The sequence below is a fragment of the Gallinula chloropus genome (genome assembly GCF_964237585.1).
Source record: "Gallinula chloropus genome assembly, chromosome: 4".
In the NCBI taxonomy this organism is placed as follows: Eukaryota; Metazoa; Chordata; class Aves; order Gruiformes; family Rallidae; genus Gallinula; species Gallinula chloropus.
The window spans coordinates 38381839-38515661 of NC_140088.1; the positions used below are offsets into that span (position 1 = coordinate 38381839).

Genomic DNA, 133823 nt, shown 5'->3' on the forward strand with positions numbered 1-133823 from the left:
GCAGAGAGGTGGGCAATGGTCTCTTCACCCAGGGGACAGGAGATGGGACAAGGGGAAATGGCTTCAAGCTGCACCAGGGCAGGGTCAGATCAGATGTTAGGGAAAAGTTCTTACCTGAAAGAGCTGTGGGGATGTGGCATAGGCTGTCCAGGGAGGGGGTTGAGTCACCATCCCTGGATGTGTTTACCAGATGGGTAGATGAGGTGCTCAGGGATATGGTTTAGCATAGGACAGGAACAGGTAGATTTGGTAACCTTAAACATCTTTTCCAACCTGGTAATTCTGTGATTCAAGAAGTCATTAAGGAACAGGTAGTCCTGAGAGGCCAGTTTGAGGCTGGGGGCTGGCAGCTCACATGTACTGTTCACCGGTTGATGCTCACGCTTGAATTCCATGTCTGACTCTATCGATCTGACGTTGGGCCAACACAATGACATGGCTATCCTGGAAGGAGAGGTTCACTCTATGGTGTGAGAACAAGAGTAACACAAGTTCTCTGTAGACAAAAGACTTCATGTGGCTGGGTAAATGGGTTGTTGTTAAGCCAGAAGCCACATCTTGGTAAATCCAGGCCAGCAGGAAAACTTTACTGTGTCCGTGTAGCCAGTGGACATTATAACCAGGGAATGCCCTCAAGTGCCTGCAGGAAACCAGGGGCCGAGTCAGCGCTGAGAATCCCAACCGGACTGACTCTCATTTACGCCTGTCTTGGAGGACAGAGTGTGCAGCAAAAATGGAAGGTGAATATTGTACCAGGGACCCCATGAGATATGACCAGCTGTAAGGAGAAGCACCAGGAGGGATAACCCCATCATGGGTTATCATGATTGGGCGATCATTTCCTGCCAGAGGTAGCAGGTAACCTCCCAGTGAGATCATTTTGTTTTCCTGTGAAAAACACAGATTTGACAAAGGCTGTGCATGCACCAGGAACACGTCAGCTTTGACTGTTTGTGTTTCATAAACCTGGGGAAACCTCCTCAGAACGGAACATTTTAATGTGCCGTGGTGAAACCCTGGTGACTCAGGATTGGTATGGAGCAGCTTTTGGGAAACCACCATTGGAATAGATGGTATGATTTGGAAAACATGACCTCTCAACCCCAAAAGGAAGGGAAAAATCCCACTCCATTAAAAAGTGCGATTGCAGAATTTCCTGTGGGTAGAACATTCTGCAGCAGGTCACTTCACCTGAGGCCAGGGACGTGCCCACTGCTCCCAGTTCTCACATGTCCTAAAGTGTGGCAGGCAGTGTAGCAGCAATAGCCAACAGTAATCAGTGGTAACAACATGCTCTGCATCTGCCTTGCTCCTGGGCTTCATGGGACTCATGTGTCCCCCCACCTTCCCCCTACATTTATGGGCAGATTTTACTCCGGGATGCTGCTGCTCATCCACTTCTGCAGAACAGCAGCTCCTCGCAGCAAGTCGCCATCATGTGGGCTTCACAGCTTCCACTATTAATGTCTATTTATGGCACTAAAAGTCTCCATCACCTTCAAACCAGTTGGAGATGCTGTGCAGAGAGTGTGGTGGAGCTTTCATCCTTTGCTTCAAATAACAAGGAATAAATATTTACCCAAAGTGCAGGACTGGAATCCCTGGAGTATGTCCAACAAGTCACAGAGAAGTAAACGATACACAAAACCCACACAAGCTTTTCCCTGAATTCTCTTGAGAAAATTAATCTTAACATCTTTAGAGAAAATGCAGCTGGGGGTAGACTTCCAGAGCAGCTCCAGGGATCTGACCTTGGCTGACGTAAACAGGAGTGGGGCAGGCAGGGCCTGTGTGCCACAGGACTGAGGAGGTCTAAGGGGTCAGCTTTGTGATGCAAACCAGCGCTAAAGGTTGGTGCAGGAAGCGGTACAAGCAGAAACCAACGCTCCTCAATGCAGATACAGAGCTACGGAAGAACATACCGGTTTCCTCGGGGTTCAAGAGACAAGAAGATACCATCTGCCTTGGAAGTTGGCCTAAGATTGGCCTCAAGGGCTTGACTTGAAGAGTCACTGGCCTCCCTGGTCCTTCCTGCAGCCAACACCACCTTCTGGAGCCCATCATTGTGCTGCGGGTGTTTCAGATTCCCAGGGCGCACCTTAGCACCACGCACTACCAAAGCAGAGAGTTTAGTCCTCATGCAGAATTAGGTGTGGAGGGCTTAATACTTGGCAGAGGTGTCATCATACCATGATGGAAAGCCTTTCTCATGGCACAGCATGGGAAAATACTGCTGGCATTGGAAACCTGAGGGTTTATGTGAGAATGGTTCAAGAGAAATGTACTCGGACTGATGAAACACAGGGAAGTGCTCCAGGGATGTCCAGGGTTTAGTCTAGTGAAACGACAGCACAAAGTGATAGAGCTGGATCTCTAATTACAGTGGGGTAGTAAACACCAGTGAAGGAGAAGAAACACTCAAGCCAGGAGACAATGCTGGTGCAAGAATTGAAGTACTGATATTTATCCATGGGAAAATGAGAAAAGGTTGCTACCTCCCAGAGGACAGGTGACTGGGAAGCATGGCATGGCTGAAGCAGGGACACTTGTACTGTCTGAGGCTGGCCTGCCCCCTGTGCTTTGGCAAGGGTTAGGTAATGCCTCGCTTGTGACAGCACGAATCTAACAGCTGTGTGTGCTCCTGTCGAAGCTGATGACTGCTGCCAAAGCAGATGCTTTCACTGACACCCAAATGGATTAGTGTGCACATCCCATCTACTTACTCCTAAAGCTCTCCAGCACATTGCAGGAGCTCCTGTGTCCGTGATGGTTTGAGGAGAAGGAACCGTTAGAAGCTGTTAACACCGCTAGTCACTGGAGCACCTATGCTTCTGTGTGGCTACTGATTGAAGTGTAACAAGTTCAAACATCATTTAGGACTCTTGACAGATAGGTTGCTGCCATCTAAACCTGAAAAGGGAGCTGCTCTCATAGCAGGAGGTGCTGCTGTTAGCGCAGAGCTGGCAGAAAGCAGTACGTGCCCATCCCTCAGCCGCCTGGGATAACCCTCCTACTGTAAACCCCAGATGGAGAGGAGTGCGAGACAAACACACCGCATTTGTGGCCTGCCATGCAAGGGGCACTACTGCACCTCCCCTTCTGCCAGCTCTGCTGTTGAGAAGGAGCACACAGACCGTAAGAGAGCAAGGATGTCTTAAACCACTCCAGCAGGAATCTCCACCACAGACTGTCTTTACATATTCACAGAACTGCAGGAGTTGGAAGGGGCCTCCAGAGATCATCGAGTCCAACCCCCCTGCCAAAGCAGGTTCCCTAGAATAACTCAGTAAACTCATCAAGGGTTGCAATGATGCCTTTCCTACCAGTGGCAAATCTAGACAGGATTAGGATTTCTCCCCCCTTAAAGAAATTAGTTCTAATTGAAATGGGAGTTAATTTGGGGATGTCCAGTGGCCTGTGCTATGGGTAGAAGATGCCTCAGGAACTTACTGGTCTTTTGTCTGGCCTTACAGCCTGTGTTGGAGCAGCAGATATATTTACCCATTTAAAAAAAGCTAAGTGAGATAATGTGACAGTGTCTGACAGACGGTCCTTACGAGTCATGACCGGGTTTGCCTTGTGGCCTTTTTTGTCTCTGCAAACTCTGGACTTGTCCCAGCAGAGACCCAAGGAGATCACATCTTCCAAGCCAAGACAAGGGTGGAGAGCACTAATCTCAGCTGGAGGAAGGAGGGAGGGCTGAGTGCCAGACTTCACCAGTGACATTCAGCTGCAGTCTTCAGGGACCCTACATGCCACCTCCCCCTGACACAGGGTTTAACCAGGAGGTCCCCACAGTGGCCTGTTGTGGGTTTGGTGTGGGAGTCCTCCCAGCGACATCCCATGTCCAGCCAGGCTGGGAACTGTGAGGCAGACAGGCCCTCTGAGACAGACCACCAGCGACCCGCGTTAATCCTCTTACATCACAGTGACACGAGGAGGGAAGTTCAGCACTGTGTCCCCGCGCTGCTGGTGGCAGTGCCTGAGCCCTGACTCGCAATAGTCATGGCAGCACAGAGCTGGACGAGTCTCTGACTGGCTCCTGAGTTATTAATGGAAAAGAGGATACTGTGTGAAATGAGAAAAATGCTAATCACTGTGGCTAATTACTACGAGAAGGAATGACTTTGAAGCCTACCAGTGTCTTGGCTGTAAAGACTGGTTCATGCACAGAAAGAAGGTGCCTCTATTGAGAGGATAATCCTGCAAATCAAGGAAGAGAATTAGCTGCCATCACTAATAGCACAGGGCTGTCAAGGAGACTTCTGAAGCCATCAGCAATGTAGATAAACAGAGCTAGCTCTGGAGTCAGTTCCAGCTTGTAAAACACATCATTGTCCAATATTTGGACCACCAAGCCCAACTCTGCTTCCTGGGCCTTCCCAAAAGCATTCAATCCCCAAAGCATGCTGCTGCAGCACTATGCACCCCTTGGCAGCAGGATACGGCCAGCCCTGACCACTGCACACACAGAGGATGATGAAAAACGTCCCAGGGAACAGCCTGAGAATCTCCTCTCAGCTCACAGAGCATTATTTCTGTACCTTGGGTATTATTTCTGTGCAGTTCCATGGCTGTGTCCTTAAATGATCCCTTTGGAGGTTTCCTTTCTACGTGAGCCAAGCTTCCCATCACCTCTGCAGCCTTCATGGCATTTCATCTTTCTTTTCACATCTCCCCTCTGCCCTTTCTTGTGAGATTTCGGTGCCGAAATGTGCATCAGCGAAAGGCAGCCCTGTGGGTTTCAACAGGAATGCAGGAAAACACCAGCTCAGCGACTCTGAACAGCACCCATGAATCTGGCAACTGCAGGGGAAATAAAACCCCAGCTCTGCCTTTCCCAACTGAAATCAGCATATCTAGGTCTGGAGGCAGCTACAAGGCAGCAGGCTCCCAGGTTCGTGTTTTCACTACAGAAAAGCTGATACTCCCTTTGGCCCCTGGCAAACACAAGAGCTGCACCCCAGCCACATTTCACAAGAGGGCCACAATGTCCTGCCCAAAATCAGCCCCTCCTCCTGTCACTCCAGGTGCTGTACAAGCACACAACCACATAAAGATGGCTGTTTTGGAGACAAAAGGAGAGAGCGAAGTAGTCTTAGCTAACGCAGAGGAGGATGTAAAAGTGTTTCATCCAGACTGCACATTCCCTTTGTCCCCCGGGCTGCACAGACCCACCCACTCCACTCCCATCGGATTTGGCAGGTAGGTATCTGGGTTATTAACTGTGGTAGCACCCCCAAGCAGCCCCAGCTGTGCAGGAAGGTTGAAAACAGGTTGAAGCTCCACAGACATCTTTAATTTACCGCTCAGCAGTTCCCCAAAGACTGACAATGCCTTGTGCTGTCTCTGTTCCTTTCACAGGATAACGTGCTGAAGGCGGTGAATGAGAAGAGGAGCACAAGCTTGTCCTCACTCTTCAACCTTCTATGAAATCAGCCTTCAGCACCTGCCCTGAGCCCTTCAGCACCCATTTACAACCTGTGGGGTCCCCCATCAACACCCCCACTCCCAGCTTCAGCGACATCACCCTTTCCTATCCGTATGCCAAAGGTCAGGGAAGGCTACACACGTTCCCACCCCACCAAGAACACACCGTCACTTTTCTTTTGTATTTGTTTTGCCTGTATTGCAACTGTGTGGCAAGCCAATGAAACATCTACTGGATGCACTTTATTTTATTTAATAACTAATTCTGTTTAAAGTTAAGATTTAGGTTTATAGGCACCCCACCTGTCTCCTCCCCCAGAGGCTGGCAGGGGCTGTGGGAGCTCTCTATTGCTGCGGGGCAGGGAGCTGACAGAGCATTAGGAGATGTGGTGAGAGGTATTACATTGTACTTCCATAGGTGGATAAAACCCAATAGTGTTCAGAGCAGCACTTGTACTAGAGGTTTGGTACATGGTTGAAGTGTTGGCAGATGTATGGTAGTTACACAGGCTACAGGGTGCAAAGGGGATGGCACATTCTGGAGTTACTGTAAGCACAGGTGCTTGTGCCAAGCATGTACCAACCACAGCATCTCACCCATGAAAGCTTGCTTTGCTCCTCGGGGTAGATGCAGGAGGGCATGAGCTGCAGAGGCTAAATGGGCACATCATGAGACAGGTTTTTTTAGAGGAAGGCAGCTGCTCAGCTGAGCAGGTATGGGTGCAGCTCAGCAGAGCACCAGGCCTGCTGCCCAAGACCAGGAAGGGTGCAGTAAGTGGAGACACAGCTCCATACACCATGCAGGGCAAAGAGGAGGACAGCACAAGAACAGTCACCTTCCTTCTCCACCGCACTGCATGAAGGACCCAGACCAAAGTGGAGCTGGAGGTCTAAAGCTGCCTGTCAAACACTTTGACCTTCCTGGTAGTGCCTTCCATAGCTTGGGCCATGACTGAGGGGGCAGCAGCTCCCCTGAAAGTGGCCACACAGACCTTCTGACCTGGCCTTAAAAGACCCCTCTCAAATCAAGGATCTGGCTAATCATTTACAAGCATAAAGGAGCAAGAGCCTCAGTTGCTTGGATTTCCAAGCAGCTTAGAGACTCACGGCAAAGCAGGATCTAGGTATTGGTAAGGAGAGGGCAGGGGGCAGGCACAAGGAATAACATGATACCATTTCTGACTTCTGAGTGACACAGCACAGAGGGTACTGCCCTCATTTTGAAGCACTGCTCTACAGCTTGATGGAGGAGTAAGCGTACGTGCAGGCCCGTATGTGTGGAGATTTACTGACCTGCACTGTGGGATGTATTCACTGACCAAAGCAGCAGATTGCCTTGGTGGTAAGGCTGGCATGTGTGGACTGAAATACTGTACACTGTTTTAATAAACTAATATTTGCACAGATAAACATTTTGGTTTTCCATGTAACTTATATGCACAGTACCTGCACCACAAAGCACAAGCCTGGGAATTTCTTTTACATGCCAAAAATCAGGAGGATTTACTGGTTCCAAGCTGGGCACTAGCCAGAAACAGAGTGTACAGCTTTCATGTTTTAGAAGTAGAAACACCTTCACCCCACCAAAGCCCAGACAGAGTTTATTTGGACTTGTCCAACAGATAAGAGAACACAGTTAAAAGCCAGATTGTCAAACCAGTTCAGGTCCCAGAGATTCTCAGTCACCGTTAAAGGCTGATTTTCCTTATTGGACTGGCCAAATAACCTGCTTACAATCACTTAATTTTTTAATTTGTTGTTATTTACATCAGGTCACTGACCTCAATCTTGGTCCATTCAGACAGAGTCATTACCAGCACCCACCAGGAACTGGTTTACCTCCCATCCATGCAGAAAATGGTCTGAGCCAAGAGCTTGCTAGGCTCAGCAGCAGTCAGGCACACAGCCAGGCAGGTGGAAACTTCTATGCTACCTGGGGACCAGCACTTAGTCATAGGAACAAAAGACCCAACTGCAATTGTTGCTGTACCTTAGCGCTCTGGACTCCCTTTTGAAAAGAAACACGACACTTTTCCCCCATTCCCTCCTCCCATTTCTCCTGCAAATCCCAGTAACTGCATTTACTGATGCCTAGGAAGGACTGCGCCTGTACCGACTCCAGGGATGGGACTGTACACAGTGTCTGTTCCCAGGGTAATTTTTTCCTGCTCATTAACACTTGGCTCAAATACACTTTGGTTGGTGCCTGGATTGCAGTTTTTCAGAGAACTGTGGCTAGCTCTTCTTTACAGAGAGAGAAAAGATTGAAAAGTTGAAAAATATGATGTGGAGGGATTATTTATATAAAATAAAAGTTGTAATGAGGGAAAAGCTCTGGCTGCTACAGTTTTTTAGTGTTTCTCAGTCCCACACATAGACTTTCCTGACTTGAATTTGTACTATCTGCTTTTCAGACCAAGAGCTCCAATTCGGATTGCTTACCCCTTAGGAAAACACTTAGCTTGGGGGGCAAGCTCAGCTCACCCAAAAAGGTGATGGCAGGGGTGATGGCCTGCACTGTCACACATCAGGCTCGCTGTTTCACAGGGGCAAAGCCACCTCATTGCCCCCACACTTTCCTTGCGGACAGATGCAAAGGCAGCTTGCAGAGGGCAAATTCTTCTGCCTGGAGAGGAACCTTTCTCCTCCCAGCAGCAGCTCAAGGATTTTGTGAAAGTTATTCTAGCTCTTCTAGACAACAGTGGCAGCGACACATTTTTCTTTAAACCAAAGAAATGCTTGCTGATGGACAATACCTTTGGTCTCAACAGAGCAGTTCTGTAGCTAAAACTGGTGTCGAAATGGATTTCCAACCAGGTGGATGAACTCTTGTGTAAAGAGATAATTTAAAACCTCTCAAGCCACAGACAGAAGGTATGCCTGGATGAAGTTGGGAGATACTTCAGTTTCCAGAACTTTACCAAGCCAATTCCTGCAGCAGGCAATGAGAGAACATCTCAACAGCAGTTCCAGCTCTCCATCCCTACCTGAACAAGCCCGATACCCACAGCAGAGCCACCCCGCTCAGACAGCCAACAGGTAAAGCCCTACACAGAGGCTGGAACTACAAATAACAAATACTCATTTTCCACACCAGTTCCCCTCCAGTTAAATTGGCTGCAAATGGCACAGGAGCCTGAAGCTAGACTGGCATTTAGCTGGAAGTTTTGTATTCGAAGCACGCAATAGGGTGCCCGGTGCTTTTTAAGCGACGTGGAAAGCTTTTTAAGTCAATTAGAGGCACCGAGCAGGAGCAGAGTACAGCACTGCTGTGAAGTTCAAAACCCTGCTGCTGCCTTCCCTTGGCAAGGTTGTACGCCAACAGTTCCACCAACTCACCGGCTCTGCAGCTACTGGCTGGCAAAGCAAATGCACTGGGATGTCTGCAGCCGTTTCCCAATCACGCCAGCTCAGTGCAGCGATGGAGGAGCTCACCAGCTAGGAGGTTCTCTGCAATGGGCCTCTGAACCCATGTGGAACAGCCAGAAGTCAAACTTTACCTCCCTAGCTTTCTGCCCCAGGTCAGGCATGACTATTTCTTACCCCATCCCACTCCCCACACACCTGCACCTCCAGGATTCGCAACCAGCCATCGGTAACAACTTCCCTTTCCTCACCCCCCTCTGCAAAACCCTTTCCAGCACAGCCCAGTGAGATTAGTTTTGCCTTCTCTGAAGGTGATCCCCAGTGCTCAGAGCAGCCACTGGTTTCGTTATCAGCACTACACCATGGGAATGCTTTTCAGCCACATTCATGAAGCAAGATCTGGAGCAAAAATCCCACCACCTTCCTTGTCAAAAACAGAGCCCAGTCCCAGGAACTGGGAATTAAGCTGGAACGTTCTACATCAGCTGAGAGTACAGCATGGGGAAAAGGCAGCTTTTAGGAGATGGCAATGTGAGCCAGCTGCTGGAGCAGATTACATGCTCCAGTAATTTTTTTTCCCAGCTATTTCCCTTCCTCCTGGTCACTCTGCATGCGAGTTACAGCAAGACACTCTCCTTGCACAAATGGAGCTCAATGGCACACAACCAGCGTGTACACACAGAGGGCAAGTATGGCACATCTATAAAAAAAGGTGTTAACCCAGAGGCATCAACATGAGGAAGGAACCAAGAAGGTTAAAACACCCCTCTCCTCTGATCTAGATACACCTCTGACTAGACACCATTAATAATTCTTCACTTACTGCTCCTTTTTTGAAGTGCTTTCGTTTGACAGAGCTTGCAGCTCAAGTCCTCGTGTGAAAATCTTGCAGAGGCAGCATTACAGGGTTCTGGAGGGTCACCACTGAGAGCTGGGCAAGGCACAATTAGCAGAACTTCTCTAACAAGAAGTCCAATTCCTCCCTCATGAGATTCTTCTCAGTCAGAAAGGCAAAGTAGAACGTGACCTAGTCTTCTCTCCATCCTTGTAATTACTGTGATTGGGATCTGGAGAATCAAAACTACCATGGTATCTGCCTTCACTTGGCCACACTGCCTCTGTCAGTGCATTTCAGAAACAAAGTTGCACCTGAAGCACAGATGTACAGCGACTTCTGTTCTCCATACCACTGTTTTTTAAAGACTCTTAGGGGACAAGTATCTCAAACTGAGGACCCAGACTCAGCACTTGGAGAGTTGGCATTACAGAATTATCAGCATGCTTAACCAAGAAAAAAAACAGAAGTGAAAAACACCAGCATAGATGCCACATTTCCAAGGATATTCCTACAGCCAGTGTGCTTTTGTTGTAGTTTTGTAAGGCTGTGCTGCTGAAATGGTTTTTATAAGCAGCAGTTAAGAGTTTTCTGTCAGCCTCAAAGTGTAAACTTCAGGCAATTCAAGGCTGAGCAATAGTCACAGCACCTCTGAGAATCACATACAGGAGAAAACAACCTGGAAGCAGCTGCATTTTGCCACCAGAGAAGGGAGTGAGGAGATGTAACGAGCTGTGCAGGCACCAAGGCCAGGAAAGGGCAGGGGAGGAGGCGCCCCAGGTGCCGGAGAGAAAGATGCCCCTGCAGCCCATGGAGAAACCCATGGAAAAGGCCGAGACCCCACCTGCAGCCTGTGGAGGGGCTCCTGCTGGATGGAGCAGGTAGAATCATAGAAATGATGCTGTGACCCTAAGTTGGAACAAGCTGCTGCCAACACTTGCAGCCATGAGGAGAATCAGAAACACAGAGATGAGAGAGAGAGAGATTTGCACTGGAACAGGTTTGCTGGGGGGAGGCTTGGAATCCCGTGGAGGACTGGGACTGAGAGGCACTGTGATTTATTGCTGCCCACCATAGCAGTGACCCACGGTGGAGCAGCTGATGAAGAGATAAAGCCCTGTGGGAAAGGACTCACGTTGGAGAAGTTGTGGAGGACTGTCTCCTGCGGGTGAGACCCCACAGTGCAGCAGGGGGAGGGTGTGGAATGAATGCCCTCCCCAGCCCCCCGGCCAAGAAGGAAGCCAACTGAAGTCCCCATCTCCCAGTCCCTGCCCCCCTGTGCTGTGATCAGGGGGAAGAAGGGAGCAAAATCCTGACTAAAATCTGCTAAGATGGGAAGGGGGGGTGCGGGGGGAAGTGTTTGAAGATCTGGTTGCGTTTGTTTTAAGATCTGGTCGCACTCCCAACTCTGGTTTCACTGTTCTTTGTAGTGTAGTGTAATAAATTACACAGTTTTTCTCTTTCACTGTGTTGAGTCTGTTTTGCCCACATCGTTGATGACAGAATGATCTCTCCCTGTCCTTATTTTAACTCCTAAGCCTCTTAATATATATTTTCTCCCCTGTCCAACTAAGAAGGGGAGTAATAGACTGACTTTGGTGGGCATCTGGCCTCCAGCCAGGGCTAAACCACCACAGCTTTCAAACCACAGGATGCTCCTGTGAAGTTCTGGGACACCCATTAACTTCCCTGCATCACTACAACAAAGGGCCTGAGTTCCAAGACTTCAGTTGTGTTTTGTTATCCTCACACTGAGCCCAGGCTGGAAATATTCACAGATTCACAGGATTGTCGGGGTTGGAAGGGACCTACACAGATCGAGTCCAACCCCCCTGCCAAAGCAGGGTCCCTAGGACAGGTCACACAGGTTGGCATCCAGACAGGACTTGAATATCTCCAGAGAAGGAGATTCCACACCTTCTGGGCAGCCTGACACAGTTGTTAGCAAGTAACACGCGGGGCAATGTTTGTGTAAAGGGAATAACCCCTGCCAAGGGAATAACCCTACAGACCCTGAGGTTACAGTAGCTGCTATCTAGGAAGCAACAACACAAAAGCCTGTGCCCAATAGAATGACACTATGTGAGCTGATTTTTTTTTTGGAGGAGCAGTGATGAGAAAGACTGAATTGGAGCAGAAGTAATACAACCAGTAACAACAAAGGCAGTGTGCCTTTTCAACCTCAGGTTTACCCTAGACTAGAGAACACACCATTTTAGGGCACTGAAAAAAGTATGTTCCAGATGCAGATAAGCATCTTGGCACAAAGATGGCAACACAGTGCAAAAACTCACAGTCCAAGATGACAATCCAGCCGTTACCTGTTGCAGCCAGCCTACTTCCCAAGAAATCCCTAGCACGCTGAATTTTAGAGTTAGCTTACACCTAGACAGGTGTACTGAGCGCACGTGAACCAGTTTTGTTACTGGAATGAATTGCAAAGTTCATTTGGTCACCAAGTACAGAGACTGGCCCATCACAGGCTGGAAGCAGGAGTATCTCAGGGGAAGGTATTTTCCTCCTGAGGACTGTGAATCCTGGCTAGAGGAAGGATGTAAAAGATTCGAGCTTAAGAATCTGTCCAAAAGGGCTCTGGAATACAAGGCTGCTCAAAAACAATCATCTCCTGGCCCTCGGGTCAGCACTCCACAATCCTTCTGTACCTTTACAAGCAAAAGTTCCTCCCCCCCGTGCCGTTGCACGCTCACTACAACAAGTAGTGAAGAAACATGATGCTCCAAAGCCAGCTGTAACGGGTACAGAAACAGAAGCGTCGCACCTCAGTCTCTGTCAGCAGAGGAAAAGATGCAAACACACAAGCCTGGGAACCCATCAAGCCTGCACTTTGATACAGGAACGAAGACAGCCACAACCATCTCAGTACTGGCTCATCAACTATTTTTAGCCCCAGAAAGGGAAGCAGCCATTAGCAACAGGGATAGTCCCTCCAATAAAACAGATCTGAACGCTGTCACTGTCTCAAAGATCCTTTGCCACCAAACCCACAAACCAGGTGAAGAGCTTTAAGTTGTTCCTGCTCCAGAATACAAGGCATCTCTCCGCAGCTACATGACAAGTTGGAAGAGGGCCACGCAGCCCATTTAATTCAACTTACTTCCTCCTCCATCTGTTCCACGCAGCCATGCTCTATTAGTCTTCTGAGAGCAATTGTATTTCCAGTGAAGAATGCCAGGAGCCAGCAGACATGCGGCATGCGCAGGACACACCATCCAGAGCCACTGCAGACTCACCAGTTCAGAGCTGCAGGCCAGGATCAGAAGAAATCCCAGCGCCTGCGTAATTTTGCCTGGCTCTTATTTACCTTGAGGGGCTTTGGAAGTTAGACACAAGCTCCCTCCCAGAGATGCTTCCCAACTGGTTCAATATTTAGTCCCAGCACTGAGAGATAGACTTGACTAGCATCAAACAGCCTCTTTTGTTTCTCTTTCACTCATTCCTCCCTTAGAAACCTGCGAAAGCCTCATCCCTACAACCAGAGGTAGATACCAAGAAGAGCAAACAGCACGGTTATCACCAGGACCCAGAGCTCCTACACATGTGCGGCAACCCCACAAACAGATACCATCATGCTGCGGGCAGAACCATCAAGGGAACAAAACCACCCCTTGCCACAGGGTGGACACGCATGTGGGACCAACAAGCCCAGGCAGCCAGATGGCCAAAGCTATGAGCAGGCCTACCACCTCAGTGGGTAAATGGGAAGTTTAGAAGCAGCTCGGGAAAGAACAGGCAGCCAGACAGCCTCCTGCTCCAGCAGTGGCTCTGGGCTTGCAGCTCCTGCAGCAGCCCTTCTACCTGCCCTGCAGAAAGGCAGCAACAATCACATGCACCCTTTGGGGTAAAATGACTAAGCGTGATCTTTCCTCCTTCCCACTAGCTAGCCTCCTTCTTTAGCACATTAACGTACAGACTTCCCTGCACTCTTCAGAAAAAGGAAAAGGAGGGTGGGGAGAAGATCACAACCAAACCTCTCCCTCCTTTCACCTAACTCGCGTCTGGAAGCCCCTCTGCTCCTGGTTTAACAGATGCTGTAAAGGAGATGCCCAGCTGCCGACACAGGCTAACACACCACTACCAGTCCAGGTATGATACAGCTATTTTTCCCTCCAACTTTAAAAATGTCAAGCACCGTATTTCACAGTACCTTTGCGATCTGCACAACTGAAATACATACGCTGCATCAGATCACATCTTCATCCCTCAGCAGAAGAAATCCAGAACTCCAGGGATCATTTCACAGATATGTGGAACAGCCTGGCAGTCTTGCATTTAAGGCACTCAACCTAAGCCACCACTCTGAAAAGCAGCTGCTGAGAATCACAGAGCACTTACAGAGTCCGAGCTGACATCCTACAGTTGTTGAAGGCCAGGTTTTCTGCAGTGCCTGACAAGGAATGGGACCGGGCAGAACACCTCTGAAGACTACAGGGCAGGAATACACTAAGGAGGAAAGAGAGCCTCCCCAGGGCATGTCTTGAGCCAGCTGGCACAGACCTACCTCCTGATGGTACCAGCTCTGGGGTGCTGCTGAGGTGCTGTGAGGGTCTGGAAGCTCAGCCATCCCACGCAGGCGAGAGCACAGCTGTCTGAGCCACTGCCACAGCTGCCCACCAGGAGAGCTCCACCTGCTTCCATCTGGAAAGACCAAACCTTTCACCACCAATGCTTAGCTGCCACGATCAGCCAAAGTTAGACATGCACGGAGTTTTCTCCAGCCTCACCTACAGAGACCAACGACAGATGAATCAACAACTTATTATGCCACAGCTGCCCATTACAGTAGGCAAACCATTTGGCTACCCAGAGAGTTCTTCCAGTGCCACATTTCTCCCAATTTGTGCTCCCCACCGCCAAAGAGAACATAGTGCATTACAGAGACTTTCATATTGGGAAAATATTTTAATATAGTAAACAAGTCAATTTACCTTTCACACGGTTTTAAATAAGTTTATGGTCATTGTTAAACAAAACCGGTTTGACTTAAAACAACGGAGTACACCCTCTAAATTCGTATTGTTCCCAGCTGATCCTGTAAATAGTGAGGAATTCTGGACACCGATATCCTTTTATAGGTAACAGACCGGCATAAATAGCGCAGGAACTCAATGCGGGTTCGAAGGGAGAAGCTAGCCCCGGCGAGGGGAAAAACGAAGCCACGAAATTCCTTTTTGAGGAAGAACGGGGGCGGGAAGGGAAATATACCGCAGTTCGGCCGAGAAGAAACGCTTCCTTCCCGCCGGGTCAGTCTCCAGCCTGAGCTCTTCGGGGCTCCTCCGCGCCGGGGGTCGCGGTGCCGCCTCCCCAGCGCCAAGCGCGGCCGGCGCGCAGGGGCGAGCAGCCGATCCCACCGCGGGCAGCGGCACCACCGGTCTCCGGCCGCCGCCGAGCCCGGGCGCTGCATCCCCCTGCTCCCCGCCGAGCCCCCCTCCCCGGGCTGGCGCCGGCCTCCCAGGCTGCAGCGCGGCCGCTCTCCCCCCACCCCGCCGTCCGCCGGGCTCGGCCTCCTACCCGGCCCGGGGCGGGGTGGGGGGGGGTGAAGGACCGCTGACGGCCGCCTCAGGGGCTGCCGCGCACCCGGCGCGGCGCTGCGGCGCTGGCCTCGGTCCCGGGCGGCGGCGGTGACGCGTCCGGGCGGTCCGTCTCGGCGAGGCCGGGCTCGGGGCCCGTCCGCGGCGGCGCCGGCGGAGCCTCCGGCGTGGGTCCGGCGGGCTGCGGGGCGGGGAGGCGGCTGGCCGCGGGGCCCAGCGGCGCGGCGCGCGGCTGCGAGGTGGCGGTGGCGGCGGGGCCGGAGGAGCCGCCGCCGCCGCGCACCGGCTGCCAGATGAGGCTGTAGTAGACGGCGAGGACGATGGCGGCCAGCGAGACGGAGAGGACGTAGGCCAGCACGGTGGCCAGGCGGACCCACTTCTTGTTGGTCTTGGCCGCCATGCGCGCCTTCTTGTCCCCGGTGTAAGTGGCGGGCTTGCCCCGCTCCGCCCCCGCCTCCTTCTCCTTCATGGGGGCCCGGCCCTTGGCCCGCTGCTCCACCGACCCCTCCGTGGTGGGGCCCGGCCCGGCTCCGCGCCGCCGCCCGCCTCAGGACATGGCGCTGCCCGCCCGCGCCGCCGGTGCTACCGCCTCGTGCCCCTGTCCGCGGCCCGCCCTGGTCCGGCGGCTCGGCCGGCCGCGGGCGGGAGCCGGGGCGGGGCTTAAAGGGGCAGCACCGCACGGCGGGGAGGGGAGGGGAAGCCGCGTTTAAAGGGGCGACGGCTCCGAGGGTGGGTGCAGCGTGTGTGGGTTTGGCGGGGGGTCGCGCTGCGGCGGCCCCGAGGGGGGGGGGGGGGGGGTGATGGAGGTGATGGGGGTCCCCGCACTGCCTGGCCTGAGGGGCCAGCCTGCCTGCTGGCCCTCTAGTACCCCGCGGCCCCTGCTGTGCGCGGGCCGGGGGTAGGCAGGTACGTGGGTGAGGGTGTTTCGGGGCTCTGCCCGCTGCTGCGGTCGCCTCCGGGGCCTGCAGGGCCAGCGGCGTCCCGCCGAGCCAGGCCGGAGCGATGGCTCCCTGGCGGGGCGCCGGGGCCGCGCGGGTCCGGAGGTTCCCCCTCTGCCTTCTCTTCTCCGCGGGGGTTACGTGTCGGTGCCCCCGGGCATGCGATGCTGCTGCCCGCGGTTTTGCGGTGCCCTGGCTGAGCGGGGAGCCCCGGGGAGCGGCAGCTTTAGCTCCCCGCAGGCTGGGCTCATCCTGGACCCGCGGGGATAATCTAGCCCTGTTTTAGTGCTGTTAGGGTTTGAATCCACCTTGTTCCCCGTGCGCCAGCCCCTCAGCACAGCGTTGCGTTGATGCAGCCTGGAGACAGCTAAATAACTGTTCTAGGATAAGGATTAGCCTTTTTATTTCTTTCCCTGTGTGAGATGTTTACTTTCCAGAGGGATCTTCCTCATTTTTTTTCCTCCTCCCTTAAATCTTAGGCCAGGCAGGTGTGCTGCAGCAGAAAATCTCTTATAAGCATGGAGCTGAAGCTCTGGAAGAGGGTGACAGCAGCTGGAGAAATGACTACCACTGAGAAAGGCACCAGAGGAAGTGAGTGACTGTTGACAATAGCATTTAATTTTTACCCTTAATAGCAGGAAGAATGCATAGGGCTGGGAGAGAAAGGGAAAACCTCTGAGTATTTGCAGGAAGAAGCATGGAGCTTGCAGTTCTGTGAAGATCACTGAGGCAGAAAAGGGAGTAACTGCAAAATAACTGGGCTTTGGCAAGGGGTAGATTGTGTTGGCTAAAAGCTTCTGGGTAGCTGTGCCCTCTGTCTTTGGCCCCCTGTGCATCTCACCTAAAGCAACACAAGCTGTAGCTCTGCAGTGTTGCTACAGGAGTGAGTAGATCCCACCACAGCTCTCTTGCCCAGCACCGGAGAGGGTAGCAGTGATTTCACTCCCTGCTCAGGGCAGAGGGGTCTTATTGCCAATGGCAGAGGGGTTAGACCGGGTGGGTTTTAAAGGTCCCTTCCAACCCTGACCATTCTGTGATTCTACAGCTGAGGACATGCTCTGTCCTCCTGAAATAATGTTTATGGAATGTTGCCATAACCCAGTCTGTCTAGGAAACACTTGTTAGGAGGGTTTGTGACTTTTCTATGGGCTCCTTGTCTCTCTTGCCCAGATCTGTTACACTTGACAGCATTTTTCTTGTTGAAGTTGTCTGTTGTACACCTGAAGAGCCTTTGCTGATGGCATCCTACTGACAAAGTTTTCCTGAGTCATGGAAATATCCTCTTTGGTGTTGTATAGATTCTATCCATGGATTCCCTTCAGTTGTATATGTTTAAGCAGTACATTTTGCTTTATAGTAATTGCTACAAAACTTCTAATTTTCCAGGCTTTTTCTTGATGGTGGCTTGCTCCAGCCCTTCCTCCCCGTGCTCCTCATATGTCATTCAGCAGCTGTTTGTTGCTCCATCTTTTCTCTGCATCTAAAAGAAAAAATGTGTAACTTCATCAGGACTTCAGCACACTTTTCCTCTGCATTATGTACGTTTCTGTGAGCTCAGAGCTGAGGTCAGAGGCTCCTCAGTCTCTGTGTTATGTACTTGTAAAGACTGAGTTTGGACATGCTCTGTCTGTCGTGATTTCTTAAATCTTCAGCTTGCTTTTAATCCATCCTCTCAGCTGCTAGTCTCTACTCCCATTCTTGCTGGCCTTTTGTCTTCCTGCCATTGAACGTTGTGAAGATGGGCAGAGGCACAGCCTCTGGGCTGCCGTTGGTGTCTGCTCAGCTCTTCCTCAAACTCTCTGTGCAGAAATGGGTTCGCTCCAAACCCTCATGCTGCCTCTGATCTCCTCTGGCTGTGCCACTGATGCAATTTATCTTTGCCTCTGGTGAAAGGATGATGAATTTCTACCTCCCACAAGGCCTTTCCCTCTGCTGTTTCTTTGTTCCAAGAAACAGGTGCAAAAGGAAATGGTGAGGTGGTAGGCACCAGTGTAATAAAAAGCAGTTACAGTTGCATATCTTAGTCCCATGTCCCCAAAATTAGTTTCCCCTCTCCTGGGAAGGAAACCAATCTTTTTCTAATCTCTGAGCAAATGATTGCTGCTCTTCCACTGGTGCTGCTCCCCCCGCCCCCAGCCTTGCTCTCTGCTCACCAAAGCTCTTGTTTAGAAATCCAGCAGTTAGTAGCACTCCTTTTCCATCAGTGGAGGTCTTGGCAGCCTGGATGGCAAGGACATGCAGAAGAATTGCAGAAGCAGTCCCAGCAAAGATAGTTAATGTGATGTGGCTGAGATCCTGCTATACTTGGTATCGTTTGAATGTGGATTCCAGGAGCAGGTAAAGCTGCTCAAGCTAGAAAGCGTGGCTTCAGATAATTCAGTGTTCCTTCCGGCCTTCCTAATTTTCCCTGTGAACAAGTAAATGGGTGTGAGTTTCCCTCCAGGTCCTTTTGTTCAAGAGCAGGCAGCTGCCAGAAGGCGTATGCCTTCTGTTCCTAAACTTAGTTCCTTGCTAACAGCCACCCATGAAGGCAAATGAGAGCCAGGAAGCCAGAACTGCAATAATGATATTTGCTTTGTCATCTGGGTTTTAGCAGAAAAACAAGCTGTGTGTTGAGCAGGTCCCCATGATGCAGCTCTGCTCTGGGTTGCAGAGCTCGGAGGTCTTGTCAAGTCAGTGGACATCTCAGACAAAGCTCCCAAATGAGTTTTCTCAGAGAGTTTTTCTTGTTTATAAGCTTCTCTAACTTTTGACTTCTCTTGCCTAAGGACCCACTAAGAAACTGATTTATTTAGGAGCCTGCTGCTTGCTGCCTTGCACCTGTGTTCAGTTGAAAACCCGAGTGCTGGGGCAGGTTGTTGGAGGCTTGGTGTTCCACCTACCTGACTGAACAGTGCTGCTTGAATTCTGCAGCTGCCTGTCGCAGGGGGATGTTTGTTTGCTCTCCCAGGGCCCTGGCAGATGTAGCTAAATAAACTTGTGTTATTGATTTCCGATGTGCGGCCTCAGTGGATGGCATCTAGTGCTTCAGGACAGAGAAGACTTAATTAAGGGAAGATTATTAGCCCAAGACATTACCTCTGTATAAACCTTGCTTCTGAGGCTAGTGAAGTGCTGGATTGGATTGCCCAGAAGGTGGCTGAGGGTCTGCTGTCAATGGAGCCCTCCAGAAGTGCTCTGCACTAATGTCTGTTAGAGCTGATAAACGCCACAGCCAACCCTGCCTTGGGACAAGGGATGGACTGGATTGCTTCCCACAGTCTGTTGCCCCCACTCTTGGTTTGGCAAAGGCAGCTGCTCCACCATTCCTTCCTGTGCCTGTCATTACGAGGCGATCTGATGCGACACCCTGGAAGTGATCAGCTCATTTGGCGTGGTGTGATCACTCCACTGAGGTTTATTTGTGCAACTCTCACAGTTGCTGCCACGGTGCTCTGCAGCCCTGTGTCTGGGCTCTGGCCCTGGCTTTTGTTCCTGGTGTGTGCCTCCAGCTGCGTGACTTCTCCAGGCAGGTTATAGACTGTGTAAAGAATCGTAACACTTACTGGCTGTGTGTTGCTTTTTATACTGTCTCCTTGCTCACGTTGGTGAGCCAGGGAGGGGAGATGGATGAGGTCTGCCTACCTGCCTCCTCACCCTTAAAGGATGGAGTAGGTATGTTTAAATTCATCTCTCTTTCTTGGCTGAAGTCCTTGAGCAAATACTTTGCTGGGCTTGAGCCTTCTGTCATAGAGAATGTGTCTGCTTTTGACAGGGCACAGTCTCTCACGCTGTGCTGCCTGCAATATGCCTCATTTCCCACTGGTGTTCCGGTCTCCTGTTGGGAGCCTGCAATGAATCGGATCCTGTTCCTTGGCATTTCCCTCTCACACTTTGAAATCTCCTCTGCCTTATGTGGGAAGGTGCTGTCTCTCTTGTTAATCCAGTAACAGATGGTGGGAGGTCGGGGATGTTCTTTTAATTCCTCCAGCTTCTGATTTAATTGTGGTAAGTGAAGTTTGCACAACCCACTGTCGTGTGGTGACTTGTGAAGTGATCTACTGAGGTTATAGGGTGAGCGGGGAAGACAGTGTGAGTGATGCTAACTTGAGATACGATGGCAAGAGGTCTCACTTTGCTCAGGATAGAGGCCTTGGGCAGAAACCTGATATCTCAGGGTTGTGATGCATCAGCACTTTCAACCTTGTATCGTCAACTTGGTGATGCCCGTTTTGAGCCAGTTTGTTACCCTGTGAACTGCCTGCACAGTGCAAGGAGTGAGTCCTACTTGCAGGACAGCCTCGCCTGTTGAAGGTCTCCTTGGTGGGAGAACTCCTGAGAGTGAAAAGTATGTCTGAGAAGGATTCATTATTTTATTTTCGATGTTTAGAAACTCCTGTAAGCAGGTGAATGGTTCAGACTCTACAGTGGGGAGCTGACTTTGTGGCAGACGTGTTCTCACAACACCTTGGAAGCTTTGCTTCGCTTTGGTGTAATTTGATGTTGGGTGTGCTGTTGAGTGAAGACAAATCTCAGCTTTCTGGAGGCATGGAGTTCTCACAGATAAATCTTCTTTGGCCTGCTGTTTCCATGACACTTTCCTGAAACAAGGAAGAGGCTGATGGGGTGGCTTGGCAGTGCCCTGGGCATTCACTGGAAGAAGAAACTTTGCCATTTGCTGGAATGTTAAACTCTAGTCCCAGAGGTGCCCAGCACTCTGAGCTGGTTTCACACATCAGTTAGTGGAGAGGAAAGCTGCCTTCATTCCAGTAAGAGCAGGACTGCAAGAGGGTGAATGTTGGGGGGTTATAAATTGAAAGAAGGTTCCCTTTGGCTGTGAACCTGTGCTCTGTTGGTTGTGAGTAACTCTACTCAGGAATCTAGAGTTAAAAAAAATAATCAGGGTTTCATTCATTTTGCAGGGAGGAAATGTGCATGAGCCCCCCTCCTTCCCTTTAATATCTGACGACCTGTGATATCTGAGGGCTGTGTTTCCAAAATAACCACTGCTTTCCAGCAGCAGGACATCCGTGATTAATCGCTACAGTCTGACTGTGCATCTTTGCCTCTGGTTTGCATGGTCTGAAGCTGAACTTGCCCACCTTTGGGGGTGTGGAGAGTGAGTGTGTGAGTTGTGCTTCTCTGATGCATGCAGATACACATATATATGTAGTATTTGCTCACATCTGTGTATGGGAGTGCGCTGACACGGCTTGTCTGAAAATACAGCCTGTAGTATTTAGAGAATGGCACCATGTTATTCGGAGTTGCACTACCTTGTGATTGTCCCTGTAGTTTTTGTGCATGATTAACAGAACTGTCAGGGTTGGAAGGGACCTCCAGAGATCATTGAGTCCAACCCCCTGCCAAAGCAGGGTCCCTAGGACAGGTCACACAGGTCAGCGTCCAGACGGGTCTGTAATATCTCCAGAGAAGGAGACTCAACAACCCCCCTGGGCAGCCTGTCCCAGGGCTCCCTCACCCTCACTGGGAAGAAGTTCTTCTGCAGATTGGTGTGGAACTCCCTGTGCTCCAGCTTGAGGCCATCACCCCTTGTCCTGTCCCCACAGACCACTGAGAAGAGGCTGGCCATGCCCCCCTGTGTCCCACACTTCAGATATTGATAACCATTGCTCAGATCCCCTCTCAGGCTTCTTTTCTTGTGGCTGAACAGCCCCAGCTCACTCAGCCTTTCCTCATAGGGGAGATGCTCCAAGCCCTCAATCATCTTTGTAGCCCTTCTCTGGACTCTCTCCAGGAGATCCCTGTCTTTTTTGTACCAGGGAGCCCAGAACTAGACACAGTACTCCAGGTGGGGCCTGACCATTGCTCCTGTCATCTTTGGGGCCAGCTCTTAATGCAGCCAGACTCTTGCTTAGACCCAATAGCTTGTCCAGTCTTCGAAGTCAGCTTGACTTAGCTTAAGTTTGGGTTCTTGCTGAGGTACACAAAGGCAATATGAAGTTTTAACTGTTTTTTTTTTATACAGGGTCAACATGGGTTTTCATCCTAGCTGTGATACTGTAGCTTTGAATGTGATAATGCTCCCTGATCTCACAGTAGCTGTTCATCACAGGGAACAGAAAATTAGATTCAAAGGAGGCTGTTACTCTTGACTTTCTTCCATTTCTGCCAGCTTGGCTTTGGTAGCTGAACGAGGAACATGTGCTGGACTCAAGTTGATAACCCTGTGCAAGGGAGGGTTATTCATCTGAATTAAAATAGCAGCCTGAAACCTCTCCTAGTTCTGCTGGAGCTGATTTTTTACTTGTTACATCTTACTGGTTTCACACTTGTGCGATCCTGGTTCAGGCTGCGATTGGAAATGGAGCTGTGAAGCCTTAGGAGAGAGGTTCTTCTGATGCTTCCAGGAGCAGAAAGCATAGGAAATGCCAGCAGAAAAGTCAGTCCTACTGTGTCGTATGCCTGTGAAAAGGGGCAAGATTTGTTGGCAATGAGTTTAAGTGGGATTCTTTAATAATGCTGTGTTCCCTTCAGAGAAATTTTTGAATCTCATGTTACAAGCCGCTGGCCGTTCTGCTCAGGAAACCACTTCCAGGTCCAGTGGTTTGGTAATGTGGATGTATTCCCTTCCAGCAGAGGTGTCCAAACATTTTTGGCTGTGTAACAGTGCTGTTCCTCAATTGTCTGTGCACCACGGTGCATGCATGGTTGTCAGCTGAACAGTAACTATGGTGGTCATCTCAGCCTGGGGACTGACTGTGGCTGTTCTCCAGGATCTCAAAGACCACAAATTGTGAAATCAAATCTGACACCTACCCCAGTTGTGTGTGCCCTGAGTGCTAACAGGGTGGCATGTGTCAGAGCTGGTGTTTGTGTCTGGGAAGCTGCACTGCTTCTTGTGAACGTGTCCCATTAGGCAGCAGCCTCCTCTGATACACCTTTTGAGCCTTTGCTGTTCCCACCAGTACACCCAGCCTCATGTTTGTCAATGTAGCTCATGAACATGCTGCTGCCTTTGGCCATTCATTCACCATGAATGCCACAGAATGCCCTGCTAAGAGATCCTCCCTGTGCTCTGGTAATGATTTCCATTCATTTGCTGCTTTTTCCTGTTCCCAAGTTTATCTGGCTCTTTAAAAAAAAAACAAACCAAAAAAACATGGCTGGATTGTATGCAGTGTTCCTGAGAGGTCTTTGTGAAGAATCTGTAGTAATTTTGTGTGGTGTTTGCTCCTGGCTTGATAATGTGATGAAATAAAATAATTTTCCAAGACCTAATTTTGACCTCTGGAAAGATAGGAGATAATTAAAAATACACTGCCCTGGTTGCATCCATGAGGGCTAGAAAAGCTGTGTGAAAGGCACAAATAGCAATGACCAGGGTAAAAGGAAGGGCATGTTGCCCAGGGTGCAGGGGATGAGTCCCTCAGAGCAGTGGGTCCCCGGCTGCATGTGTATCCATGTGCTCAGTAGGTTGTGAGCTGAGTCCTGATTTGCCTGCGTACACTGTGGTATTGGGAGCAGTGGTGATGTGGCAACAGAGCAAACCTCTGCAACAGCAAACCAGGTTTCTTCATCACTTTTGGATCTGATGTAAACCCCTTGTCCCATCCCCAGGTGATTATCGAAGGACGGTGCCTGGAGGAGGTCTTGCCCCTTTAGCTTTGTTCTGTAGTTGCTGGGGATATTGCTGGTGTGTGCCTTCTGTGGGCCCTGGAGCCATGGTACCTTTTAAGATTGAAAAAACCCACACAAATCAACCAACAGCTTTGGTGATCTAGGAAGAGGTTAGTGAGAAACTTGTGGGGTGGGCTGAGAGTGGTCCTCAGCCTGAAAAGCGTGCCAATCTGATTGTCTAACTCTTCACTTGCAACAGTGGAGGCCATAGATCTACCAGCAAACCCACCTGAGCCTGACTTTGCAGCCTTGTTGAAAAAGGGCTTCTTTCCTGTGGGATTCACTTGAGTGAGTCATTGCTTCACAAGTGCATTTTGCCTCAAGGAGGTAAAGAGTTTGGAACATGGTGTGCAAAGACCTTTGCAGTCAGGAAAGGAAGAGCAGAAGGTTGAGGCTGAAGGGGGAATGGGTTTAAATTGGAAGGGGGTAGATTTTGATTGGGTATTAGGAAGAAATTCTTCAGTATGAGGGTGGTGAGACACTGGAACATGTTGCCCAGGGAGGTGGTGGCTGCCCCTTTCCTGGGGGTGTACATGCCTGGGTTGGATGGGGCCTTGAGCAGCCTGGTCTGATGAGAGGTGTTCCTGCCCATGGCAGGGGGAGTGGATTTAAGGTTGCTTCCCACCCTAACCATTTTCTGATTCTATGGTACTGCTAAAGCAATACATATGGGGGGGTTTAAATGATGTGTAATCTGCTTGCATCACTCAGCTCTGCAGTTTGGAAACTGCAGGAAGCATAACATATTCCTGCCTGGGAAACCATTAACTATGGACATAACCACATCTTGGTGGTTGGTCAAACTGTGTTGGGGTGGGTTTCACACAAGGCCTCACTGCTTTTATGGCATTGTGGTGTCTGTGGCCACTTGTCTCTCTGTGCTGTAGTCTACTGCTCTGACCTCTGCGGATGGCGCTGGAGAGTCATGCTGTCAGCTGAGAGCTGTCATGAATCCTCTGCTTTCTGGTGTGGGCTCAAAGTAGGACACAATATGCCCCAGCACATGTGCTCAGCAGTTCTCCTGTCTGGGGCTGGTTAGAAAATACTGGCCTTTGTGGTCCTATGGTGTCGTTAATCCTTTTGGGATTCCCAGGGCTCAGAGGGTAGAACAGAAAAAGGAGCAGCGGGATGAACTCGGTTTTCCTTAGCTGTGAATTTATTCCTGGTGTTTGAGGGCAGTGCTAAAGGCTGGGTGTGCAGTAGCAGAGCTCTTCACTAGAGGACAGCATTACACACTGCAAAGTGGACTTGGAATGGAACAAAGCTGGAAGAGATGGTGTGTAGGTTTGGTCTGTGCTAGAAACAGGTTGGGGTTGAGGTTATAAGGTAATTTGCTATAATTTGGGAGCCACCCAGTCAAGGTGGTTTAATAGTGTACCTTAAATCACTGTCTGCAGACCCTGCCTTGTAAAATCTCTGAAGGGTAACGCTGGCTATCTTGCTTCAGCAGGCACTTTATTTATGGGGTAGGGGCTGCTGAATAGGTAGGACAGATATGGAGGAGTCTCCAAAAAAGAAAAGAAAGAAAATAAAAAGGAAGATTTTGCATATCCAAACTCTTTGAGTGGGTGGTGGGATGCACAGTGGTGACAGTAAGGGCTGAAAGGGAGACACAGGGCCCTGCACAGAGGGAATACAGGATGAGTATGCACTGGGTGATGGGCCTTGCAGGAGAATAAAGGGTAGTTGGAATAAATACAGCTACTTCTGCCTGCTCTACTATCAGAGCTCTCAGCAGAGGGCAGGACAGTTCCTTTATTCTATCGGTGGTCCATCAGCCATCTCTTCACATGAGGGACAGAAGCTCACACACAGAGCAAGGAGTGTGAAATGAAAGATAAGGAGGCTGGGTTATGCAAAAGGAAGTGAGCTTCAGCTTTATGCAAGCGGGGCTCTTGGCAGTTGATGTATGTGCTGTGTGGCCTCACAGGACAGCTGCTAGCTTGGGTGCTGCTCTTTGGGTTTGGTCAGGGTGGGGCTTAAATTTAGTGGCTCACCCCTTATGGAAAGCTGACCTTGAGTAACAAGCAAGTAAAGCTGTGGCAGGATTCTTCCTTACTTTAGGATCGTAATGAGACAAAGCTGTTGAATATCCAGGTCTGAGCGAATGGAGGGCAGAAGCAGCCTTTCTGGGAGGCTCTGGCAGGAAACAGATGTGAGGGTAACTGTGGTACATACCAGACGGGCCACTGGAACCGGTGGCTGTGGCTGCCTGATCTCAGTCCCTCCGCTCTTGGCAGTACCAGGTGGCAAAGCTCATCCCATCTCTCACTGCTTCACTGCCGTGATCTCCAAGGCCTGCTTCTAGTCTTGCAGAGGGTGGGAGGACTGTAGCTCAGATGAATGCTCTTTAGCTTAGGGAACAGCTGTGGAGAGGATAAAGCTGAGCAGCCCTGAAGCTGCTCTGGCCTTGCCGAAGGGATCAGGTGAGGGCAGAGAGAACTTTCACTCCTCTCTGCAGCCTCCTGCCACCTTTCTCTGTAGGGACCTAGGCTTCAGGCTCTGTTCCTCAGCTGCTTACAAGAAGATCCTGGAGAACAACGCGCACCCAGCGGTGCCTGACGTTTCACTGGCATTTGTGCCATGTCCCAGGCTGTTGCAAACATTCCTGACTGCTTCCAACTCAGCCTTTGAGATCGGGGCAGCCGCTCTCAGCTCTCGCTTTGCTGCTCGCGAGTAACAACGTTCTCTGAGTAGGGGGGTCCTGGTGATGCTGCCTTGGCTGGGCCTGGAGTATCCCGGTGCTTAGAGGAGCGTGTGTCACTGCAGCGTGCAGAGGAGGCTTAATACCATGAGTGTGGCTTGGCTATGAGACCAGAGGCGATGGATTCCATGTGCCCAGGCTCCGCCCGCGTGCGGAGCAGCCACAGCTCCGGGTAAGCCACCTCAGGTTGCGAAACAGAGCCAGCAGCCTTAGCTCAGATAGCCAGTTCTTGGAAAGTGTCGTGCCTGGCAAAATGTTAGCAAGTGCAGGAAACTCGGTGGTAGCTGGAAACACAGAAGTTCTTCTGTTCCTAGCAGAGAAGCCCTTGAAAGAAATGTACAGAAGATGTTGGGTTTGTTCAGGTTCTCTCTTTCTACAGCAGGCGTCTCGCTGGTAATTGCTGCCATCTTTGGGTTTTACAGCCGGAGCACTTGCTGCAGGTCCACTTCATCTCTCCTGTCTCACACCACTAGCACCTGAGAATGCCCTTAGGATTCCTTCAGCCAGCCTTCCCAGCTGTCCAGTCTGCTTCAAAGCACTGGTCTCCCTGTCTAGCTACGTAAGTTAGAGGTGGGAAAGAAGCAACAAACCATGCAGCTGGCTCCCTTTGCAGTGGGAGTTTCTTTGTCCTCTCTTCTCAGAATCAACGTTCCTTTTGGCAGTATCTTTTCCCTCTTGAGCAGCATCAAATGCCACACCTTGATTTTCATAGGAGACAACAAGGATGAAATCCCTCTGTGTGGCTGGGAATCTAGGACAGCAAGTGTAGCGCACTTATCTTCTAATTAGTTGGTGGGATCTGCTTTTTTGATTAAAATTACCCTTCCCCATGTCAGCCCTCTTCACAGGCCACTCTCCTGGTTCACCAGTGGACATCTGCCACCAGAGTCCCTGTTCTCTGCTGTCCATAAGGAATTCCTTCATGGTTTTATAGAATCAGAGAATCTAATATCATCAAGTCCAACTATTCATCCAATACCTTGTCAACTAAACCATATCCTGGAGTGCCACATCTACACAGGTTTTGAACCCCTCCAGGTATGGTGACTCCACCACCTCTCTGGGCAGCCTAGTCCAAGGCCTGACTGCTCTTTCAGTGAAGAAATTTTCCTTAATACCCAATCTAAGCCTTACCTGATGCAGCTTGAGACCAGCCTGATGCTGGTTACTTGGGAGAAGAGATCAAGCCTCACCTCACTACACCCACCTTCCAGGGAATGAGCAGGTTTGCCCTCAGCCTCCTTTCTCTTTCCCAGCCTAAACAGACCCAATTCCCTCAGCTGCTCCCTCTCAGACTTGTGGTTCAGCCCCTTCCTCACTCCATTTCCCTTGTCTGGACCTGCTTCAGCACTTCAATGCCCTCCTTGTAGTGAGGGGCCCAAACCTGAAACCAGCGTTTGAGGGGCAGCCTCATCAGTGCCCAGGACAGGGGGATGGTCACTGCCCTGGTCCTGCTGGGCCACCACTGCTGACTTCAGCCAGGATGCTGTCAGCCTTCTTGGGCTCATGGTCAGCTGTCAGCCAACACCCTCAGGTCCTTTTCTGCCAGGCATCTTTCCAGACAGTCTACCCCAAGCCTGTAGGGTTGCCTGGAGGTGCTGTGACCCAAGGGCAAGACTGTACACTTGGCTTTGTTAAACTTCATCAAGTTGGCCTCAACCAATCAATCCATCCTGTCCAGATCCTTCTGCAGAGCCTTCCTCCCTCCAGCAGATGGACACTTCCACCCCATTTGATGTCATCTGCAAACTTAGAATCATAGAATCCCTGAGCTGGAAGGGACCTGTAAGGATCATCAAGTCCAACTCCTGGCTCCATACAGGCCCAGCCAATCAGAGCATGGGACTGAGGGCATCGTTCAGACGCTTCTTGACCTCAGTCAGTCTTGCTGCTGTGACCCCTTTCCTGGGGAGCCTGTGCCAGTGCTCAACCCCGCTCTCAGGACAGAACCTCTTCCTAACATTCATCCTAAACCTCCACTGGTGCAGCTTCACACCGTTCCCTCAGGTTCTACCCCAGGTGACCAAAGAGGAGATGGGCACCTGCCCCTTCGCTCCCCTCAGCAGGAAGCCACAGACCGCCATGAGGTCTCCCCTCAGCCTCCTCCAAGCTGGACAAACCCAGGGCCTTCAGCCTCTCCTTGTAAGCCTTCCCCTCTAGAGCCTTCCCCATCCTTGTTGCCTTCCTCTAGACACTCTGATCCCTCTTGTCCTGTGGCATCCAAAACTGCCCCCAGGACTGGAGGTGAGGCTGCACCACTGCAGGGCAGGGCGGGATAATCCCCTCCCTGGACCAGCCGTGCCGTGCTTGATGCACCCCAGGATGCAGTTGGCCCTCCTGGCTGCCTGGGCACACTGCTGGCTCAAGGGTAACTTGCTTTTGACCAAAATTACTGAGGGTGCTCTCCATCCCCTTACCTGGATACATTAAACAAGACTGCCCCCAGGACTACACCTCTTCCGGCCTGTGTTCCCAGAGCATCTGTAGAAGACCCAAGTGAATCCAGAGAATATTGCTGTCCTGAGAACTCTTGTGAGCGTTTTATTTCATCTGCCAGTGGAATTTCTGTCTGCTCTGCTGATCTGTCTCACTTTTCAGGTTGACAAGCAGAAAAACCTGTAGGAGAAAGAGAAAAGAAGTTAGAGGCTGGACAGTGAAGCAAGTGGCCCCAGAAGTGAGAGTCTGTGCGCAGCAGGGAATAGGTTTGTTTTGCGTGAGATTTGGATCATCCCATGAAGGGGGCAGTCTGTGAGTAGCTTTCAGCAGACGACATCTGCTGAAATAGTTTGTCAGCTCGTGAAGCCTGCACTTCGTCAAAGGAGAATATTTAAGGAAGTCCACTGCGGAAGTGTTACAAACTTTAAGTACAACTCCGAGGAGTGGGTCCCTCCTGGAGAGGCGGTGTGCATGCCTGACGGCCCACGCCGGCATCTCAACCCATCGCAGGCGTTCCTCTAGGTGACCTTGGGCTGAGCTCCGCGTGCTTGCTTGGAGAGCTGTTGATTTACAATGCAGATTCATCGGTCCTCGCCTGCCTTTCCCTGCCCCTCCTAAATTTGGCTGGGATATAAGAGCTGTTTGCATTCTGATGCCAACAGCAGCCATGGCAGAGCGCCCTGCCATGTGAGAGGCAGAGATAGAGGGGGCTGAGGAGGAGCAAACACTGCTGCTACTATTGCTTCTGGTAGCTGAGGAGCACGTCTGCGGGACAGCATGTCCATGCTTACCCCTGTCCTGCAGCCCCCGGAGGTGAAGGAGTATCTGTCCAAGGGCGAGCACTTCTTCAAGTGGGATGATGTGAGTACCGGGGCTGTGCTTTGTGAGGCTGCGTGCGTGGTGATGGGGCACCTACCGGGTTTTGGCCAGGGTTTGTGGGGAGGCTGGGTGCATCTGTTCAGTGTGGGGGGGACAGGACATTGCGGGTCAGACGTGAGAGCAGCAGTGTCTGGATAGGGGAGAGCGAACTGAGGACAGGAGAGGTGAGGAGTAAGTGCAAAGGGCTATGTGTGTGTTGGGACTTGGCGATGTGGCGTCTTGTCACTGCAGAGGTTGAAAGTAAGCGGAGTGTGCTGCTGGGCCTGCATGCATGGCTCCTCTGGTGTAGGACCCCAGGGTCCTGTCTGTGTGTGTGACCACCTTCCTGAGGGCTGGGTCGCTGCCGAGAGTCTGCTTGTGGTGAGGGGCATGTGCTGCCTTAGATTTGTCCGGCAGAGCATGAGGGGTAGGATTCATTCTAGAGCTGAAGGACTCTGCAGATGGAGAGGAAATCAGGCTCCAAGTTGCTTCCTCTTACGGCCCTGTTGCTGGAGTGGGTTGGGGTGAGCCACGTCCTCTCACGCCTGTCCGGCTTGTGGGTTGATGAGCTGCCCAGAGTGCAGCGGGCCAGCAGCAAGTGGCCTGTGTGTTAACAGTGCCAGAGCCTCGGAGGGTGCTGCAGAAATCTGCTTCCTCCTCCAACTCAGTGTCCTTTTGTACCTTAAACACCTGGCTTGCAGGCTCTGCCTTTCGTTGTGAGGGGAAGAATGTGTAGAGCAGCAGAAGAGAAGTTCATCTGACCGCAGTAGTCCCCCGCCTCACTTTCTAAGGAGGCAAAAGTGTATCCACCCTAATACCCACATACCTGAGCAAGAGGACAGCAGCTGCCCGTCTGTTCTGTCTGGAGTAAATTGCCTGCAGTTGAACCTGAATTTTGGTTGAAGGTTGGGGGCGGGGGGGGCACAAGCCAGGTTATTGTTATTAACCGGGACCTGGGGAGGGGGGGAACATTTGATGTGGTATTGAAAATGAGCCACATTAGCAGGATCCTCCAGCAGCAGCACAGGAGGGGTCAGCGCTTACTTTTGGAGGTGTAAAGCTGGAACAGAGTTTGAAGTCCCAAGGCACTGTGTGCGGGGGAGGCGGATCGCTTGCATGCAGCATAAGCAGGGGTGGTCCAGTGGCACTGAGAAGCAAGGTAGCAATGCAGTGTACAGCAGATGGGAAGGTTGGATGCTGAGGAATATGGGCTGGGGTATTGCTGTGGTTATTCACTAGCTGTACATCAACACGAGGGTGATACCGGGGTACAGTGGAGCCACTACCTGCAGAATGCACTTGTGGCTTCTTTGAAGGTGGACAGGGATTTGGTTTCTGAGAAAACCAGTAGCTTAGCTTGTCTAAAACTGCTGCTGACTTTCCATGCTCAGTCCTCGGGGACCACTTTGCCAAAAACTTGAAGCTGTTAAGTGCCTCACTGTGGGAATTCCTGGAATGGTTAGGCTGCTTTGAAACCCCAGGTGAGTCAAGCTGGGATTCCAAGACCCACTAAGTGTTCGCTGCTGCAACCATAGGAGTTGGGAGCTCAAGACCTGTGCCGATTTTCCCCTAAGGTTTACAGATTTGTGAGCATTCCTAAAAGGTCGCCTCTTCTAAGTAGTTTACAGACTTGACCTCCCACAATAATGGAAACCTTCTCCACAAGTGGGCTCTTCTGGTCACGTCACTCCATCTCATCGTGCTTTCCCACTCCACAGTTAGAGCAGACTGCAAAGGATGGTCTCAAGAGCTCCAGGCTGCATGGTTGCTGCTCTTTAGAGCTTGTGGGCCTGCAATGTTTTTTGTCTTATGCTTTGAATTGATCTGGCCACGCTGTGGGTAACAGTTTTGAAATCCTTCCACGTTACCTGAGGTGAAGAAATGAAGGTAGATCAGTCTGGCTCCTTGCATCACTCTGTCCAGTTTGGAACTGGGCCAGAGCATTCACTGTACCTAACAGCTTCTTGAGAACAGCAGAGCTACACTTTTTCTTTCACCTTGTCTGGCATTTGTAATGTACTCTCTAAAGGAGAGCATGGTAGGACCTCTTGACAGACAGGACTCTTCTTACCTGTCCCACTGAATTAGTTGCATCATCTTGGGGTATGGAGTGGCTCAGTTGTGCTGTTGTTTAGCATCCAGTGAGTGGGGTTGCCAAGCAGGCTAAAGGAGGTCAGCCCTACTCCAGAACCAGCTTGGGAACCCTTTCAGAACCTCAGGTAGGGGATGATGTGGTAGCTGACCTCTTAAGCAGAGCAGATGCTTAGAGATTTGGCTCTGTCTTGAGTCTTAGTGCTCACAGTGAAACCAAAAATGTTTCTCTTGAAGATCCTGGATTACAGAGTGTCACCAGATAATGCTTGCATTCTGCTCCAGAGTTGAACTCCACAGCATGAGGAGCAGCCAGCTTGGCTGCCAGACCACCTTCTGTAGAGTTCACCATTTCCTACCTTGTCAGGAGCCACCTGTAAGAGAGTGTACCTGCACCCTGCAGCTATCCACATCCCTGACCAGGAGGCTAGCAGCCTTTACTGCAGCCTCAACTTACTTTCAAGAAAGCTGCTTTGGAGGAGATAAGGTTAATCTCGAAACTTGGCTCAATACGCAGTAGTAGTGCCATGGTGCCTGTTCAGCTCTTCATGGCTTGTGGCCATGTGTTCCAGGAGCTAACAGAGAGTGCTGGGAACCTGAGCACATGCTGTGCAGATCAGTACTGTCCTAGTACAGCGTGAGAGAGACAGCAGGGAGTGAAAGGAGAAGACATGCAATTTAATGGAGAATACTGAATCTGGTGAAGGTCCCAGGTATGCTCTAGAGTGAAGTAAAAGTTCAATAACTAACTGAAGAACCCAAGGCCAAGTGAGAAATACAGCTTCAAAATTCCATTACTGGTTTAGCCTCAGTAGCTGGGTACTTGAGCTTCTTGAAATGAATTTGGAGCCTTCCCAGAAATGGCTGATAGACCTTGTGATCCTGTCTTCTGTGGCACTGGACCTCAAATGTAGTGAGGAATCATCTAGATGAAGTGAGCAAATGGGCTGGGACCCAAGTAGAGGCACCAAGCTTCTTTTATCTCTGTCTCCAAAGAGCTTGTGCTAATTCATCTCTTTGTGTGTGAGATGGGAGTGGGTGCTGTCTTGAAAACGTCCATGAAGTCACCTTTAACTGAAAATGCAAAAGCAGTGTCATTATTGCAAAGCAAAGCACACAGCCTCTGGGCAGCCTGTGTCTCCTTTCCATACCTGCTTTGGTTCTGCTCTGGAGGGTCTGCCTGTTGTATGGGGCTCAAGAGCCCCCAGGCATTCCATCCAGCCTAGTGCCTGTAGCTTGGGTCTTTAAATAGCTGCTGCTTTCCGTAGTCTGTGTAGAGCTAGTCCATGAAACTCAAGAATCAACCCCTAAAGCAAACTCATCGGCTGTATTAGATGGGCCCCTCCTTGAGCTTTTCTTGACTAAGCCCTCATTCTCTGCAGAGAGCCCAGGTAACTAGCACGAGGGCCTAGGTGGTAGATGAAGGATGAATGCTGTCTTGGCTTGGTCAAGGCTCCTTCTGGAGCTTGTAGAACAAAGTAGGTGCCTTGGAGGGAAGGCAGTTCAAGTGAAAGCAGCTCCAGGTACTTTATCATCTTAATTCATTATATAGAAACCTCCTGAGAGTTGTTGTAGTTGAATTTGTAGTGTTAAGTGAGAGGGGTCAGTGAGTGATAAGTGAGTGCGAGTTCAGCAGAGATCAGCTTCTGTTACTCAAGAGATGTGCCAGAATCATCTGGTTCACTTCCATGAATCACAGAGGATGATTCACCTGGCTGGGTCTGTATTTGAACTGGAAATCCTATGTCTCATGGGTCCTCCAAGTCCAGGAAGGTGCCATCCTCCTTGTGTGTTTTTTTTTGTTGTGGGTTTCTTTTTTTTTTTTTTTTTTTTAGGAAACAGCAGTTGTTTCTCCTGTGATTCTTCGAGTGGATCCAAAGGGCTTTTACTTATACTGGACCTATCAGAATCAGGTAAGTGCTAAGACTTCCAACTCAGGTTATTCTATGATTCTACTTCATGGCTTGGTCCCCAAGTAGCCAGTTCAGGCTTGTGTGCTGCACTCAGGAGCAAACTCTCACAGTCATTCCACACAGCAGGAAACCCCCCACAAAGGACCTGCTTATTCAGTGGCAATTTGTCTGTCTTCGGACTTCCAGAAAAGAGCAGGAAATGAAGCTGTGAGCGTGCCAGAGATGAGTGTGGCCTTCTTGTGCTTGTCATGCTGGAATCACCCACCCGTGGGGGTCATTAGATATTCTTCAGAGAAAAGTAGTACTGATATCCCTGTTTCCCAGCATGCCAAAGGATTCTCCCCACTAGTACAGCGCTGCAGTTGGAAAGACGATGGCTAGATGTATGCTACTTCAGCTGACATGTGCCTCATGGGCAGCCTCTGTTCTAATTAACTGCCTAGGGGGTTTCAAAATTTTAATGACAGAAGGTAGTGACTAGTGGTGTAGAGGCTGTGTGGGGTCTGGAGAGTGAGTTGCTCTCCTCTCAGGCCAGGCTGGTGTGTATGTGCTGCTGGAGGAAACCTGCAGGCTGCCAGAGGAGAGGCAGGCAGCAAACTTAGGAAAGAGCCTTCAGTTCCTTGCTGATGAGTAACAACCAGGCGTGAAGAGATCTGCTGGATGGAGGTAGAAGGCTGGGCTTACTTCTGCATTCCAGAGCAGAGCTGTGGTTCAGCTCTACTTCCTCCTCGTGACCTACATGCTGAAGAAGCATAGTAGATAAAGACAGTCCTGTGCAGGGCCCTGGCCAAGAGACCTGCTGTGTTTTGGTGATCTCTGCCTTCTCAGAAGTTTGAGCCCTGGTACCAATGGGAACAAGGCACTGCCACACAGCTGTATCCTCTGAGAATGTGGTGTTGCAAGGCTGGGGCTGTCCCGTCCCTCTAGAAGTGCTCTCCTTTCACCTGTCTCTCTCCCTCTCATTCCTCTTAATATCTGTTCCTGGTGGTACAGCTTCTGCTATAAGGGCTCCAGGCAGCAGGAAGAAGTGGTGGCACTGGAGGAGGTACACAAAATGGGGCAAGGGGAGCTGTTGCCACTCACCAAAAGTGAGCTGTTTCACTACATTAGTGGTACAAGGGGTGTAATGACCTGGGGTGAGGAAGCATAGCTGACATGATGATGGCTGGGGGACGGTGTCTCATATTCCTGAAAAATGCTGTTGATTAGCACCTAAAATAAACTATAAGCAAACTTGAGAGCCACAGTGGAGCAACAACCTGTTCTACATCCTTGGGAAAACACTTGTCTGGCAGCTTTCCTATTCTCTGAGGCCATCTTCAGAAGTGTGAGCTAGCAAGAAAGGTGGTGGGCAACTGCTGGCTGTTGGAAAGAGCTTTGTGAAGGTCGTGTGCAGGCTGGCATGAGCACAGCAACTGGGGACAAGAGATGGGCTGATAGAGGGCATGGTGTGCTATGGTCAGTAGTTTGTTGAATTTGTGTGGCTTATTACTCTCTGGCTGACTCCTCTTAAAATCTGCTTGCCATGAACACCAAGGAAGAGAAACTGCACTGCTTTTACACCAGGGATTCAGAAGGGAGTGGGGTAGGGGTAAAATTTCCATCCCACTTGGCAATAAAATGGGGATACAGCCAGAAGACATGGTATCTGCATTGTTCCTTATTGTGAACTTAGAAAATATCTCCTGCAACGAGTATGATTTGTTCTCCAGATCCACAGTGAGCAGACAAATTAGTAACAGAGGAAGGAAATTCAAGTTGGATATTAAAAGAACAAACAAAATAAACCTGAGAACTAGGCAGTCGTGAGGACGTGGGGTGGGCTGCCTAGGAAATGTCCCCCGTGGGAAGTGCTTCAGAACAGATTAGGTGGAGGTCTGCTGAGAGTGACCCGGGAGGAGGTGGTCCTGCCTGCCTTCCAGCCCAGCCCCTCCACTGAAACGCAGCGATGCGAAAGACAGGCTGAGAACATGGGCGGGTTGTGTTCTCACATGGGCTGTAACCAGGGCGGTTTCCCCACATAAACCCGTGTGCGTCTCATGCTCACAGCAATCCACACCAAGCCTCTGGGCTGGCCCCCAGCAGGACCCTGTGGCAGACCCTGCCACCTCCACACTAGTCAACCAGGCTGTCAGGAGCTGATGTGGTTCTGGTGGGAGGGCTCCCCCCATGAAGGGCGCTGCCTGAGACCTGCTTTGCAGCTTCTGAGGGCTCTGTAATGGTTTTCTTTCTTTCCACCTTTGTCTTTCCTCAATCTGCCCTGTCCTTATTCTCTTGTAGGAAATGGAAATTTTGGATATAACCAGCATCCGAGACACCAGAATAGGGCGGTTTGCCAAAAACCCCAAGGTGAGTGCACAGCTTCATTTCTGCCAGCTGTTTGTCTGGGAGAGGCAGGGTTGCCTGGGGCTTCGATATAAGCTGAGGCAGTTTAGCCCAGCTTTCTCCTACAAGAAGGTGGAGAGGACCTCGCTCCTTACATCACAACTGTGTAAATGGGGAAAAGCCATCTTTACTCTTGTCCCTGAATTCCTTAGGGGTGCTGAGCACCCAAAAGAGAGGTGCACCCCGATTACTGTGTATGAACTTGTCAGAAAAAATATCTCAAACAATTCCCCTTCCAAGTGCCTGCCAAAAGACTCATCCACTATGGGCAGTGACCGTGTCCTGTCTCCTGCCATGTATCTCGCTAGTGATAATCCTGGCTGTGCCTTTATGGGCAGTGAGCTCCCAGCTCCACTGGGAAGTCCTGCAGGAGACTTGGGATGCTTCTGCACTGAGTCACAAGAGCTTCTCTCTTGTGCAAAGATGCGCAGGCAGGGGCATGGCAGCGCCAAACCTGTAGTTACAGTGAGATTCCAACACAGTGTGTGGTGGGGTTTTGCCCTTTAAAGGGAAGAAAACACGGTTTCAGAAAAGCTGGTGTGTGTCTTGGGTTTGTTTTTTCCCTCCAATAACTTCCAATTATCTGCTTGCTGTGTGGCAGACTAAGGGAAGCACGTGACTATGGCTTTGTTCTTGGTTTCAGTTATAATTTAAGCTTCCTGCAGTAAAGCTGTCCTTGTTAGGAGGTTGTTTATTTTTTCTGGGTCTGCTTTTTGTTTGTTTTTATTTTTTCCATGTATGGAAAAGGCAAGCAGAGACTTGAACCAAAGCTAGGATGTGAAAAGGAAGCGAAGGAGTAAAGGTACTGTTGCCGTATGGTGACATTGGTGATTCTCAGCCTAATGCAAAGGGGGAGGATTTTGCAATATGCACTGAGAGACTCGAGCAGCCTCTTTGCATAAGTAGTAGGGCTGTTTTCTTACTGCTTCTCTAGAAATGGCTATTCAGAGCTCCCCGAGACAGATCTTACTCAAAAGACCATTATGACACAGGTGCTAAAAGCACAGCAGAGCTCAAAAGCACTGCCCATTGTAGACAATTCTTCGTCATAATTCCTTCTGAGACACTGTTTCTTCTTGGAAATTCATTAGAATGGGGCGTATTTGAGTTTTCAATAAGTCTAAAACTCTGTCTGCAATTTGTTTTGTAGGAAGAATGTTTGAAAAAAGTGCTCAGAAGTTTTGTTGGTGTGTGGTGGTTTGTTTTTTCATTTGAGAGAATGAAATAGTCGGGCTGGTAGGGCAAGGTGCTACACTCCAGCAGTAAGGAAAGGGCCAACTCCAAGGAGAGGTGGAAGATGCAATTTTCTAGGGAGTTAACCTTTGGGAGTAACCAGTTTGCAAAATGACTTCAGCTTTGCTATAGATATGAATTGTGGTGTAAGTACTGAGCCAGAGGTGGGTGTCCTTGTGGTGGGACAAGCCAGGCTGGGGAAAAATGCCCTAGACTTTAACAATTAGTTAAAGGAGATTAATTGGAGACTAGCAGGAGAGACATGCCAGCACAGTGCAGCATCAGAGTTGCCTCTAGACAGAAGGAATTTCTACCCAAGCAGCATCTTTCTGTGATGAGCCCCTCCTCAGAAGCAAGGAATTGCTCTGGAGACAAGACCAGCCCCAGTTTCTTAAGAGTAATTCACAGTACAGTTCTGGGATGACTGCTTTCCATATCCAGAGGAAAACTACACTGGCCTTTTAAAAGACTTCTTTGATAAAAGCACAGAGAAGTTTGTGAAAAGAACAAGGAAAAGCCTGGGCAGTACCAGGTAGCAAGCAGCAGATGAGGAGAAGCAGTGGCTGTATTCCATGGTGAGCTCCAGAGCTTTTTGAGAAAACTGGACAGTGGCCCATGTGTGATATCCATCAAAGGCTCTTGCAGAACAGGACAAGAGAGGACATCCTTGCATGGGAAAATTACTGCTGGACAGTTTGCTGATGGTACTGAGTTATTTGGGGTAATAACATGAGGGCTGACTTGTAGAAAGACCTTGAATTGCTAATCGTCCAAGCGATCTATAAGTGATAAAATTTAGTACAGATGAAAAACAGGCAGTGCACACAGGGGAAAGGAAAAAACCAACTCAACCCCCCCAAAAACCATCAAAACCAACCATCTCCTCAATCCTAACCTTCTGTAGTACCAGGCTCTGAGTTGACTGCTGCCATTCAGAAACAAGTTTGTGAAGGTACGGTGAATCCAAACAAATATCAGCTCAGTGTTCAGTAGTACTTGCTCAAGAACCAAGCTGTACTTTAGGAATTATAAGGAAGGAGTTAGGAAGTGATGCTGCAGTGTGCACCATGTTTCTGTGCCTTTCTAGTGTCCTCATCCCAAGTGAGACACAGGAGAAGACAGAGAAGGGCCACAAGAACTGAATGGCTACTGTAGGAAGAGCAGCTGAATAAGGAGGGGCTGTAGTCCAGCAAAAATAAATAAATAGGGGGATGTGGACGAGTATTGTGGAGTGCTGGACAGCCAGAGGTTGAATTTCAAGACCTGTCTGGACACTGACCTAGGGAACCTGTCCTAGGGAACCTGCTTTGGCAGGGGGGTTGGACTTGATGATCTCTTGAGGAGCCTTTCCAACCCCTATGATTCTGTGATTCTGTGAATGGAGAAAGTGAGCACGAGGCAGTTGCTCAGCGTTTCTTCCAGTGGGAGAACTACACATGGAGTGGAGTTTTCCAAAGGCAGGTTGGGCTCGAGCAGGAGTCGCCGCCTTACCCGCTGCGGCACTGTGCGGTGCCTTCCTGCCCGAGAAGCGAAAACGTGTGCAAGTTGTAAGTCAGGACAAGGAGGAAATGCCCTCCCAGGGTTATTAAACGTAAGATAACGCCTCTGGTTTAGGAAGTTGCTTAATCTTAAGTTACTGGAAGCTGCAGAAACGTGTCAGGGAAGCATGATTGTGTTTGCCCTATTCTTTCCCCAGGCATCTGGATGGATCTGTGGTGTGACCTGGTGTAGCTGTCATATTCTGGCTGTTGTAGTAGGCCAGTGACAGGCTTTTACAGCCCTGGGAACTGGCTGCGGCTCATTTTTTACAAAAAAAAAACAAACAAAGGGCAAGGGCCAAAGTAATTTATTAAGTATTCTCAACAAGCACAAGTGATGTGTTTGCTGACAACCTCTGCTGTGAAAATACCAAGTGCTTTTGGAGTTCTGCACTTCAGAGACCCAGTAAAAATAAGCCTCCTTTTTATTTTAGGGATTTTTCTGGTGTTTCTATGACAACATGTATCTGGCTTCTTCTCCACCTTTCCCTCAGGGGGTGATGGGAGGCCTTGTGTGGGCACCGAGGCAGCCATCAACCCAAAGCAGTGGGAGAGATGTGCGGTGCCATCCTGGGAGCTCCCTGTTTACACATGGCTGTGCTATTCCCAATGCTTCTGCAGGGTGTGCTTAAAGCCCTCATCTCTGTACTCAGTCGGCTTTCCTGAGAGCAGAACTTGCCCAGAGGAGTGAAGAAAGCAGCCATAATTTCTTAAGGTGAATCACCGCACCCTCCAGATAGGGCAGCTGCTGCTGGGGTGTTACAGAAAGGTGTAAAAAGAGAAACAGGTGTGCCAAAGCAAACCAAGATCTGTTGGAGCAGGAGGATGAAAAAGATGGTGTCCCTGTTATAGATCAAGGGCTTGGAATGGTTATGGGACGTAACTGCTGGAGTTAGCACAAATGGATATTCATATCATGGGCTAGAAGAAGAGGGTAAACGGTTAAGGGATGATGTATAAGACAAAGAGGATGAGAAGACAGCTCTCAGAAGAGCTTTGGCTCTTCTATATGTGCCAATAACAAAATAAGCATTCTTCCCCCTCCCATTTCTTGCAAGGGATGCCATAGCAAAGCTCAGGGTCTGGTGTTCATATTGGGTGGTGACTGATGGCGTTTGCGTGGAAGGAATGTGCCCGTGCTATGGCTTTCCTCAGCAAGGTGCTGTGTGCTTCGGGGCTGTGGCTCAAGGTATGTGCAGGTGGAAGATGCCCTGAGCTTTTCAGACCCGTGTCGATGACCAAGTCTCGGTGCTAATGGGTGGTTGTATTGTGGATGTGACAGGTACCTGCTTCTGGTAACACCTTCCCACTGGTGCTATGCGAGAGGTTTCGGGTTTTTCTTCGTAACCTCTATTTGCGCAGCAAGAAGAGTAACCCCAAAGCACCCACGCAGAAACCACTTCTGAAAAGCCTTGCCACTCTAGGCACTCTCTTGACAGCTTTGTCTCAGGTCCCAGCACTGTCTCTGCAGGTTGGGGGGCTGGGGCACTCCTTCCCTGCACCGCAGTGTCTGTGCTGGAAGTGGGACAGCTTGCAAAGGGCTGGCTGCAACGGGAGCCGCCTCCAGTTGAGGAGGGCCACTGCTGTTTGCCCCAGAAGGAAACGATTCCTGCAGCTGGACCTGCCTGAGGGTGTGGGACAGCTGTGTTCTCCCCAAGCAAAGCCTCTCCTTGCTCTTCCTGCCCCCTCCCCAGCCCTTGCCTCCTGGCATATTAGCATAGAGGCACACACACAGCCCCGAGTCCTCCCGTGACCTCTGTAATGCCTCTGCAGGTTTTCCCTTCTCTCCCCCTGTGCTTTATGTTCTTCAAGAGCCGCTTGGTCTTCTGCTGTGGGGTTTCTCCATGGAAATGTATTTCTGAGAGACAGGGCAGGATGAACTTCAGTGCGTGTTCATGAGTAATAAAGATAAGAATTAGCAGGGACTTTGAACATAAACGAGACAAGATAAAAAGCTATTGAATGTAGTTCAGTAGCGTTCCAGAGCAGATCATGATGTCATTTACAATGCAATCCTGTGTTTTCCTTTGAATAACAAGGAACAACAACAACGGCTGTTCTGTTCTGATGCACCAATACCCCCCAATGCTGGCAGAGAAGGTAACAGTTAGGACCAGACCCCACGATGTTTGAGGCCAGACTGCTGTGCTGTTGGCTTCATCTTGGATTGTTTAGACATTTCAGCAGGCGATGGCTTTGAAACAAGCACAGTTTTTCCTAAAACCAGAAGTGGTATTTTCTGACTGTCATGACTATAAACCGGCGTTATCCTCCATATCACTTTGTTGTTATTGACCCCACAGATGTTACTCTGAACTGACACATGTACAAAGGAGAAAATGATGCCTAGGTATTTCTTACATCATGCTTTGAGAGGATAAAGTAGGAATGAGAAGTGTTTTGGAACTGCTGCTGCCCGGAGCATTGTGTGGGGAGCTGGGCTGAGCCCTGGGCTGTAAACACATCGTGGGTGGTCACTCGTTGTGCTGCGCTGCTGGGGAAGGCGGCACCGTCCCAGCATGACTCTCTGGATTCAGTGATGGGTGAGAGTGTGGGGGGAGCTAACCCGTGTCTGATGTTCAAGCCTCCACATGAGAGAGTGAGCACAAGAAGCCATATGGAGACAGACTGAGGTGCGTGCGTGCAAGAGAAAAGTGGGTCGAGGCCTGTGGCTTGCAAAGGGTTTACAAACAGCAGGGCAGGGGCTGAGCAAGGGAAACAGTCCCGTTAGAGGAATGGCCTTTTGCTGTGCTGGGCCCTTGTTCTGGCTCTTCACCTTCCCCAGCGTGAGCCCTCAGACCACAGGGATGGAAGTTAACGTAGTCTGCATCGCTCCCTCGCAGTTCGTTCCTTCTCCATTCCAGGGTGCCGTGGGTTATTTTGTGCCATGTGAATCTCTGTGCTGCTGCATTTTCCGGTTCCTTTAGATAAGGCAGCAACAAGAGAGCTGAGAGTGCTTCATCTGTGTGGGTTTTTTTTTTCTGTCTTGTCTTGTGTGTGTGGTGCGGGGGGTGGCAGGACAGCCCTCCCTGCTGCACAGCGATCAGTCCCTGCTTCACAGTGATGGGTCTTCTTGCTGAATCCCATGTTGGAGCAGTGCTGCTGCCAAGGATGTGAGCATTACCAGCAGAACAGTCTGCGCTCATGTAGTCTTGGTGCTGCCTTTCCCTTCTGGCAGCCAAACAAGACCTTCTCCCAAAAGAGAAGTCCTGTCTTGTAATGCCATAAGCATTGTGAGGATGTGAAGTGGTCAGAGTGCAGCGAGCATGAGCAGCTCCCGGCTCCCATCTGGCTCTTCCCTGTTTCACGTGGAGCAAGGACTGTCTCTCGGCCTCTTGCACTGCGCCTCGCTCTTTGTATTTGCATGAGCATTTGCTTTTTTCCTGGACTATGAAGCTGGTTTGTACACATGAGGATTTAGGGAAATCAGGAGGGTGGGAAGTGAAATGGAGCTGAATCTGTATTTCAACCAACCAGTGGGTCGGTTTGTGTTTGTTTGGTGGTTATTGAGAGTGGATTTGCTAAGCGTGTTTCCCTTCCTCTGATTTGCATGTCTGATGTGCTTGTCCTGCTTTTCACGTACCAATTCCTATTTTTCCTTTACAGCCACCTGTGTTGTGGGGCTGATTAATTCCGTAGTGAAGCTAAAGGAGCTGGGTTATGAAAGAGCCAAGATGTGCCACCAGGTTCAGCCTTCATGGCCATAGCCCCTGGTCCCCTCCCAGCATCTCTGGCATTGCACCAACATCCCTGAATTTCTCTTGTGAGGGAGATAATCCCCATGTAAACCAGACAGCACCGAGCGAGTGAGCAACGTGCTTAAGACCAGGCAGAAAAATCAGTCACTGGGAAAATATGACCCAATTTAGATCCCAAACAAGATCATCTTTTCCTCTCCCCGCTGCCGTTTGCTTCACGTAAAATGAAGCTGTCAACTTAACTGGGAGGTTTGGGATGTGTCATACGTTAACCCCGATGAAAGGACGGTGTAAAAATACACTGTGAAGGCAAAGGCTAACTGTGAACTTCTCCTTCTGTGGGGGTGATCAGATAACAGGCTGTTACTAAACGTGTGTCAGGTCAGTCCAGCGGGCCGCAGCGAGATAAAGGCAGAAGCTTTGCTGCAGCGTTCGGACGTAGCACGAACAGGAACGGCTGCTGGAGAGCTGAGCCGCTTGCGGAGAGGGAAGGGCTGTGTGTAACGAGTTGTACAGGAAATGAGTTCAGCACAAACCGCAAGTTCTCCATTGTCTGAGCTGCTGATAATTCACAGCGCCGGAGGTAAGGAAGCCGAACAAATGGCACTGGGTTTGCAACATGGAGTTAAGCTGAAGTTCGAATCCTAACGCTCTGCCGCTTGTGATGACAAGTTAAGCTCCACTCAGGACTTGCTGTGAGCATGGAGAGGAGGTGAGGGTGTGGGGGTGCTGTTCACTTCCGTGAAGGAAAATTGCTCACAAAGCAAAAATGAGGCATTCTAGAAATTCCCTATTAGAAAATAGACAAAGTCTTATGAGTGGCAAGTCTTGTGACTGCTTCCTCCCACTTTCCTTCCAAATGCTCTTGGATTATGCAGGTGTCCAGGTTATCCTTGTGGAGAGCTGCTTTTATGAAGTGAGAGACGGCATCTGGGTGATACAAAGGTGTAATCCAGTCCATCCTGCTTTTCCTGAAGGTGTCTGTTTGCTGTGGATGTGTTAAGATTGCAAATGGTCCAGAATCTTAGGAAGATACAATAGGGAAAAAAAAACCTGCAGAGTTCCTTATAAAATATACATGTAGCTCTGTGTGTGACACGGTGTGGATGCATAAGAACGCCTGAAGCCAAGCTGTTGCAGAGTTTCTGCTGTTACACTGCAACTGCAAAGAGAAAATTCTGTGGCAGCCGTGGATTTGCTTCTGTTTGAATCATGGTGGGATGCAAGCAGATGGCCACAGAGAAGGGTTTCTGCTTGGATTGGCTAAATTGAGGTCCAGGGAAATGTGAGGTTGGGGAATTTGCCTCAACTAGCAAAGATTCAGGTGTTGTCCCATCAGTAGCAGCCCAACAAGTCACTAAAGATAGGCTGAACTGCAGGGACTGACTGTACAAGCCTGAAGTTTATAACAGACACTATGGTGATGTTATTTTGCTAAAAACTCTTGCTGAAGTCGCAGCGGTACCTGCTGCGTTCAGGTGCTTGTGATGTTGGGATGCAGCAGCTCGGCCCCTATCTCACTGTAAGTTTGTCATACAGCAAGAGCTCAGCATCCAGCTCCAGTTTAACTTCTGCATCCGACCTGCTTGGCTGACAATTCCTGATCATGATTGTTGCCCTTTGGGTTCTGAAGGAACCCCTCGGGTTCTGTCAGGCAGAGAAGGACCTGGGGGTGTTGGGTGACTGCTGACTGACCATGAGCCAGCAGTGTGCCCAGGTGGCCAGGAAGGCCAAGGGCATCCTGGCTTGTGTCAGAAATAGTGTGGCCAATAGGTCTGGGGAGGTGATTGTGCCCCTGGACTCACCATTGGTGAGGCCACACCTTGAGTGCTGGGTCCAGTTCTGGGCTCCTCACTCCAAGAAGGTCACTGAGGTCCTGGAGTGTGTCCAGAGAAGGGCAGCCAGGCTGGGGAAGAGGCTGGAGAGCAAATCCTATGAGGACTGGCTGAGGGAGCTGGGAGTGTTCAGCCTGGAGAAGAGGAGGCTGAGGGGAGACCTTATCACCACCTACACTGACCTGCAGAAAGGTGGGCGATGGTCTCTTCAGCCAGGGGACAGGAGATGGGACAAGGGGAAATGGGCTCAAGCTGCACCAGGGCAGGGTCAGATCAGATGTTAGGGAGAAGTTCTTCCCTGAAAGAGTTGCAGGGATGTGGAACAGGCCACCCAGGGAGGGGGCTGAGTCACCATCCCTGGGTGTGTTTAACAGATGGGTAGATGAGGTGCTCAGGGATATGGTTTAGCACAGGACAGGAACGGTTGGACTCAGTGACCTTAAAGGTCTTTTCCAACCTGGTCATTTTGTGATCCTGTGAGCGGTGCTCTGACACCCGCCTCTTGATAAGGAGTTATCCTGCGCTTTAGCTGGTGAGTTGCTGTGCTTTATTCCAGGATGTGGGAATTGTATGCTCTCAGTATAAAAAATGACTGTCAGTTCAGCTCCAGGATACCTTGGCTTAGTGAAGCCTTATGTAGAAACGCAGAAAATGCTAAATAATGTAAAGGGATTCTATAAATACTTTCATGTGATGATGAAACCCAAGTGTGACTAATCGGATGAGCCGTATACTTAAATCTCTGGTGAGCCATTGCTGTAGGATACTGCAATTGCTAGGGGAAAAAAAAGAACTTCTAGCAGCTGAAGAACTAGCAGAAAATATGACTGGGAAGGAGGGAGAGAGACCATTCCTCCAGTAACTGGGTCTAAAGCTGATAGAGCTGTGTCCCAAACAACATCATCCTTGTGGTGGAGGGAAGTTGCAGCAAAAGACCTTACACTGACCTAAAAGACTCTTATGTGTGTTTTGGCAAATGGATGGCTGCAAAGACCTGGTTCTGCACCTCTGGTATGAGCAGGCCAAATACTCATTTGCTCGTCTGCAGGCTCAGGCTGGGCTTTTAGATGGAATTCATGTAAGAGCAGTCTCCAACCTCTTCTATTTCAGCCTAAACCAGCATGTTTGTTCAGTGGTGTTGCACACAGCATTTTGTTCAATGGAGGATCCAGGTAACACAGGCTCCAGAATAAGCATGAAAAATAAAAAAAGCTAAGGAACATTAACAAACCTTGAAGAACTTGCTGTGGATTTGGGTCAATGTTTGGATCAGGTCCTGGTTTTTTTCAGGTGTGGTTTGCTTTGTTCTCCCTTCATCCCCATCTGTTCTGTTTCTTTTGCAGAACCAGAAGGTCCGACAGATATTGTGTGTGGATTCCCTTAACGCTCTCACTATTGTAACTGGCCCTGACATGGTGGACCTCACTTTCCATAACTTTGTGTCCGGCAAGGAGAATGTCCACAAGGTATTGGATCCTGAAGGCAAGGAAGCACTTGGAAGCACTAAGGATAGGGGCATTGGGGGGCTGGCAATGTTACTGGCAAAGTTACTAACAAGCAGGTCTATGTTCCAGTAAGGTGTGGTGCCTCCACAGTTCTGGAATTGTGGCCCTACATGGACAAGGACCAGTGGAAGAAATGTAGGATGTCACTGTTGTCCTTCGGGTGCTTTGTGTGGATAAACAGCTGTGAAGACTCAGTGGAGAGGTTTCACCCGGTAGTCTAGGCAGTTGGAAGGTGATACAGCCAAGCCCAGGGTGCACATGTTGGTATTTGTAGCCCAGGGGTCTCAGGACAGGTCTGTGCCCTTTCAGAATTTGGTCCTGTGTGCCTCTAGGTGCAGTTCAATAATACCTGGCTGCCTCTGTCTTGTGTGTGTTTGTTCCCAGAGCTGGGCTGAGGATATTATGGCCATCGTTCGGAACCCTCTCACATACAACGCTTCTCGATACACCTTCCTAGAGAAGATGTAAGTGATTGCTGACAGACTGCCTTCCCCAAAACATTCCCACACTGCCCTCTCTGTCTGCACTGAAAGAAAAGGCTGCTTAGCATCCAGGTCCTTTGGCAGCCTCCAAAACAAGTCCTGTGTCAGCTGAGGAGCCCCAGAGCATAGGGACAGTGGTGGCGGTTGGTGACAGGTGGCACAGAAGCACTCGAGCCAGTCACGTACACACGTGGTATCGGACTTACTGAACTTCAGAGCCTCAAATACGTCTCCCACCGCAGTCACCCCAATAAAGTGCTGCCTCTTCTTCATGGCTCAGTCATACTGTTCCGTTAGCAACCTGGGATTGCTGAGCAACACTAAATAATGGGATGCCTTTATCTCCTGTCTATCTCCTTTCCTTCTCAAGAAACAGGAGTGGGTTCTCCCTGAGGTCTGTAGCACCCTGATCCAGTTTACTCAGATTGCTTTCCCAATTGCACACATTTTCTTTCTCCTTCATTCCCAGACCTCTAAGATCGTACGGGTATGTTTTCATAATCCTGCGGTTATTTTTTCCCACAGCCTGGTGAAACTGAGGCTGCAGCTTAACGTGGAGGGAAAGATTCCTGTCAGGAAGTGAGTATGGATATTTGGTTTATTGTGTGTTCAGTCAGACTAAAGGCAGAGCAGCTTGCAAGAGGATGGTTGCCCAGTGCCTTCAGCTGCCTGTTCTTTCTGTCCCTAAGAGGTAGAGATCATTGTCTCTGAATTCAGACCATGAAAGGACTTCTGCTGCACCTGGCTTCATCCTAGCAAGGGCTCTGGGACATCATTTGGCTCTGAAAAGGAGACCTTTTGTGGCAAGGAATTGCCTTAAACAGCCATGGATTTCATGTCTGGGCTGTTGCCAAGAAATAATTGACAAAACAAAGCAACTTCAGTGAAGTTCTGATCACTGGTTGTCTTGCAAACCTGAGCTGCAAGGTGGATGATGAAGCAATGGACTCATTTCGACTTTCACGTGAGGAGTTCTGTCTCTGGAGAACTCTTCACTCTACTTGCTAACCTGAAGTGGGGGTGCCTTGCATTTCTCCACCACATGCCACTGCTACAGCCATTCTCGCTGCTGTATCTCTGCTTCCTTTCCTCTGGATGTACGAGAGAGGGAGACAGCACTGGCAGATGGACCTCTGGGGCAGTTACTGCTGCTTCAGGGGCAGTTACTGCTGCTTCAGGCACAGAGCTGTGGAGGGTTACACTTGGCAGTTCCCAGGCTCAGCTCTGGGCAGCAGGGTAGGATTGCCATTGGAATAAGCCAAGGCTGCTTTGCTGAAGCAAAAACCAGCCTGTTACTTCTCCCCTGCACAGCATGCCATAAACCCATGATCGATTTTGTGCCACTCAGTGTCTTCCCTAGTAGAATTACTCCATGGCTGACGCTGTGGCTCCTCCGTGTTGATTCAGCTCATAGCGACAACACTGCCTTGTGGTGTTTCCTTTTGGGCACATAAATGAGCACTCGGTTTAAGAGAAAGGACCTGTGCGTAGTGCCCTTGTGGGTTTCCACTGGGAAGTTTGAGACCACTCTGCCCCTTGGTCTGTGCCACATTACAGCATCGTATGAGGTGAGCGCTAATCACCTGCTGTGTGCTATATTGCCTAACGATTCTAGATTAAGCCTGCACTGGCTAAACGGGCTTCAGGGTGGTTCATTGTTATTCAACAATAAATGTATTCTTTTTTTCTTGTTTGTTTCCTAAAGCACCAACCAGCAGAATTTCATTCTGTCAGAAACCAGTGCATTCACCAGTGGGCTTTAAAAACCCGTATAGGTCTTTAATGAATAACTCCCATTAGGGAAAAGTACTTGGAATTGATCTGTAGAATGGAAGCCATGTGGCATTACTGCGAGGAGAAACCAGCTTAATCTTCTGAAATAAGCCAGAAAAAAAACCCTGGTACATGCTGCACCTCTTTCCAAGACCCTGCTCTGGCTTTCTTCCGTAGGGGTAGAAGTGCTTTACTCTGTCAAGCATTAGACCGTTAAATAGTCTGGCTCAAGTCCTGGATTTACACAAATACTCAGTATCTCTGGGTGCAGGTATGCCTAAGGCTTTCAGAGCTCCATGTCTGAATTCTTCTGGAAATTCCAGGGAGCATCTGTCTCTCTCTTTAGACATTTAAATCCCTTTTGAATCTTAACAAGCAAGCTGCAGTTTTTGCCTTGCAAAGGGCAGCTCGGGAGCCAGTGCATTCCCAGTTTGCATGAGTCTGTGGCAGCTCCCGCTGAATGCTTCTGCACCTGCGGACACATTTGGCACCTTTCGTTCCCCATTTTGGCTGTAAGCACCTGTGATGCCTGGAGCTTAGTAGAGCTGACAGCTAAATTTATCTGTGGAGGAGACCTTGTTCCTGCTGACTGGGGTATTCTGAAAGTAGAGAGGGTTCAGTTGTTGTTGCTGTTCACAGCACTGCGAAGAGGCTGCTTGAAGCTGAAGACTGGACTGAGTGAATCTTGCCCTGCAGAGCAGTACCCAGCTGCCTGTGGGGAGATGAGCTTTGATTTCTCTGGCAGCAGACTTTTATGCTTCCATCATGTAGGATTGATATTAAGTGTGGCCAGCGGATCAGGAGAAGTGATTCTTCCCCTCTGCTCTGGGGAGACCCCCTACAGTGCTGCATCCAGCTCTGGAGCCCTCAGCACAAGAAGGACATGGGCCTCTTGGAGCCGGTCCAGAGGAGGCCACGAAGGTGATCTGAGAGCTGGAGCACCTCTCCTACAGAAACAGGCTGAGAGAGTTTGGTTGGTTCAGCTTGGAGAAAGGAAGGCTCTGAGGAGACCTCCAAGCCCCTTTCAGTCCCTGAGAGACCTACAGGAAAGCTGGGCAAGGCTGTTTGTAAGGGCAGGGAGCAAGGGGATGAGGGGAGATGGGTTTAAACTAGAGCAGGGCAGGGTTAGATGAGACATGAGGCTGAAGTTCTTCACTCTGGGGGTGGTGAGACACTGTCCTAGGTTGCTCAGAGAGGTGGTGAAGGCCCCATCCCTGGAGACATTTAAGGTCCAGGTGGATGAAGCTCTGAGTGACTTGCTCTATTTAAAGATGTCCCTGCTCACTGCAAGGAGTTGGACTAGATGGCCTTTAAAGCCCCTGCCAACCCAACACATTCTGTGATGTGATGAAACCAGCTTCTTTACCCACATAATGAGTTTGTTCCTTGAATTCACAGAAAGCTGTTGGTTCCAGAGAACTTGTGTTCTTTCAGTTCCAGAAAACTTGCATTCTTTCAAAGCATCAAATATGCACAATGTTTGTTTGCTTTTTTTTGAGTGTTGTCTTGACAACACTCAAACACTCAGTGGTGCTATTCCTTGCTAATGTCAGCTGAGCATGGGGTAGTGTCTTGTTGGGGGAAGTGTCCTAGGGAATTTGTGGCACCTCCTGGCACAGAGACCACCTCTGGGAAGGGCAGAGAGGGCACATTCTGAGGGTAGGATGATGTAGTTCAGTGACAGGGCTCTGGCAGAGTCCACAGCAGAAATACAGACCTTGTGTATTAAGGCAGCAGTTAGAAAATCCCCTGTAGGTTAACAGACCTTACAAGACATCAGCTACACCCTCGGAGAAATGCAATCTGTCGTCTGGTTCATGTTTACAGTCTTCTCAGCAGTCCCCTTCGCTGTGCATTTTGAGGGTCTTGAGCTCTGGCAGCAGCTCCCAGCCCCCGAAACCCAGGCATTCTGTCGTCACTCCTCTTACATTGTGGTGATTCTTTCCCTGCCTGGTCAGTATTTTTCAGACGTTTCCTGCAGACAGAAAGAGGGTGGAAGCGGCATTAAGCGCCTGTCATCTTCCCAAGGGCAAGGTAAGGGTTTGTCTAGGTAGAAAAGGCTCTTGCTACTTTGAGAATGGTCTTTTTGCTTACCCTGACTGTGATGGCCGTGACCATCAGTCCAGCCACTCTTACTTGCTGTGAAACCTTTTCCTTACTACTAGCTGCCATGCCTTCACTGCAGCCCTGTTGGGATCGGTTCTTGCTGCGTGTGTTGCAGTGACGCTTGTGACTCCATCACTTGCACTATGTGGTGCAGGAGGCAGCATGTTGCCTTCCACCCGTTTCACTGTCTGCTCTTTGAAGAAACAGAGCTGATGGTTAATCTTGGTGCTTCTTCCAACCCACAGAGTACAATTCAGGCCCCTGACAGCTCCCACCACCGTGTCATGCTTTAGCTTTATCCCTTCTCACGAGAGGCGCCAAGGGGCAGTTAACTGTCTATTCTCAAACAGGGCATTGTGGTGCTGCTTCACTCCATCTGCTCTTCCCTAAACACCTTGCCAGGGTGCTTGCTTGCATCCTCCCAAATACGTGTGGGACTGTGGGTGTTAATGGAGAGGTCAGAGCTGTCACGGGTCTGTGGTACTGACACGTCTCTTGCATTCTCAGAATGATGCCATCAATCCAGAGGACTTCCCTGAGACTGTATATAAAACGTTCCTCATGAATCTGTGTCCCCGGCCTGAGATTGATGAGATATTTACCTCACAGTAAGTTTCCCTCAAACCACGGCACAGAACTTGAGCTCTAGTGGCAAAAGACGGCTTAAAAGGAGGGGTAAGGGGATTTTGTGCTGTGTGATTTGTCTGGTCTAAAGCCGTAGAACAACAGGAACCCAGGTCCAAAAGCAGTGCCGGTGCACTTTACACCTTTGCTGACAGCCTGACTAAAAAGGATGAGACCTCATTGTGCTGCAGGGACCCTGAGTTGTCACCATCAGGAGGGTTGATTCCCACTTTGACTAGCCCCAGCCAAGGCCAGCCTGAGCACCACAGATCCTCACAAATAGCCAAAGATGCTTTTTCCCCCAAGTAGTGAAACATGTAGCTTCCTGAATAGACATGATTTCCTCAGGCAAGTGGTTCAGCGCGCTCTGAAATCCAGGATCCTTTAGAAGTCTAGTCAGAGCCTCAAAATACACTTTGTGCTCCCTCTTCTTCACAGTATTGAGTTAGGAAGAAGAAAGACCACAACAAGAAGCATCATTTACAGGAAGAAATGTAAACAAAACCAAAGTCTGTGGGCCCAGGAAGGCAGATGTCCATTGCTAACCCAAAAAAGGACCAGTCCTTCATTTGTGAGAAGGTTTTCTGGGTGATACGCAGGCCTTACCTCTGCTCCTCTGTATTTCTCTCACCTCAGCCATTTTAAAGCAAAGCCGTACATGACCACAGAGCACCTGGCAAAATTTATCAACAAGAAGCAGCGAGACTCTCGCCTCAATGACATCCTTTTCCCACCAGCCAGACCTGAGCAGGTGCAGAGCCTGATAGAGAAGTATGAACCTAGCGGGATTAACATCCAGAGAGGTGAGTCTCCTTCAGCCCAAAAGTCTTGCGAAGGAGGTGGTTTGAAAATAGCATCTTCCGCTCCCCTGACTGTCCCAAGGTCTCACAAGCCCCTGTGACACCAGGCACCAGCAAGGAGGTGCCAGAACCATTTTATTCTGGTACTGGTCACAGCTTTGCTTTCCGTGCAGGGCAGTTGTCTCCAGAGGGGATGGTCTGGTTTCTCTGCGGCCCAGAGAACAACGTGATAGCACTGGACAAATTGGCATTGTACCAGGACATGACCCAGCCACTCTCACACTACTTCATCAACTCATCACACAACACATACTTGACAGGTATGGGCCATTCCAGAGTCTGTCTCTGTTCCAGCATGTGTGTACTGCTGCCAGGGAGGGATGAATAAACTGATAAGCAAATGTACCCACCCTCAAGTTTGGAGAGCAGAGGGCTGTAAGGCTCCCTTGGGGGCTTGGCACTTAAACACCCTTAAAGCAGAAATATCACCCTGTAACCTAAACCACCTTAATCTTAAACTCTATGTAGAAAGTGTCCCACGTGAGTAGCTAATGTCAGGCCTCCTCCTGCTCTGCTCCAGCTGGTCAGTTCTCTGGTATCTCCTCCCCTGAAATGTACCGCCAGACGCTGCTGGCTGGCTGCCGCTGTGTGGAGCTGGACTGCTGGAAGGGCCGTCCTCCAGATGAGGAACCCATCATCACTCACGGGTTCACCATGACAACTGAGATCCTCTTCAAGGTACGGAAGGAATTCTCTGCACATGCTTTGCCTTGCTTGGTTTTAGACTAATGGCTGTTTGAGGAGGCTGAGCTGTTTGAGAAGAAAAGATGGATAGCAGCGTGACAAGTGAATGAGTGTGTAGGTGGAATGAATGATGAAGGGATGTGCAATAGGTTGGTGTTTGTGTATGTTTTGGAGTGGGAGGCCTGCAAAAGGGGTTGTTAGCCGGGTGAAGGTTGAATGAATAAGGGAAATGGAGGCAGCTATGGAGAGATGCTTGAGGTGTCTGCATACACGGGGCTGGGCAGCAACATGGGCAGAAAGCTGCATGAGGGTGGTAGATTTGTGGATGGATGCATGTTGGAGAAACAAGATGGCTTTTAGAAAAGCAACAGTTAAAATGAGTTTATCTTGTAACTGATGTGCAGCAGGTTTCTGGGGCTTACAGCCTCACATGCTGATGCTTTGGAGGAATAGGTTTTAATTACTTCCTAATTACACGACTGTGGAGTGCATTCAGTGGAGCAGTGGCCCCCTAGCATGCTGGGCAGATGGCTTCCCTGAGGATTCGCGCCCCCAGCCTTCAAAAGCACAGTGCAAGGCCTGCTTCTCCCTTGGAAGTTGAGGGCATTTAACCACAGAAGTTACAAACAGCTTGCAGGTTAAAAATCAGTGCATCACACTGAATTTTTTCTGCACTGTCTTACACAGCCACTGCCAACAGGCAGAGGCATTTCATATTCTTTTTAAAGGGTTTATTCTTACTCTCTATCTTCCCCTCTCACTTCCCATACTTTACTATTAATAAAATATTTATGCAGAGAAAAAAAACTCCTCCACGACCAACCCTTAGGAACAGACGTGCTGCCATATTCAGCATGGGTAATTTCCCAAATCCTGTCTTACTGCCGCTGATTTTTTCACAGCGGTTCACTATTGATAGGAGAAATAATGACAGCTGTAGCTGCTGTAATTGCAGAGTTCTGCTAAAGCATGTGACTATTCCTCAAGGAAATTATAGCCTGTTAACGCAGCGTGTGCCCAGGTTTTGGTTTTACATAATACATAGATCTTTCCCTCCACGCCTCTCTCCTGTTTCCACCATTGCTCGCATCCTTTTAGCAGCCTTTTTTTTTTTTGATGTAGCTTCTCCTTCTCTGCACCATAGCAAGTTTCTGTGACAGAAAGTCCAAGTGGTCCATGGTGTCAGCCTCCCTCAGTGCTGAGATCGTGGCTGAACCACGACTTGGGGGATCAGGGGACTGTAAGCACAAAGGAGCAAATGATACTGCTTTATTGTGTCAATTAGCAGCAGCAGCAGCAGCAGAGAAAATAGGGGAAAGTTTGTGGCAGTTTAACAGGGGCTGGGGGAAGATATGATTATTTCTTCTTACATCATTAATGCTGAGAACGTTTCCATGGTATTTGCATTTGAAACGTTGGCACTGCTGGTTACTGAACATTCCTGTTTTCTCTGCTGCTAGACAGAGGGGTTTTATAAGCAGGTGAAACAATAGAAAATTGGCCTGGTTCAGGGGTAAGTAAGTATAAATCAGGTTTGAAACAGTTTAATCTGGAGCTGCATACACCTTTCTCTGTCAGTTCAAAGTGCATGTGGCAGTGGTTTGCCTCTCTGGGTAGATGCTTTCACATCCCTTTATGTGGAAGTGAAATAAACCCTCATATTCTTATGTCTTCATCTTTGTGATTTTTTAATGCAAGCTCCTGAGTTTAACTGCATGTTGTGTCCTCTGGAGCTGAGATTTGGCTGGATATGGAAAAGACAAGACTTCTCACCTTCTTACTGGGAGATCAGTTACTTTAAAGAGGAGCCTCTGACAATGGTCACTTTGGAGATCTGCGACTCGGGGCTCCCTTCTGTGGGAGGTCAGCTGTGTGCCTCTTAGGAATGGGCACTGATCTTTTCTCTGCCCATTGCTTCTACTTTAGGATGCCATTGATGCCATTGCAGAAAGTGCTTTTAAAACATCTCTCTACCCTGTCATCCTGTCCTTTGAGAACCACGTGGACTCGTAAGTATCTGAGGATGTAGGAAAATTATCTTCCCTCTTGTCCAGAGCAGAAATTGTACAGGGAGGGGCTGCTGGGTTTTCAGCGAGCTCTGAGCTGAAATAAAACACTGATTGAGATTTATGAAGTGATTGGAAGTGGGTCAGGGCTGAAAGGTGAGCCATAAGATGCAGGGTGACCGGACCACAGGTCCAGAACAAATTGGAAGGGCTTCGGAAGGGATATCAGGATCTGTGTAGGCATCTGAGTGAAGGCAAGGGATGATTTTCTGGATAGAGTACATGAATCTCGAGATGTTTGCTTATGCTTAGCTCAGGATTTGGGCATCTGTCTTCCTGTTCACTTCTGCTTGATCTCATTGTCCTTAGGCCCAAGCAGCAGGCGAAGATGGCTGAGTATTGCCGGACCATATTTGGAGATATGCTGCTGACAGAGCCGCTGGAAAGATACCCGGTAAGTGGAAGCTGAGGAAGGAGGCTAGTGGTTGGTCTTTCAGAAAAAACCTAACCCCAAGTGGTCACTCCTGGTGCTAGGAGATGGCATAACAGATACAAGGGCTGTACCTGAGAGAGGACAATCCGGGGACAAATAATCCTGATTCAGGGGGTAAGCCATGTAGTAAGCAGGTGGAAGGCACCCCTATCGCAGAGGTTTTCCAAAGCGCTTCCCTGACTGTGCTCTTAGTGCTCTGTGACTCAGATGACTTTGGACTTTGAGCTGTAGGTAACTGAGTTGTAGCAGTTGTAGCAAGATGAGCAAATGCATTTTTGTGCCCACCACTGTTTCATATCTGTCTGCCAGCTTTGGAAAGAAACAAGTATGAGGGTTTAGCAGCATTCCAGGCTCTTCCTACCAGTGCTTCTGAATTCCTGTCACCAACCTGGAAATACTCCCTCCAGGCATAGGTGGGCAGGTCAGTGACATGCATAGCTTTCTCCTCAGGAGTAGCTGAGCAGAACTCCCAATCTGCTTGACCCTAGTCATCAACAGTACATGTCCAAGCCTGTATTTCTGTGGGCACTGTGACATCTCTGGCAATCCCTGTGCATGCTGCTACTTCAGCTACCCTGTGAAAGGACTCTGATTTGTGAATAGCAGGCAGGTCCTGTGCTTTGCAAGGCATGGGACAGTTCCTTGGGATAGAGAGCAGAACGGGGAGCTGAGCACCCTGCCCAAGCATCTGTTTTCAAACCCCAAGATCAAAAGAAGAGCTGCAAGGAAGCACTGCCCAGTGCCCACTGTCCAGACCCATGGCCTTGTCCAGGCAACAGGGAGAAACAGGGGTTTGTGTGAGAAGAAGCAGGTAGAGGGGATTAGCTAAATGACTAATAGGCCTGTTTCTGCCTGTACAGGGCGTGTAGGCCGGGAAGCCACCTACTGTAGGTGTCTTGAGCCACCTACTCTGGGATCTTCTTTTTCAAATCTGCTGCAGGCAGAGTGTTTAAATATGGCCTGAGTGCTGATCTAGGGCTGAGGCTCTGGGATAACGAGAGAAGTAGGCGTATTGTAAAGCCAGAGGTGTGCAGATGGCTTCAGGACATGTAGGTCTATTTTTAGCTGGGGTGCAGGATGGGTGGCTGGGAAGAGCGTGGCATCTGCAGAATGTGAGAAGGCTGAGAGGTGCAAAATGCTGATCTGAAACCGAAGGTGAAGTCTTAGCAAAAATTCATGTATGTAGAGTAGAATATGCTGGCAGATGGAGAAATGAAAGCATACAGGGGGTGTGCACATGCACCAGTAAGTGGACAGAATGGTACTGGGAGGGGCAGGAGAGATGAGTGAATTTTGTCTTCGTTATGAAAATTCAATATGAAGTTTGTCTGTTGCAGCTGAAGCCAGGAGTTCCTTTGCCAAGTCCAAAGGATCTCTTAGGGAAAATCTTGATTAAGAACAAAAAGAAACAATCTGTATCTGGGAAGAGACAGAACTCTCTGAAGAAAGGGAGGAATGTGGAACCAGAAATCAGCGAGCAGCCACTGCCAATGGATGTTGAAGATACTGGTATGTCTGAAGAGAAAATGGGACTAGTATAGCTAGATGAGCAAGTCTGGCCCACTGGACACCTTCCAAATCACCCAATACTAGCTTGAGGCAAGCCAATACTTGTCATTAATTTAGTTATCTCAAGAAGCAGCTGATGAAAGTTTCAAAGAGAAATCCAGTCTTCTGAGTATTTTCAAATGGTTCCTTCCAACCAAAAGAAACAATCAACTTATGCCCTGCCCGTCGGTCAACTCTTCTGCCTACTCTGAGGCGTACAGCTGCATAGTGTGTTAGTCATCAATACACACTGGCTGTTGATTTGGTGAATACTTTTTCACTGCTTGTAGCTCTCTGATAACCACAAATTCACCATGGCCGCCTTCTTCACCATGAGGCTCTTGAAGGTTTATAGAACCTTCAGCCCCACTCTCCTCCTTCCCTCCACTCTCAAGGCTGTCACCTCTTGGACTCAGGGAGCCTATGGTAGAACAGTGGGTTTTCAGCCCCTGTCATGGGAGGAGCACATGAAGTCAGTTGAAGGTGAGCACCACTATGGACCACCTAAAAATGGACATTTATTCCCAGAGATGTGTGTGACCTTGGTGGGCAAACCAGCATTGTGATTGTGACTCTTGGTGAGAGCAGCCTGCAGGAGCAATGACTGGGTCTCTTGAGTGTGCTGGTCCAGGGTGGGCTAGTTCATGTTTGGATTTGGTGATTAAAGTGTACGATTCTCCCACCTGCTGTTCCTGCATGATGTGGTGGTGAAGTTTTGCAGAGCTCTCCATTGCTAGCAATCTGCAGAGTCTTGTCTCCATCCTGATACATACTCCTGACATCATCTGTGTGTGCTTAGTATGGGCAGGTGATGTGGCTGAAGAGGAACCAGAGGAAGAGGATGAACATCTTGGAAACCTGGATGAAGAAGAAATTAAAAAGATGCAGTCAGACGAGGTACTGTCACTGTTATTTCTGTTCCTTTTCTGTGTTTTTTTTCCTCTGGCTTCCGTTTTTCCCCGGGGCCTCACCGTATTGACTAGAGATGAACCCAGGGTGCAGAGGGGAATAATCGGGGCTTTCCTTCCCCCATGCAACAAGACTCTAGCAGGAGAAACCGAAGAAGAGAAAGTAGGTTGCAAGCCTAGAAGAGGTTTGATTTGGAGATAATTGTTTGCCTTGAGGGTATTTGAAGAGGCTTAGCCTTAGTCTGATAAAGGCTGTTACCGAAACATGAAGTGCTGCTGCTGAAGGGGGAAGGAGGACATCAGCTTTCCCTTGAGTAAAACCCAAAACATTTCCCATTTCCATCTCCCTAGTATCACTAAGAGAGGAAGGAAAACAGCGTCCCAGGTTTGTCCTAGACTGCATGCTTTGAGAGGTTAAAGAGGCCCCAGGCATCTCACATGCTGAGGATACCTCTCCCTGTGCCACAGTTTCCGTTTTTCCCAAGCCACCTAGAAACCAAGTGACCCTGACTACGCTGTAGGACCCACAGTGTCACTGTAGGACCCACAGTGTCACTGTAGGACCAGGAAGCCAAAGAAGCTGGTGTGCTCTGGTGCAGGCAGCCACCCGAGGCCTTTGATTTTAGAGCCCAGGAGTGTTTTGTTTCACCTCTAGGAAAGGTCTCTTCATCTGTCTTCTCTTGGGTTGTGTTTTCTGCTCAGGGCACTGCTGGTTTGGAAGTAACAGCATACGAGGAAATGTCCAGCCTGGTTAATTACATACAGCCCATCAAATTCGACTCCTTTGAAGTCTCTGCCCGTAAGTCAAACCCGGTCCTTTTGGGATCCCAAATGTTGCATCCTCTTCTTCCCACAGCATGTGCATGGTCTCAAACACTTCCTTTCTGCCCTCCTCCTTGTAGTAAGGGGTTAGTAAGGAGAAGACAGGGTTATGTTCCCAGTCGTATGAGTGAGGATGAAAAGAAACAGCACCTCTGTGGGCTTGCTCTGCTGCTTCTGTGGGCAGGAGTGCGCCCAGCTTCTCTTAACATACATGACTGGCCTTCCTCTTCTGTGGTGATTGGACAGAGAAACGTCTGAAATACTGCAAATGCATGCGATTTCTTTATATACAATAGGTTCCTCTAAACACTTCCCACATCTGGGTCTAGCTTTGAGTGAGCTGGTTTGATTGATGAAAGAAAGAAAAAGAAACAGATAGGGGAGTGAAGAAGGGGCAGCTTGTCAAAATGAAGAACTTTGTGCAAGACACTGAATGTTTGGATTCATTTGGAACTAAAGCTCCAGGCAGGGACTGTTCTCTAAATGTCACTGAAACCCAGGAAGAGATAGGCAAATTATTGCAGTTTTAACATTGGGAGCCCATCCCAGCTATACTCCGCAATGTTCCTGTCCTGTAGTACTCAACTGTTGTCTGTTGTCTCCCTTCTATGGAGTGGCTTTTCTAGGGACCAGAGAAAGGTAAATTCCCTTGATAGAAAGCAGTGCCCAGTAGGAAGTGGGAGTAGTCAGGCCAAGTGCTTCTTGGGTCCATCAGTCCTCTCACACAGGGTGGAGGGCTGGGCATACCTTTCTTCTAAATGCTTTCTTATCTCCTGTTTCTAGAGAAGAACCGGAGTTACGTCATCTCTTCCTTCACGGAGATGAAGGCTTACGATCTACTAACCAAGTTCCCTGTGCAGTTTGTAGAGTATCCTTTTGGCATCCCTCCTCCCATGTAGTGGGGTTGTATTGTGTATGAGAGCTAATCTGAAGCTTGGGGCTTTTGGTTTCAGGACCTGGTAACCTCTTCAGCAGAGGTGGGACATGGGTGGCTTGGGGACTGTTCTCAGGTTCTTGAGAGGAGGCATCCAGCCATGGTGAATGCCAAAGCTGCCAGCTGCTTGGCCTTGAGTGGAAAGGGTGTGGGACAGGAGCCTGTTGTTGCCAGGGCCTGGAAGGCTCTGAGCGTTTGGTGGCAGATCTTAAACAGTTTCATAATCTGAATATGTGAGCTAACCCCAGGGTCCACAAGGAGCGCTCCAGACTTGTTTCCAATAGAGCAACTGTAGATACAACAAGCGACAGATGAGCCGGATTTACCCCAAAGGCACGCGGATGGACTCCTCCAATTACTCGCCCCAGATGTTCTGGAACGTCGGCTGTCAGATGGTGGCACTCAACTTCCAGACCATGGGTGAGTGTCACATTGTCCTCGAGCTTCTGAGCGAGGTGAGTCTGTGTGCTTGCGTTCACCATCTCCTCCTCTGCCACTGTTTCCTACCGCTGCTGTTCTTTCTGGGTTCCTTCTCCCAAAGTGCTGTTGTTCTTTGACTCCATCTCTCACAGACCAAAAGTACTTCTCTGAGCCCAGCACCACCCTGGCAGGCTGTGTCTGGGGTGCCGGTCCTACGTGTTTGTGTGTGCACACATCCACGGGCTTGCTGTCAGCCAGCGTCTGAGAACCATCTGTGCCTATCCTGTGCAGTGATGTCAGACTAAATGAAGTCCACAAACACATCAGAAGCTCCTGCTTCCCCTCAGCCACTTCCTCTTCAGCGAGGCAGCAGGCAGAGCTCCATCTGGCTGCAGCCTGGCCTGCCTATGCTGTTTTTGCCAGTATTTTGACCTGAACAAGGAGGAAGGACCCTTCCTTGCTGTACAACCAGCATGAGCAGGAGACGCAAAAAAGCCTCCAGAGAAGGCTATTCTTTACCTCTCTCCCTTCCTTGGAGGAGGGTCTTAGAGTGTAGGAGACTTGGCTGTAGGAGAAAAAAGAAGGGACTTTTAAAAAGAGGGAGCAAGAAATTGGTTACAAAGAGGATATCATTCTTTAAACTGTGAGAAAGTGTTGAATGACACTAAGCTGGGAGGATGTGTTGTTCTGCCTGAGGGTAGGGAGGCTCTTCAAAGAGCTCTGAACAGACTGGACCAGTGGGATGAGACCAACCTGATGAGGTTTAATAACGCTGAGTGCAGAGTCCTGCACATGGGACATAACAACCCTGAGCAGCACTACAGGCTTGGGAGAGACTGGCTGGAGAGCTGTCAGGCAGAGAAGGACCTGGAGGTGTTGGGTGACTGCTGACTGACCATGAGCCAGCAGTGTGCCTGGGTGGCTAGGAAGGCCAAGGTCATCCTGGCTTGTGACAGAAATAGTGTAGCCAGTAGGTCTAGGGAAGTGATTGTGCCCCTGTACTCGGCACTGGTAAGGCCGCACCTTGAGTGCTGGGTCCAGTTCTGGGCCCCTCACTACAAGAAGGACATTGAGGTCCTGGAGCATGTCGAGAGAAGAGCAGCCAGGCTGGGGAAAGGGCTGGAGGGCAAATCCTATGACTGGCTGAGGGAGCTGGGGGTATTCAGCCTGGAGAAGAGGCTGAGGGGAGACCTTATCACCACCTACACTGACCTGCAGAGAGGTGGGCGATGGTCTCTTCAGCCAGGGGACAGGAGATGAGACGAGGGGAAATGGGCTCAAGCTGCACCAGGGCAGGGTCAGATCAGATATTAGGGAAAAGTTCTTCCCTGAAAGCATTGTGGGGATGTGGCACAGGCTGCCCAGGGAGGGGGCTGAGTCCCTGCCCCTGGGTGTGTTTAACAGATGGGTAGATGAGGTGTTCAGGGATGGTTTAGCATAGGACAGGAACGGTTGGACTTGATGTTCTTAAAAGGTCTTTTCCAACCTTGTAATTCTGTGATACTGAAGGCAGGTGCAGAAACCAAAAGACACTTCCCAAGAGAAGTGGTAGAGAAGATGGACTGAGAGGAGGCCCAAAATGAAAGCAGGAATCACAGAATCACAGAATTATCAAGGTTGGAAAATACCTAAAAGATCATCCAGTCCAACCATTCACCTATTACTACTAGCTCCCACTAAACTATGTCCCTCAATACAACATCCAGTCTTTCCTTGAACACCCCCAGGGTCGGTGACTCCACCACCTCCCTGGGCATTGCATTCCAGTGCCTGACTACCCTTTCCGAGAAGTAGTGCTTCCTAATGTCCAGCCTGAATCTCCCCTGGCGCAGCTTGATACCATTCCCTCTAGTTCTGTCACTGAGTAGAGGAGTCCGGAAAGCTATTTACTTCACACCCAAAAATAGCGGGTACTTCTGAAGTAGGTTTTAATTTAGTTCTACCCGTGATTTATGGTGCAATCATAAGCAAACCACTTACCTTTCTCACAACAGCTGCTGCAATATTTTTCCCTGTAGGGTGCTGAGAGGCTTAATTAGTTTCTGAGGTGGCTTTGTGAGCCTTTGGCTAGCAGAGGCTGTAAAACCATGGCGCATTTCGGCTCGCCCCTAGCATGCAACCACCTGATGAGATCCCACAGAACATTTTCTCATTGTGTTCCTCTGTCTCTCAGATGTCCCCATGCAGCAGAATATGGCTCTGTTTGAGTTCAATGGCCAGTGTGGCTATCTGCTCAAGCACGAATTCTTGCGGCGCCCAGACAAGCGGTTTGACCCCTTCTCTGTGGACCGCATTGATGTGTTGGTGGCAAGTACCCTGTCTGTCACGGCAAGTACAAACCATGGCGCTGTTCCTTCCCTGATGGCCTGGTCCTGGTGCCACGGATATAACTGGCATCTGTGTCCCTGCTATTTATTACCCAATAGGGTTCTTAGTGGCAAATGAACCCAGCGAGTCCTGTGGGAGAGCATCACTATGGCAACTCCCAGGCTTTTCACTATTTTAAATTAATCATAATCGCATGAAAATGGAAAATTAGCATCCACCACGCAGAAGCAGCCAAGGCTGTGGTGATGGGGAGGGAGGAGGCTGGAGGAAGTGCTGAAGCAAGAAACATGGGTGGAGGTAAAAGAAAAGCCTGATGTGGATTGGGAGCTGCAGCAGAAAAGATGTTTCTGGGTGGGAGACTGACTTTGGGGTGAAGATGTGGGTGGGTTCTTCTCTTTTATTATTTTCAGCAGTTGCTAATCATGTGTCTGCTTGTCCATAGATACTCTCTGGCCAGTTCCTCTCTGACCGCAGCGTGAAGACATATGTGGAAGTAGAGATGTTTGGGTTGCCAAGGGACACGAAACGCAAATACAGAACCAAACTGACCTCCACTGCCAATTCCATTAACCCTGTGTGGAAAGAAAAGGCCTTTGTGTTTGAAAAGGTAATAACTTTTGGTAGTAATTCAGACCGAGGCTCATCCGGTTGGCCTCAAGCACTGTCTCTTGAGAGGTGACAAGAGAAGGGACTCGCTTCTGGAGATGTCAGTCATGGCTCCAGACACACAAGGCATTGTGTGTTACTCTCTCAGATACTACCCAACCCTGGTATCAAGAGCAGCTCTCCAGCAGCATTGCCCTGTGCAGATGGCGGGTAACTGGGCACAGTTCTGCTAACACCAGGCATCAAAAGTCTCCCAGTTGTGATGCACTTCAGCCCAACTTGACTCATTGGCTTTGAGAGCTTAAAGCACCAGGAAGCAGAAAGGAACCGTGTGTCTGTGGTTGGACTGGAAGCGATTCTCCAGAAGGGACGGCGGCAGGGCGAGGTTTCCAGTTGTGCCGGAATATGAAGGCTGGCCTCTTTGTCTCCAGTGGTCACTAATTCTGCTACAGGGTGCAGGGGAGTTTAAGGTTGAGGTGATAGTAACGTCTGGCCTTTCTGCAGCATGTTACAAAGGCAAAATACGTTACACAATCCATTTCTGTCAAGTATGCTGGGAAACAGCAGATATTTTTGGCCTACTTGGGATGTGGCAGATAAATATTATCCTCATCTCAGAGAACACTTCTCAGGCTGCAGTTCTGGCAGAATCCTTTTTAGTTCTTTTTATGGCAGAAGAAAATGGGGGAGGAGAAAGGCAAGAGTCCTTATGGCAAAGTTACCATGCTTGCTAAATTATCTTTCCAAGTTCATTCCCTTCTCTGGTGAGTTGCTTCATGGAAGCTTTGATCTAGGGGGTTGTTGCCTCATTTTTTCCTCAGGTAAACTGCCTGCCTGGGAACCAGTGCAGTCTCTCCCCCGAGAAGCCTGTGTTTTTGTGGCCTTTTTGTGAATTTGTTTATGCCTGTGATAAACTGTAGCCTTAAATTGCAAGCAGAGGAAATAGGCAGGGAATTCCTTGGAGGGGTGGCATTGTTTTGTTGGAAGGAGGAGAGAGGAAAGTTCTACTTAGTGAAGCCAATGTGTTATTGGGAGTTAGAGGTGAGGACACTGGTGCCTTACTCTGTTTTTTTCCTTAGATCATGATGCCCGAGTTGGCGTCTCTCAAAATTGTGGCTTGGGAGGAAGGAGGGAAGTTCATTGGTCATCGTGTCATTCCTGTCATTGCAGTGCACCCAGGTAAATTTTGTGGGCTTTCCTTCAGCTGTTTTGCCCTTAAGACCAATCCATTGGAAGCCGTGAAGAAGATCTATGTGTCTGCATGTTTTGCTACTTAATCTTCGTTCCTGTAGGCAGCAGAGCTTCAAAGTCAACCTGTTGCAGCCTTGGCTTAGTGCCCACCTGTAAAGAAAGGCTGTTTTACTGCTGGGCCTTACAGATTCCAAGGGACAGGTTGTGTCAGCTACCTCTTCTGCTTTCTGTTTGCAGGCTATCACCACATCTGTCTCCGCAGTGAAAGCAACATGCCGCTCACCATGCCGTCCTTGTTTGTGTACCTGGAAGTCAAGGACTACGTTCCTGATGCTTGGGCAGGTAGTACCTGTTAGAATGCCTGTGGGGGGTGCTCTGGCTTTGTCCAGACTGGGATCCAGAAGCATTTTTCCAACCTGTGGGATGCTCTCCTGCTGCACCCTTAATTTCTTGTCAGGGTGGGACTTGAGCAGAGGCCAGCATCCCATCACACCCGTGCTTTCATCAGGGAAGAGCAGATGCTTGCACTGGAACCAGGATGGGTTCCCACAGGTCCCATGCACACATACCTGACATGTGCAGTGCAGATGTAGCTCCAGCTGTCAGGTTTGGAGTGGGTCAGTCTCTACTGGCAAGAAGAGGTGATAACTATCAGGGTCTGACAAGATCAGAGTTTTAGGGAGTACTGGAGCAGTTGTCTTCCCAGTTTGGAGAGAGGGAGGGTCTTTCTGGTACTGAGTTATAGAGATCTTCCTTTACAAACGGTGGTTGGTGAGACATGGATCAGGAAGGCAGCCCCACTGGAGGTACTGACAGCAAGACTTTTTAAGAACCATGAACAATGCCAGTGTCCTGGTTTTGGCTGGGATGGAGTTAACTTTCTAGCAACAAATTGGCTTGGATTTAGGAAGAGAACCCTGCTGATAGTACACTGGCATTTTGGTTGTTGCTGGGGAATGTGTACACCAAGTCAAGGACTTCTCTGTTTTTAGGCCTCCCTGCCAGCCAGGAGGAGCTGGGAGGGGACACAGCCAGGACACTCACCCCAGTGACCAAAGGGACATCCTGTACCATATGGCATCATGTGCATCATACAACTGGGAGGAAGCTGTCTGGGCACTGGCACTGGGACTTGGGAACTGACTTTGGGGTGGGAGGCAAGCAGTTGTGCTGTGCACTGCTTGTTTTGTATTCTGTTTTTACATGTTTTAAATCATCATCCTTTCCTGTTCTATTAAACAGTGTTTGTTTCAGCCCATGGGTTTTACCTCTTTTCTTTCCAAGGGTGTGAGTGAACGGCTTTGTGGTTGTCACAGCTGCCAGCTGGGTTAGACCACGACAGCCATGCGGTATCTTAACAGCATCAGCCACAGAAGTTCCTGTGAATACTTCTGTTTAGTCTCTCTTCCCCTGTGTTCACACAAATTAACCTTATTCAAGAGGGAGATCTGGGAAATTGATGGTTATTGGGGTAAAAGACCAGGTTCCTGCAGCATCGGATTGGAACTGGAGCAGGGTGCTGTGCATGTTAGTTCTTTACCTGGTTTTGGGAGCAGCTTGCTCCTGGCAGCTTCACAGACCTGTGCTTCAGGTCAGCTGTGTCACCTCAGAATGGGACTGAGGTGAAGATGGTCCCTTCGCTCTGTGCTGCCAGGGAGAAGCCTGTTACGAGTGGAGGATACAAAGCATCCCTCCTCCATAATTTCCTGTTATAGGCCAGAAAGGAAACTAGAAGGCAAGGAAAGTACCAGTTACATGATAATCCCAGCAAAGACCTCCTCTTTGTTTCTAGATCTGACTATTGCTCTCTCCAACCCCATTAAGTTCTCCAACCTGCAAGAAAAGAGATCAGTGAAGCTGAAAGGTGGCTTAGTGGAGGTGAGTTTTTCCGTTTTCTGCCATTGGCTCTAGAAGATGCTGCATTGATTCAGCCTGAAATAATAGAGCTTTGATTTACCTCTGATCTTTGTTTTAGAGGCTTGACACACAGGGGAACTTCCCAGCTGCTGAAATGAATGGGGTACCAGACTCCACTGGGAAATTCGGCGCTCTTCTTTTGAACGGGCCTGCAGGTAAAGTTGTGGGCATGGGCTGAGCTAAAAGCAGAGGGGAAAGGCCGTACGCTCAAAAGGCTGGAAAGAGACAGTGCTGGAGGGTGAAGATCCTTGATAATGGGCTCAGAACCTCTCTGGCCAAGTCATCAAATTCCGGTGCTTGTCATTAGAGGCAGAGGTTGTAGCTATCCCCTGGGTCTCGTGGTTGGAGTGAGCATGATGTGCACACTGCTTTTTAATGCACAACACAAGAGTGATCTCAGGCCCAGCTGGCACGAACAGTGTCTTCCCCTCCAAGGCAGGCTGACCTAGTACCGCTGCTTCCTTTTCTGTCCTGCACATATGCTGAGGACTCTCTGATGGAGGAGCTCAGTTTAACAGGTTCAGGACAGAGTTCCTGGAGAGATAACCACAGGAAGAGGGAACCACTGTCCAGGGAGGCAGCAGCCTGTGGTACAGATGTACCCTTTCATCTTCAGTGTGAAATTGGAGGTTGTACATTGATTTTGACCAAAGGCAGGATAATTATGTATGTTTGTGGGAGAAAGGTTTTCAGATCTGCCTTGGTTTTATAATACGTCACTGCGTTTCACTTCTGTTCTTTTCAAGGGTCTCTCTCTATAGTTTACTGTTGATTTCTGACATTTTCAGTATGTTTAGATCCCCCTGAACACTCAGTATCCTTTGAAACTGAGCTTATGCCAGCCTCCAGTTGTATAATACTTGGGAGCTGTAAAGATTAGTAATTTTATTCATTGGGTCAGGTTAACACCAAACTCTTTACAAGATCATTCATAGATCATTTACTTCCTCTCTGGCATTCTGCAAGGATGAACCCATGGGCTGAGACCAATTTGATGAGGTTTAACAACGCCAAGTGTAGAATCCAGCACATGGGACATAACAACCCTGAGCAGCACTACAGGCTTGGGGGACACTGGCTGGAGAGTTGTCAGGCGGAGAAGGACCTGGGAGTATTGAGTGACTGCAGGCTGACCATGAGCCAGCAGTGTGCCTGGGTGGCCAGGAAGGCCAAGGGCATCCTGGCTTGTGTTAGACACAGCATGGCCAGCAGGTCTGGGGAGGGGACTGTGCCCGTGTACTTGACATTGGTGAGACCCCACTTCGAGTGCTGGGTCCAGTTCTGGGCCCCTCACTACAAGAAGGACATTGAGGTCCTCGAGCGAGTCTAGAGAAGGGCAGCCAGGCTGGGGAAGGGGCTGGAGGGCAAATCCTATGAGGAGCGGCTGAGGGGGCTGGGGGTGTTCAGCCTGGAGAAGAGGAGGCTGAGGGGAGACCTTATCACCACCTACACTTGCCGCGACGGAGAGAGATGGGACACAGCTTGATGCAAGCAAGAGTCGATTTATTGTAAAGAATCATTCCTTTTTATATGCTCTGAAGACAGCATGCTTTCTTTCAAACATACGGTGTTCGTGGGCTACATCTGATTGGTCAATGTTTTGCTGTCACAGCAGCATCTCTATCTTATCACGCTAATAGAACTTCTAAACCCTCGTCAGACAGCAGCTATACCTTAACAATAGAGGACACTTTTTCCTGGAGCCTGTCCCAGCAGGGGGCCGGCAACAATGCTGCCACCTTGTTTAGTTTCCCCGAGGTTCATGGCCTAAAGGCTCCGTTAACCTGGCAGTGCTTGAGGCTTTGTTTCTCAAGCTGCATGCCACATACACTGACCTGCAGAGAGGTGGGCGATGGTCTCTTCAGCCAGGGGACAGGAGATGAGACGAGGGGAAATGGGTGCAAGCTGCACCAGGGCAGGGTCAGCTCAGGTGTGAGGGAAAAGTTCTTCCCTGAAAGAGTTGTGGGGATGTGGCACAGGCTGCCCAGGGAGGGGGCTGAGTCCCCACCCTGGATGTGTTTACCAGACGGGTAGATGAGGTGCTCAGGGATATGGTTTAGCACAGGACACGAACGGTTGGAGTCGATGATCCCAAAGGTCTTTTCCAACCTGGTGATTCTGCAACGGTGGGAATGATGCTTTGAGTGCTGGATTAAGTGGGAACCCATTAACATAACATTTAATGCTGTTTGGTCCTGAGTTGGAAAAATGTCCTGGATTTATTTTAGGAGAAATCTAAAGGCAAAGCTGGCATTTATTACTGGGTTAAAGAAGCTTTAGCAGAGACAAGCTTTCTACCAGTATGCTTGCTCCTTTCCTGTGGGCACCTTCTTGGCCTTAGAAAACAAGATAACCAACAAACTTTAAAGGTGTAGTAGTGGGGAAAATGCCAAAGGAACGTTCCTCTACATGCTCCTAATCCAAGCTAATTGACGGAATAATTTCAGCTTCGGTAAGAACATGTCCCTCACTATACACTGAGTGTGTCATTCTACCATGGGTTAGCTAGTCAGTATTTCTTCGTATTAGTGGGATCAGTGTGATTGGTGTGCCTTCAGGTACGTTGGGATCAATCATTTTTTTTCCAATTTCAGACCAAAACATCCGTCTCACCTAATCAGATCAAGTTTACATGTGCCAAGTCGTTACTAGCAATACCCAGATAACACAAAGCAAATGCCCTTTTTTCTCTGGCAATCCTGTTCCCTCTCTGCTGTGCCTGTTAACAAAGCTCCCAAGTATCTCAGCAGCTTAATTAATTCCTGGGGCCCATGCTCTTGATGAGTTCTCCACTGTCTGTTTTCAACCTGAAGATCTAAGACTGAACATGGACAGGGACATCTTTTGTGCTTTCAGGAGCAGCAGCCTTTGCCAAGGACACAAATGTGATAGAAGTGAGGCAGATCACAAGTAACTCTGCAAGTCCTGTTCACATGGGCTGAGGCCCTGTCAAGCCTCTTCTATTCCCCCTCTGCCCAGTGCCTGACTGGGACAGAGTTTGAAAATAAACCAAGACCTCACCCAACCCCACTTCACTGTGTACAAGGCGTCATGTAATGCAAAAGCGAAGTGGGTCTGGTTGGAGAGCCAAGAACTGTTGGCTGAGAGACCTGGATTTAAGCAGTATGCTTATTGCAGTCCTCCATACAAACCGCTGAGGACTTGACCCAGCACAGCATTGTGTTGTGGCCACACCTGCAAGTTCTGTTAATTTTTACACATTCCAGTTTAAAAAGAGCTACTTCCCTGGAGGAGATAACTCTCCATGTCTTTCTGCCACAGATAACTGCATCTGGTTGACTTGCTATAGCCAGATAACATGGTCCAACAGCTGACAGGCGTCCTTCCTTCCTCATTTTCATCCGCCTCAAAAGCCCTTTCAGTTGTTCCTCACAGCTGAGGAAATGCCAGGCGTTCAAGCTGGAAGGGATGAAAGCCCCTCTCAGTGGAACTCTGCTGTGCAAAAAACCCCCCACAAAGCCAAAAACCAATCAGTAATGAAATAACAAAGCTTTTCCCTTCTAATGAGACCTGCCAATTAATTATCTTTGGGATACTTAGAAAAGGGTGCAAGGCACAGGACAGACTGGTGCATCACCATCAGTCTGGTTCCTCTGGCCAAGATTCCAAGCTGCAGGAATTCTGGCCATTGCTGTGCCATGCATCCACACAGTGGTGAACTGAGCTGCATGCAGTGCTGCAAAGAGGGAGGGAAAGCTGAATGGCAGTGCTGAACCCCACCCCTGACCCCAAAATGCATCACAGCATGTTGGGAAATGCAGTGGGGGAGAAAAAGACCCTCTCTGTGTTTTGTGTTTTAGAGCCTCAAACAATCAGCCTCGAAGACCTGCAGCAGATGAAGCCTTACCTGAAGCTGCTGAAGAAGCAGGAGAAGGAACTGAGGGAGCTGGAGCGGAAGGGAAATAAACGGAGGGAGGAGCTGCTGCAGAAATACTCTGTACTCTTTTCGGAGTCCTTCTGCTATGGAGGCAGGAAAAGGATGATACACAATAGGAAAACACAGAAGAAGAGGTAAATGCAGCTCCCTGACCTGTGGGTTGCCTCCCCGCACTATAGCTGAGCCTTCCAATGGGCTCCCCTTCTCCCCAGAAAGCGTGGAGTGGTGTGGGTATCCCCACTTCTGGGTTACAGAGCCCCAGCAGCTCCCACAGTACGTGGGTAGACAGGTCAGGATTGTCCCCACATCTGTACCTGTTCTGCAGGAGTATAACACCAGGTGATACCGGTGCCTCTGGAAATCCTGGAGAAATGGATGAAAGCATTGACAGCCAAGTGGTGGAACTGAGAGAGAGGCTGGAGATAGACCTCATCCACCTTGGGGAGGAATACCACGATGGGATTCGAAGGAAGAAAGAGCAGCACGCCACAGAGGTAAGGACTGCACGTGTCAGCAGGAAGCATAACCTAGGAGAGCTCTGTGAGGACAGCCTGATGAAAACCCAAGCTCTTCACTGAACTGTGAGCTTGGAAATGGTGCCACAGGGCATAAAACTCCCCTCAGAGCAACTGTCAGGTCCATGCAAAATAGCTGAGGATGTAGACAGTGATGCTTACTTGTTAGAAGCTATAGAAATGCAGCAGAAACATTTTTAAAAGTCTGCAAGTTGAAAAGAAGAAAAAAAACTAGCGCTGTCCTGGTGCAAATCAGGCTCCATCTGCTTAAGCTCCTCTGATGGCTTTGCTCAGGGTTAAGGTGGTGTTGCCTGGCTTCATATGCTGCCAGGTGCTGGTATGAGAGGCTGTACCAGGCTCCCACAGCTCCCTGCCCGATGCTGGGTGACATACGAGTTAGTGGAAGCTCTGCAGGTCCAGCAGCAGCCGCCATCAGAGCGCTACAGACATGCCACAGCACAGGGAAAACCCCACACCACGCTGTCATTCAGCAGTGTGTGGGAGCAGAGCAGCCATTGCTACATCTGGGTTAATAAAACAAAAGCCAGGTCTCCTAGGAGCACCCCCAGCACCGACGGCCGGGCTGCCGCTCCTTCCTCTTGGAAGCTGGGAAGTGTGTTGCTGTTTGACTTAGGAGAAGTTGGGACAAGCATCCACGCAGGGTGTTTCCACCTGGTCCTGGCAGTGCATCTGTTTCCCTCGACCCCCACCTTAAGCAAACCCTGGCATGGGACATAGTAACACCTGGAGGCAAAGTGCACTCCGTGAGCTGGTGATGATAAATACAGGATATGCCACCTGCTCCTGTGAAAGAGGGAGCGGTGCCAGGATTTGGAGGCCTTTTGCTATTGTTTTTTTCTAAAAGAGTTTGCATCACACATCTTAAATATATCTTAGGTTCACAGGTGTGCTTTGGCCTGACAAGCACCTTGCAAGCTGTCTCCAAGACAGGCTGGCTGGCCTATACCAACACCGGCTGCCTCTTGAGAACAAGCTTACCTGGCAGTCACATTTATCACCAGAGAGAAGCCAGAGGAATAAACACATCCTTGTCTCACAGCTCTGACTGTGAGATTGAGTGGGCAAGGCTTCCAAAGGGAAACAGAGCCCTTGAGGCCTTGCTGCACTGCACGCAGCCCCGCAGCCAGGGCTTTTCCTCGCAGACAGTCTCCCAGCAGGCAGCAGTGCACAGCCACTCTGCCAAGATTTCCACAGAACATCCCCCTGCTGCTGGCCTCTGTTGTTTAGTAGGTAAGCTCTTGCTGTTTCCCACCGCCCCACGGCCTACTGCACAGAGGTGGGAGCTGTCCGTAAGGATACCTGGGGCATGTGATGTGGTTCATGGGGTCACCTTTGGAGCCTCAGTGGAGTCAGCCCAGGAACCCAGTGCAAGCTGTGCACTCACCTGACCGTGCTGTTCTGGTGCAGATGTTTGCACAGTGCCTCACAGATAAATTGGCCCCTGGACTTCAGTGAGGGATAAAGCTGAGTCTGGTGGCGAGTGGATACGGGTGGTGTGCTGGCCCTGGGTTGGTTTGCTTGGTTCTGATTTTGTTTTCATCCCTTGAACAGCAAATTACCAGGTTAACAGAGCTAGCCAGAGAGAAGCAGGCAGCTGAGCTGAAGGCACTGAAGGAGGCATCGGAAAGGTAAACTTAGTCCTTGAATAACCACATAATCATGCACAGCTCTTGCCTGGGGTAGCATTTTCTGCTGGATCTCAAAGCGCTGTACTACAGACCGCAGGTGAATACAGGGAAGAGAAGCGTCTCTTTTAGTGTGGTGAGGAATTCAGACACAGGGATGTGACCAGGGGTCTCCCCCACTTACATGGTGGCAGTGGTGGAAGACAGCTCCTGTCTTGTGATCTCCAGAACAGCGTCCATGCCGTGAAGCAGCAAGCAGGGGACTAGCGTTTAAGCTGCAGTAAGTAGCCCTGACCAATTCAGAAAGGTAGGAAAAGAGTGCTGATCACTGGATGTCATCTCTGTCTGCCACAGTCAGAACATGGCGTGTTCATACAGGAGACAGGACATGGGGAATGGCCTCAATCTGCACCAGGGCAGGGTCAGATCAGATGTTAGGGAAAAGTTCTTCCCTGAAAGAGTTGTGGGGTTGTGGAACAGGCTGCCCAGGGAGGGGGTTGAGTCCCCACCCCTGGGTGTGTTTAACAGATGGGTAGATGAGGTGTTCAGGGATATGGTTTAGCATAGGACAGGAATGGTTGGACTCGATCTTAAAGGTCTTTTCCAACCTAGAGATTCTGTGTAATCCCTCCCAGGGACTGATCAGCTCAGCCTTTGAAGGGAATTGAGCATCTTGGCTCCAGTACTTAAATAAACTGTCACAATCAATTCACCAGTTTCTAGCCAGGTGTTTATCCATTAGTTCTTGTGATAACTTTGTCCTGAAGATAAAATCCTTGCCTGTTCCTCCCTCCCCCAAAGTCCTCACTCGCCCTTTAGTTGCAAAGTCAGGCAAAATTTCCTCTTTAATGTCCTCCATCCAAACAGATTCTCCTTTTCTCTCAGCCCTTCAGCATATGCAGATGCAGACGAGACTGGGAAAACACAGGTCAGGCTGGGTGTAATGGCTCACTATCAGCATGATGCCATTTAGTAAAGGCATGTCTACAGCTGGCTGTGAGGAGCTCCACAAAGATCTAAAGATCTTGAGCAGTGGGCAGTACAACAGCAGTTAAAATTCTGTATCAATCAACACAAAATCACACGGCTGGGACAGACTAACCAGAGCTCAGCCCTAAGAGGGGTGAGCTGCTCTCCCTCAAGAAAGAGACCTTCAGCTGCTGCGGATACTTCTCTGGAACAGCTCATCACCCACAGCTCTGCAGTGCCCAAAGGAACAAACAGAATTTTCGGAATCATAGAAAGAAGAAAAAAAGAAAAGAGATTCCAAGTGAGCGCTGTGCCCCTGGATCTGTCTCTGCAGCACAGTCACCATCTCAGTACGGCATCCCAATAAAAAGCTTTGAAAGAGCAAGAAGGGGGTGGCAAAGATAGTCGGCAGTGAGGAGTAATTTCTGCACAAAAAGACCTTGAATAGGACTCAGCTTGAAGAACAGATGATTGAGGGGGATGTAACAGAGGCGTGTAAAATCATGAATGGTGTGGAGAAGAACAGGGAAGAGATTACTCACCAGTTTCTCTTCAGAAAAGCAGCACGGGCCACGCAGTGAAGTTCTCAGGGAGGACTTTTGTCACACAGCACCCAAACTGAGTTCATTCCCTCGCAGGGCAAGGAACTGCAGAGTCCAAAAGTGGAGCTGAACTCCGGGGTATGGAGATTCTCCTGGGAGAGAAACGTGTGAAGCTGGAGGATAGACTGGAAATGGGGAAGGGAAGGTGGAGGCAGGAAAAATTACCCTACACATGGAGCAGGTAGCTCCTTCCGCTGTTGGAGGCAGAACAGATGGATAGGCCACCATTGATGGCCGTTCTTCTGTCCGCCTCAGCAGCTGTCCTCTTGTAACCAGTTTGTGCTGCAGCCAGCAGTTTGATGGCCATGGTCTCCTCAGGGGCACAGACCGGGGGCTTTCTGGGTTACGTTCTTGTCGCTTTTCCTACTGGTTGATCAAATGCTTTTCAAATGGGAGTGGTTTCTGCTTTGCAAGTCACCATTGTGCACCTGTCTGCTGGGTTCAGGTGTTTTCTGGCTGCGCTATACAGATGAGTAGTTCCTTCTCTCTTGAAGTACTCTCAGCAAGCCTGCTGCTAAACAAGAGGAACCCAGTGTAGGTTTACAATGCACCCTGACCATGTAACACATGTTTTCTCCTGTCCCTTTGTTGTGATTCTCTTTTAAAAAAGAAAGTTACAGGGATTTTAACTTAAAATATTCTTAAGGCTTACAGCTTTCTGCTTGCACAATCACTCCGAGTTGGCTTTTCTGGACAGTTGAGCACCCCAGAGGCTGTGTCAGTCTCGGGGTTTGCAATCAGCCCCCTTTCTCACACGCTCTCTTCTCTCTACAGCAATATTAAAGACATTAGGAAGAGGCTGGAGGCAAAGAGGGTGGACCGAATCCAGACCATGATGAGGAATATCAGTGACAAGGCTGCGCAGGACAGGTACTGGTGGGGATGTTACTGGCCTTGCATGTGCAGGACACTAGCTGTCCTGCTCCGGGCAGGGAACGTGCTACCCCAAAGGCTCTGTCACCAACAGGTAAATGTCTGAAAGCAGCGAGGCAGGCAGCGGCAGAGCTGTAGGGGTTGGGGATGGTACACTGCCTGCTCTCCCTCGCAGGTTAGTGTGTTTATTCCAGTGCCTCTCAGGACAGAGGCACAGCGGCTGTAAAGCCAAACATCTGCTCCCTAGCTGCTGGCAGTAACGTCGTCTCACCGTCGCTGCTGGCAGTGGCATCCCAAGCTTTCTCTGTAGGCTTAATTTTTGTGTGTAAGGTAGTCAGCAAGATCGATTTCACTTACTGGACATTGGAATAGTGGAGTAGTGCCTTAGAAATGCCCCCCACCCTACCACACAGGGAGTAGGAGCTCATGGAGATGGAGGGGAGGTCACTACGGAAGGAGAAATTGTACCTTGAGGACAAGCCTCCCATCTGCCTGCCTCTTTGGCTCGGTTCCCAGCATGTGAGCTGCTTGCTGGAGTGCTGATGCACCTTTCTGTCCCTTTAGCTGAAGCCTCAGACCACTTGCAGATACTTTCCGCCTACTCTCATGCCTCAGTGGGTATTTAGGAAAGCAAAGGCAGGTCTTCCCTGGGGTCTCTAGGACCTGTTTGTAATGGTTTCAGCTGAGAGGGCTGCTGAGAGGTTGGTTGGGCATATAATGGCCGCAGCCTTCCTTCCCATTCCCTGTTACAAAAACAAGATCCCGGTGCTGAGCCTGTGGATTCAGGTGCACGAATCAGCTATGGCAGCTCCATGAGGGCCAGGGTACAGAAGGGGGCATGCTTCTTCCTTCGCTTTCAGCTCATGGCAAGGTCCTTCTGCTGTCTGTTACACCAAAAAAGAGTGTACATTTTGCATTTGGCTTATGTCTCAGTGAAATCTGAACGGCGTTTGGTTTGCCTTGCCTAAAATTACAGCCAGCTCTCCCAGTGGGAGGGCACAGTGGGAATGTCACACACCTGGTGCTGCGTGGGCCCTGCCTCAGTGACAAACAGGTTTATATAAAGGCAACAGATGGATTATAGGTTTTTATATGTTTCCTTTAAAGGCTGAAGAAAGAAATTAATAACTCTCACATTCAGGAAGCAGTGCAAACGGTCCAACAGGTGAGTTCTCCTGTGGGCATCTCGCTCGCACCTAAACCCTGCTAAACTGCTACTGTGCAGAGGAGTCCCCCCCTGCGTGCGTAATCCCACCTGCCCCAGGGCAGCTGAGAGAGCTGCTGCCCACCACAGCTGCCACCCACCGAGGTCCATAAGGGTCTCGCAAGTCCTCCCACCCAGCCCCAGATGCAGTTCAAGCACCTGTCCTGGGGCTTTGGCATTCCTAATTCAGGGATGTTTTGGAAGCACAACTAATCAGCAGAGGAATCCCCCCTGTCTAGTTAATAACATGCAAAACCTTGCAGAAGGGGAGGAGACTCCTCTTTGCCCCTGGGAGACATACCGAGCAGGTGGGCCCTGTGCGTGCTGGAGCCCCGGGTGCTGCACTAATCACCTGGAGGCAGCAGGAACTGTGACACGGTGGCATGTTCTCTGCAACCCTGGGTCCTGCGGGTATAAGCTTGGGCTGCCTACAGCATTTCTTCTTAAAAACTGGAATTTGAGGGTTGGGGTTTTTAATAAATATGTTCTTTTTCAAGCTGAATGAAAAGGCAGACAGTTGTCAGCAGAAACTGGAAGAGAAGCAGGCAGATAATCTGAGGATAATCAAGGAGAAGGAAGGCCAGGTAAAGGCAAAGCGGAAGCTCGGGGGCAATGCTCAGCACAGTAAATCCTAAACACTAGAGGGGATCAGCCCCCCTTGTGTGTTCTTTGATTAGCACTACACTCAGCTCCACCCCCATGCTTCAGCCACCCACTCCTCAGTGGATAATGAATGACTTAACGGTGGTTCTACAGGAGCCTACACAGTGCTAAGTCAGAGGTGCCGCACTCCTACACGCTCTGTGCCAGCGCTAGCATTCAGCTAACCAAACAGCCCCCCTCACCCCACCCAGATTTAAAGAGTGGTGGGAATGCATCTTTAGAAGCGATGAGTCTCATCTCAAACCACACAAACCACGTTCATGTTGCATCAAGGTTGGTGTGCAGTGAACATGCAGTCTCACTGTACTGTACCGGGGTGCAAAGCAGAGTAACACCGTAAGTCAGCAATCCTCCCCCCTTTCACCTTCAGGGCAGCCAGAGATCACCTGGGAAGTGGAGAAAGGCACTCTGGACAGTGTTGAGACCAAAATTGGGAAGTTTTAACGTCATCAGAGCCATTTTTTGTACCATTCTCAGCTTCAGTGTTTGAAGAATGACACAAGGTCTCTGTTTGCAGCTCCAGCGGGAGATACTGGCAGAGTATGAGGAGAAATTGAAAGGTCTGACTGTGGAGGTGCAAGAGATGGTGAAGACCTACACAAAGGCCGGCTTTCCTGGAAAACCAGAGACACAAAAGGGAACACTTCAGAGCATTCCTGAGGAAGAACAAGGCTCCAGAGCACAACTGGAAGAAACAGTGCCAGTGGCCGAGGTGTCAAGGCTTACACTGGCCCCGCCTGAGCCCCCAGCAGCTGACACAGATGTTGAGATTGAAGAAAGTAAATTCTGAGAGATGCTTCCCATACTGTTCCACTTCCAGAAGGTTTTTGGAGATATAGAGTGATGTTCAAGACCAGCTTGACAAACAACTGTTCTCCCCACTTCCACTCTGGGAAACTCCAGAAATCCTTCAGGAATTTACCACCGTATTACCCCAGCTAGTGGAACTGGCCTGAAGAGACCACCCCTCCGAGAGCCCTCTGCTCTCTCTGTCTCCCGCAGAGGTACCTAAGGAGGGCAGCAGGGCCCATGGCTGAAGCCCGGTTCTTCATTGGTTTCCCAGCACCAGTGATGTTAGTACCTTGGGCTGGAGCCAGCCTTGAGGCTTTAGAGTAAGTCCCCTCCTCGCCCATCACATGCACCTTGTCACATCCAAGCATTCTCAGAGCTGGAGCCCCTTGAATACAGCGTAATGGGGACACTCTCCAGTGGCCACCTTGGGCACCCCCGCCAGCTGTGAGTTAGACCCTGCAAAGTCTCCTGAAATACCTGAGGGGTAGAGGAGGTGCTCAGCAAAGCTGTTGCCCTCTAAGGCACCAGCCCTTCTGGCTCTGCTGCCTGCTTACGCAGACACAGCCTCTGCTTGCAGCAGGAGAGGTCAGTCTGATAGAACCTCACAGGGGTTTCTGTCAGGTACCACTCCCAGGCACAGCTGGGGTTGGGTTTTTAATTGGCAAGGGCCCCCCCCCCCCCCCCCCCCCCCCCCAGGTCAGATGAGGAGTTTTCAGCAAACTGGGACCCACACAGCCCACACCAGCACGTCCTCTATGGAAACGTGTGTTACCAGTACTGCAGCTTCTTTCTTTCTAACCTCTGGTATTCCCAGTGCCCGAGTCTTACTCCTCAGTCTAACTTGGACTATCACAGGCTCTCAGGCAGGTTCTCAGCTCTGGATCTGTATCTTGAAGGCCCCACCAGTCTTGAGCAGGCTCCTGGGCAATTACAAGGAAGACAAGGAGGAGTCTGAGGGCCTCTTCATTCCTTCCAGCTACACAGAAACACTCGCAGAGATCTCAGCTACAACCATTTGACTTTTTTCCAGAGCTTTACCAAAACGTCTTCTCAGGAAGCTAAACTGGTTCCATACTACAGGCTTAGGATAACACAATTTCTGAACTTTCTGAAAATAATTTTGTCAGTTAAATAAAGGCCAGGGAGGTACAGTGCCCACGAGCTTTCCTTACACAGAAAGCTGAGTGTGGCTTGTAAGAAACCACCTGGACATATCCATCCAAGGAGCAGCAAGCAGTTCTCTGGAGCCATTCCGGGTAACAACAAGAGGGGGCTCGGCAGGGATCTGCAGAATCTGCTCCATGGTGTTAGGAGAAGCACATGTCTCAATGAGAGGTGTTCTGTAGGGCTACAGACTGCTCCAGGAGGAGTCCTACTACTGTAGGACTATGGGCTACTCCTGGTGCTGCTCTCCCTTGGCAGGAGTATGGCACATGTCTTCGCTCAAAGCTGTAGCCACTCCCCATCTGCAAAGCATGCCCACCTGATGCCAGTCCCCCTTTGGGGATGTGCCAGATCCATCTCGTTTCACAGAATAACTCTAATGGACTTCAAGAGGTGGAGGAAGATGTGCTTAGGGATACAAAAGGAAACAGGACCTGGAGCAATTGTAATACAAATGCTTTTCCTAGAGATAAGAGAGTGTGGGTCAAATCTTCCGGATTACTCAAGAAACCAACAAACCCCAAGACAACACCCTAGACACTGCTGAAGAGGAATGGTGGGGGGGGTGGACCCCAAGACTACTGCAAGTCTTGGCCCCAGCAGCCTGAAGAACCCGGCCATGCTGCAGCCCTTGGTGTCAGTATTTGGCCATTCAGGCAACTTCCCTTGCTGCTTGACAGCCATGGAGAGTAGCGTGCCTTCAGCCCCAGTCCCACAGCGTGCTGCAGTTGTTAGGTGAGACCAGATACACCTGGAAACTGTGGGGAGAAAGTGCTGCTATAGAAACACAAACCAAAACCCAACCCAAGTAGGGCTGAGAGACCAGAGCTTCCACGCCTGGTCTGACATCCAAGACCATACCTCCCCCACGGTGTGACCACAGCACTGGAGTTATGTAGTGTACATTTCTGACTTATTTATTTAAAAAACCCAAATAAAACATTGCATTTCTTACCAAAAAACCACCTCTTTCTGAGTTGCCGTTAGCAGCTATGGGAGTGGGTCCCAAGCGCTGCCCAGTACCCCGAGGTGTCTGCATTATGAAATACATGTAAGGTGGGGGTTAAACATCATTTCCTTCCCCACACACGCTCCTCTGCATGAGTTCCTTCCTTTCCTTGCTGCACCCAACAACCGGCGGTGGCAAAGCAAACCCCTCACAGCCCGATGCAGCCCCTGCTCCCCCACCCCAGATGCTCACCTCTCAGTAGCGTGGCTCCAGTTGGGGCTTCCTGGCTGCAGCCAAGCACCAGGTTTTCCCACCGTCTGTAACACCCTTGCTGCATGGCTGAAACCAGGAAAAAAAGGACCTGCCCATACACAGACACAAACCTTCCATTGGTGGCAATGGGAAACCGGCCCACGTGCTGGTGCGCAGCCTGAGCGGGCTGACACCAGCCCAGTGCTCACAGCAGTCCAAACTGGGGCACAACAGCCACCACCTGCTCTGGCATTACAGGCATCCATTGCTCAGCACAGCCCCAGTTGTTCGGTGTTTGCCCTGCACATTGGACACAGCCCTTGTGCAGGGAAACAGGGGTTGGCCCCAGCTTCAGCCCCCTTGGCTGTACAGGACAGCCCCCCCCCCTCCCCGACGAGATGTTTCTTGGGTTATTTTTAAGGGCAGCTCTTACCCAGCTTGGACACAGGTTGCCTTCCCCTCGACACATACTGCCAAAGAACCAGGGCTGTGTTTGCTGTCAGAGGTGTTCAGTGAATCCCAGAATGACAAGGTTGGAAAAGACCTTTAAGATCATCAAGTCCAACCATTCCTGTCCTGTGCTAACCCATATCCCTGAGCACCTCAACTCCCCATCTGTTAAACACCTCCAGGGATGGTGACTCAGCCCCCTCCCTGGGCAGCCTGTTCCACATCCCCACAACTCTTTCAGGGAAGAACTTTTCCCTAACATCTGATCTGACCCTGCCCTGGCACAGTTTCAGGCCGTTTCCCCTTGTCCTGTCTCCTGTCCCCTGGCTGAAGAGACCACCTCTCTGCACCCTCCTGTCAGGTCAGTGTAGGTGGTGAGAAGGTCTCCCCTCAGCCTCCTCTTCTCCAGGCTAAAATAAACCCAGCAGCACAAACCCACAGTACAGACACGTAAAGTGGGGACAGGACAGCTGCACCTGGGATCACAGCAGGTTTTTCATGATGCCTCCTCGGACACCAGCACCACCTGCAGAAGATGTGGGACAGGGACAGCCCTATGCATGGTTGCAGTAAGAGGGCAGGACATGCCCAGCCCTGTACAGCACAGGACCAGCACTCACAGCCAGGTGGGGCAGGATCAATCTCACTTCAGAACCTGCTCCTGGGCACAAGCTGCAGCCCTTGAGCAAAGGATCCCACCTCTCTGTCCTCCTGCCCTCCAGCCTCAAGAACACCAGCTGCCTCTCCAGCCTTGAGCTCTCTCCTTCCTGCACCATGCCAATGCTTCAGCAGCACCCTCCCACGAGAGCTCCTGTGCTGCCTGCAAGCGTTTTGAGGTCTGTGCTCCGGCTGACCCCCACATTCTCCTCTTCAAACCTTTTCAGCAGTTTTTGCCATCATCATTTTCATCATTTTTGCCTCTAAACAGAGCATCAGGTCTCCAACAGCCTTTGGGCAACATAAATTGGTCAGCTGAAGCAAGGGCTGAAACGATGCCAGAGCAAAGTGCTGGTGGTGAGGCTGTTTTTAAAGGTGGGGATGTTTCAAACCACCCCAGCTCAGCTACGCTATGACACAGGTGTAGGCCAGCTTAACTTCAGCAGTTTGGCTTCACAGTACTGATACCACTGTCATTTGAAGCCTGAGGCTGACTTGGCCCTTTATACCGTGTCACAGTTTCCTTCGTGCACAGCTTCACTGGGGGATTTATGCAGGATGTCACGACGAAGAGGTGGAATGGTTGATGCAGCTTACATCTTAGGGCTAAAAGCCTTTCTCCTGGCTGTACAGGGAAGAATCCCTAACTGTCCACAAAGCCACATCTCTGATGAAGTACGGACCCCGCTCCGTATCAACCCCTTTCCCCACTGAAGCAGAGCAGCCTGTGTGCCTCAGCCCACGTGTGCCAACGCTCCTCTAGACTGAACACTGCCTCTACACAGAGAAGTGAGGAAACTTCTGGAAGATGAGAAAGTATTTAAAGAATTAAATAAAGGCACTGAACTAAGTGTTGGCCTCAAGGTTTTGCACAACACATGATGAATTCTGACCTTCCTTCCAGCAGCACAGTGGAGCCTCAGCAGCATTGGTTCCTTACATTCTCCAGAGGAGAGATGGCACCTCCTGCCTTGCTAGTACTATTGCTTCCCACAGAGTTCAGACAGGCTTGACGATTTCTGGCTGCAGAGCCATCTGTGGTTTTGCTTACTGTAGGACAGAATCACAGAATGTGGTTGGAAGAGACCTTTAGAGGTCATCTAATCCAGCTCCCCTTCAGTGAGCAGGGACATCTTCACTAGATCAGGGTGCTCAGAGCCCCATCAAACCTGTCCTTGAATGTCTCCAGGGATGGGGCCTCCACCACCTCTCTGGGTAGTGCCAGGCCTGTGCCAGTGTCTCACCACCCTGAGAGTGAAGAACTTTTTCCCAATACCCAACCTAAATCTCCCCTTTTCGAATTTAAACCATCACCCCTCGTCCTATCACTCCATGTCCCCAGGAACAGTTCTTCTCCAGCTTTCCTACAGGCACCTTTCAGAGACTGGAAGGCCGCTATAAAGTCCCCCCCTAAGAGGACTCCAGCCACAACAAGGGGTACAAACACAAGATGCTCTACCTGAAGGATCCATGTGGGAATGAGCATTACAACAAAAGCCACAGCAGACAAACTCTGCTCTTGGCCAACACCTTCATGGGCAACTTCCCTAATGAGAATTCAGCACTGACATTTTTTGGGGGGGAGGAAGGAAAAAAAACCCCAGAGGACTGACAGAGCACACACTGTCAGGTGAGAAGCCCAACACAGGGGAAAGCTTCCCTTTGCTTCTTCCCTACCCTGTGGGCACTGGTGGCAGTGGGAAAGTCGGGGTGAGCACAGCTGCTCGTGCCAGGCTGGCTTAGCACTGTGGGTATCTTCATGCCCTTCACGTTTGCAGAGCACTTGACAGACACGAGTGAAAGCCTGAAGGTCATTGCTAAAGCAAATCAGTTTGCCATGGTGAGCAGATGCAGATCCCTACGAATAGGAAGCTGTCACCCAAACGCCAAGAAGCAGAGCCAGAAAAACGCAGGTAGCTGGTTGCTTTAGCTTCATTTTTACCATCATCCCCTGGGCAGTTGGGGACCTGGAAGCCTTTGATGTCTCTTTGCAGCTCCAAACAAATGCCCGGCCATCCTCTCCTCCTTCACAAGCAACAGCAACTCATTTCCCTCCAGTTTGCACAATGTCGCCGCCTCAGTGTTTAACTGAGGAACTGGGGGTGCGTATGGATGGCTCACTCTGCTCCCCTTCCCACAAGAAGTTTGCCCCCAAACCTCCAGTGCCCCCTCTGCACACTGCAAGCTGCCCTGGCTAATCCTATGAACTATGTCCAGCCAAGAGCTGGAGTCCAGGCTCAATTTGTACAGAATGATCCAAAATTTATCTTCTACCTCTTCAATAAAGACCTGGTGCTGACACGGCTGTTGTGACTACAGAAGGAACTGCTGGATGGTAGCTACTGCATTTCAGGGACACCCTCCCTGCACCACACAGTCAAGATTCAGTACTACTTCTCCCTGGACTAGGACCCAGGGCAGAGCAAGATGCTTTCTGCAGGCTCCAGAGGGAAGCATAGGATCCTTCTCACCAGACTGAACAAAAGGGAGCCTCGCTTGATTTAGGTCCTTCCATAATCCCTGGTTAAAAGATAGGGGCCTCTAGAGAAAGATTCATCCTGTTCCAAAATAAATGGCATAATAAGCTGCTGCATTTGATAGCAGAGAGCCCTGTTTGAGGGCAGGCACCATTATCTATAAAGAAGTGCAATTGGGAGATGACAGCAGGCACAGACGCCCCGTTTGATTCAGCAAATTGTTCCAATAAATTCCACCTGCCACCTTCAAAGGTCTGATGTACGCTGACTGCCAGGGCTGTGGCAGCACAGGAAAGGCTCCATACTGGAAAGGCTGACAGGGAGGAAAATAAAAGGGACCGATCCAGGTGAAACATGACACAGAACAACAGAAAACCCCCGAGATGTGAGTGTAACCTTGTTGAAAGCGCATAGGAAAAGATATTCAAAGAAAACAACATCTCAAAGCATAATTACCCACTGAGGAGGCTATGAGCTCTTCAGAGAAGTGTCTACATTTTGTTGTACACTCAGGTATCACTTAGCATACAAGAAATCTCGCTCCTGAATACCAACGCAATGCAAATCGCAAACCTGCTCTGCTTACGGTAATTCTCCTCCTGCCTGGTTCTTGGGGAAGGAGATGCTGGCCCTGGAGACAAAGCTTCAATCTCTTAACTAATCTAGGTTTATTTTTGGATTTATATTTGATTCCCCACTCATCTAGGTAATGGAGCATTTAATTGGTGATACGCCATGCACAAGCAGACACAGGAATCGGGTATTTAATTCTGTATTGGGCAGGAAGACGGACACTTCCCACGTTCTTCACAAATATCGTAATGAGCTTTTAAAAATTTATAGGATCCTTGAACACAGTCTTGCAAGGGCCTTCCCCTGCGGTGTTTAGTCAGGCTTGGGCCAAAATATAAAATGTTAAAACTGTCGTCTCTGTCCCCAAGACATGTTGTTTCGGGATCCAGGCTTCGGTTGTTGTCTCTCCTGGTTTGCGAAGCCACAAGCCACAGAGGAGGTAAGTTAGCCCAGATTTCAAAGTTCACACTTCCCTCACATCTCTGAACTACAGGCACATTTTAAAGCAGCTCAGCACCGCACCAGGCTTATGAATAAACCAAGATCTACTTTAATTTAAAACACAAGTGCAAAGGAGTCACAACTACAGACGAGCAGGATTGTTTGTTTCAAGTTATAAATCTTTTTCAAAGCCCTGCTCTTTTGCATAAAAAAAAGCAGTATATCTGGAATACAGAAACATTTTACATCAAAAATTTTCCAGTGCAGCTATGGAGGAGCTAAATAAATTCATTTCAACCAACTTCATCAGCCCCAAACTCGGACAGCCAGTCGAGGTAAACCACCTATGACCCCTCTGCCAGCCACAGGCAGAGCCGTATTGAGACCCTCTGTCCTTCAGCAGGCGTCTGAGATGACAGAGGTGAAGCACCCTTTGGAGATGTTCCTCTCACCTGGGGCTACAGAGCCAACCTATATGCTTTGCAGGCTGGCTGCCCACCACTTAGATGGCTGGCATCAGTGCAGATGAATTCCATCCCAAATTACTTCAAGTAATCAACTGCAGCTTCAATTTTGAAGCAGGATCTGTAACTGGAGTAAATGTCAGAGGATAGAGATTATCAACATCTTCTGAAGAAAATGTAATTACAAGGTTAACTTCTGAGACAGTAGGACCATCCCAAGAATCACTTAAATTCCAATAAATCTGTATCTGGAGTTTCAAAGCAGGATCCCAGTTCCACATATAAGATTATATTTGTGAGACCTCACAACACACACCATTACTGTACAACGTGACATCCCGACCTAGAATCCGATTACCTCGACTATCTCACCGATCAGGAAGCCTGTCATACAAAATACCTATTTTCAAATAACCAAAAGAGCTGTTTGGACAACGACAAACCTCCCAACCGTATCAGCCAAGGGATGGAGGGGAAGGGTGTACCAATACTGAAACGTACAGCTAGAGTTTCTCTCCTCCCTGCGTGCTGTGGTAGCAAGCAGGGGAGACAGGGGGCTCAACAAACCATCTCACACAAACAGAAAAACCTCTCCTGGGGTATGCAGGACAGCTGAAGCTTTTTCATTCTCAGAGCATCCCCCAAGAGCTACCAAGAGATCAGGGCAGCGCTGCTCAGATTTTCTTGGGAGCAAGGACTTGGAAAGAGCCTGGAAATCAAACATAGGAGCAAGTTTTCACAGACTCTCTGTTCCAACCAGCACTGGAGGTGTTGCATATTGTGAATTTTCAACCACGAGATCCTGGTGGCAAGCACAAGAGTCTGGTTTGAGGCCTGCATCCAAGGGTTCCCCCCCTCCAAAAGCTTAAGGTCATGAAATGGATTCAAGATTGACCACTAAACCATATATATTCCTCAGCAAAAGAGAAGCATGTTGATGCAAGAGAGCCATTTAGAAACAAATACATACATATCACATCTGCTCCCTCGGAAAACATGTACAGTTTCCTAGGTCCACATTTACTGAAGGAAATTAAAATCATCTGTGGAAAAAGTCTCAGGGAAAAAAAAATCATCAAGTCTTTGTGCATTGTTTGAGAGCCGAAAGGGGTCCGTGCCCCAAAAACGTATAACTGAGTCAGCTCAAGACTCCAGCGTACACTTAAGAAACAGAGATCACATTTCTAGTTGGGAAATATTGTTCCAGTTCAGTAGTCAGCAGCCGAGGTGTGCAGGAACTTGCAGACACCCAGATACGCAACTTCGGGCTCCGCTGTCAAAATGCCAGCCTTCGGAAGGAGCGATCCACGAGCCACGAAATACCTGCTTTTTTCTTGAGACATACTTGGTCTCGTTTGGATCCAGTGCGTATTGATTGTCTTCAGCAAAAGAGAAGCCAAGGAAGGCTGAGACGGCAGGGACAGGATTCACATTCATCCTCTAAAAAAAGACTGCCAACAAGTTCCAAGCACCATTCACAGGATGAGACTGCCTGGTCTCTCGAGCATTTATTTTTCTTTTACAAATGTTATTTTTTTTTTTCCTAGCATTTCCCCTTCTGTGAAGTCAGCAGGTAGAGGTACGCTTTCTATATTGTTGGATAAGGGGGACCAGGCACTCTGGAAGTCCTGTCTGAAGCAAAAAGGGGTGATCCAGAAGTTCTTGTGCCGTCGCTCTTTCTAGTGGATCCCGTGTCAACATCCTTTCCAAGAAGTCTCTCAGAACCGGGGAGGTCTGTGAAAAAGCAACCACCCAAGTCAGCCCCGGGAAGGAACCAGACAACAGTTCACACAACAACAGGTTGCAAGGGACGCTGCACATGTCAACTTCGTGACCCAGCTTTGCACAGAAACAGAACATGAGACATTGCTGCAGTGTAAAAGGCATGCTAACTTTCCATCACCAGTAGGCATGTTTAAACGGGCTGTTTTCCTAAAGAAAATTAAGAAAAGACCACCCACCACCTTCCATCTAAGGTAAGTTTGTTTCCCATTTGGTTCTTTATTCTTTTGTGCATTTCAGCACAAAAATCTCCACAGAATTCCAGCTACCCAAGGCACATGGCTTGGGTGGGACGGGCTGGCCAATTCATTCTTTTACCAGCCACAGACTGTGGAAAAAAGTAGTTAAATAGGACTCCCAAGTGGGGTTTGAGAGCTTGGTGCTGCAGAACAGCACACCAAGAAGCTAAGGGACCTCTGCAGCCTCATCCTGTCAAAGGCAGGTAAAAGCCTGTTGAGGGCCAGACCCCAGAACCACTTACACTTGCACCTCTCTTGCAGGTGGTAATCCTCTGCAGCATTGCAGCGGGATAAGAAATTAACTTGGGGTGTATTTATTTATTTGAATGGTGCTAATTGCAGCCGCTTTAGATTGGGGGGTATTTTCCCAGCTCTGGTTAGCTTAGAAGTAGATCATGAAATACTGTTCATACTGAACTACTGAGTTCATGAGTGCTTTGATCTACTTCACTGCAATGGCTACGGGGAGAAGGCACAGCCCAGTTAAGTACAAGTGCCAGGCTCTAGCCTTCATCACTCTGCCAGCAAATCTAGTTACACATCAGAAAAGCAGCAGCGACCATCCCACCTGGTCTCATTTAACCTGCTGCACCCCATACTGCCTTAACCAACCCCCAGTGAGCCATTAGCTGTCATCAGAACGGAGGGCTCAATCCACAGCTGGTGCTGAGCTCTGCCTGGACACTGGGGACGCAGGGGAGGATGGCCACCAGCCTGCCAAGCCAGAGGTCTGCTGAAAGTCAGTTTGCTTCCCAGGACAAGAGCAAGACTTCCAGAACCCCTGGTATGGTCATCTCACCAAACAAGGTGCATGATCCAGACCAGAACTGGCTTCAGGCAGCCTAACGACTGAGAGCACTGGGTCCAGAATGTGACCTTGACATTTTAATGAATCTTGCAAAGGCAAAGAGGAAAGAGAGGGAAGCTGTTGATGTTGCAGTGTATGCTGTTAGTGCAGCAGTCTGCTCTGCTAAATAATTCAGTCTTAGCAGCTGCAGCTACTCTGATTAACTGGAAAGGCCGGATAGCTCAGGATGCTGCAGAGGCTATTTGATCTCGGAGGCTTGGACTGAAATGAAAGGAGGGCTGGCTCTAAGTGGTGACTAAAAGGTAATCCCTGTATTTCTTATGTCACTGCTACTTTTTCATAAGGAGCCATGAAGCCGAGTTCATCTTCAAAGCAGCTGCAGTGTCTCCAGGAGATTATCTCCAGTGCCTGTACCATGCTCTCCTGCACTGGCCATAGCATAGTCTTTGCAGGCCTGAGAGCTGAGAAGCTGGAAACTCCCAAGAGCATGGACCCTCCTACCCATGCCCCAAGAAGCTGAGCTACTTGATCACCACCGGTAAGACACCTGCAGCAGCTCTGGTTCGCATTACTGGATTCATGACCTTACGTTATACGGCACCTTCCCCGAGCAACCACTAGCTGTCAGCAGCAGCTTGCATCCACCCAGGCACCAGGGCCAAAAGAGGTTGCCCAAGAAGCATGTCCTAGCAAGATCCCTTTCACAGCCAGCTTTACCAGGAACAGCTGATACGGAAGCTTCCCCACGGTAATCATCAGGTTTACGAGCCTTTGCAGTATGCTCACCCTGTGGAAGTTTTTCAGTTTGGGAGGAGGACTGTCACGGAGCCTCTTCATTGCCTGGACTGGAGAATCACTAAAATAGGGGGGCTCTCCATCCACCATCTCTATCACCATGATTCCCAGAGACCAGATATCCACCTGCAGGAACCAAGATCACATCGATGCACACAAGTTCAAGCGACAGGTCCTTGCTTTGCTGCTTTCACAAAGACTACAACACCCCACCCAAGAGAAATGTTCCTGAGAACGTAAAACATGAACCCACTTGATGCCATGGAGTCCCTGCTGCAGTTTTAGCCAGACAACGTTCCACCTAGGTGTCAGCTGGTGCTTGTGCTACACCGGATGCTCGGTAAACAAAACGCATCAGTCTGCTGCCACCTGCCCGTAATTCAGAGCTCTCATCCATGCCTCCCCTCCCTTGCTGGCATTGATTGATTTACTGATCCGTATCGTTCCACAGGCTCTTCCTAACTAACATCTGTCCACACCACAGCAGATACAGGTCTATGCCAAACTTCAGGCAGAAGAGGGGAGTAAGTTTACACCTAGGTCCCGGAAGCAGAACAACCTGTTTTTTCTAGTGGTTTAGGAAATACTGATACCATCACAATCAAATCTATAGCCACAGTTATATCTATATTTTAAATAGACTCTAGAGGCTTTTCCTAGAAAAGCCAAGAGTTATCTTCCCATGACACCTCTGAACATTATTTGCTACCTCTTCCAACACTGGGGAAGCGTTCCTTACCTCGGTGGTGTATGGGATCCGTGCAATGACTTCTGGAGCCATCCAGTAGGGAGTACCTACCAGGGACTTTCTTTTAGGTACGTCTTTGCTGATCTGAGCGCAGAAGCCAAAATCAGAGAGTTTGACCTGTAGAAAAAGAACCACCCTTAAAAAGATTTTCACACAATGTGGAGGGAAACACCGAAAATGGAGTAAGAATGAGGTACAAAAAGAAAAGGTTGTGAAGAGAAGTAAGGAGACAGGCTGGGGACACAGCAGCAGAAGGCAGGAAAAGATGTGCCTGAGGTAACGCACCCTTCCATCCAGGGTCAGGAGAATGGAGTCACTCTTAATGTCTCGGTGAATGACCCCCTGAGAGTGAAGATAGGTCAGAGCCTGCAGCACTGATTCACACACCGTCGCAATTTGCTCTTCGTTTAGCCTGAAATTAAAGACACAGCGTTGCAGGGGCAGCACAGAGCACATGGTCGTAGGTCCACAGTGACATTTTGAAGGTCAATTGCAGACACGTATTTCTGCTCCCCATGACCATTGCTACCTTGCTTGTACTGTTCTCTGACAGCTGTTACCGTTGGGAACACTTTTTTCTCTAGCAATTTTGAGTTTTCAGCAGTCTAATGCAGAGAAATTGCATTTTAACCCTTGTGTCTGAACTCATTCTGCAAGATGCTGTTTCAAGCAATGCTGACAGGCGAGGCTGCTTCTTCATGCCAAGGTGCCACCATAACTGCCGCGACACCCTTTTTTTGGAAGCAAATATAGTAAAGCTTTGTTCCCAATCCAGGAAGCAGCTAAACACAAAATGTGATAGAGAATATAGGGGTCCTTTGCAGGTTTCACACAGCTAGATGCTTTGGATACTCTCCCACCTAACTGAAGGTAGCACAGGTTACAGGCAGGGACAATGATCCTGAATTTTACCTCTCTCTGGTGGCACACAGAGTGTGAGCACCAAGAGCCTCACTGTGAAAAGCTCTTGCCATTTGGAATAGCAATATAAGAACTTGAATGACTGAGTGTCAGTGAAAATCACCTCCTGTAACAGGGGACAGGGCTGTGCTCTCCACACATTTCTACCAAGCAATGCCAGAAGAGTTGCAAAGAACAGCTGAAGTTCCCAGTTGGAGTACTTCTGACCTTCAGCACAGCTCCAACTGTTGTTTCAAACCACTCTCTGCTGAGGGCATGGAAACAGCACCTCCTCCAACCCGGGTCTGCAAGGAAGAGCTCAGGAGGCAGAGCTGTGCAGAGCACACCAGCACCTTCTCAATACATGAAAGCAGCTTCTACACATCCATGAAGGAGGTTGCACCCTCAGCTGAGAATTTTACACAGGCATGGCTGCTTTGGTACTCGTATCTCCCTGCCAAACTCACCCTGGGACCAGGCCACCACGTGTTGTGCCTGCACTGCACCGTGCTGGTGGCAGAAACGTGTCTGCGAGGTCTCTTTTGCCACACTGGTCTAACCTCGAATGGGAGAGGGACTTTTCCAACAGAGACCCCAACTCACAAAGAAACAGAGGGTGTCATTGCCCACAGACTGGGCTGCAAGACCAGCTGGTGTGCTTGCAAGCTCTGTGGCTGCAGAATGTAGCACAAGGGGCACTTTCAGCTTGTCACATACGGAGTTCGTGGGTTCACTTGAGTGATGGACAGTGTACAATGGATTACTGGAGGATTAGCTCACTCCTGGGGATGCAAATCAGTTCTCATCATCAGCAAATGGTTAATGTGTGGAATGAGGGTATTTTCCTCCCTAGGAAACACTGATAAAGGCTTGCAGCTGACTTCTGATAAATGTTGGGGTTATAATGCTGTGCGGATAACCTGGCGTTCATCAAAAGGAGGCTTCATAAAATAAGGCAAGTCTAGGCTGAGGTCCCACAGTGGGATTCAGTCTCAGCAGTGGAGAAACCCTTCACAAATATCTTCCCATTTTTTTTACATTCAGTTTTTCCCCCTGTAGCTCCACTAACCCCAGCTAGGAGCTACAGGAGTTTCACTGGCTCTGGAATGCCACATCCTGGCACTCTTCATGACTTTCTTTTCCCATCCAGGAGCAGGTACGTGACTTCCAGTGAAGTCCTGGTTCCCAGCCCCTGAACTTGGTGCTGGAGGGCCTGCACACCTAAGTGTCTCCTCCTTACAGGTGGAGTTGCAGAGGCTACAGAGGACAATGTGCTTCTTTTAATGCTTCCCAAACACATCACAGATGTGCTTCCAAAACAGAGAACCCAACAGAGTTGGCCTTAAATCCACCACAGGATCAGGAAAGGCAGGTAAGTGAGTTAAAGGCATCCTGTATTTTTTTTAAAAGTAAATACAATTAGTGTTAGCAATACTACCTAATTGTAATCCAATTAACACTCTGAACCTTCAAAAAAGGAAAGCTCACCCTACAGACTTCCTTGGACAGTCTTTTCACTGGTGTTCCCTACGTCAGCTAACAGCCCCATAGGACTGCTTGGAAGCAGGAGGAGGGTGCTCCAGGGTCATGGGTAAGACACAACCGTCACGACTGCATCACCAGAATACTTTCTGAGTGGGACTCGAGCGGCCATCTGAGAACAACTCCTTTGCCCTACAGCAATGCTTAGGGCATTAATGAATATGAAGTGGTGTGGATAAGAAAACAAATTTAGCAGAGTGTCCAGCAGCTGCTATCTTTAGGCAATGAAATTTGGGAAAGGAGCCCAGATCTCAAGGCTCTGCTGCACCGCTCCAGAGGAGTTAGCCACAAATTCAACCTCACTGAGGTTGCACCACTGAAAACTATTTCTTCCTGCTCTTTAATACCTACTCAATGAACTTGCTGGCCAGAATACAACAAATACAGTAAACAAGTTTTATAGGGAAGGTCATCGAGTATATGAATAGTGGGTATCTAAAGGGTAAATGAGGTCCCTCCTACATCAGAAGAATTACTCTGTACTTTGAATGGATGACAGTTACAGCATGAAGTAGTTTTAAGGCACTGCAAACACAAGATCTCTGAGGGAAACCATTGGGAAATCTCCCATCCCCGCTGCTCTTGCCTGTCAGGTGGGAATGCAAGCCTTGGTATTCGGATTTTGCTTCCTACCTGATCTGAGACACAATGTCGGTGAGGGCTCCTCCCTGCAGGAACTCCATCAGCACCCAGAGCTCCTCTCCCACCAGATAGCTCTTGTACATCTCCACTACGTTGACATGTTGGTAGTCCCTCATTATTACCACCTGTAAACACACAGCAGATGATGGACCACCACAAAACTTACTCTCATCCAGCAAAGCAAGCATGCACACCCATCCCTGCACCCACCTCATTAAAAAGGAGCTCCCGGCGCTGCTGCTTTCTCAGATCCATCATTTTCACAGCCACCTGCCGCCCTGAGTGCTTCTCTCGAGCAATACAGACAATGCCTGTAGACCCTTCACCAATCTTTACATAATTCTCTAGCAATGTCCGGGGATCCCCCTGGTCCACAACCATCCTAAGGGCAGCTTTGAACTGCTCATGAGTCACAACCACCGGGTCCTCGCTGGCCAGCTGCCCTTTCACAGATGAGTCCTGAGGAAGGTGAAGGTTGCTAGAACTAGTCTGAGTCTGCCGGTTCCTGGGAGATCCCGCCGGTGATGGCCTGCCTTGGGGCCCTGCAATTGCCTTCTCCACTGCTGGTGATTTCTGGGGGGTCCCAGCTTCTGAGATCATCCTGGGAAAATCGGGTGTAGGCTGATCTGACGGAAGAGACTGGGCTTTGGCTGCAGGGCTGCGTGGCGAACCCCACTGCTGGGGCCTGAAGAAAGCATTAGGCTTTGAGAAGAACAAATATGAAAGGGGAAGAAAGAAAGAAAACATGATGGTTACACTAACAAGAAGAAAATCAGGACTCAGTTGTATGATGTGCCACTCTGGCCTTTGGAGCAGACTGGAGCCAAGAGCTCTGGTTTCTTGTCTCCAGGTATGCCCATCGAATGCTACACGACCAGGGACGCCCCAAGGATGCAGATATTCAAGAGCCAGTTACAGGATGGGTGCTACACTTTAAGGGCTTCCAAACTGAGGCAGTTTAAAAGGTACCTTTTAAATCACATGCTTTAAAAAAAACCCCAAACCCTAACATCAAAACCCACAGAAAAGAAAAAAAAAACCCATAACAAAACAACCAGCTGCTAAAAAGCATTCCAGCCCTGCCACCAAAACTCACAGGCAACCTGTGCTGCAGAGAATCTTAAAATCCTTTATCCCTCTGTGCCTCTGATCTTCCTATATATAAAAGGAAAGAGGATTCATGCCAAAGTTGTAAATCACTTTGATGCCTTGGTCTAATTCCCCTTGGGTAATTATGCTCTGCCTACTGAAAATGCTCTCTGCTCCTTCCACTGGTACCTGCAGAGCATTCCTGTCCATCAGACACAGGATTAGCACTCTGCCTTGGGAAAAGCCCCATGAACCAGGGCAGCGGCAGGTAGCCAGTGTGACACTTGGGCTGCACGGAGCCGCTTGCCACCGTGCCACCTCACTGCCTCAGAACAGACCTGTGATGAATTTGGATGAGCAGCACTCTTTCCCAAAGCTCTCACATCTTTCTGGAGACCTCCCACTCAAATACCAAGCAGCCCAACCCCGTTTGGTTTAGGAGATCTAGTAAGATGACAGCCTGCGGTAACGTGGCTTCAGGATACGCATTCCCACGTTGGTGCCATGCACAGGTCTCCCAAGAAGGATAAATCTTGAAGCACTAGCACTCACCCTGGAAACGCTGACTAATTAAAATTCAGCATCATCTAGCAGGTTAGGTATGAAATACATTACATGCTTAGTGTTATGTAAAGTAACAGTGGATCTAACAAGGTACCAACGCCAGAAGGAGCAAGCCAGTCCTTTATATTGGACAAAAAAGAGCTGTCAGAGCAACACGCTTTTTCTCTCTCACTGTTCAGGCAGACTATTAATAAGGTCAATAATAGGGGTATGGGGACCGAAAACTGCTGGTAGAGAAGTTTCTAAAAGAGAACAATTGTACAGAATTTTGGTTTTTAACCAAGGACTTCTGACAACAGCAAAATCTGCATAAGCCTAACACAGACAGAGCTCATTGTCACACCCGAGAGGCCTCCAAAGAACCAGTCCTGACATCAGGGTGCAGGAGTGAGCAAAGTCATTTCCTCCTCATCTACCAGCTCCACCCCAGCAATCCTGCAGAGACATGCTCCTGGCAGCCAAGCATTATTTCCCAACTCTTGTTTTGTCTCAAGGGGTGTGTGTGTGGGGGGAGGATAGATGGTTTTATATAACCTAGAGCATGCAAAAGGGCACACAACATGCATGCAAGCTCCCACATGTTTCTCTAACCACTCATATTGTTTCCTGCTCCTGGGATTTGACAGCCCATATATATATGCCCATATATAATATATATATAAATATATAATTTGAGTCCCTGGACTTTTTGAGATGTCACTGGTTTGCCCCAAATTAGGGCAAAAGGAGAGGCCACACGCCCTTCCCGTGGTGACTTCAGGCACCCACCTCCCCACCGTTAGCCAGTTCTATCCCCTTCCCATTTCATCTGCAGCTATGCATGTCTGGCATGTCACAATTGGACATCCCCATCTCCGTCTGTGAGGGAGACAACGATTTTCATCGTTAGAGGCTGCTCAGAACAGCTCAGATAAACAACGGCCAGCAATAGCACAGATCCTCCACTGAACTGAGAAGGTGGACCCAGTAACCTAGAGGTCTTTCTGACTCCTCTCCCAAGCTGCCCGAACTGAAACACACGCGAGCACATCCGTGCACACATGCCATTGACCAGTAACTGCCACTCATCCCTGTTCAAGCACTGAGGCCTGGCAAAGACGCTCTTGCCAGACGAGAAAGAAGTGGTCAGCGCTCCTAGGTGCTTGGGGATGGGCCTCCAGCCAGCACAGCTCAGCCTGGTGTTGGAGGCAGCACTCAGAGCAGCTCATGCTGCACAAGATCCCATTCCCTGACGGAAGGCCATGTCCCAAAGCCCAGACCTGGGTTGGAGAGAACCCCACCTTGAGACACGCAGCAGCACAGACTGTTTTTGTTGGGCCAGTGGCTCCTGTCATCTCCCTCCCGGTTCATGGACCCCACACCTGCTAGAAATCAACCTGGCCTAGCCCCAGCCCCACACAGACGATGAAACTACACACGGCCCAACAAGGACAGATGATCTGAGGGCTGGAGCACCTCTCCCGGGAAGACAGTCTTGTTCCTTATTGCAGCCTAGAGGGAGCCTACAGGCAAGCTGGAGAGGGCCTCTTTATCTGACTAGCTGTGATAGGACAAGGGAAAACAGGTTTAAACTGAAAGAGGGGAGATATAGATGAGACTTGTGGCAGGAATCCTTCCTGGGGAGGGTGGGGAGACCCTGACACAGGGTGCCCAGAGAAGCTGTAGGAGCCTCTGGACCCCTGGCAGCGTTCAAGGCTGGGTTGGATGGGGCTTGGGGCACCCTGGGCTGGTGCAGGGGAACTGGTGGGATCTGAGGGCCCTGCCCACCCAAACCAGTCTGTGATTCTATGACAGCAAGTACTGGCTTAGCTTGGGAAGGGTCAGGAGCAGCATTTCCTCTCTGTTAACAGGAACTGGAGTGTTTCTCCCAGTTTAATAAGCAAGTCATTCATTCAGGACCATTTTCCTGGGGAGGCATAGCTATGAGCTGTCTCATCCTCACCAAACGCAACAGTCAGGTTCCCTGTTTGACAGTGTGACCGGTGCCGACTGAAACATCCCTGCTGTCAGGAGATACAGCCATAACCAGCAAGATCTCCTGAGGCAGTTCTGTTTTGTACAGGCAAAAGAATACCTCACTAATGTAAATTACGGCTCTTTCCTAAATGGCATGGGACATTTAAGCTAGTATAGAGGCATTGAAGTTGTGCCTTGATTACTACAAGAGTAGAGAGAAACGACTAAGCCCCCTACCTCCTCCCCAGCCTACGCTCCTGCAAGCGCAGGTCTGTGAACCAGCCTTTCCTGTGTAGGCCTGGCTGCCTGGCTGCCATTCTGAGCTACGCCTGGCTTCTGTGACGCTTAGGCAGGCGGCACATTTCCCCCACCCAGGACCACTTTGATTCCAGCATTAATCATAACAATAACAGATGGTTGCATGATGCTTGCTGTTAGATTTGTTCAGCTGCATAAGCAACCTCTGGAACTGTAAAGTCCACATTGCGCTCGCTCAGAAATACTGGATAACGATACCTTTATCTGCAGGGAGGGGCCCGACTTGTTTGAGCCACTGGATGAGGGGAACACGCTGCGCAACAGCCTCCTCTTCAAGCTGTTCTCCCTGGATTTGGAGCTCGGGCTGCCCTCACCTGAGGGCCGGGAGTTTGCTTGTCGTAGAAGACAAGGCTGAGGCCAGCACTCTTCTGAGTTCTTTTTTCCCATCTTCTCACTCTCCCCCAGCAGCGTTGGCATGTGCTGCAAACCAGAGGCACGCTGAAGGCAGCTGCCGTCAGCTCCCTGGAACTCCGAAGGCCCAAGAGACTGGGCCTTCGTCACCATGCCATTGGGGTGGGTCTGTCCTTCCAAGCGGGGTTTATAGTCTGGCCACATAGTCTGCCTCCGGGTCACCTTGGTCCCACCATTGCAATTGAGGTAGTTTCCATATTTGTCTGCCCAGTCTGCTTCGGGACTCTGAAGATACATGTCGGGGGGTCTGTCTTCCCCCAGAAGCCCAAGGGACTGAGCTCTCCTCCGGCTGGTGGGGCTCCTTCCCCTCAGAGTGTTGGAGCTGATGGCAGAAAGCTTCTGGATATCGTTGAGTATCCCAGAGATGTAGCCTTCGACTTCCACGGTGCTGCCCCTCACCACAGTCTGTGAAACACAGGGAAGGAAAAAGTTAAGAGTCGTAAAGACTGAGGCTGGATTTCATAGAATGAATCACAGAATGCATTGGGTTGGCAGGGACCTTTAAAGCTGTCCAATTCCACTCCTGCAGTGAGCAGGGGCACCTTGAACTAGAGCAGGGTGCTCACAGCTTCAAGACTGACCTTGATGTATCCAGGGATGGGGCTTCCACCAGCTCTCTGGGCAACCTGTGCCAGCATCTTACCACCCTCAGCATGAAGAGCTTCATCCTCATGTCTCATCTAACCCTGCCCTGCTCTAGTTTAAACCATTGCACCTCATCCCATCTCTCCATGCCCTTACAAACAGCCCTGCCCAGCTTTCCTGTAGGACCTTCAGGATTTTTTTTTAGAAAAATTTTTTTTACTGAAAGAGTTGTTGGGGCCTGGAACAGGCTGCCCAGGGAGGAGGTTGTGTCACCATCCCTGGAGGTGTTTAAGAAAAGGATTGATGAGGTACTTAGAGATATGGTTTAGCATAGGACAGGAACAGTTCGACTTGATGATCTTAAAGGTCTTTTCCAACTTTGTGATTCTGTGACTGGAACGGGCTTGGAGGTCTCCCCAGAGCCTTCTCTTTTCCAGGCTGAACCAACTCAACTCTCTCAGCCTGTCTTCATAGGAGAGGTCTCAGATCATCCTCCTGGCCTCCTCTGGACCTGCTCCATGTCTGGTGAGACCTCCCCAGTACTGCAGGGGAGGGGGGTCTCACCAGAGCAGAGTTTATCTCAACACAGGTTAGATTTTGTCTAGCCAAAGAGAACACAAGGAATTGTGGGGCGTAGGGGAGAAATCCTTTTTTCATTGTCCTTTACTGAGAAGGGGTAGTGGGGGGAAGAAGTCATTGAGTTTTGTCATTCTGTCCAGAAAAAGCAGTGCTGTCAGCCAGAGCAGCGAATGCCGCTGCTGCTGCACTTACTTTCTCAAGGACAACGTTAAAGCAAAACTGGGATGGTTTTACCACTCCTAACTCTCCTGTGTAGAAATTGTTCTACACTACACCACTAACTTCGTCTCAACAAGCTCCAGAGAGTATTAGTTCTCAGAAGAAGTTACAGCATACGTTCTATCTGCAAACGGCACCTTGCTGTTCCAAGACAAGGTTCATCTGTCCCCTGAAGCACTCTCAGTAGTGTTGTAAACAGCCTCTCTCAGTCCAGCTCTCTACAATTTTTGCTAATGCATCTTAATCCTGACCAGTGAAGACCACGCTGTTCCAACACTGCATTCCTCCTCTGTTCTGCCAAGCTATTATAATTAACTATGACGAACAAAGGGTCACAACAGCTCACAACTGCCATGTAAGCAAATGATGAAGAACAAGGCTTCCATCCAAACAAGCAACAGCACTATACAAGTAGGGCGCTTGAAGCTGTTGGGATATTGCGTGGTGCTCTACCTTGTTTCTTCTGGAACTGAAGCGCTTCCAGGAGCTTTTTCAGTGCTGGGAACCAAAACGTTAGTTTCTTCACAGAGATTAGCAGCGTAGGATCATTCCGACACTTTCATGAATCTCTGCCTGAGGGAAGCCCTTCCTTGGAGTGGTGGCCATCTCCTGTTTGCTAACTGAACTCCAGGGATCTTCTAAAGATGCTGAATTAATTACTTCTAGCCTAATAGTGAGCTGGTGCAAAACAGCAACTCCAATAATTTCAACACAATGCCACCACAGGGCACAATATGAGCACTGGGTTTGCTCAGCATCTGAGAATGAAAGACTTTGTACAAAAAAGTGAAGAAAGGAGAATCTGGCCCATGCTATCGCAGGCACAACATCACCTGCAGCAGGAATTCTGCTCTTTGGTCCTGCTGTGGCATTACACTTTCCTCACCGTGTACACACATCTTCCTCCTTGCCCCATGGAACAACATGTTCAGGACACTAACTCCTCATGCTATTTCCATCACTTTTGCACCAAACACAATAGGGGAAAAAATGCTGAAAGTAAATGGTTAGAAAATCTGAAACCTGTCAGTGGGGTGGGAAGAGTCTTCCATCTGTACTAACTGATCCATTAAAAAACCCAGACATCCCAGTTTCTCAACTAAAAGCACTAGTACATGAATGCAGGATGCCTCCACACCTCTGCTTATGCTCACACAGGCAAATGGGAGAAAAAGAGGCCTTCCTCCAGTGTTCACTGATGCTTCAATGTTTCTACAAACTGGGGAAAAAGAATAACTCAAAATAATAACTCAATATAAAGTTGGAAGAAATCTCAGGAGGCCAGCTAAAGTCATTCCAGAAAGACTTCTGCCTAATGTTCTCAAAATAAGAAGTCTCCAAGAAGAGATGCTATGGCCCATCTAGAAAATTCATTCCAGTGCTCACCTTCTCATTAAAAACTTCTTCAGATTAGACTCAAGTCACTTCTACTGCACCTCGAGTCCACTGAGTCAGTCCTATCCCCAGTTGGGAGTTAGCTGTACTTTGCAGCTGGGTTTAATGACTGCATCAGATTAATGAAGAAACATCCAAATTTGAGGAAAATCTCTTTGGAGTGCTCTCACACAGATCATGTCTTACTGTCCAAAATGTAGAAATTAAAATTTTAAGAAGAAAAGTGACCCTTTTCAAGCTAGAAACACGTGTACATGTCAAAAAAAGAGAAAACACTATGATAGTTGAATGCAGGACTTTATGTACAAGGGCTTGGTCTAATAGAGCCAATAAGCACTTAAATAAATAAGTCTTACTAGATTGGTGTCATTGAACAGATGTTTGTTCAAATGAAGCTTACCAGAAATAATCAACTGTGTGCTGTGGTCTAAGAGCATGTTTGCACTTGGATTTGGGGGTGGGGAGGGGGATCCCAACAGTATTAGTTTAAGATTCCTCTTCAGTTTTTAAGAGAATGCTGGGTATTCTGTCCTTGTTCCCTTAAAGGCTTCCACCTCCTCTCAGCTTTTACCTTAATGGGCCTTAATGAGTCATAGATTAAAGTACTGACCAGCATTTTACTCAGGAGAAACTCCAGTAAACGTCTTTGTGCACATTTCTATTTTGACAGTGCTGCCTCACACTCTTCTTTTTCCTCATACTTGGGAAAACTTGCTCTGGGAATGCCATGGGTACGGTGTCAGGAGCCTAACTGAAGTCAAGATACTGGAGAGAGTTATCCTTTCTCCCTCACCCAAAGCCTGATACCCTGTGATTGATGGCAATTGGGTTGCTTGACATGATTTGTTCTTGATAAATCCATGCTGGCTGCAAGCTATTACCCTGCTATCTCCTAGGAAGTGGTTGCAAATAGATTACTTGCTTATTTGTTCCAGGCTCTTTCTGGGAACTGAAATTACTCTGATCTGCAATTCCTTGAATTTCATTAGGCCCAGCTGACTTGAAAATATGTAACTTGTCTAAGAAGCCTCATTTCTGGTCATGTTCTTTTCTTATTCTGCCTTCTTATCCCCTCATGCTTGTGTTGATTGTGTTAGTCCACAGATCACAGTTAACCTTTTCAATAAAGACTGAAGAAAAGTCATTAAACATTTAAGAATTCTCAGTGTCATCTGCTAATAACTTTCTTCCAAAATAAGCAGAGAACAAATCCTTTCCTTCATCCTCATTCTCCTCCACAGTGTACTTAAAATGTCTCCTTAGTGCTCTTTATGTTCTTTGAGAATAACATCTCTTTCTGTGCCTTGGCCTTCCAGTTTTGTTCCTCTATAAATTTCTTTTCTCTTTGCCCTTTATAACTTGACCTAGTTTCCACCCTTCTGAGCAATCTTCCTGCAGTTTAAGCTCATTAGAGAGCTCCTGATCTAACCAAGTTGGTCTCTTATTACACATTTTCTCTCTCCTCTGGATTCTGGTCATATCTCCTACTACATTTTGAACCTCAAAGCGCATTCAGGACACCATCAAACTGAAGGCAATACCTCCTCCCTTTTTCTTTTACCTGTTCTTCCCAAGCAGGTTTTTCCTTTCTAAATTGGCTTTCTGCTCAAAGATCCTGGTGTGCCATTTAAATTGCAGGTTTGATTTTGCATCATACTAAAATGTAGTCCCATTCAGTCCCCGCACCTGAAGTGTCTGTACACAAAAAGCTAAATATATTCATCAAATAGGCAACTATTTTCTTTTATGTGCTTCCTAAAACCCAAGTAGTTACATCTCTGTTTTACAACTTTCAGTTTTTAGGCCCCCATAGGGATTTTTTTAACTGGGAACAAAAACGTTCCACAAGCTAGCAGGACTTTACACACAATAGTTCTGCCACCATCTTTCACTCCCTTTTCCAAGAGGTCAGCACAAATCTGCCTCCCTTCACACAGCAGATCCCTGCAGTCTCTTACGCCATGATCAGCACCATCCAAGCACGACAGCCATTGGAACATGCCTGTCTACAAGGATCAGCAACTTGTTTCTCCTAGCTGAAGGACTCGCTTTCAGGAACTCCTCCTGGTTGTTGTGTCCCACATTCTGTTCAACTGCTGTGTTATCGACCCTTTTAGCCTAAACCCCGCTCTAGCCCTGTTCCCTATTGTGTCCCACCTCTGTAGCCATCCATGAACATCAAGCTAGTGCTGCCCCACTCTCTCCTGCTCAGGCTTCCCTGTCAACTTAATCATCAGCCTCATCTGCTCACCCACAAGAACAAACTTGCTAAAACAGGTCTCTCTGCCAGGTCTCCTCTTCCCTTCCCTGTACGGCAGCTGAACACACCATAAGCCCTCTCAGCTACCACGGGAGCTGTCACAGGTCCATGTTACAGGGACAGGCAGCCAGCTGGTTATTTGAACAGTGATACTACTGCAGCTAAGGGTACCACCATCCTTATGATGAAGTTACTATCACCTCCAAAAAAGACTGTGTTATCAAAGCCCAGCTATCCACCAGATTCCTTATCGGTCCCACCTTTAGCCTATTTAATGCAGATATTGCCTCAACCTTCCCCCCACACCAAGGACCAGGAAAGCCCAGGGACAGGAAAGAGTAGCCTTCATCTCTTACCTTCATAGGCTGGAGCTGCATCCTTGTGATCCTTGAAGGGTCTACCACTGGCTTGGGGCGCCTCAGCGTGTCTAGAATATTCTGCCATTGAGGGGGCAGGCCCACAAATTTGCCCTCCTTCGGGTCAAACGAAGTGTGGACACGGTGCTCAAAGTTCTGCGGAGCCGAGATCTCCGGGCGTTTCTTCTTCTTCTTGCGGAACATGGTGCCTGAATCAGAGAAGGCAAAGCCATCAGTGCTCTTGCACATATAGGTCCAATCAGTAATATCATGTATCAGTTTAATTGCATTGTATTAAGAGCACCCTCTGCAGTGACAAGCACTTTAACAGCAGAGTTGACATGATCATCTGCTTTTACAGATGAGGAAAGCGAGGCAACAAGGGAGCAATGACTTGCTCCAGACCACCTAGCAGTCGGCAGCTGAGTGAGGACTTCTGGTGAGCTGTTCAGTGCTCTGCCCAGGTACTCCTGTTTCAGAAGAGAAATGGGCACCCATTACCTCTGCAGCTGAACCTCACTTGGCTTTCCTTTATTTCTACAATTCCCATTCCCAGAGAGAAACATTTTAAATACATGACACACACACATTTCTATTTTACAGGCTCAAACCTAGGTTAAATGGCTTTGGAACCCAGCCAGTCACACTGTTGATTCCACTACAAGCCTGGAGTGTAGGGTGGTTATGAACAGAGCTCAGGCTGTCTTCTCACTGGCTACTCCCAGTGAGTAGCATTCATTTGATTCCCATTTAAAGACAACAGAGCTGTTGCCAAAGGAAGAGCTGCCCAAGACTGATTTTGAATCACAGTTTTTCCAGCTTAGACAGAGGGCTTGGGAGGAAGAGAGGAGGTAGTAGGTGGAAATCAAACTGTCAGCAGGTAGCTGAAGAAGCTAAAATTAAAAACTAAGATTCTTTTCCCTTGAGGGCTGAGAGAGACAGTTTGTGTGAACAACCATTGCAGCTGCAACAAGCCAAAACCAGCTAACGCTTAAATATACCCAAACACAAGAGGTGTTCAGAGTCTAAATTTAGACTTTATAGCACCCCCCCCCCAAAAAAAAATAAAATAAAAAAAAAAGAAGTAGTTAGATGGAAAGCCAAAATAAGATGACCTTCTGGCATCAGAAAGACATGAAGAAAAAGGAAGGGATGGAGCTCTGGTCTCAGAGGTGGGAAAGTTTGAGTAACTGGGGGACTGCGATGGTGGACACCACCTCTTCACAAAAGATGGACAGGGAAGATGGGGTGAGGAGGAAGTTACCCTTTCCGTGAAGGAGTAGCTCAGAAGTAGGAAGATTTTCTATGACGAGTAGGGCTTTTCACAGCATGGGGTGGTGGGAGTCTGGCAGACGATCGGCATAGACCAAAACAAGTCCCAGCTGGACAGGAGGAAAAGCTTTCATGGCTGGGAGAGTCCAGCCCTGGTGCAGGTTGCCCAGACAGGCTAGGCAGTCTCCATGCCCAGAGGTTTCCAAGAGAAAGTTTGTTCCTGAAGACAAAGCCCTGTGCAACTTGGTCTGCTTTGAGCAGGGGGTTGGACTACAGATCTCTCAAGGTCCTTCTCCACTGAAGTATTTTATGATTCTATTGACTGGTCTGACAGCTTTAAAGTTAAGAGTACTCCACGTTAGTGTTTTCTTAATTGCTGTTGGAGAAACACATTTAATGAGCAAATTACTGTTGTGTGGCTGCAATGAAATGGTGTGCACCTGAGCTCATCATCTTCTTCCCAAGTTCTTATCTTTCAACGCACAGGATGAACTGAACAAGAGCTGTAAGAGAGATGAGACAAAGCTGAGGCCCAGTGCCAGAACCTTTTGGGTAAAGCTCTAGCACTAAAAGCTCTCTAGCTTGGGAGAAAGCTGTACAGGTTTCCTTTAGGCAATTCATATCCACCAGTAGGAAAAATAATAGTTTGTGTATTCTTCCCTTTCCACTGACAACTTCAATACTAGCATTTGTCTCCCACTAATACTGCTTAAAGCGATGGGGACTGCCTCTTCCTTAACATCAGGTAGAGGATTTTTGCCACTTGATCTTCAACTTAACAGCAATTGCTCTTCCCGTGTACAGGACCTCAGCTTCCAACTCTTTGTGAGGAATAAATGTTTCCGAGGGTCAGAGGCACAGAACACAGAGAGAAGTAACGTGCTGTAGGCACAAAAATGCTTCTGGAGGACACTGGTCTTGAAAATCAGCAGCCCTTATGATTTTTTTTTTCTCCCCACAGTGACATGTCAAACATTTTCCAGGTTGTTCCACTTAAAACTGGTTCAGGGAGCAAAGTTCACCAGGTGAGCAACAACTTTGTTTCCCAGTGCTAGACTGAGATCCTGAAAACACGCACGGACTTGCTTAAACTTTGGTTAACGTGAACCTGGGGTCACTGGGGTGGGAAGTGTGTGTTTGTCACAGAAGAACCACCTAAATCACGTAACACATCCTCAGTGAAACACAGGCTTCAGGCACTGACAATGCCTACTGCAGTACCACGTCCTGAAGCCTACCAGAGATACCTTGTGCTTGGAAAAGGAAGCAAAAGGGGAAGACGCTACAAAGCCACTTAAAAAAGGGGCTGGAAGCAGCTGCCTAGGAGAGGCTTCACAGCCAGAATAATCTTTGCTTAGAATTTGTTCCAATGAAAACCCAAATACATCTTAATGGAGAGTTTATGGGAAGAGCGTCTGTGCTCCAGGTCTGGACTGCACCTCCTCGCACACAGCGATTCATCTCTAAGGCCCTTAGGGGCTGCCAATTAACTAATAATCAAGACTTAAGTTGCAGTGCAAGGGAAGAAACCCCAGTGCAGACAGTCCTGGAAAGGAAAGTTACTCTCATAGCTCATGGTGTGAACACGCTGGTGCCGCCAAGGAGCTTTCCCAGCCTCCAAGGGAAGCAGGAAGTCTAGCTGTAATATTCCATCAAGTGCTTCAGTTCCCAACAGTGACTGCTCGTCAGTCGTGACAGCGACTTGATCCACCCAAACAGGGACATTTCCAGCCAGAGCAATGTCGTTATTTTAACCAGCATCTCTCCTTTGCCCCTACTCTCACAGCTTCATTCCTCCCCTCACCCTCACAAAGAGAAGATATTCAGGGCATAGCACACACCGTGTCTTTCAAGTTTGCTCTTTAACTGCTTTGGGTGGCAAGGGGTCCTGTAAAAGGTGGTGATACAAACGCCACGACCATCAGTGCCCGCAATAGTGGCTCCTTTCTGGAGATTTCGGTCATTTCCCCAGGAGGACAATGATGCTAACTAAACTACTTCAAAATGCAGGTTTTTCCCCCAAAGAGAACAACAGCTGTAAGCCAGTATCTCGGTTTGATCAGCATAAACACTACATTTGTGTCCTTACATTAAATCACTATATACCTGTCAGTTAGCACCTGGGTTCAGGTCCCCCATACAAAAGCATGCTGCCTACACCAAAAAAGCATCAACTAAGTTCACAGTCAGTGGTGGGGTGACTCCCTGGCATGGCCTGCACCTACCTCATCCCTTCACAACAGACATCTTAAAACCAGCAAAATGCAATCCACCCCAAATACAGTATATAACCCCGGGCATCCGATGCTGCCTGCTTCCCAAGCGCAGCATTGGTCTGTGGTTATAAAGACATTGCCATATCAGACAGGTGGTTTAAAGGCACACTGCATTCAGATCAAATCACATTCATGTACTAAAAATAGCTATTTGAAATCCAGTGGATTGTAATCATCTGTGTAGGTTCTGCATTTCACTGAGGAGGTCTGTATTTAACCAGTCTCCTTTCACTTCGTGGTTATCATGCAAGAGCTATTTATTGATCTTTCCAATACCCAGCTAAAGCATGTTTTTAAATAAAAAAAAAAAAAACATAAAACAGGCCTTTTCTCATTCAACAAGAAATTCATAAGAATATTTTATGCACATAAGATTTTGAAAATCAAGCCAAACCTGTATTTAAACGTAGACAGCATTCCTTCAATATAATAATACAAATACCGTGACACTGATTTTATAATCATCTCCTAGACTTTAGTCTTTCATTCCCTGCTGACAACTGTGCTGTAAGAAATGTCACAAACATAAATAATAAAAGTCACTACCACGAGACAAAAGCAGTCGGAGATTGAAATTCTCTCAGCGATCCATTCCTGCTGCCTGGGAAACCACGTTAGATTTTTCAACTCCAGATATAGCTGTTGCTGGATGATACAGCTCCAAAAGCTGTCACATCTGCCACTGAGCATGAGAAAAATCCCACAGCCAGCAGATCCAGAGCAGGGGGAGGGATCGGCTGGGAAGGAGGGGCGAGAAGAGAGAAGGGTCAGGCTCAGATGAGAGGAAGGGGTGGGAAGATTAAGGATGGGAGAGAGACAGGGGGGTATGAGAGTTGGGAAAGGGGAATGGCTGGGAGATGAGCAAGCCGGAGGGCACGGGAAAGAACCAAACCCAGTGGAAAAAAAAGGAGGAGATAAACGCTATTGGGAACTGCTGGTTACAGCACACGGGTCATCTAATCTGATTCGCCTCCGCCCCGTACACACACAGTTACACGCTCCATTAGGGTATATGCGCCCTGCTTAACTGCGCCGTACGCTCCTCCGCTCGCACACACACTTGATGACAGCAAGACAGCAGGGAGCTACTTCAGCCTGACTTGTACGGTTCCCGTCAAAAAGCAGCCTTCCCTCCCCCTCCTTGCTGCAGCAGCAGCCCAACTCCTTCCTCAGTGCTCATTGCACTGCCATCAGATCCGGATGCAGCTTGCCACATTCCTCCCGCTCTGGCCGAGAGATAATGCTCAAGCCCTGGGCTGAAGAAATTCCCAGGATTTCTAAGCACTCCCTCAGCTGATAGACCAAACTACCCCAGCCAGCTACAAGAGAAGGGGAGGAGGAGAAATCTTCCTACAGGATCTGAGCTGTATGCCGATCGAGTTTGGAGCAGGGAGATGAAGAAGATCCCAGAGATCCTGCCACGTTTCCATACGCCACCGTGCAGGTCACTGCCATGTAATTAATACCTTCACAGTTCAATAGGCCGGTATTGATGTCTGTCGTACGTGTACCCGCAGCTGTTCATGCACAGAGCCTTGTTGCAACGACACCTTCTGCACTTGTCTGCAAGTTTTAGGTACATTTTCCCCCCTTATAGGAGAGTGGACATGCCCCTGGTGTGCTATCGTTTCCTTATTTCAGGCCCTTTCCTTCCACTCCTCTGCCTGCAGCAGCAGAGCTCAGTGTCGGAGCACACTGGCAGCACAGCAAACCCATGTAATGCTCTAAATCCTGCCCAGACACATGCACCAGTGCACAGATTAATATTACATTAGAAATACTCTTAGGGAAAGACATATTTATTCTATCGGTGGGTTTGGTTTTGACAAATGAGAGAAAAAACCCCGCAACTGCTTGACATGGTTTTGCCCTGACTCCTCCAAGCAGGGTCCAAAGGCTGGGGTGCTGCCTCTCTCTCCCCTGTTCCAGTTCCTTGCTCGTAAATTAAGACTAAAACCTGAAGCACAGTGAACGCCCGTTTGCTCAGCTTGTTTTGGACGCTGCTCAGTGACATACTTTTAGGTGTGTTTTACTTCTACTTGACCAAATTCATTCTGGGGCATATAAAAGCCCTTGCAAAGAAAAGACCTCTTGAACTTTCTGAAACCAGTACAGGCACGTCCCAGACGATGATGGGCTTTTTCACTCAACAAATAGTAAGTGTTTTCCATTACTGGCAGACCCCTGGATATCCCAGCTAAAGTCCCTGTCCTATGGTGCTGGTCTCTGAAGTCAGGCCCCACCCTCTGGAGGTTTCACCTAAGCAGACGAAAGGTAAGGAAAAGGAATTATTATCCTCATTTGCAGAGCAGATTAAAAAAATAAAAATAAATTACTAGCTTGGTGCCTTCCCAGCTATGTCTAGATTAGAAAAACTACAAGAGCTTCCAGGTACGTCTCCTGGCTGCTTATTACCTCCATATTGAGGCCAGATCCAGGCGCAACACGCCCTGGCTTCTGTGGAGAGAAAACACGGGTGCTCAGCACCGGTGGGAGCCGAGGCATGCTCTGACCACGTTTGATCTTGACACCAGCACATCGGTCTAGACACCACGACAGAAACCGGCTGCGCAGACAGAAATCACACCCAAACCTCAATTGCAACCCGGTGCTTCATTACGCGATCGGCCTTTGCTGCCGGTGTTTGGTTTGTGAGAGGGTTACGGCTGGCAGGCACCACCGCAGCACCAAGAGAAGGCTGTGGCTCATCACATCCGCCTTTCCCCACGCCAGTGGGATGCATGCTGCAAGGCTGAGACGTAAGCCACTATGGCAACACTGACCTTCGTGTCCACCTTGATGTGGCCGTGCCCTGGTCTGGACATACAAAACCATCCAGCACCACACCTCTCTGGCACCTACCTTACACGTGCACCCTGCACTGTCAAGGTCCGAAAAGCAACTGCATTGTTTCAAAAGGGTTTACTGTGATTATTTTGCCACAAAGGATGCACTGGGGTTAAAACCAGCAGCCATGTTTTGCCCTTAACCCAGAATACCAAAGAGCTCCAAGATCAGGTAGGATACAGGGTTTCACAGATCTGTTCAAGCTGAGCCTAAAAATACTACTGAGATCGGAATAAGCACGTTTATGGTCCTGCCTCCAAAACTTCCCATGAACACCAATATCTTCCATACGAGCCAGGAGGTTACATCAGGACAAGAGCAAGGGGCCACATCTGGCACGCCAGCCCACATGGTGCACGGAGGAGCTGCGGTGCGTGGCTGCATCTGGGGAACATGCGACTTCCAGCAGTGTTCCAAATGCCGGGTGCCACGTCCTGCGGCTGGCTGAGCTCCGTAACCTTACGCTGCTGCTCCTCCATGCCACGTCACGGCTCACAGATCTGGCTGCCTCCAGAACATCAGGTTATGAGAGGGAAGATGCAGCTCCGTGCTGCAAATGTGCATGATACAGGCTTCAGTTTGGGGAAGCACAGGGCAGCAGCTAAGCAAGAGTCATCTGTGTGGTAAGCCTAGCTGGTGGCTTACAAGGAGACGTGTCACAGAAGAGACCCTGGTGACTGCACGCATCTTGCATCCCAGTCTTCCCTGCAGCAACACGGCAAAGGGCCACAGAGACACCACAGGGATTCCCCAGGCCACCCCCTGGTATCAAGATGCAAGAGTTAAACTTCCTTCCTGACATGACAAGGGGCGATGGCTACAAGTTGGAGCACAGGGAGTTCCGCACCAATCTGCAGAAGAACTACTTCTCGGTGAGGGTGACAGAGCCCTGGGACAGGCTGCCCAGGGGGGTGTGGAGTCTCCTTCTCTGGAGATATTCAAGCCCTGTCTGGACGCCAACCTGTGCAACCTGTCCTAGGGACCCTGCTTTGGCAGGGGGTTGGACTCAATTAGCTCTGGAGGTCCCTTCCAACCCCTACAACTCTGTGAATCGTGAATTCCAAACACCCTCAAACTTTAGTCCCCACGCTGTGTTCTCCCAAAGCAATATACATATATACTTAACTGCTGTCAACAGCCTGCAAGGCAGCTCACTGGCATTATGCCCATGGGATAACTGATGGGAAAACTGCAGCAGTGCCCTGAAACACAGAGGGGATGGACTAGCTTAAACCCCACAACCTGGCTGACTGTCAGCACCCTCCTACTCACTGCCAACACTGATATGGAAATTTAAATCATTACGGACAAGTCTTCTCCAAGGGGGTATCAGTTCTCCCACTCCCATTAGGAAGGAAAAACAGGTGCCAGGAGTATGAGTGTTCACACAGCACTCTATGCATTGAAACAGAAGATAAATAACGTACCAGCTACAGCTACACTCTGCTTGTCAATTAATCACAAAATAATCCAGCTCCTGACACTACAGGCTAACATGGCTCAGCCATAGGGTGAATGTCATGTCCTCAGATCATTATTTTTCTTGAGGGAAATAGATTTGAGCCTTCAGTCTGTCATCACCCTCCTTTCACGTTGCGCTCACATGGCAGACAAATGGATGATGACTCTCAAAACAACAATATCCTCACTAGTGACAACATCTGAGTGCACTGGCCCTCAAGCCACGTGGTGATCTTCCCTCAATGTTAGGATCCATACTGAGAAATCCCTTAAAAGACGACCTGAATCAGCCAGGTCCCAATTCCATACTGCACTGCATCAGGTCCGTACAATCCTTATGAACCCGCAGCGGCTCTTGCTAACTTCAGAGCCCATGGGCTGTATGTGTGCAGAGTGGGTGTGCAGAGCTGACGTGCAGCTCCGAACGTGATGAAACTTCTGCATGGTACTGCTACAGGTACCCTCAAGAGACCACAACGTGCAATGCAGAACTCAGAACCTGGCTGAGATGTTACTTGCAGTTGGAGAAGGTTGGTCCAGGCTGTTTTAAACAATTTGCACAAAGTATTTAGCTCTTTTCTCTGCTTGTGGCATTCCCTAAACACAACGGAGAAGCAGGTTAAATAGAACTCTCTAGTTTTTTCTGATCAGAAGAAGGAGAGCCAAATTTCCTACTGCTTCTCCTTGGGAATGAAAACACTTTTGTGCCAAAGGAAGGGTTACACTTCTCACTTTTGCAAGCCTCAGCAGCAGGACCCCAGATATTCTTTCTGGGTGCACACATACCCCCACCCATCCAGACGGAAACAGCCCCTGTCCTGGAAAAGAGCCTGTCAGTCTGGAACCACAGTTACTAACCCAGGAAACTGTGTACTGGCAGCTCTTTCCACTATTCCATCAACTTTGCTACTAGGTAGATAAAGAAACCACTGCTCACACTTTGCACACAAGGATGCATATACCAAGGCAGCGTAGAATATTTAAACCAATCTACAGCTTCATCACACAGTCAAGAGTAAGACTTTTCAGAGGGATGGGGCCTGAAAGAACATCACACAGCAGTGTTGCTTTCCTCAGCAGCTGTGCAGGGGCTCCATCACCCCAGGTTTTACCCAAGAAGAAAACTCAGAAAAGCAGAGTAAGACTCAGCAAATTTCTCTCACTCTATGTAAGTCCCCCAGCCTCACCTGAGAGCTTGCACTCACCAGCCACAAACTGCTCTTCGGTCTGTTCAGTACTTTGTCCCCAAATTCATTAAGGCATCAACGTCCTGGCAAAGAGGAAAGTAAACACATCAGCAGACGTTAACAGACAGCACTCTTTTCGGTAGCTGGAAATACCTGGCCATATACGTGGGTTAAAATGTGACAAAACCAATTAAGTACAAATGCCCAAGGGAATTGCAGATTGTAGCTTAAATAAGAGATTAGCCAGCTTTCAGATAGCCAAAACCCACTAAGGCACCCTACACATGCGAGTACTATGAGGTACTTTCAGTCGGTGTGCTGACAGGATCTTGGCTAGCACAGCAGACGGAGGGTCGGGAGGACAGACACGTGGGGTGCAGCCGGTGAGTCAGTCAGAGCTCCTTGTGAGACACAACGAGGGTCCTTCCAGGTACAAGAGCCTTCAGAGGAGATATCGCAACGTCTCGCATAAAGGCTATGAGCACGCGTGTTCCTGACATGCTGTCTGCTCTCTCAAGCATCACCCAGAGTAATTTTTAACCCTTTCTGCACCCCAGTACTTTAAGAGCATCACCCTGCAAGATTCAACAATGCATTTTCCACTCCACATTCCCCATCATCTTGGGTGCCAATCAGTGACATTGCTAGACCCCAGACACCACAGCCCCACATGCTGGCCCACCTAAAAGACCCTGGAAAACATAAAAAGAACGATCTTACCAGCAGTCCTGCAGCAACAATGCTGGTAGAGGACAATTCCAAGGGAGAGGAGAAAGAAGGGTCTGGAGGGAAACTCTCCCACCGTCATGCAGCGAAGCCGATTGGAGGACAGTGTTGCTGGGCTAAAGGACTAAAGATGAAGGAATCCAGCTCCCATTTTTTCTTCCCTTCCAGAACCATCCCTTAAGAGGAAAAAAAAAAATGGTATGACCCCCCAAACCATTCCCCTCTCACTTTGCCCTAGGCTGGCACTGCCAACACACATGCGATCATCACGCTAATTCCTGGCAGCGGGAAGGCTTAGCTCCGCAGGGAAGGGGTTAAGCCGTAGCAGCAAAGCCACCGGGGAGCAAAGACGTTAGTTTAACCCGACAAACCTAGTCCTCTGTAAACAGAGGAAACAGACCGCACGAAACAGCAGCCATCAGAACGGTGCCGTCGCTGCTTTAAAGCAAGCAAGCCAACATCCATCTTCAAACCCACAGGAGGGAGCTTACCCCGGACTCCTCATTGCTCCGTAACCAGAGGTGAGGTGGGAATGCTCTGCCACCGGCATCTGCCAGCACGCGGATAAACTTGAGAGAGAAAGACGGCACGAGAAAGCGGGAGAAGAAAAAGGGGTGGAGGCAAGCCTGACATGTTTGTACAGTGCCTGGTTCACCCAAGCTGCTGAGTTTGATTTCAGGGTGTGGTAGAAGATGGGACACGGGAGCGCTCGGCGCGGGGAAGCCTCAGACTCTTGTTGTGAGGAAAACGACACACGCCGAGAGCAGAGCCACTGGGACTGTCTCGCTTTCTCCCCTCAGTCTCCTTTTGGTCCCTAGAGAGGAGGAGAGAGAGAGAGAAAGAGCTTTGAGCCACACCTGGGCACCAAGGTTTGCTGGCTCTCTGGTAAGAAGCTTGGGAGATGAGCTCCCACTCCCCTCCACCCTTTTTACCCCCGACTTGGCTACTGACCTATTAAAACTCCAGCTCTCTCGTTAGCTCTCCTCAGCCTCAGGGCCTAGAGCTGCTGCTGTTCCTAACGAATCCCGACATCCCTGACTGCGTCGCCTGGCTGCAGATTTTAAGGACCTGCCACCGATTCCCTGTCATTCCCGGCAGGAAAGCTTTGCTTGCTTGCTATAGGGCTGGCTATAGAAGAATTCACCGATTTATTTGCATTGCAGATGAGCAACACATCACCTGGCACTTCTGCTCTTCCCCGTTGCTCGGCATGAGTCAGTGCTTGGAGTCAGTGCTTCGAGGTCTGTGGCCGAGGATCACCCTGTAATCCTGCTGCGCTGCCCGCGCAGTGCCGCCGGCTGTCCTGCTCCTGCGAGCAGACACACGTGTGCCCAGCAGGACACTGGCTCCACCACTGCGCGGGCAGAAGTGGAAGGGGGCATCACTAAAGGACACTGTGGGGATTACAGCCCAGCAGAGAACCAAGCTTGTGTCAGCAAACACATCAGCTGCTCTTTCTCCACTGCAAGTAAAGAGGATTCTTGGCCTCTCCAAACCACTAACAATGCTGGCTTAACCCTAGGATAGTTTTAGGTCCAAGGAGCAGAGATAAAAGCCTTAAAAATCCACCCCCATGACTTTTTTTTTTTAATGTTGGTTTTGTTGAACCACCCTTAAAATAAATAAATGAATGACATGCTGCAAAACATCATTAGGCTGTCATCATTTCTGCTGGGAGCGGCTTCTCCAGCCCGGCGACCTTCTAGCCCCATGACCCCATTCCCAATTTCCCTCCTACCTATTTATCCTGCCTAGCTAGGCAGCAGCGTCTCTGTGCAACAACCAGAGTCACCGCTCTCGTGAGATGACGTTACGGAGAAAGAACTGGGGTTCGTATCGAGAACATAAAGGAAACCCTGGCATTGTAGTCGGTGGTCTGAGGTTCGTAATCCTCGTTTCCAGACCTCCTAGTGAAGTTGTGGAAGGTTGCTTCCCAAAAACACAGTCGCTTCTACATTACACTGCAGGTCCTTGCCTGCCAGAGCCTGCCAACGAGACCAAGGTTTCCTGCTGGTTACCTCCCAGCAGCATCTCTAGGGTACAGGAAATAAAGCGAGCCAGGTTCCTTTCTGCCTGGGGATTACCTTGTCTCCTCCTACAGGCAGGGCCTGTTCACAGATGGGATCAAAAATAAAAGGAAACTTTGTGTTAATAGCAGCAAACAACTAACTATGGTCAGGAGAGGGGGACAGCATTCTTTCTCCAAAAGACTGGAACTGGCGAGGCAGGAGGAGTGTGGTGGAGGGTCAGAGGTGAGGAAACAGAGGGCAGTCTTGCTAGGTGTGGAGGAAACGTGACCCAGAGCACACCACCGTCGTCATCTGCTGCATCTGTGCTTTACTGGCATGCCAGCCGGTGAGGAATCGTCTACGCGGCGATAGCTTTGGGAGTGTCACAAAGCAACGTCGCTTACGTTCTACAAAGAGTCACACAGGCTTGGAACTGGCTTCAGATTTGCATAAGTATTACATTTCATGGGCTTACGTGCTGAGACAGTCTTCTAGAACAAGACGCAAGTTCTTCATACATGGAAAAGCCTGATTTTACTTGTCAAGACACAAGCTTAGATGAAACCAAGGCAGCTTTTGAGTTGGTGTGAACCTCTGCTGCCTCCAATCTTAATGAAAAATTAGGACACTTTCCAGTCTTTCTGTTCACAAGGTTGGTTCCAGCAGTCCTACACACTTTGAAGAAAAATTTCCCAGTAGAAGTGATGCATCTTTAATTTCCCCCTTTAGCAATTGTCCCTTCATTAAACATTTCACTGCTCCTTCCCTGCCCACTGCTCCCTTCTTACCTGGAGAATTGCACAAGATCATACAAATAATTATGCTCACACATTGCTATAAACACACCATACACACCCCACTCCTCCTACAGCTCCTGTACGCTACGTGGCTCGTTCGGGCCACGTCTGGTTTAGCTACAGCAGCTGTAACTGCCAAGCAAGAAGTTCCACAGCGTGCATTGCCTGAGTGCTTGCATCACAGGCTGCCTGGTTTATCTACACAGCAAAGGCCACTCCAGACTCCCTGTCCCCTCCCCAGACGCAAAGCGTAGCAAATTTCAGATCAAAACTGCTGATCTCGCCCCTCTTCTCGCCCTGTGCATCAGGAAAGTGGCAGCACCTCGCATTTGGCGCCGGTGAGGTCACAGGCTCAATGTAAGGCCATTTCATCTCTGCTGGACCAGAATTTTGCAAGACCAAAACCAGGGTTTGACTGTGCTAACAGGCAAGACTTGGCACTTCGTAGTTAGAGGTGCTGAGGCCAAACTCTACCATGTACAACATCATTCCTCTACCTCAACCAGGAGAAACGGACCTGCTCACCTGTTTGGAACTCGTGGGAACTGAGCAAGCTGCTGGGACAAAATTCATCCTGCTTTGGTGATGCTTCCAGGAGAAGCCTAATACCAAGGCACCGTAAATCTAATGCACTGCGGAAACCCAGTAGGAAGTAAGGGAATCCCACCCATGGAGCCAGGCTGCTGTTCAGAGCTAGACCTCCTAGCAGGGCTCCTTCAAGCTCTGTGGTCTGCTAGGAGGCACAAATGCACTTCCATTAAAGAAGCATGGTCCTGGTCCCTTTTCTCCTTCATGGCTCTTGAGATCCAGACAAAGCTGGCCAGGGAAGTGAAAAAATATGCCAATGATTAGTACAAAAGGGTCACTAGAAGCAAGGGCGTGTTGCAAATTCAGAGAGCATCAGCATCAACTGGTGGGAGGAAGCGCAAGATAGGAATCAAGTCTGCAAGTCTCATAATCAGCACACGACATTAGCCAGGACTGGAGATAAGGAGGGAGCAATCCAGAGGCAGTTTCGCTTTAAATAAGTGCTTACAGTTCAGCTGCCTTTCCCCAAGGCTATCATGCTCAGCAGTGGGCAGAACATGTCAAGAGAGCAGTATCTGGATTGCTTGCTCTAGCGTTAGGGCTATCCTCCTGCCTCCTGTGATTGAGGTCCTTGGAGACCCCAGCAGGACAAAGCCTTGCCTGCCCTCCCACTGCCCAAGCTCCTCCTTACAGTCTAAGCTGTTTCCATCTTTCTGGCCCAAATCAGACCAAAAAGAATTAAATGCCCCAGCTGTGAGGAACTGGAGGTTGGCTTAGCACGTTCATCCCTGGCAGAGCATGCTGTTATAGGTCAGGGGACATCCCAGTGCTCAAATCTGGCTGGGCAGTGTGTGGAGCTTGGGGGTCCCCCTTGACTATATGCACCCCTCCAGATACAGAGCACAAGAGTGAAGAAAACTCATGCTGCTTCAGGCTCTGCTCAGCATCAGGGCAGCGTCAGAGCCAGGCTCTGCTGAGCTGGGCAACTCCGGCAGCAGATCAGAGCCAGCAAAGATGTTCCACAGGCACCTGCAGATTCTGCCAGGCCGTGAACGCTGGGCTGGAGCAGTGAGAGCTGAGGACGTGGGCTAGAAAGCAGATTAAACTTAAAAAGAATAAGAAAACAGCAGACTCCCTTTCAAAATTTTAACTCCCGCTCTGATGAGAAGCTGAAACTAAAGCTCGAGAGGATCACCTGAGCACAGCACACGCTGTGTTGCTACTGGTTAAATTCCTGTGGCTGGGTAGACATTCCCTGCAGATAATATCACCAGAGCTCGGCTCACAGCCATCTCGTGCTTCTTCCAGACCTTCTACTTGCAAGAATTCACAGCACTATTAGGTTCAACAGGAGCAACTTCACACTCTACCTGACAAGCCCACGCTGCCTTCTACACAGGGTCCAACTGCTGCTTCCCACAAGACTCAGGAGGATGGGGGTCCTGCTCTCATAGCAGAAAGGCAGTGCTGGCTGCCTCTGCCACCACTTTGCCGTGTCACCTTGGGAACATCCCTTTGCATGCTGGTAAGGCCACGGTGACAATGCTTAGCTTCCGCAGGACAGAAGCAGCTTAAGCTGTTGGTTTGTTGTTGGGGCTTTTTGTTCCCCAAGCATGCCGTGATCCTTGAGGATGCTGCAGGAACGCAGCCTGAAATCCCTGGCTGACATAAAGGGAATAGAAACTGCAGCCTCTGCTCAGAATAACTAGGTCAGTCAGCTATTGCAAAAGTATTAACTGGAATTCAGAGAATTCCTGGTGGCTAAAATAACGGCAGTAAAAACCTACCCCCAATTTGCTGTCATTAGTTCCTCTCTACCTCTGGGTACGTTCAAACCCGACTCTCAAGAGCCTAGAATAATTTGAGGGTTGGAGCTTATGCTGTGTGTGGCTCGGTGCAGTGCAGGAGGCTCCCGTCGTGCTTGCTGCCTGTGGAGCCAGGCTGAACGCATGCAGCCCATCTCCCAGAGCTGCGCTGGTCATACTGGGCCAGGAACCGGTGGCACGCTTACCCTCCCAGCCACAGAATCACAGACTTGTGGGAGTTGGCAGGGACCTCTGGAGATTACCCAGTCCAACGCCCAGCCAGAGCAGGATCAGCTCAGGCAGGCTGCAAGGACAACGTCCAGGATCACAAGGTCTGAATGTCTCCAGAGATGGAGACTCCCCAACCTCTCTGGGCAGCCTGTCCAGGGCTCTGCCACCCTCCCAGGAAAGCTGTTCCTCATCATCATTAGGTGGAACTTCCTCTGCTCCAGTTTGTGCCCATTGCCTCTTGTCCTGTCCCTGGGCACCACTGAACACAGACTGACACATTCTCCTGAGCCCACCCCTCAAGGATTTATCAGCACTGATAAGATCTCCCCTCAGTCTTCTATAGGCTAAAAAGTCCCAAGTCCCTCAGCTTCCTTTTCCAAGAGAGATGTTCCAGATCCCTTTTTTCTACCAGGATCTCCCTGTCCTTCCTGACCTGGGGAGCCTGGCACCACACACAATATTACAGCTGAGGCCTCCCCCAGGCAGAGCAGAGGGGCAGGAGAACCTCCCTTGAGCTGCTGCCCACACTTTTCTTAATACACCCCAGGATGCCGTTGGCTTTCTTGGCCCAAGGGCACATTGCTGGCTGGTCAACCTGCTGTCCACCAGAACTCCCAGGTCACCAGAACTGCCAGGTCCTTCTCTGTGGTGCTGCTTCCCAACAGGTCACCCCTAACCTGTACTGGTGCAGGGGCTTATTCCTCCCTGGGTACCGGACCCTCTAGCAAGTGCAGAGAGGGAAATTGTGCTACGGCACATAGCAGGTACCTTCTTTGGGAAGGCTGGTAGAGGCAGAGAGCAGCTGTTTGGCTGGGGTCCGAGGTAGAGGAGAGGGAATGCGTTGACCATTGGAATCAGGATGCATATCCCACATTTGGACAGAGCATTTGCTTCCTTCTCACCTCTGAGCACTGCTGCATGCCTCTCGTTCTTACATTGATGCTTGTTTCCCCTGGCTGTGCTGGTACAACTGTACAGCTGCCTGCAGACTGCACCACACAGGGAATCAGCACAGCTACCCACACTGAGCAGCTTCTGGTTTTACTGGAAACAAGAGGTTAGAGAATCACAGAATCATCATAGAATGCTCTGCGTTGGAAGGGACCCCAAGGATCACAGAGCTCCAACCCCCCTGCCACAGGCAGGGCCACCAATCTCCAGGCCTGTATTTACACAAGGTTGCCCAGGGTCCCATCCAACCTGGTCTTGAACACCCCCAGGGATGGGGCATACACTCCCAGGGATGGGGCATCCACCCCCTCTCTGGGCAGCCCATTCCAGCCCCTCACCACTCTCTCGGTAAAGAACTTCCCCCTAATATCTCATCTAACCCTTCCCTCCTTCAGCTTCACTGCATCCCCCTTGTCCTGCCAGTGTCTGCCCTTTGAACAAGCCAATAATTCCCCTCCTGTTTCTCTACTCCCTTCAGGTACTGGAAGGGAAGAGTTACATCTGTTCAATTCTTATTAATACTAACGTTCCTTTTTAAACTCAGATTCTTTCAGCAGCCTGGCACATGTCTGGGCCACACAAACCATCATGCCATCACAACTCAGGACCAGCGACCTGCAGTGCAGGAACTGGGGCTTCTGTTTCTCCACCAAAATGAGTGTTCTATAACACTGCAGCTTCAGTTTCCCTTATCTCCCTGATCTGGAGTCCACACACTGGGTCATAAAGGATTTAATGGCTACAGTCGCCACTTCAAGATTTATTTACGTAGGGTAGAAAAATATGTCAGCTGTGACATTTTTGTCATGTGTACTAACTGCTACACCAGAGGAAAGAGTTGTTAATGCTGCCTCTCCTGTAAGCAATGTTTGGTCTCTCCTACCAGCAGAGAAGCCTTTGTCTTTCTTTATCCTCAGCTCCCTGCTCCAGTCTTCATCCGGGCTGCAATTTATCACAGAAGTGTCAGGGTTGGAAGGGACCTCCAGAGATGATTGAATCCAACCCCCCTGCCAAAGCAGGTTCCCTAGGATAGGTTGCACAGGTCGGCATCCAGACAGGGCTTGAATATCTCCAGAGAAGGAGACTCCAAACCCCCCTGGGCAGCCTGTCCCAGGGCTCCGTCACCCTCACCGTGTGAAGAAGTTCTTCTGCATATTGGTGCGGAACTCCCTGTGCTCCAGCTTGAGGCCATCGCCCTTGTTATAGGAGCCTAAACACCAGCATAAAGCAGAGCAAGGTGGTGGGTGCCTCCAGACACCCTGTTCCAGCAGAACATGGGCTGGTGGGCACTCGGTAAAGCTTCCAACCACCGTTACCTCCGTTACAAACAGACAAAAAATAATCCCAACTGTCCAAAAACATTTGTGCAACTCTTAACGCTGTTGGATTCCACAACACAGAACTCAAACGTGGACACAGTCAGGCGATGCCTGTTACAAAGGAGTGAAGCACACCGGATGTTTCTGGTATCAGTAGAACGTTTTTATACCAAAACCCTGCCACATGATGAGTGGTGTTCATTTCTACACACCACCTTTGGAAACAAACAAAAAAAAAGAGCATTTTCCTGTCTTGCTCTTCAGAACATTGATGAGAACTGAAAGCCCAACCAACAGTTGTGCCCAAAGGCTGAGGCAAAGATTTCCTACAGAAAAACTTGGGTAGTTTTCTGGAAAGTTCCTTTATCCTTCTTCAATCCAATAGTGTCCTCGGTCCAAGACCAGCCATAGCCCATCACGAAGGTGATTGCAGACCACAAATTAGAGGTAGACAGATAACTTAGGTGACGCTGCGTTCTAAGAGGCTGCTTTAAACTCATGCCTTTAAATGACACAGAAATAAATGGCAATGTTCTTTAAATAAGTTCTCAGCTCAGGTTTGCGTCACCCAGGCTGCTATTTTGCAGAACCTTGGGGAGAACATATTTAGATCTTGGAAAGGAACAGAAAAGCCCAAAGAGCTTTGCAGATTTCTGAATGGGGGGGGAAGCATCAGAAATAGTATTTTCTTTGCTGTTAACACCAAACAGTGCATATTTTATAATAAAGCATCAGAAACCCAGAAGTTTCCTCAGTCGCAGCCATAAACATCACATCTCATCTACTAACATCCCCTACAGTTGATGAGATGGTACGAGTTCTAAACTACTCAGGACATGACGTTGCACATTTCGGTTTCTGAGATGACCACAGCACATGCTTTGCACTTTACAGCCCAAATATTCCCTAACAGTATCTCGCTTCACCATCGGATTTTCCATGCCTTTTACTACACACTCAGGAGCTCTGATTTCTGCAAATTAATTATGTGTGTACCTCAACTGGACAGCTTGCTGGAGCACAAATGGCAGCAAGGATGACTTGCCCACAGAGATTTCTCTCCAGAGCCAGCAGTAACATCTGTTCTTCAGATCCAACCCAAAGTCCCTTGAAACCGGAGGTTTTTTCACTGACTGCCACAAGTGCTAGAGAGACTCTTATTCTAAGCTGGGTGTTAGAGGAAAGAAGTTCGTTTCTAACATTATTGTATGCATGCATTGAGGTACTGTCTTGGACAAGGCCCAAAGTACTCATTACAAAGCGTAACACCCTGCTTAATTCTTCCAGAAGCCAATCATAAGGCCACTATGAATTTTAATGAGCACTGAATCAAGCCCCAGATGGTTTTTAAAGCCAAATTATCCTGATCTTGGTTATTTTAAGCTCTGTCTAGTAGTGCCTTCTGGCCACTATGCATATTAACTCTTCTGTTCCCAGTCCAGATTAAGGAAAGACTTTCACACTAGTTCTCCTGGTCTAAACACAGGTCTTCGGTTGTAAAAGACCCTCAGCTCCTGCTACACCTTGAAAAGCCACAGAAGACTGAAAGGTTGCCACAGGTGAGGAAAAAAAACCCCACGTACCCGCAACACAGCGGGGAGGACGTGCTCTTTCAGCAACACAACCAAGGCTCCACAGCCCATTGAGTTCTGTCTTCTGCACACAGGAACGGGGACATGAACGAGCTTAGGAGAAATTAGTGAGATCACAGAAACATGGATCCCAACGGAAAAGGCGACGGTGTAAGAAAAACAAAGGTGGTTGTTTATAAGGCATGAAGGCAGAAACCCAGAAGGCCATTGGTAAAATATCCCTGATGCTACAGACAGTCCCATTTAACAAGAGTCTTGGGGGAAAAGCAGTTGAGCTCCAAGGCATCACACTGGCATTATATCAGCTCATAGAGATTCTCATCTCTGCTGAGACTGCCAAGTATGGTTCCTTTCTAGCTGGAAACAGTATATTTCCTTTTCAGAACAAAACAGGGGCATTTCAGGTATCTCCACAGCACACAGGCAGGATCCTCGTCCCTGCCAACAGCAGAGCCTGGCTGGAAACAGCAGTGCTCAGGGCTGCATCCCGACTCTTTGGAACAGACTAGGAGTTACCTTCCATGCCTACCACAAACCACTCCTGCCTTACACCCTTTCCTTTGGCTCAGGGCTTGGGGGCTGTGCGTGTTTCCTGCAAATGGTTGAAGCATTGTATTCCTCACTAGAGCAAGTCCAGAGAAATGTGAATTCTTCTTAGACAGCTTTTGAGGTGGGGGGCAGGGGGAGAAGGAGATTTTGTACATGACAAGTGACTACAGCATCGCATCCAGTCTGTGTAACCACGACAGCTGTTCAGCCAGCCAGAAAGCCAGCTGGTTTGGGTGGTTGGGTTGGGTCACGGTTGAGTTGGGCTGGGTTCTTTTGGAACTAACTCATGAGAGGTGGGGGTTTGCTTGGTTTGGTTTGGGGGTTTTGGGTTTTATTTTCATTCTGGAATGTTTATTTTTAATTTTTTTCTAAGCCTCGTCTGTTAAACAGATGGACATCACAGCAATGAAAAGGATGAAATGGAAGGAGTAACGAAAATTGACGCTCAGCATTATGCAAGCCAGCTATGGAAAAGAAATGTTATGTCACTATATATTACTCAGTTGAGACTGGTTAATGAGTTTATGCTATTTAACCATCATACCAGAATGGGCATCACAGCATGGGGAATGCAGCCAGAGCTCCAAAATGATTTCACAATTAGGAATGAGGGGTGGGAGGGAAATAAGGAAGCAAACAATGGTTGAATGTCCTCTCTTGCCCCCTGCTGCATGGCACACAGCTCAGCTGCCCTGTGTTTGGCCCCAAAATACTTCTTTTTAATTCACTGAAAGCTCAGGCCAAGCAGTGGTAGCGCAAGCAGCACACTTAACTTGCCATCACTTGCTAAATTAGAGAAGGACCTCAATGTCCCACCTCTCTGCTGGGATTGCCAAGTGAAGCAGGTTCGGTAGCGCAGACAGCTCTGCCTTCCAAAATGGCCCAAGAGCCCCAAGGAGCATGTGCTCAGTCCCTTTTGACTTGTACCACACTTGAACTTTTTAGCAGTGAAAAATCATTCTGCCCTGTTACTATTCCTCTGAGCAATTGCACACACGCCCCTTTTATTATTACATTAGTGTAATTTTGTCTCCGACATTCCCCCAAGAGGAATTACTCATGTCCTGCTATTATTTATTTTACTACTAAGAGCCTGGGTTTTAGCAGTAGTTTTAATTAAATACCAATCCTCCTCCTCAATTAGGTTCACCTTTATCTAGCTTGCTGTGCTTTGTGTTCTCCAGCAGCAGCATCTGCTTGCTCCTATCTATCCCTCCCTCCACAGTTCTTTCAGGAGCTGCAAAAGCCCCCTCTCCCACCAACCCTTTCAGCAAGAAGAAATACAAGATTTTAGGAACGTGAAGAACTATCACGGGGGAAAGTAACAAGGTGCTTTGCTGTAAATTGCAGTTTAAATCAGTCATCAAGTGATACTGCCATGGGTAGCAGCATCTTCCATACCCCCCCCCAAAAGCCACGTTGTCCACTGTTCTGCCCTGTAGGTGGCTGCTCCTGTCCCTCTTCGGTTCTTTGCTCCTCCGCAGCCTTCAGTGCACACCCACTGCTCACATCTATCTGACCACACATCTATCCTCCCCACACACACCACCGAAAGTTGCCAAGGCAGGTTTTCTTTGGGAGTTGGGCGTTCAGCACGGCCACGCACCAGGCAAACCCCTCTCTGCTGTCCTTGGACAATGAATCAGCCCACAACGACTTCTAGACTTTGGTACGCAGGGCTCCTGGAAGCTGCCCCCTCTTCACATGAGAAGAGTTCTTCATTTTATTCATTCATGCTCCACTCCCCAAGTGTCAGAGGCAGACCCGATGACTCCTGACAGTGAAGCTGGCAGGAATTTCCTCCTCTCAACTATTCCTACAAAGTGGAATCACACCGTGGGAGCAGCGTCCAGCCGCGGTCGCTGCTCCAGCGCCTGGCGAAGCCCGCTGCAGAGGCAGCGACAAGTTATGCAATGGCTGCTGGCACCCAGCACCCTCCTGGCCATCTCTCCCTGCCTGAATACCAGGCACAGGTACCCTTCCCCAGGCAGCCCACCTTATGCTCGCAGCCTTCCCAGAGTGCAGCGTCCCCCCTCTGCACCACCCTGCTCCTCACCTTGCAGAGGGAAGAGGCGGCAACAAGTCAGAGATCATTTCGGTTTCCCTTTCCCGTGGACTTGATGAGGCTTTTTCGTCTGTATCAGCTTTAGGTGCAGACGTTTGGTACCTACACTCCCTTCTCCAAATGTGGGACTTTGCTGTTACAAACACATTGTAACTCCCTTGCTGGGAAGGGCAAACTGGCACAGCACGTTAGGTACGAGATCAATTAGCGTGCAGAGAGAAAGTGTAGCCTCACGCCTACCCTCTGCCCTGCACTTCCAGGCTCACCCGGAATGGAGCATTCTGTAATGGCTCCAGCACCTTTAGAAGATTCACGCTCCGCTGTACTTTCATCAAGGACTATAATTTATACACCGCAACCTAAGGCTGGAGGGTTCCCAACTGAGAGTTTCAGGCTTTGGTTTATACTGGCGAGGAGGGAATGCTGATAATAAGAGATACTTCTAGGTGCTGCTCACCAATGTTTTCCAGAGCCATCTCTGAATGTGCAAGGTATTTTCTCCTTTGCTTTTCAAGCAAGCTGCCTGCAGCTGGAACAGGGAGCTCTCTGCTGCTTTCTGGCCTCTCCACAGACAGTTTTCAACAAAGATAAACTGGTTGTTCAGGTGCAATACAAATAGATGCTTTAAAAAAAAGTCCTACCTCCTTGTTCTTGTTTTGATAGCATGACTTTAAACCAAGCCTATTAAAACCCTTTAGTCTCAAGTTCCCAAGGCAGGAACCACATTCATTTTGCCTTCTACAGAGCCACAATCACTCCATCAGTGTTTAAAATCACTAAACAAAAATGAATAAACCCTAAGCTGATGTCTGCTTAGTAAATTTTAGCTTCATTCACTCCCTGTTCCTACAACACCCATCATTCTGCTACTTCGGGACAGGATTTAGAAGCACAGTCAGTATCATTGATTCACCACTAGAATTACAGGCAGGCAAAAGACAGAGTTAAAAGCGCCCCCCCCGCGCCTCCCCCCCCCCCCCCCCCCCCCTTTATGGCTTCAGACCTCACAAAATTAGTTCCTTTTTGACCGATTTACATTTCCAGCCTAAAAAGGGAGAGTCAGAGACATCAGAGATTGATCTCGGTTCTACAGCTTGGGCAGGTAAAAACCTGAGAAGTCCTCTTGCTTTTCGTGTTCAGAATGCTGGAGCCTGTTTCCCCATCCACCTCCCGCCGCAGGAGTCCTACCTTGGAAAAAAAGATCCCGGAGAAATACTTCTGGAGTGAATTCAGTCCCTTCTTCCTTCTGACTGCAGGTTGCCGCTTGTCTTAAACACGGGAAACATCCCATGCTTCAGGCAAAAATTCTCGGCAATTTCATCTTCAAGCTTCTTCGGAAAGATCCCAGCTCCATCTCGTGCGCGTGCGAGGGGAGCACGCTGCTTACTCACCAGCGCTGCCCCGGTGCCAGCTGCGTGGAGGAGGAGAGCGGTGCCACACGCCCCCCACTTCCTGGCAGGCAGCAGAGGCGTTGGAAGGACTCACTGAAGGTAAAGGATCCTCACGGTTGGAGGACAGAGGAGAGCACGGTGATAAATTCAATGAGACCCCTGCAGTTAAAACCAAGGAGATCCTGCTGTAGGCAGGCACCGGGGTGCTGCGATGCAGTGAATCAGTGTTTTCAGAAACCTTTTTTCCCCGTGGGCTGATGCTGCCTGTGATCTCAGCAGAGAGGATGGGACTGGGCGGTGAGTGACACTTTGCACAAAAGGCAAGAGTGAGAGGTCCGGATCGAGATCCCAGCGTATAGAGAGAGACTCATCACACGTGTCCCCTGGGCTAAGCCTGGAAATCACAGGATGGCTCGGCTGGCTTGGCTTCGCTCTGGGCTGGGGATGGAGCTCGCAGACCTGACAAAGCCTCCAGAGTCTGTGATTAAGGACTTCTGTGCCCTACACAGGTGTAAACTGCAGGTTTAGGTGCTGCCTCTTAACGCTGCGTTGGTGTAACGAGTTTTATTCCTGGGTTTTGGTGACACCGTGAGCAGCGACCACAGAGTTACCTCATTGCCCAGGCAAAGGGAAGTATTCCTTACCAGCCTGGTGAGCGTTGCTGTGTCCCCTTTGGGAGAGAAGGACTCTGTGGGCGTTGTGCTGATCTTGCATAACTTGCCTGCTCCCATGTCATGTGCCATTTCAAAAGTGCAAAGCATAATATCAAGTTGACACTTCTGCAGGCTAAATTTCAGCAGCAGATCTCCCGGCACCCAGCAGAGGAAGGGAGGTAAGCTGCTCTAAGGCTTTGGACTTCACAGGGATGTAAATTAGCACAGACTGATTAAGCTGATGGAAGCAGTGACAAGTTAACATGGGCTGCAATCTGCAGATGTAACCATTATGGTCCTGCTACCTGGGTCCCCAATGGAACCCAGCAGAATCCTACCCTGTCCTCAGGACAGCAAGTGAAATAGCTGCCCCCCCTCAAACCCAGCAAAGCTGCCAGTGAGGCCATCTTCCATAGGTAGCCTGATAAAGCAGACAGTTATTTACCAGTCCCTGCCACGTCAGTTACTTCAGTATTTCCTGGACAACACTCAGAAAAGAGAAGCAATTTCTTTTCTCTTTTTTACACTAAAGGTGGTGTATCCAAGAGACAAATCATTTTTCTTGCTTTTGGAGCTGGCTTTTATATCCTTACCTGGATCACCACAAGCCCATTTCTGTGAGCATTAGGTAACAAGAAAGCCTGCTGTTAATTCCTTCTCATCAGGGCCTGGGGAAAAATACAAGCTGTCAGGTGAAAGCTAAAAAACAAACAGAGAAAATGGGGGGGAGGTGGGGGGAGGAGCGGGGGAAGAAGGGGAGTGAGAAAATAACTCAGGAGTGAGTCAGTCCTGCTCCTCCTGCTTAGTCACCTGTAGTGCTCCTCTCCAGACACACAGGAGATGGAGACTAAGATGCCTGCCTGCCTGCCTTCCACCCACCTCCTCCTCCTGACAAGGACTCACAAAAAGAAGAGATGGGGCAGTGTGAGGAGACGGTGGGCACAGACAGCTTTTCCCTGTTTGCTCGTGTCTCCCACCCCCTCCTGTCACGCCCTGCACTGTTTCTCAATTAAACCATCTTGAATCAATCTGTTCGTTCGCTGGTTGAAGTTTCTCCAATGGTGCCCTGCAGTTTTGACATGGTAGGGAGTTGCCATGGAGAAGAGGGTGATGTCATTGACACAAAAAGCACTGAATTTACAAATACGACAGGAACAGAGCTATTTATAAAGAGCTGCTCTTCTCCCCCCACTCTTGGCTGGGGTGGGTGGAGGCAAAGGCAGCAGTTTCATTCTTGATGTTTCTGTCAACAAGTCTCAGAAACGAATTTTCTTGTTAGAAAATATCCTGAGCCCGTGAAATCGCTGAATGCTGTCAGCTCTCGGACTTCATTCATTAGAGCTGGATTTAGCTTTCCAGCTCACTGCTATTTTTGAGGTCATATAACGCTCGTGTTCGTATAGTAACTTCTGTCCTGAAAAATCTCTGCAGCATTAGGGAAACGCAGCCCCTTCCGAAAGAAAAGCCAACAGCATTTTGGAAAAAGAGAGGGGACGGGTACCCAGATTTACATAGAGGTTTCATAGGGCTCATGGTCACTTGGAATAGTATCAGTGAGTGTTAGTTTTGCCTTGACCATGCGGTGCCATTGCACGTTAACGGAACCTGCACGTACCAGAACATGTAGTACGTGTGAAAATGGCAAAACACAAAAGGGAGAGAAAAGGGAAGATGAGAAACTCAGACATGAACAAAAAGGGAGGATCTAAGAATGCATTTAGAATTAACTGGGAAGCATAGAGGGTGGTTTCAGAACGTGCCAAGGAAGCTCTCATCGAAGTCAGAAGAGTATTATTTACATGTATGGCACCTAAACCAAACATATAACTGTCTATCGCTCCGCAATGTGACAGGACAGTGACATTCCTGAAAGCTGTGTGCTAAGAATTATTTTCTCAAAATACAGGCCAAGGTCCAAAATTCCATTAAAAAAAGAGCTTAGTTTTCAAAGAAAACAGCTTGGCTGAAGCAGCTGGTGGAACACCACCACTCCAGCTTAAACAACAGCATCAGCCAGTACAACAGTTTCTGTATTTTGCTCTCTGGATACTAATAGCAAAACCAAAGCCTGTTGTGGTGAGGTGTTACTGGTTGCATTGTACACTGCAACTCCTGAAGCACTAGTGACAAGGACCTACAGACCCAAATGCAGGTTGGGAAACCAGCAATGGGAGGTCTCAAAGGGTTACCTTGTTTTTAGGAACCATTTCTCCTTCACAGAAGTGGAACAGTTCTAAATATGTACATATAGAAATGAAAATCCACATTAAAGTCTAATACCAGTTCTCCAGGTGGGAGAACCCCAGGACTTCAATGGTTTGTGCAGCGTCACAGGTGAAGCCAGGAGCAATGCTGACAGTGGGAGGTAGGTCTTCAGTCTGGAATGCCATTTGTCTTGGTAACAAAACTACAAATGCTAGAAACATTAACAGGGCTTTGCCATAACATCCACAGCTTCTGCAGCATGCTGCCCAACAGCTTGGCTTTCACTGGAATGAGATAGCAAGAAGATGCAGAAGCATGGTTTTCTTACCTCTCCCTTACAAGAAGTCCATCTACTCCACCACCATCTCCAAATCCACTGTCTCCCATTAAGAGGACCAGTGTTAACTTACTAGGAGAGCAAGGAAAGCTGTAACTCTCTTCCAGGGGCCTCATCCAGCATTCCCCATCAGAGGGAATTCCCCCTCCACCAGTATTACTATGGATCCCTTTAGGAAAGCATATTGATACATCAGGAAAGATCACCATGGGAACCCCCATGAAGTTTAAGGAAGTGAAGAATATGCCATATAGTGAAAGACCACAGAAAATTAAGCTTGTAACTGAGAAAGCAATTACAATGATGCAATTTGCAAACAGTCTAAAAGCTCAGAGATCTACCAGTCCCTTTGGTAAAAGTCTCTTCGATTTAGCCAATTGGAAGCAAAAAACTCCACCCTGATGTTGGTGCAGGAGCACATATGCAGCAGAAACGAATGCTCGTAAACATGAAGTGACGAAGATGGCCCCAGCGTTCCACAGTATGGAAAGAACTGCAAACAGGATCACAGCAAGTTTCCCATTGTTGTCTAGCTCACCCAGTGAAAAATATGCATTCCCAGGAGACGAGGGGGAATAATAACTATTTTACTTGCATGAAAACGGACTTTTCCTGTTACACATTCCCCATATGTTAAGCAAATGAGAGCCTATCTTTACAGCTGCCAGTAATGTTTTCTGTTTCAGGCTAGGCAAGATGACTTTCAGCTGACACTTACGTTTTACATCTTGATAGAAAAACTGCTGCTTTTAGTTGCACAGGATCTAAGCAATAGCTTCCGAGACAGAAGAAGATGGCACACTCCACTAAAGCTCTATGAAAAAGTCTTCCATGGCTCCCCTGAAAACGTAGCCAGTGCAACTGATGTGTTGCTAAAACAACAGCTGCCTGCTTGCTGTTTGATTTAATCCCTGATGTACGTTTTCAGACAAGGTATCAGCAGATCTGGACCATGAAGCCATGGGAACCCATTCATGGAAGGGCAAGTTGTAGCCAGTTAAGTTCACGGTACAGGTAACGTACTGAGCCAGCTTGGCTCTTTCAGAGTAAATGCAGTTCTAATGGTGTGGAGAAGGGCCTGGAATGCCTTTACTCATCTTTTTTGGCTGGATATTGAGGAAACATGTGAACAAGCCATATCCAGCCACCACTGCATTTTGCCACACTCCAAACACCTTTCCCCCCACCCCCAAAATGATTCCTGAATGAATGATTATTTAAAGTATTACACTGCATCAGAATACATGGCTAGTGTAGCTTTGAGTAAGGAACTATATGGTTCAGGAGAGCCTAGAGAACTGCACATCAAGAGAGCCCGAAACACTGGAAAAACAAGCCTAAGCTGAGGCACACAGACCGACCAGGAGACTAACATTTGTCTTTCATCAGCATTGTGTCGCTTTGCTGCTGATCCTGCTTCGCAAATCACACTTACAGACCTGCTGGAGTCACGGGATCAATAATAAAATAGCTTTGGATGGTACTTAGCACAAAAGAAGAGTAAGGAACAAATATTGCTAGAACCAACAAAAGGAACAGCATTCTTCCCTGGTCTCAGCGAGTGACCTCAATATTCACATGCTCGTTTAATAATTTAAAATATTCTATCAGATAAAGAATGACTGGAAATAAAGCTCCCTTATTTCTAAGTTTCTAAACACAGCATTCTGCTCGATTAACCAAGCAGACAGACAATGACTGTAAAATAGTAAGAACCAAGAGAATGAAACTCTTAAAGGAGTTTCAGTCTTCCTTCAGCAATTTTTAAGGACAATCTTATTAAGCACATGCACATTAATGTAACTGCAGTGCCCATAGCCCAAGGCTAAATGAGAGAGACTAACCACCAATTCTCAAGACCACAGTCAAATAACTCAGAATAAGAGCACTAAGCTTTTGTACACCGAAGCATCACTGGAGAAATCACTAGTGCACAGCGTGGAGCACACCACCTCAGAAGTTACAGTTTAGCCCAAAGCCATTTTGGAATATTTATTATTTGGGAAATCAGCAGCAGCACAGAGGAAAGAGTTAGAATTATTTGCTGATGCACATGCAGGAGGTGTAGTATGTCTGCTTTTAAAAGTGCTCGTTAGTTTCATGAACTAAAAACCAGTTGGATCTGATTTATAGTAGGTTTGGTAGAACTAAACCATTATTAGTTAATGTGTGGAGTGCAGAGTCTGGTGGGTCAGTCAGAATGACACAAGATATAAAGCGACAGTGCTTTTCACAGAAAACTGGATTTTTTTTTCCTTCTTTAATTCTCTCAATTTTAGACTAAAGGCAGATCAAGGAGCTCACCAAAGCCTTTATAATGTGCTGTAAAATGTGATTGTACTGCCTCTTCTCAACCCTGCAACTCTTCAGTGAGGTTGACGAACAGGGCATTGGTTTCCTGCGTAAGACTGTACTATGCTGTAGTGAGGAGAGAGACACATCCAATAGGAAGAAAATAATAGATGCTCATTTCTAGACAGACATAAAGAAATTAGAAACAGGAATAATTCAGCTTATTGAAATAATTTCAAACCTTCCAGACATTCAGATTCAAATCATGTCTGTTGTTTCTGGTATGCAGAATGTAATTTTCTGAGAGCAAGAAGAAACCAACACTTGGGAGAGCCATAAACCAAACTCTTCCTTGACTGTGTCCAACACGTGGGACTGGGGAGCACTCCCACAGAGCAGGAGCACACTCTGTCCATGGCCTGGCTGCAAGGGTCAGATCTGTGCACCTGCCCTTTGTCAGAACAGAAGAGCCCTAAGGCGGGCTAGACCAGAAGACTGAGGACATCTAGCTACTGTCCGCTGTAAGTTTAAGGCTATTGCTGTAATCCAACATAAATACTTGTATGTGGTGCCAAATTACTGTTCTAAGAATCCCTGAATTGGTCCAAACCTGTAACATAGGCTATAATTAAAATAACATATAACTGCCCAATTTCCTACCCAAAGCTGTAAATACACTTGCTCTATGCTGTGCACTAGTGATTTCTCCAGTGATGCTTCGGTGTACACGTGGGATTTCACGCACCAGCCCCATGAAATGCGTTCTCCTTATTCATGACTTGAACTATTACAGACACACCTCAGTTTAGGATTGCAGGGACACAGGTTAGAGTGCAAGCTACTGTTTCTAGTGCATTCTGGAAACGTGCCAGCACAACCACAAGCTTACACCTCCCAGAACATACCAGTCCATAGGTCCATACTCCTACTGCGCAGTGTTCCTCCTCTTTCAGTTTAACACAGACCTAGGCTAGCAGAAATCTGATATGAATGCATTGAGAATATATTCTTACTTCTGCCATGCTTATAAGTATGATACTGAGCTGATAAATACTTTCAGCAGTTATATCCTGTTTAGGATTCTGAATCTCCTTCAAATCAAATACCTTCTTAGGACAGCAGGTGATGAGTGCTACCAGCTGGCGCATTTCCTTAACCCGATTTCTCAAGATGCAAAGTATCAGCAAGTTAGTTTCAGAGCTTGAAGCAGACTCCTTGTAAATACCTGTAGATACACTTTAAAAAGCAAGTTCTGGTTTAGGATAATTGCTTTAGAACTCTCATTCTTACCATGAGCTTCTGCAGCTTCTTTTATCACTTTTCTGTTCTTCACTCTGAAGATCTGCTTTTTCTTGCCATTTGTGCTGACATAGTCGAGTGGAGGTAATGGAGTTAAATCATCAGGAGCAATAGGATGAGAGGGAATGGCTCCAAGTTGTGCCAGTGGAGGTTCAGGTTAGAAATTAGGACAAATTTCTTAGAGTGGTTGGGTTTTGGAACGGGTTGCGCAGGGAGGCGGTTGAGTTACTGTCCATTGGGGTCTTCAAGGAAAGATTGGATGAGGTACTTAGAGACATGGTTTAGTGAGTAATTGTGATGGTTTGACCCTGGATAGGCACCAGACACCCACCAAATCTGCTCTGTCACTAACCTTTTTGGCTGGACAGGGGAGAAAATGGATACTGGGAGGCTCAAGAGTGGAGATAAGGACAGGGAGAGATCATTCCACAATCAGCATCACGGGCAGAACAGACTCAGGGTGGAATAAAGGACAGAAAATTCTCTGATTGATGGCACTGCCCTGCCCCCCCAGTGACACCAGAGTTGGGTGATAAGAAGTGCGACCACATCTTAAAGCAGCTCCCCCCACCCCTCCCTTCTTAGCAGACTGCACTTTAGTCAGGATTTTGGTCCCTTCTTCCCCCCATTGTGGCATGGGGAGGGGCAGGGATAGGGAAACAGGGGCTTCAGTCAGTTCCTGATCCATTGGTTTCCTCCTTAGGCTGGGGAGGGGCAGGGGGCATTCCTCACCCCCTTCCCCTGCTGCACCGTGGGGACCCACCCAGGGCAGACAGTCTTCCATGAACTTCTCCAGTACGAATCCTTTCCCACGGAGCTTTAGCTCTTCCCCAGCTGCCCCAGTGTGGGTCACTGCTGTGGGTGCAGTCATAAATCACAGAATGTTTCTCTGCCTCTCAGGCTTCTCCAGCCTGGCCCCCACAGGGTCACAAGCCCCTCCACCCCCCCAACCTGCTCCAGCATGAATCTCTCCCTTGCTCATCTCTGTGTCTCTGTCTCTCTCCACAAGCTGCAAGTGCTGGCAGGGGCTTGCTCCAATGTGGGGCACAGCATCTCCTGTAGATCTCCCCCTGCTCCAGTGTGGGGTCTCAGCCTTTTCCATGGGCTGTGGGTGAACATCCGCTCCACCTTGAGTTTCTCCAGGGGCATCTTTCTCTCTGGCACTTGGGGCATCTCCTCCTCCCTCCCCTTTCACTGGCCTTGGTGCCTGCACAACTCCTCACATCTCACTCCCTTCTCCAGGGTAAAAAGCATCTGCTTGTGTTTTTTTTCTCTTAAATGTAATTTCCAGGGGCACTGTGACCATTGCTGATGTGCTCAACCTTGGCCAGCAATGACTCCAGCCTTGAGCTGGCTGGTGTTTGCTCTGTGGGGCCTGCAGAGAGCTTCTGGTTGCTTCTTGCAGAAGCCACCGCTGCAGCTCCCCTTCTCCACCAGAACCCAGCCACGCAAAACTACAACAGTAATAGAGGCGGTAGGGGGACAGTTGGACTAGATGACCTTGGAGGTCTTTTCCAACCTCACTGATTCTGTGATTACAGTGCAGAAATAGTAATGGGTAACCTGGCTCACCAGTACTTCACACAGGCAGTGATCCTGATGAGCTCTGGGATCAGTGGAAGTAGTTCCTTTGAACCCCAATGCAGCTATCAAAGCTTCATGATCAGAGAAGGCCTCAGGCCTGGGGGTTGCCCCACCTGCAGCATATACACCTCTTACCGCAGCACTTTTTGGGGCTCAGTGGCTCTTGGCCATCATTTCTAGATCCCTTTCCACTTAACATCACAGAGTGAGCGTTACTGACTTAACAACATTAGTGTTTCCAACTCAAAGCAGACCATTTAGACAGATGCAGAGGAAAGGGAGGTCCCTATCAATGCCAACAAATTTTGTCCCAGAACATTCCAGAGCCTCACCAGCAGACAAGCAGACCAAGTATTCTAAAGTCATGGATGAAAGCATCTGGGGTGTAGGCAGGTTAGCACATGAAGAGTTGTTCTGTGCACATCCCTGGCATACAGAGCATCAATCACATGGCTCTCAGAAGAACTTTCTGCTGCAGTGCTATCCTAACAAGGAAAAAGAGATAGGGAAAAGCTGTTTCCTGTCTCTTCCCATACTCTGGCCCATCAGAACTCAAGGGACAGATGTAAAGCTGAGAGTACTGCTGCTGGCACACAGGTTGTAAGGAAAATGGCAAACAACAAGGTTCTCAGGCTCTAGGAGGATCCATGTATACAACATTGCAAATCACTTCTATTCACCTGACCTCTCTCATCAAACACCTGTGGTACTACCGAAATATTTTAGCAGCAGGAAAATAAGTTGTGCATTAAAAAACCACAAACAAAAAAACCCACACTCCAGAACTTTCCTACTGCACATTACCCAGGTAGGAGAAAAAGCATCATGTGGGCAATAACATTGTTCCAAGTGTAGTATCATGCACAGCGGTTACACTACACTTGATTGGCATCAAATTATTGCAGTGAAGAAAATTTACTGCTGACACCATGGCTGAAGAGCAGGATATTGTTACTGTCTCTCCAGGTAAGAAAGGATTCTGGTGTTCAAATGGAAAGCAGGCTAAGGAAGAACAGCACCACCTCAGACACCAC

General features: G+C 49.1%; 3 protein-coding genes across 5 annotated transcripts; 1 reads left to right on the forward strand and 2 right to left on the reverse strand.

The window, feature by feature from the left end:
• Positions 1 to 14530: 14530 nt before the first annotated feature.
• On the reverse strand, positions 14531 to 15798 carry INAFM2 (InaF motif containing 2). 2 transcript variants are annotated; one of them, XM_084262984.1, is made up of 2 exons: positions 15464 to 15798; positions 14531 to 15412 (listed from the first exon to the last, which is right to left on the reverse strand). In XM_084262984.1, the coding sequence occupies exons 1-2, from the start codon at positions 15647 to 15649 to the stop codon at positions 15209 to 15211; spliced, it is 390 nt and encodes a 129-aa protein (XP_084119110.1). In that variant the 5' UTR covers positions 15650 to 15798; the 3' UTR covers positions 14531 to 15208. The 2 variants fall into 2 exon arrangements, with proteins under 2 accessions (XP_084119110.1, XP_084119109.1); XM_084262983.1 differs by having other exon boundaries at positions 14531 to 15798.
• Positions 15799 to 29655: 13857 nt separating this feature from the next.
• Positions 29656 to 77468, forward strand: PLCB2 (phospholipase C beta 2; the record flags this gene model as incomplete). The annotated part of the gene is made up of 31 exons (XM_084262657.1): positions 29656 to 29739; positions 33663 to 33740; positions 36021 to 36089; positions 45773 to 45895; positions 46319 to 46398; positions 46942 to 46995; positions 50148 to 50223; positions 50803 to 50903; positions 51556 to 51722; positions 51893 to 52039; positions 52300 to 52457; positions 54390 to 54472; positions 54839 to 54923; positions 56300 to 56471; positions 57310 to 57407; positions 58121 to 58217; positions 59024 to 59108; positions 59470 to 59594; positions 61768 to 61922; positions 62365 to 62529; positions 63608 to 63707; positions 63957 to 64061; positions 65512 to 65597; positions 65695 to 65791; positions 69458 to 69668; positions 69860 to 70028; positions 71622 to 71698; positions 74041 to 74136; positions 75247 to 75304; positions 75841 to 75927; positions 76524 to 77468. 31 exons carry the CDS (start codon positions 29656 to 29658, stop codon positions 76794 to 76796), a joined length of 3561 nt encoding a protein of 1186 aa, XP_084118783.1. The 3' UTR covers positions 76797 to 77468.
• Positions 77469 to 85791: 8323 nt separating this feature from the next.
• Positions 85792 to 111264, reverse strand: PAK6 (p21 (RAC1) activated kinase 6; the record flags this gene model as incomplete). 2 transcript variants are annotated; one of them, XM_084262774.1, is made up of 9 exons in its annotated part: positions 85792 to 85959; positions 87841 to 87975; positions 88589 to 88714; positions 88883 to 89009; positions 91673 to 91806; positions 91892 to 92383; positions 95807 to 96424; positions 101414 to 101622; positions 111177 to 111264. In XM_084262774.1, 9 exons carry the CDS (start codon positions 111262 to 111264, stop codon positions 85792 to 85794), a joined length of 2097 nt encoding a protein of 698 aa, XP_084118900.1. The 2 variants fall into 2 exon arrangements, with proteins under 2 accessions (XP_084118900.1, XP_084118901.1); XM_084262775.1 differs by lacking the exons at positions 87841 to 87975; positions 111177 to 111264 and having other exon boundaries at positions 101414 to 101617.
• Positions 111265 to 133823: the final 22559 nt, after the last annotated feature.

Excerpts from the sequence above, each read along its gene's own strand:
- INAFM2 (XM_084262983.1), bottom strand. The coding sequence starts at position 15,649 with ATGAAGGAGAAGGAGGCGGGGGCGGAGCGGGGCAAGCCCGCCACTTAC.